General features: G+C 32.7%; 6 protein-coding genes across 11 annotated transcripts; 3 read left to right on the plus strand and 3 right to left on the minus strand.

The window, feature by feature from the left end:
• Window positions 1–54178: 54178 nt before the first annotated feature.
• On the plus strand, window positions 54179–59761 carry LOC108343091 (polyamine oxidase 2). 2 transcript variants are annotated; one of them, XM_017581147.2, is made up of 10 exons: window positions 54179–54553; window positions 55742–55854; window positions 56631–56719; window positions 56825–56938; window positions 57143–57230; window positions 57355–57440; window positions 57533–57635; window positions 58380–58477; window positions 58567–58996; window positions 59221–59761. In XM_017581147.2, the coding sequence occupies exons 1-10, from the start codon at window positions 54514–54516 to the stop codon at window positions 59527–59529; spliced, it is 1470 nt and encodes a 489-aa protein (XP_017436636.1). In that variant the 5' UTR covers window positions 54179–54513; the 3' UTR covers window positions 59530–59761. The 2 variants fall into 2 exon arrangements, with proteins under 2 accessions (XP_017436636.1, XP_052734738.1); XM_052878778.1 differs by lacking the exon at window positions 56631–56719.
• Window positions 59762–60094: 333 nt separating this feature from the next.
• LOC108343090 (protein DETOXIFICATION 41) lies at window positions 60095–63200 on the minus strand. 2 transcript variants are annotated; one of them, XM_017581145.2, is made up of 8 exons: window positions 62889–63200; window positions 61658–62202; window positions 61388–61474; window positions 61236–61292; window positions 60923–61161; window positions 60654–60772; window positions 60419–60505; window positions 60095–60339 (listed from the first exon to the last, which is right to left on the minus strand). In XM_017581145.2, the coding sequence occupies exons 1-8, from the start codon at window positions 63198–63200 to the stop codon at window positions 60265–60267; spliced, it is 1521 nt and encodes a 506-aa protein (XP_017436634.1). In that variant the 3' UTR covers window positions 60095–60264. The 2 variants fall into 2 exon arrangements, with proteins under 2 accessions (XP_017436634.1, XP_052734737.1); XM_052878777.1 differs by having other exon boundaries at window positions 60419–60523.
• A 28684-nt stretch (window positions 63201–91884) lies between these two features.
• On the plus strand, window positions 91885–99267 carry LOC108342927 (probable polygalacturonase). The gene is made up of 5 exons (XM_017580834.2): window positions 91885–92334; window positions 97518–97638; window positions 97755–97929; window positions 98077–98147; window positions 98460–99267. The coding sequence occupies exons 1-5, from the start codon at window positions 92005–92007 to the stop codon at window positions 99092–99094; spliced, it is 1332 nt and encodes a 443-aa protein (XP_017436323.1). The 5' UTR covers window positions 91885–92004; the 3' UTR covers window positions 99095–99267.
• A 1742-nt stretch (window positions 99268–101009) lies between these two features.
• LOC108342928 (uncharacterized) lies at window positions 101010–101837 on the minus strand. The gene has a single exon (XM_017580835.2). It carries the CDS (start codon window positions 101835–101837, stop codon window positions 101304–101306), a length of 534 nt encoding a protein of 177 aa, XP_017436324.1. The 3' UTR covers window positions 101010–101303.
• Window positions 101823–120378, plus strand: LOC128197343 (uncharacterized). Its single transcript, XM_052878779.1, has 4 exons — window positions 101823–101956; window positions 116659–118665; window positions 118760–119692; window positions 119774–120378. Exons 1-2 carry the CDS (start codon window positions 101836–101838, stop codon window positions 118560–118562), a joined length of 2025 nt encoding a protein of 674 aa, XP_052734739.1. The 5' UTR covers window positions 101823–101835; the 3' UTR covers window positions 118563–118665; window positions 118760–119692; window positions 119774–120378.
• Window positions 104717–111866, minus strand: LOC108343286 (DEAD-box ATP-dependent RNA helicase 53, mitochondrial). 4 transcript variants are annotated; one of them, XR_008249789.1, is made up of 9 exons: window positions 111408–111866; window positions 110369–110496; window positions 109812–110223; window positions 108115–108213; window positions 107704–107928; window positions 107124–107285; window positions 105358–105865; window positions 104992–105174; window positions 104717–104888 (listed from the first exon to the last, which is right to left on the minus strand). XR_008249789.1 is itself a non-coding variant. In XM_017581471.2 (7 exons), exons 1-7 carry the CDS (start codon window positions 111759–111761, stop codon window positions 105455–105457), a joined length of 1791 nt encoding a protein of 596 aa, XP_017436960.1. In that variant the 5' UTR covers window positions 111762–111866; the 3' UTR covers window positions 104883–105454. The 4 variants fall into 4 exon arrangements, 1 of the variants encoding a protein (XP_017436960.1); XR_001833479.2 differs by having other exon boundaries at window positions 104883–105167; XR_001833478.2 differs by having other exon boundaries at window positions 104883–105174.
• Window positions 120379–131516: the final 11138 nt, after the last annotated feature.

Genomic DNA, 131516 nt, shown 5'->3' on the forward strand with positions numbered 1-131516 from the left:
TTGAATTTTCTATAGTTTCACCAAAAGGGTTTTATTTCAAACCAAAACCTTGATGAATACATTTAGTTATATCAACTTATGAAAAAACTTATTTTCTCTTTAATGTAGTACGAAGTCAACCAACGTATCAATCCAATCCAAGGAGATACAATATTATAAGTGTATAGAATTGTGGAAATAAATTTTGGTGGAGGAAAATGTAATAAAACCTTAAACTTCTCTAAAATATTCCTAAAATGCAACTTAAATGATGAATGGATGCAAATCCTAAGTCTAGTTCCAGAGTTGGACTCTGAAAGTGTAAAATTCAGGATTTAACATGCTAAAATGAATGTAAGTGATTAAAGATGAGATATCAATATTTATAATGCATAAATGAATGAATTGAAAACATATTTTGAGCTTTGAAATGAATTAAACATGAAAATTCAAAACACGAAAGTGTTTATGAAAATGCCTGTGACTTACTTAAAATGTCATGTGTTTGATGAAGTGCTTAAAATAACATAAATGTGTATTTACCATTGATGTCTATCATCAAAATTACAAAATCATAGATGAAAGCAAAAACGCACAAAGTTACTACCAGCAACATGTGTGACAGTGAAATGTATGTGTGTGAAATTGTGAATCATGTGTTAATGTGATTCGAATGTAAATTGGAGCTGAAAACTACTCTAACAAAATGTCAATTGAAATATTATAAGCTAAAATTAACAAAAGAACATGTAGAACATCAATTTCTAAATTAACTAACCTAAACTAATGAGAATAATAAAAAAATTAATACTAACAACCTAAATTTTGTTTTGTTCGAGTTTTACTTATGAACATTATCTAAGACTTAAAATAGATTGTAAACAAAAGAAATAAAAAGTAATCACCAAACATGTGTAGAAATCAAGTAAAACTGAGAATGAAATCTTTAAATCATATTATGTGAATACTTCAAACTCATGAACTGAGTCAACTTTTATTTCATAGAAGTAATTGATTCTTGTTTTTGAACAAATGTTAACTTTTTAGTTTCTTGATTTTAAGTTGATGACTTTGCATTCTCTGTTTTCTAATATGATTATACACTAGAAACTATTATTGAGAAGCAGAAACAAGATTCAATCACTCAAAATGAATTTCATACATTGGTTTAGTTGAAAAGAACGAAAAAAAAGATGATTTAATCCATAAAATTGCATTGCAATGTAATAAGAATTGAAACTTAAAAAGCAAACCAAATTGCAACTGTAACATCCCATTTAATGTTACAATACTACTAAGTAAAATTTCAAATAATTATATTCCATAAGCAATTAGAGATGGACATAAAACTATACTATTTCAGTTATCCAAAATAACCATACTAACATATAAGTGGTTTTACATCAATAACTTCAAGGAATTAAAAGTTAACCCCAAAATTACAAAGTTTTCAAAGAATAGAAGGTAAAATCTAGCTCTTATAATCCTATATTTGTACAGTTGCATAGGCATCTTTCTCCTAAGGTAACTCCACACTTATTTCCTCATCTACTCACACTAGTAAATGTGATCATTGTAAAAGAAGAATAACAACCATAAGAAGCACAAGCACAAGAGAGGGTAAGCTATTTTATAAAAAAATAAGCTTATAACAATTAAAATGATTTCATCATAAAACTAACATATCTCAAACATTTGCAGAATAATTAAACATAAAATTGCAGACAATCTAGACTGAATTATCTGAATATATGAATGTTGGAATCACTAGAGACATGCTCTTGTAGTGGCATTTACGACTCTATAAAGTCATTGTCAATGAGTTTCATCCCACCACTCATAAGGTTAATCTGCTTCGCATTTGAGGTCATTATCCCACCTTTAGACTAAGATCTCCTACTACTTTCACCACTTAACTCATTCTACTCTATATGAGTATGAATGATTATTAGAGTATCAGGATGTCTCCATACTTGAATCTTTACATCAATGCTTACACTAAAGGAATGTCACCGTAGAACTTCCCTATAAGATTCCTACAATTACACCAAACACGTACTTTCCTCCATAAACATTCTTCCACATCAAATTCCTAATACCAAACAATCTCTCATGTTTGTATTCATCCATTCTAAGAAATATCATGTTCATATCCATTAACAAGTCCATCATCAGCAAAATTTCATACATCATTGTAAACATGCATATTCATCAATAAATCCATCCAAAATTCCTTAAACAACCATAATATCAAACATTTAAGGACTTATCATAATCATTTAGATATTGTTAGATATTTTAAAAGATATCTTGAGATATTGTTAATTAAAAGATATCTTGAGATATCTGAACCAACAAAACCAATAAAAGAAGAAGAACAACAAATAGTGTATCAGAACTCACAGTAGAACGACGCCTAATGACAAGGAGGGTCACTTAGCATTGTGCTTCCAGTGGCAAGAATTGATGTTGAGCCCCACAAAGTTAGTGGCTCTCTATCAAAGTGGTACTCGATGGCAAGGTTTGACTCAACAATCTGAAGTGAAAAGCCTCCCTGATTTGGAAATAAAGTTGACGCTTAGCGCCACCTTCTACCTTTAGTGTCATCTTAACAACCAAAACTGAATGAGAAGGTTTTAGCTTGATTCATTGAGTCTAATTAGTACCTTTCACTTATGTTAGAAGTGGACTTTAAGCCTAACTCAACCCCACAAAATCGACATGTAAGGTGAGGTTTGCACCTCACTTATATATTAAAAATTGGCCTTATCTCTAGTCGATGTGAGACTTCCAACACACCCCCGTCACGCCGAGGTATAAACATCTCGTGCGTGATAGTAGAATTTGGGTGGTCCGATAATGGCCCAACAAAGGGTGGAAACAGAAATCCCCACTTAGAACTCGCTAGGATAGAATTTAATCATGGCTCTGATACCATGCTAGAAGTGGACTTTTTAAGCCTAACTCAACTCCACAAAATCGGCTTGTAAGGTGAGGTTTGCACCCACTTATAAACTATGAATTGGCCTTATCTCTAGTCGATGTGAGACTTCCAACAACTTCTTTCTTAGTTCATATAGATTTAAAATTTTTCCTATGTGGTATAATGAGACCAATTTCTCAATTTAAAATCTTATCATTCAATTTCATGATCAAACCACAATCATCAAATGCCAACAACACATATCAGCCCAAGTATATCTCGTAAATCAAAATTCTACATTTCATTAGCACTAACTTAGCAACCTTTCAGAACACCTAAAACTATTATACAATTTTAGTTCATTTTTTAATCAAGCAAAACCAATCACAACAAAACTTCAAGCAACCAAATTCACAACCATAACATGAAAAATTCACCAATAAAATATTTAAAATCAGAATTAACTCAAATTTAACTTCTCTCATCTTAGAAGACAATTCAACCACTTGAAAAGCCCAAAACATATCCTTGAACTCACAAAATCTAGAGACATCAAAAAAACGATCGGGCGAGCCAAAATAGCCATTAGTTATCACATAGTGAAATACAAGACTATAGGAGCACATGTAACCCAATAAAGGTTGCATCCAAAGAAAAAATAAATTGGACATCGAAGGAAACCAAATTTTCAACTTACTCGAATGAAGAATGTGTTCGGTTAGACATGAAGATTTTGTCATGGTAAATGCAACCTCGGTCTTTGACTCTAGAAGCACATACCTAAGAAAGGTTGCATGCAAAGCAAAAATAAATTAGGCATCAAAGGAGAACAAAATTTCAACTTACCCAAATGAAGTCTATGTTCGGTTAAACATGACAAGAAAATGATGAGATTTGGGTGAGTTCTCAAAGAAAGAAGACAAAGGTTTTCTTTTTGGAGAAAAGCTATTTGAGAGAAGAAGGAATTTTGTGTTTATGTTTTTCTAAAATCTGACTTTAGTTTTAAAAAAGACAAAAATAAAAGGGGTTTTTTTTATAGTAATTTCTGGAAAGTAAAGACAATCACAACTCTTCAAGAATTTCCATCCCAAGCTCACTTTATAGTCATGGAATTGAAGAACTCTCAAGAGAATGCTCCACTTCTAAGAAAACAATAAAACTGTAGACTGTAAAAGTGTATAAATGCCTTGTTGGCTGCTAAAATCTAATAATTACAAGTATTCTAAGAACCTAATTAATGGAATTAACTTCCTATTACAAGTAATAAAACTTTCTAAACCAGTCAAAAAAAATGCAAATTGGCTTAACAAAATAAAAAAAGAAAGAAAACTACTCTAACCTAACGCATAGGTAGCAAGTCAACAAGTTATTCTTCTTCAAATGCCACTAGTCAATGTAGGTTAGCTGGTTTATCCAATTCTGTCTCTTGGAGTTCTTTAGAGGATATTTCAAGTCAGCATGCTAGTTGCATGAAGTTCCAAGTTATTGGTATAGCTCCAACCATGGTAGCAACGTTGATCTCACGTGACTTGTAGCTTTAGTTCCCAATGGATTGCTCTAGCTAATTCTTAATTAGCTCCTTTGGCGTAGCTCTTCTTGTAAGGTTTAACAGGTATCCAACTTAGTGTAAATCATGTTCATTGCTTCATTTTTCTCATCCATCCATTGGCTTGTGCAAGTTTAGTCATTTAGTTTCTTCTAATTTAGCAACAACCAACAACACATCTACAAAATATCTAGGATTTTCAAAATAAAACTACAACTTCGACATAACTCCAAAAATTATGTTCTTACATTCAAAATAAAGATGATTGAATCGAGAATGCAATGAAAAGAAGAATAAACTCAATTGAATGATTGTGGAAGAAGTTATACACCGAATAAGTAATAAAGGTCAAAGTTGTTAGTATTTACTTTTATGCTAAACCTGTGTAAGAAACTATCAATTAACACATTATTAAACAAACTAAGATTTTAGAATTAAAACCAAATCAGAACTGAAAAGAGAGAATTAAAACAAAACTAGGTAAGTTCAAATAAGGTAAGGTCCTATTTACTCTAAAGATTCCTTATTTTCTTTATTTTCTTTTGAATTTGTCACCAATATTAGTGGATTCAGTTGATGAAAGTGATATTCTCGACTTGGTTAATCATATACTAAAATTTTGTTATATTTGGATACTTTGCTCTAGGTCCCTAGATTTTGAATAGTTTTATTGCTTGGATTTTGATGTTGCTTTGTAGAAAGGAACAATAGGAAAAATAAGTTAGTTATGTTAGCATGTGAATGCGACGTGGTCACAATATCTTGTGTTATATTTAGGGTTGTATGTTGTTTGAACATGTTTTTAAATGTTTGAGTTTGAAATGAGATTGTAAAGTTTGGATGAATGATCTCTTTTACGTTATTAAAATTTTCTAGATAGCTGCTTTTGAGACAATACTTCAATTTATGGTTATTTGAAGAAAAATGTACAATGTTAGTTTATGAACTTGATGAGAATAGAAATATACATAATGAATTTTAATGACCAAGATTCAATTGAATTGATTGAAGGACGATGTTTGAGCAAATCATGAATTGAATTGATAATTTTTAATTTTTTAAAAGTTGTGTTTGATAAATTGAATTTGAATAAAACATTTGAAACTAATTTCTCTACATGAGTTTGATTTTTTGGTATTTTCGCTGAAGTAAAAATGGAACAAAGATCAAAACCTTATTCTCATTCTTATTTTTGCTCAAGCGAAAGATTTTTCACTCAAGCAAAAATATCACTACAACTCAACATTAATGATAAAAGTCACAAAATTATGTGATAAGAAGTTAATGGAGGAGTTCTTACACATTGTGACATATGTAGATGTTCAACTTGGGTTGTAATGATTACCCTAATCCATTAGTCTTAGGTTCTTATCTTATAAATCTAAGTCTTGTGTATTGTAGTCTTTGGTGTAACACACTTAATATGAGTTTTCCACAAGGTGCCAACAATATTTTACTTATTGAATATATTTTATGTATAAATTCATGTGTGATCTTTATGATTTTTGTATATTAATATTTAGATGAAAATAAATTCTTTATTATCCAGTAGTCATAACTTTTATATGTGTGTTTCATAATTTGAAAACTTATTTCAACAATTTATCCTTTTATATGTTGTAATATGTTATGATTGTACCATATGCGAGCAAGAATAAGTATGTGCTCGAACAACATCGAAAAGAGATTAGAATTTTACATGTTGAAATAACTTAAAAACACTTGAAATGGCCCCGGGGAGGGGGGTTGAATAGTGTTTTAGAAATTTTTTTCTAAAATACATTTAATAACTTTAATAATGATTAGATGATCTACTCAGATTTTTAGATGCTTGATTTGTAAAGCAATGTTTAACCCACACGTTTAAAGATAAAGAGTTTTACAAGCGTTTTAGCAAAACTACTACAGTGTTTTACGAAAAGAAGCCTTTGAAGAAAATTGGCGTTTAGTAACAATCGTGCTTGTCAATGATTAATTTTGAAAGAACTGTAGTGCTTGTAAATAATATTTTTTCCGAAGATAAAGCAAGAAACACACAATTGTTTTATATTGGTTCTCTCAACTGAGCTACATACAATTCTCCTCTAAGACCTCTTAAAGGGCTCCACTATAATCTCAACAAGATTACAACTGAGTATTAGCACCACTCTTGATTACACCTAGTTAATCATTGTAACACCTGTTATGTTGACTAGTTGAGTTTGACCGATTCCTGGTTTTCACTAGACAATCCTGGTATCTACCTGATACACTTCCTAGCTTGAGTTTCACCCACTCTTGGTTTCCACTAAATAATCCTGGTATATACCTGATACAATACCTAGTTTGATTTTCACCCATTCCTGGTTCCACTATACAATCCTTGTAACTCTTGTTGCGTTGCCCAGTAAGCGTTTAACTTAACTAAGTTAATCACCAAGTGTTTGAATTCTCTTTAGAATGTATAATCAATTAGATTGTTTATAAGTCTTAGACGATAAACAGAGAGGATGTGTTTGTAATACAACAGAATCTAATAGACTTTGTAGAGTTTTCTCATTTCTTACAAATGTAACCTTATGAATATTTTAGGCTTGTATGTATATTCTCAATGTTTATGATCTTGCACCAGTATGAGTTTTTCTCTTCTTTTTCACGTGGTTCGTATGTTTATCCTTCTTGTTCTTCTTTCTAATGATTCTTCTATGTATAGGCTTCATGAGAAAAGATCCGTTAGACAATGCTTGTCTTTTGAACTTCAGATCTTCGTAGCCTTTTCGTAGGTAGCAATCATAGGTTAAAGTCAACTTCTTAGAGCAAACATGCATTTTGCAGTACTTAATCCAAAATAGGTTGTACAATCTCCTCAGCATGACTTTTGATAGAGAGAATGTGAGACCCGGGAAAATAGGGGTTTTAGAAATAAGGTAGTCTTGATATTTTGGTGTTTTTGTTTGGTAATTAGTGTTAATGAGTGTACATATTTGTTAGAACGTAATTCTTAGGTTACTTCTTTGATTTTATTTATATTTTTGCCTAGGAACAAAATGGTCTTTTACCTTTTATTAATTAGGTGCATAAATTAAAATAAGGGGTGTAGAAAGGAGAAACACTCAAAATAATAGATTGTGTGAATCTTTTAGAGGATTGGGTAGTTGTCATTTTAAAAGTTTGTTGAGAAAAGATATGAGATATAATCTTGGTGGGTTTAGAGATTAAAAGAGATATTATTATTAGAAAAATCTTTATTAGATATTGTTAGATATTTTAAAAGATATCTTGAGATATTGTTAATTAAAAGATATCTTGAGATATTACTATATATAATTAGATATTATTGTTAGATAATAAAAATAAAATATGATGTATTATTTAAGGACTTATCATAATCAATTAGAATAAGAATATTAATATAGAATATATTATCTAAGGACTTATTAGAATTAATTAAGTTAAAGATAAATTTATTTTATCTTATCTATATCTTTTATCTTAGTTGGTTGTTATTACTTTTTATGGACCTTTATTATAAATAGAGTGCCCTATGTGTATATTCCATACAAGAAAAATTAATCCTACACATAGTTGTAACTATATTAGACACCACCTATAAAAACTCTAGCCATTAGAAAAATGAGATAAAAAATTTGAAAGTGAGACGAAAAGAGAGAGAGTGAACATGAGGGTGCAACTGCATTGGAGGAGATCTTTTGGTATATATAAAGCCTTCGTATTGACCAAAGTATCGGGAAACTTACCTTATTTGTTGTATGTTGTGTGTTCTTGATTATCTTGAATGATATATCTTGTTTTGACGCATGGAATTGTAATTATGGGTTATGATTCTTTGTTGATATTGCTAGGTATGGGTATGTGTTTGTATGATGGATATTTTTGCATTATGATTGGGTTTATATCATGTTTGTGTTCAGTTTTTTCTATGAAAGTATGTATGGCTTTGTTGAATTTTCTCATGATAATATGTATTGATGACAAAAGGGGTTAAAGGTATATTATCTGGGGGTTTTACCATGCAAATATATGTTGTAGAGAGTGGTATGATAATCATATGCATTATGTTTGGTTTGTTTGGATTTTAATCTGCATAATGATGAGTTTTGGATGATTCCCTTAGAACTATGTGTGTATGTGACTGTGTATCCATGTATATATGAGGCTTGAATGCATGTATCATGTGTTAAGTATATTTTCACGTGTTTTGGGATTGATGCATGGGGGTTTTGGACCTTGGGTTTCTGTGAAGGACGTGATTATTTTCTGTAATAATTAATTATTTGGGATGATAATCAATTATTGTTTCATACGTTTTTGAATCTAGGGAATTTAGTGTGTTAAATCCACTAGAATAATCAATATTCATTAGTGATAATTGATTATCATAGTGCAATTTGTATAACTAGGAACCTTTTTGGAATAATCGATTATCACTTCGATAATCGATTATGCTAGTGCATTTTTGCTTGAAACTTCCTTTTTATGAAGATTAGATGTGGACAAAGCTTCAAGAGCTGCAAAACATGATGTTGAGCAGGGAATGAGAACAATTGATGTGTTTAGGGTTAAATTTGACTTTTGATTGGTGATGGATCATGATTGGGTGATGGAATTACACAAAGGGTGTAGTTGATCAATGAACATGAGACATGGGAGATGTGCCTACTTCTTGTATCTAGTAAATCCTTAGACTATATGTCGTGTGATATGAGATAATGACTCTTTTTGGCCTTATGTGCGAAAAGGGAGTTGTGTTCGAGTGTTGAACATTTTTTGTATGGAGAGAATGATGTTTTGCCTACTCCTTGTGTAATAGGGAAACAAGTCTTTTAGCCGCAAAGGTGGGATGACTCGAGCAAACCTGTATGGGGAAGCTAAAGGTGGCTTGTATAGGAAAGCTACAAGTGTGTGAGGTAGGGCACATGTGTGTGACTGAGTCTTTGATTGTGGAGTTCATGGTACTGTGGATGCTCATGGTGATGTTCATGATGGGAATATTCATGAGGGAGATACATGTATTGATGATCATGATGGCGATGACGTTCCAGAGGATGCTACATTGTTAGTAATTGGGCTATGAACGTGGTGTTGTTGGCATAGGTATTGAAGAGTGGATGGACCAATGGCCTATGTGTCTTATATTTGTGATTGAATCAAGGATTGAGGATTGCAGATCGAGGATCGAGGATCGAGGATCGAGGATCGAGGATCGAGGATCGAGGAACGAGTAATCTAAAATGATTGAATTGTTATGTTTAGAGGATTATGAATCTTATTGTTAATACTTCTATGTATGGGTAGTATGATTATGATTGATATAATTAGTTTGTATGTATTTTGTTGTTATGGTTTGTTTTATTGGTAGCTTACCCCATACTTGTTTATGTTTGTGCGTTTATGTATTTGTGAATGAAATTATCGACAATGATCATATAATGTAATATATGTGAGGAGATGATATTGTAGATGTTTCAGAGGCATGATAGATTCGTGAGATGATGGGGGAAATATTTGTGTTTTCTTTAAAAGTTCTTTTGGTATAAACTTTTGAGACAATATAATTGGAAGTTATATTACTTGGTTATTTAAATTCCTTTTGAATAATGTAAATTGAATCTTGCTTTTGGAATTATGCAAATTTGATTTGTTTCCACAGGCTCAAATATTAAAGTTTTTGAAAAATACGGTTTCGCATTACGATAAAAGTTTAAAATTATTGATTTTTGTACTAACCTGTGACACCCCGAATTTGGGAAAGTTCTTTTTAACATATTGCTTTTGGAGTGTTATTTACAGTTTTAGCACATTTACCAAAAGCCTTATATATGTAGCACATATTTAATTGTTTGGCAATATATAGACATGTGTTTGACAAGGGTATCGTTTAATGACGCGTCTATTACTCATGATAGCCCGTTTGCTGAATTATCGTGTATTGACTTTTTCATTGTAAAACTTTGTTCAATAGTGTGTTTAGTGAACCTTATTCTTTGCTTGTTTCACATGATATCTTTTATTCAACGATTTTTTTTTCTAGAATTTATACTTTATAAAATGCTCATTTTATTTATCATTATTTATTAAACTTTAAAACATAACAGTGTTAGACAATCCTGTTTTTTAAACGATCTTATCTTAACCTATGTGACTTTATTTTTTAAATAGTTTGTAGTTATATACATACATTTTTGTATATGTTATATATATATATATATATATATATATATATATATTATATTGAGACTACAACAAAATATATATAGTTTTGCAAGATGTTAAAAGAAACATGTTTATTTTAATTGATAAAAGCTTATTAAAAACAAAATTTATTTTCAATATATTTAATGTAATTAAAACTAAAAACAAAATCCAATAAAAAAACAAATAAATTCTAATATTTCTTCTTTTAACTAACAATTTTAGAATGTTTGCAATTTAAATGAATTTGAGCAATAAATCATATAATTCCTTATACAAATGTATTTAATACAAAACCATAAATATCAATAAAACAATTAAATTGTGATAGTATTATTTTTATATTTATTTTTATGAAATAATTTTTTTTTTCAAAATAAACATGAATGTAAAACGTTTACATTGTATTGAAGAAATTATCCAATATTTGTTCAACATCAAAGTGAATTGATGTGAAAAGAAATTATTAAAAAAAGTAAACATCAATGTGAAAGATTGAAAGCAATATAAATTGATTAGATTTTAAGTTCCCAAAATCTACTTATATTCTAATAAATACGTCTTTATATCTATATATATACATTATGAGATAGAGCTGATATAAAATAAAATGTATTTCCTTCCCTAATTAATTTAGTACCCATGCATGAACCCACCTATCATAATACTTTATCCCAAAATAAGAAGAATACCGTATTTCAAACAACAAATAAATTGAAGGTAAATTAAAGATTGGTGAATTGTACAGTGAAAAATCATTGCAAAAAAGTTTATAGATAGCAGTCCTTTTCCTGTTAATTAATGTCGCAAATTTTCTCATTAATTCATACATAACTAACCTCTCTTAGACCCTACTTGCTTTTCCTCTTCCACGGAATCAATGCATCAGTTTCAACAACTCTTCATCATCTTATCTTATATCACATCCCTGTCATCATCAAATAAATTTATTTTTATTTCACCTTTCATGTCAAAGTTTAAACTAATATTAATTAAGCTTATTCAAGTGTCTAAGATATCCTTTATTTTTATTTTAACTGCCTAATTATTCTTTTTAAATTAAGTACGTACTTAATAAATTAAAAATTTTAATTTAAGTTTCTTATTTTGTTTTGTGACATCTGTGGAAAATCTACTCGAATTGTTTCCGTCATATGTAATGACAAGACATTACACCATACAATAGAAATCATATTGTTATTATAATACAAAAATTAGATGAAATACTAAAAATGATATTTATAATAACTAGACAAATTTAGCATAATAAACAGATGAAAGATATTCTTTTAGGAATTTAAATCAAAAGGTGTTTGATTTGAATAATTTTTTTTTACTAAACATTTAAAACAGAGATGGTTTAGGACATCGAATTTATTTAAATATATTTAATTATCCTTCCAATAAAACCAATATATGAAATAAGAAACACATGTTCAATCTTCATGATATAAAATATATTTTCTTTTTACCTAACTTCATTACAACTATCTTTGTTTAATATCTAGAGACTCATCATTGCACATGGTGATTTATTTGAATTACATGTGGTGATTTATTTACATTACATGTGGTTATTGATGTTACTTTATGAACTTAATTTATATATATTTGCATAAACAATATTAAGAATACATCGTGTTACTTTTTAAATAACTCACATAATATTCTACATACAAAAGTGTGTATATATATATATATATATATATATATATATATATATATATATATATATATATATATATATATATATATATATATATATATATATATATATATATATATATATATATATATATATATATATATATATATATATATATATATATATATATATATATATATATATATATATATATATATATATATATATATATATATATATATATATATATATATATATATATATATATATATATATATATACCATATGGACCGGCCGGTCTGAAAGCAGTCCCGAGACTTAGACAACCACCGGTGTTTCTTCCATCTCTTACTCTCAACAGCTTTAGAGGGTGGCTGTTCGCGTAGAAATTCACCTCACATGCTGTGGCATTTACTACACATTCATTATTGTTTCATCAAATCGCCAACAGTTTTCGTACTGCCTTTGGCATCGGAGAATCTTTGACGGGTTCCCCCCGAACGGTAGGAGTGGACAGCGGAGCTTGGAGCGTGACCGGACGGCGAGAAGACAAGAAGACAATTTGTGGAGGCATTTGGTAACTTAGCCCCAAATAACCGAAACAATATATATATATATATATATATATATATATATATATATATATATATATATAATTTTAATGTATTTATGAATTTGATAAAAAATATGAAATAATAAAGTGTGTTATAGGGTAGTACATAAATGATATACAATCCAAGTGCTCTGAAATTCAAAACTATAAAGTTATACCACTTTGATGTCTCATTATCAAAATTATAGTTTAAGACTGACACTAGTACAAAATGTGCTTTTAAACTCGCACAATAGACCTCGGTTTACACCAAACTGTTGTCTATTCAGACACGGTGGCAGTTTTGTAATTAACGAGACCTTATAGGCCTCGGTTCAGACTAGACCGGTGCCAAAAAGGGCTACCACTTCGGTTGTGAAAGCAATCGGTGCCTAATTAGTGGTTTCTGACACGATTTCTGACGCGATTAAGAGAAACCCGAGGTGAAAGGGGTATACTGCATCGGTTGGTAGAAAGGACCGAGGCGTATAAGCCTCTACTACCTCAGGCCCAAGAAGGACCGAGGCATATAAGCCTCTTATTTCCCCAAATATTTTCCCCAAATTCAACGAAAACCTAGCCGCATCCCTCACTCTCGCCTCCCTCGCTCTCGCCTCCCTCCCCTCACTCTCGCCTCCCTCGCTCTCGCCTCCCTCGGTCTCGCCTCCCTTGATCTCGCCTCCCTCGCTCTCGCCTCCCTACCCTCGGTCTCGCCTCCCTTGCTGTCGCCTCCCCTCGCTATCGCCTCCCCTCGCTGTCGCCTCCCTACCCTCGGTCTCGCCTCCGTCACTCTCTCGCTCCGTCGCTCTCGCCTCCCTCCCCTCAGTCTCGCTGGCTCGCTCCGTCGCTCTCTCGGTCTCCAAAATCTCCTGCGAGTGCGTCGCCTCTAGAGGGAAGAGCAAGCGGTGGTGGTGCGTCAATGGTGGCGGCGGTGATAGTGGTGGTGATGGTGGTCAGATTAGGGTTTTTCTGATGTTGATGGTGGTGGTGCAAATCTGAGATTAGGGTCAGATTGGGGTCAAATTAGGGTCAGGGGTTTTTCGAATCTGAGATTAGGGTTTTTCAAATCTGTGTTAATTTGCCTGTTGTGTTAATTTGCCTGTGTTAATTTGCCCGAGGCACCAAAATTAAATTCCTGTGTTAATTTGCCATCATTTTCAAAGCAGGCTAATGTTCTCAGATCTGCAACCGGTTCATAACGAAAAAAAAAAGACCCTACTGCCTCGGTTCAGTCTCCAACCGAGGCAGTAGAAGGAGAAGAACAATCTCGGTTCTGATAACCGAGGCCGAATCGTACCATTTTTTGTCTCGTTCCGAAACCGAGGCATAAAGTCTACCACTTTTTACCTCGTCTGAATATGCCTCGGTTCAGGAACCGGTGCCTATTAGTGAAAATAACCGGTGCCATTTCCTTTAATTGTACTAGTGTGAGTTTTCTGTTTTCTTTTCTGTTTTCAAAAGTCATATTATAACTTTTGTAATCTTTTTTCATATAGTCATTTTATTGTCTTATTTTTATTTTATTCATTAAATGTTATATTTTTTTCTTACTTTTGACCCCTTTAAATATACCTCTTAAGATTGCCCCACATCAAGTTATTTTAGGTAGTTGATTGTAACGTTAAAACAGTACATACATACATACATACATACATATATATATATATATATATATATATATATATATATATATATATATATATATATATATATATATATATATATCAAGCTTTGTTGTAAAATATTTAAATATATAAAACAAAATAGTATTTATTTGATCAACAAAGTGATATATTCTAATTGTGTGACCCTAACGATGTTATATTAATGAATTTAGGGTCATAACTAATTTTGTATGTGAAAATGAAAATAAGATTTTAAAAATGAATTATTATTCACACTAGTGAAAAAAGACCTTTAACGTCATCCTTTAGACGTCTGACCCTCGAATATCCAACGTAAAAAATGACCGGTGACATTTTTCGTAAATAAAACAACTATTTAGACGTCGGCTATGGAGGGGTCTGACGTCCAAATACTCATATACGTCGGCTCCCCCGAATAGACGCCAAAACTAAACGAAAAAGTTAAAAAAATAATTTTTTTATTCTATTTAGACATTTGTTATGGGGGAATCGACTTCTAAAGCACTTTAGACGTCTATTATTGGGGGAACTGACGTCTAAATACACAGCCCAAAAATTTAAAAAGTCACTTTTTGACTCCATTTAGACGTCTGATCCCGCCACTCCGACTTCTAAAGCACTTTAGACGTCTGTTATTGGGGGAACCGACGTCTTAATGCACATTCCAAGAATTTACAAAGTCACTTTTTGACTCCATTTAATCGTCTGATCCTGCCATTCCGACTTCTAAAGCACTTTAAACGTCTGTTATTGGGGGAACCGACGTCTAAATCCACAACCCAGAAATTTAAAAAGTCACTTTTTGACTCCATTTAGACGTCTGATCTCGCCACTCCGACATCTAAAGCACTTTAGACGTCTGTTATTGGGGAACCGACTTCTAAATGACGTCATTAAGACACCGCGAACGCGAGACAGCCGTTATGTGCAATCATTGTTCATCATCTTCGTCACGTTTTCTCTCTACGGGTTACGCTTTTCAGGTTCGTTTTCTCACTTTTGCATCGTTTTAAATTAATTTTACTTCGATTACATCACTCTTTGATTCATTATCTTTCATTTGAACCGATTAAAATGCGTTTTCGTTGGATTTTGGTGCAGTTATTCTCATGTACTTGGGCGGCGTTCTTCGACGGCAATTTCTTGCGTTTTCACTCCTCCAATTCCCTCCACTACGTTTTTAAAACCATCCAATAAAAAAAAATGTACAATACATTTTCATCAACTAAAATATAAAGTTGTAAACTCGAATCACCATGAGTCAGGAGCAATCTCAGAGACGTTTATATAGACGTCTGACCTATATAGGTCCGACGTAGGTCCGATGTCTATAGAGACGTCTGACCTAAAGGGTCCGACGTCTCATTAACATCACCTATATAGACGTCTGACAAAGATCAGACGTTAAAAGCCCAAAATAACAACGTCTAAAGTTCTTTTTGCACTAGTGTCACTTAGTTTTTTTTTAACCTTTTAAAATATTTTTTAAACTTTTTTAAATATTTTTAAGGATAAAATCGTAAAAATATTTTGAACTCCAAAAGAAACCTATCTCACGATTCTTAGTAGAATTAAGTTAATATATATATATATATATATATATATATATATATATATATATATATATATATACTTAATAATATTTTCAATAAAAATTTAAATAAAAATAATTTATAATTTAATTAAAACGTACTTTAAATAGAAAAGATAAACCGACACTAAAATTCATACGTTATATTATAGATATTTTTGTTTTGTTTTTTTATGCAATTTTTCACGTGACATATATGTCAAATTAAAGGAGGAGTGTGTATATTAATATTTAGGTCATGGAGTGATGGTAGTTTAGGATGTAGCATGTGCCAGTGATGGATAATGGCATTTTAAAAACAAGAGGTAGCACCAATGGCCAACCTGTCTAACTCGTACAGATGTCCTTCGATGTGCTTCTTTGACAATTATATTCAATACAATTAAATTAAAATATACCAAATGTAAAAATATTACCTTATCATTCAATTATATATATTAAATTTGTTTTTTTTAATAAAGCATGTTTAAAGTGGTTTTATAAAATATTTTTTTTAACTAACATGTCATTAGTTTAAATCATATTAAACTCAATTTCTTTAGTCAAAAGTTTCAAGTTTAAAAATATCATGAATCAAAACAAGATCATCCAAGGAGAAATTTAACTGAAAATAGTGAGATGGAATAAACATGTTTTGTTATAAGAAAAGTACATGCATACTCGTTTGGCTACATAGTTAAAAGACTTTCTTTAGCAAATATCATGTCAACTTTAAAATGAAAGTTTGAAGAAATCACAATGGAGTTTTTTTTTTTTTAAGTAGAGTTTAGGGAGAGGAAAATCAAGAAAACATATTTAAAAAATATAAAAATGTAAATAAAATTGAAGAAAGTTTGTTATAAAAAAACAAAAAATGTGAAGAAAATATGTTATATTAGTTTGTGTGTGTAACAACCTATAAAATAGAATATTAAAGTCGATTGGTGTTTTAAAATAATGAGACCAAGTAATTTAATATTAAAATAATTTAATAATATAAATAGAATTTTTTAAACTCGTCTCATTATCTAAAACACTCACCATCTCTCTAAATTTTTTTCTCTGAGTTCTCTCTCCTTTCTCACTACAAATTCTAACTTCTCGATATCTATTTGACGATCAGGAGGTGCTTAAGAGATCACCGCAATGCAATCTCGATTATCCACCGATCTGTTTATAGTATAAAGCAAGTAAATTTTGACTCTCTTTTCCTTTCGTTCTTAGGTTGAGATCATGCATGATTATTCTTTATTGCATGTGTCTTATGGTCTCTTTTCCTAGTTCTTTGTTGATAAAAGGTTTTAAGAACTCTCTGTGATCAAAATTCTATGTTTTGTAGGCGTTTCTAGGATTCCTTGAGCTCAAAGCAAAGTTGATGAGCTGTCTAGAACTATAGTAGTTCTCTCTTAAAGTAAGGAAAGCTAGTGACCTTTCTTTGTTTATTTTTTCTTTGAATTTTATGATTTATGATTTGGTAGTAAATTATGTTGATTTTGGTTGAAAGGTAGATATCAATTTTAGTATGAATTGAATGATTCTAACAAGTCTTTCGATGTTTGATGCTGTGAATAATATCTATGGAATGTGATGATGTTGTTTGGACTTGCTTTGATTATGAATTTTCGATGGTATTGGATGTTGGTGATGTTATATGTTGCTAAGTTATTAAGAAGGAAAGATTAGGTGGAACAATATGTCTTTTTAGTCTAAAATAGAGGTGTTGATATGTGAGATTTTGAATTTGGAGTCCAAAGGGTAAAACTAAGTTATGTATGGTAATTTGTGATCAATTAAGACTTGTTGGGGCTGTTATTTGATAACAATATGTAGTATGAGGTGTGAGTATTCAATAAGTTGAGTTTAGAAGGTTTTTAAGTTCATTTTGGGGGTTTGGACTAGTGAGATTTTGAAATATAGGTACGGTGTCAAAATGGATGGTTTGAAGTATGTTGTTAAGTCATTTTTGACTTGTTAGAGTCTTTAAGTTGCATGTCTATGAGTTAAAATAAGGAGAATTGATTTAGATTGTTTAGTTGTTTTTAAATTGAAATCTTGTGGTAAAACAATTTAAAATGAGTTTAGGTTGGTTTATATATATTTATGGTTATATTAATTTTAGTTTAGAATTCAATCTGGGATTGTTAGAAGTTGGTAAAAGTGTTTAGGATAGGTCATGGGGATTTAGGGTTGTAAATTATGCAGTTAAGTGTTGCAAAATTATGTAGCAAGGCCAGGTGAGCAAGAGGAGCTCGTTGCATGAGTTTATGGGAGTCTTGGCAGTGAGTTTCAGTAGTTAGGCAAGCCAGCTCGCTAGGCTTGGGAAGCTCACTATTTTGGCTCTCGTTGGACGAGTGTAGACTATTCGTTGGACGAGTTAAGGGGTTTTTGGCAGTGAATTTTAGGGGTTGGGCAAGCTCACTTGTTGGGCTGGAGGGGCTCCTTATTTAGACTCTCGCTAGACGAGTAGGCTGTGTTCACTAGACGAGTGAGTTGAGGTAGGTTGATTGTTTTGTTTTCCATTTTTCTTTTCTGTTTGGTTTTCTATACATGGTGTGATGATTTATCTAATACTCAATAATATGGTTGGGAATACATGATGGTATGGAATTGAGGTGGTAAAAGTTCTAAGGAGAATTCTTTGTGATTGTATTAAGTGTCTTTGGTATAAATGTAAGAAGCTTCTAGGTTATCCTGACACTCTAATGATCATTCATGCTCACTTAGAGAGATGTGAGTCATCTCGTGAGAGTAGTAGGAGATCCTAGTCTAGGGGACTTTCTCCATTTGGTAATGGGCATTTTAAGGACCAACCTTGTGTGATAGCTTTGAGTGGGTCAGTTATTCGACCACACAAGTGCAGAACCCGTCATGGCTCAACATTCATACTATATTCGGATGGTCAAGTCTAGGTCTATGGTATGATTAAGATGGTTGTTTTATTTTGTATGAAATGTGATATATGATGCAATTTTTATCATACCATCTTGAATTCTTTTATAATTAGCTTACTCTTTTTGTGTGTGTTTGTTGGTTGGTTGTTTTATGTGTTGTGTGTTAAAAATCGGTACTGATTTTGCACAGCGAAGTTAAAACGAATTCGATTGTTAAGAGCGGAAAGCGTGTTTGGTCAATAAAATGGTTCCTTTAATTTTCTTATAAAACTTTTATCGAACAGTTGATGTGCTGAAAGTTTAAAGAGTGTAGGGAAGATAAAAATCACATAAATGATTTTTATCCTAGTTCGAATCAACAGATTCTACGTCCAGTTGTTAATCACTATAAAGAGTGATTAACTGTTTCACTAAAATCAGTTTAACAATTACAATAAGATGAATATAAATTAAGAACAACAAAAACCTTTCGTTCGACAAACGAACGGAAGAACCTTCCTTTGACAAATGAACCAGAAGAGACAACTCTACCAACTTGAAGAGAACCACTCCGTCCTTTGACACACAAAGCGCGAGCTTCTCCTATTCACAAGACTTGACAAGAGTAAACACTATCACTTGAGAACTTCCTCAGACAAACTTCTCAAATGGCATAAATATTTTTAAAGAGTTTGGCAAAGAGTATATATAGCCTAGAGGTCAAAATTTAAAAATATATTTCCCAACTGCCAATGATAATCGATTATTGTAAGTGATAATCGACTATCTTTGTCCGTTATGGGGTTTTTCAAAAAGTGCTAATTGATTATTTCGGATAATCGATTATCTACGAGACTTGGGCAGTACTGACTCAGACTAGAATAATTGATTATTCTGAGTAATAATCGATTATTTGAACGAGCAATAGTTTTTCAAATGAGCTCGGGATAATCGATTACTACACCAAATAATCGATTATCTAGGCAGACTTACTAAAGACATGAAAACTTCTAAGTGTTTACATTATCAAAGTTATTGCTATTACAACTGATTCTACATAAATGCTTTTAAATAAATTATAACTAAAGTCTTCAAGTTCTTCACTTTGTAGCATCATCAAAACCATAATCTTCAAAACACCAATGCTCCTCATTGGTAACATGTTGACTTTTCCTTCGCAATGATCATCTAGTACGTGTGACCAGAGGGTGATGATGTCACCGTGGAGCGGGCTTAAGGTGGAGACGACCTAGATGCATAAAAGTTATCTTGTCTTAAAAGCAGTTTTCCACTCATCCCCCTCTTTGATTCTTATTTGTTGATAACCACTCTTAAGATCAATTTTGGAAAATATTTGAGATCCATGCAATTCATCCAACATATCATCAATGTCTATAATTTATTGTGATGTTATTGATGGGCCTACAACCACAACACATGCACCATTTACTATCCTTTTGGGTGCCAACAACAAAAGCGCAGCACAAGAGCTTAGACTCTTTTGAACCCAACCCATATCTAGCAAGGCTTAGACTTGTGACTTTATCTCCTTGGTTTCTTGGGGGTTTGTCCTATCCGCAGGGCTATTTGGAAGAGTTGCCCAAGGCACAAAATCAATTTGATGCTCTATTCCCTTAAAAGGTGGAAGTCCATTGGGCCCTTCCTTAGAAAACACATTATCAAATTCTTTCAAAATATTTTTAATTGAAGGAGACAAAGTTTGAGTTTTTGACTCACTAGAAGTGCATGTGAGTGTTCCTTGACACATGAAGAGCTATGAAGGTTTCTCTTCATGAAGAAGGTTTTCTAAAGCCTTTTTATTCAAAATAGATTCATGTTGAGTAACCTTGTGGGAGGGAACACCATTCTCCCACACCTTTTTTTCATCCATAAGGACTACTGTTTTCTCTTTTTTTTTTCTTTTCTTTTCTTTTTCCTTACTCTCCTTGTTGAGTTTCATTTGTGCTTAATCCTCATTAAGGTGCATAAAATATTTTTCATTATGGTGAACAATTATGACATTGTTAAGACTATTATGGATTGTTTATTATCAAATTTCCATGGTCTTCCCAATAGAACATGACAAGCTTCCATGTGAACTACATCACATAAAACTTCATATTGGAAGTTTCCAATGGAAATTTGTACTTTCACTTGATTCTTCACTGTGATATCCCAATCTTTACTAAGTCGATGAAGTTTATAAGGTTTGGGATAGGGTATTATAACAAGATTCAATTTCTCAACCAACCTAGTGCTACAACAATTGCAACAGGATCCATTATCACCAATGAGAGAACAAGTTCTATTTTGGATTTGACATCTTGTTGTTAAAGATGTTCTCTCTTTGTGATAGATGTTCAACACTTGGTTGGTTGTTCAAAACTGTTCTCACCATGAGAAGTTGACCGTCACAAGGATAGACTTCCTCTCCATTGGATTTTTCTTGCTCATTCTCACTAGTAGAGGACTCATTTTCACTACTATACATGGCAATGCCCCTCATGATTATAGTTCTTTTGGTGGGACATTGAGAAGCTATATGACATATTCATAGACACTTGAAACATTTTCTCTCACCAGTGTGAGTGTGTGAAGAAGTCTCTTGCTTAGGCTTCTCAACAGTCTTGGCTAGAGGCTTAAAGGGATATTTTTCTTTAAAACTTTTCTTTTCAAAAGTAGGTTGAATTTGAACTTTCTTAGAAATATATTTTCTCAAACTTTGTTTTTCTAGCTTTATACACATTTGAACTAGATCATTCAAATCTTTATAAGGTAGAAGTTCAACCCTATTCCTTATATCAAAATTTAGCCCACTCAAAAATCTAGCCACGGTTATTTCTTCTTTCTCAACAATTGCTACCCTCATCATGTACAACTAGATCCTTTGTCTATATTCCTTCATAGTTATAAACCTTTGTTGTAACCTTTGAAGTTTGCTCATGAGTTCTCTATTGTAATAGAAGGAAATGTGTCTCCTCCTAAGGACATATTTTAGATCATTCCAATACTCAATTAGAAGGTCATTGTGGCGCCTCCTTTCTTGGACTATTGAAGTCCACGAATACATGACATACCCTTGAAAGCTAAGAGTAGCCAATGATACTTTTCTCTCTTCACTAACTTGGAGGCAAGCAAAGATTTGATCCACCTCCATTTCTCAATCTAGATAAACCTCAACATTATCCTTTCCATGAAAATGGGACAAATCTACTTTGACTTCTTTAGGAGGGGAGGATAATAAGATTCTCTTCTTTGCCTTCTAGATGAAGAAGGCTAATGATAGTAATCCCCCAACCTTAGACTCTCTCTTTCAAATTGAGAGTCCCCACTTTTACTTCCCCTTGATCTCTCCCTACTTTAGGCTTGTTCTTCTCTTTATCACTCTTAGTTCATCTTTTATTAGTGCATTTTACAACTCCTTCTTAACTTGTTCTTGACTCATCATTTGCTCAATTTCTATAAGTTTATTCACAATGGCTTTAAGGGAAAGTTGCTCCTTAGAATCACCAATCCTAGGGGAATGACACCTTGACATCTTATGATTTTAAAACTTTTCTTGTTTTAAGGACTTTTAGATTTCACCAAAGGAAAAATTCCAGGTGAGAGAGATGAACCAAAAAATGGTTTCTTAAGTAACTAATCTTGCCTTGCTAAAAGTGTCCTAGGCTACTTAGTTAATTTCCTTAAGTCAAAATTACCTTTAGAATCACAATATTTTGACTCAAATAAAACAAACACAAAGCAAAAGAAGAAAAAAATCTAAAGAACCTAACACAGACCCCTATTAGTGAAAAGACTTCGAGTTTAATCTCTTATAGTCGAGTTCACACTACACGAAGCATGTAAGCAATTTACAAGTTGTGTTTAGCTGAAAGCTCCTATGGTGAGGCTTGAAACTTTGGTTTCAAGACACACTCATTGTCTAGTTCAATTCACAAAATGCAAGTTACAAGCAAATGATCAAGTGTAGGAAGAACACCAAGGATCCTTCCAAACACTTGACTTGAAAAAGTCCCTTTATTACACGAATTGAATAATAAAAGTAAAACTAGAGGTTGCTTTAGATTTGGTAAAACTTGATCTCTCTCGGTTTAAAGAAGTAGGCCAAGGACAACCTCAAAGACCATAATCTATAGGACCTTCATGTTGTGAAATCTACCCAAACAAGAACCTATATCCCAACTACTGGAAAACAGGAACGTGTAGAACCCGTGAAAGCCCTTCATTGCTCAATTCTTTCACTACTCCACTTCCTAATATGCTACCAAAGATGAAGTAGGTCTCTGAATTGAACTGCACCGCTAATCACCTCACAAGACCACAATTATCATTGGATTAGCACCAATCTCTCGATCCATAACAGTACCAATTAAAACGAGAATGACAACACCAAAAAGAAAATTATCAAATAATTTTCGCACTTAGAGGTTCAAGAATGAAAACAAGAAACAAGCTATGAAACAATTATGCACTCAAAATAGACCTAGGATAGGTTCTAGAATGGATTAGAAAAGCAAGAAAAGACAACAAGTTGCAACTAAAACGAAATTAAACTCAATTTCTCAAACTTCCAAAACTTTTCGACAAAATATCTCAATGAAAATCATTTTTAGCATGAAAAAAATTGAACCTTGTGCTATAGTTTATTATTTCCATGTTAATGGTGATATTACATAAATTTTGCTACAATCCACATCCAATTAAAGTGCACAAATCAGAATTTAAAACTATGACAACAACTTGTTTCAAAAAAATGGACTTACAATTAGGAGTTTGGAAAATGAAATTGCAAAAGGTTGTTAGAACTCAAAGTTTCTTTGCATCAACATGTTTAAATCATTGAAATGAACTTGTTTGCACAGTAACTTGATGCAAAATCATAGTATTTCAAAATCTGACTTATCCAGCCCCTTTTGCACCCAAATTACTCAACTCTAATAACCAATTTTAAGTATGATGAATAAGTGAACTTTGAACACTCAAATTGACTCAGAAATAGTAATTAAAACTTAATGATGACACTTGGAAAGTGATAAAACATGTTCAACAATGAACTAGATGTTAAACTAGATTAAAAATTAAAATACTCAAACTATGAATATGCAGATCAGCCAAGTGCATAATCTGACTCTACTAGACTTTTCTCATGGTGCAACCAAGTTTTTTGCCTAAGCATTTCATTTCTGATATGGTATGCACCTGGTACTTTTTCATTCTAACACTTTTATCACAAATTTCAAAGTGCACATAACTTGTATATGGTCAAAACAGATTGCACACACAGTAGAAAACTCAAATATGAAACTGATGTCAATTATCATGCACCCGAGCTCAATCAATTTGTCATATCTCATATGATGTACAAATGATGATCATTCAGACAGATCACACAAAAAACTCAAAAAACATATTCAAACCGAGTTGAAAGACAAAATAAGTAAATTCACATAACTTAGACAAAACAAAATATTATTTCACAATTAAATGACTCAATAATTGAAATGACTCGATTAAAATGACAAGAAACAACAAAATTAAAGTTGGTAAAAGGAATGAATCAAACAAAACCTAATTAGACAACAAATCCAATAAAATAGTACACAAACAGAGTCAAAAATAGAGAAGGAAATGTGAACAACTTGGAATGAAGTAAATTGTTGCTTAGCCCACAACTTGAACAACAACTAGGCTCGGATTACCATATGATGACTCTGTTTAGAAGTTTTTAAAGTGAAATATTAGTGAGCAAAGCAACAGATTCACAAACTAAACTTCAAGTGCAGCGAAATATTAAGGTTTATGGTGGAATAGGTGAATTGCAGTGCTTATGGAGGTGTAAAGGGAGCATCAAGAGGAAGGGACTTTTGGGCAAGAAGGAGGTGGAGTTTTCTCAACAAAATAACTCAATATATCATCCAAAAGTGCCTTTACAAGAAAGGGGGATGCTTCATTTATAGAAAATTCAGCACCCATCCTTAATTACTAGTTTACATTGTCTTGTCTCCCTAGCATTTAATTCTGCATCACATATGCACATAAGCTTAAGATAACCAAAAATCATATCCCTATGTCTCGGCAATACTGCTTTTGGGAGCAATTCTCCAGATCTAGGTTTCCCCGTATGTGTCCATATCATGAAAACCAATAATCATGCCATGAATGAGTTAAACATAACAATGCATAAAGCGAAGAAGAATAACCCTAACAAATAATGAAAGAAGCATACATAAATCATAATCAATTCAAAATACATGAGAGTTTAAGAGGTTACATCTTTCCCAACAACAAATAAGGTTTACTTCTCCATTATCATGGAAAAACTAGATGAACAATGGAATGAAAGAATGAAAGAGATAGAAAAACCCTAGACAAAAAATAATAACAGAAAACGGGTCCAAATCCACGTCGCTGGCGCTCAACGCCCTAAGTGGGGTGCCCAGGTGGGTGTGGGAGAAACCTAGTGCTTACCGCCCCTGAGAGGGCGCCCAAGCATGGTGCGGGAAGAAAAATGGCGCTAAGCCCCGCTCAGGGGCGCTCAGCCCTGGCGGTAGCCTTCCAAAACTCACTTTTGTTGTTGTTTTGCTTGCTTTTATGGCTGATTCAACTCTATACAGCTCTATATATTGATGGAGATTCTTCAAGGCACATTATTAGCTACAAAATAAAGGGAATTTAGTGGTAAAATCAAAAAGTATAACCTCTACTCACTTATTTGCAAAACTAAAGAAAAACCATGAGTTCAAGCAAGTTTCTAAGTCAAAAAGGGTGCGTTTAGTATCAAAATTATATCACAAATAACGATATTTTCAACCGTTATCAATGCAAATGTATGAATGTAACAATAAGCAATACTTCATTTGCATACAATCATAGTGTAATCGATTTAAGTGCTATTTTATACTACTATCATTTAGAATTCCCAATTCATTTCGAATAGTATAAAATCTTTCCTTATTCACTTGTTTTGTGAAAATATCTGCCCATTGATGTAAGGTGTCTACATACTTGACCTTAATTTCTCCTTTGAGAATGTGATCTCGTATGAAGTGATGCCTTATCTCAATGTGTTTAGTTTCAGAGTGAAGAAAGGATTTTTAGTCAAATTTATTGCACTTGTATTATCACATTTTAAAGGAATATGATCCAATGATATGTCATAGTCCTCTAGTTGACTTTTGATCCAAAGAGACTGAGCACAACAGTTTCCAACTATTATATACTCTACTTATGTGGTGGACAATGCCACACAAGCTTGTTTCTTTGAATGCCAAGAAACTAGTGAACATCCTAGTAGATGACATGTGTCACTAGTGCTCTTTCTGTCTAGCTTACAACCACCAAAGTAGAATCACTATAACCTTCAAGAAAAATATTTGAACCACTGGAATACCACAATCCAAGAGTCTTGGTTCCTTTTAAATATTTCAAAATTCTTTTTACAGCAGTTAAATGTGATTCTTTTGGGGAGGACTGAAACCTAGCACAGAGACAGACATTATGCATGATGTCTGGTCTACTAGTTGTTAAGTACACTTGAGATCCGATCATACCTCTACATTTTCTGATCAACTTCTTTTCCAGTTTCATCAAGGTCAAGATAGCAGTTTGTTGCCATATGAGTTGTAGCTCTTTACAGTCCAACATTTTGTATTTCTTTAGTAGATCAATGCAATACTTAGATTGATGAATAAAGATGCCATTTTTGGTCTGCTTGACTTGGAGTCATAGAAAATATGAAAGTTCTCCCATCATAGACATCTTGAAATCTTCTTGCATAATCTTAGAAAAATCTTTGCACAGAGTCGGATTAGTTGATCCAAAGATGATATCATCCACATAAATTTGAACATGTAATCTGTCTTTATTTGAGTTCATAATAAAGAGAGTTGAATAAACTTTACCCCTTGATAATCCCTTCTTTAACAGAAACTCACTTAAGCGTTCGTACCATGACCTTGGTGTTTGTTTTAACCCATACAGAGCCTTTTTGACTTTGAAGACATAATCTGGATGCTCATAGTCTTGGAATCCTGGTGGTTGTTCCACATAAACTTCTTCCTTAATATAGCCATTCAAGAACGCACTCTTGACATCCATCTGGTATAATTTAAACTTCATTACAGATGCAACAGCAAGCAATATTCTTATTGCTTCCAGTCTGACAACTAGTGCATACGTTTCATCATAATCAATTCCTTCTTCTTGACTATAGCCTTTAGCAACTAACATTGCCTTGTTCTTTATGATTTCCCCTGAATCATCCATCTTGTTCCTAAAGATCCATTTTGTGCCTATAACTTGTAACTTTTCAGCTCTTGGAATCAGCTCCCACACATTGTTCCTCTTAAACTGATTTAATTCCTCTTGCATGGCCATCATCCATTTTTCATCCGCAATAGCAGCTTCAATATTTTTGGGCTCAATTTTAGAAACAAAAGTTACATTCATGCAGAATTGATTAAGTTGTCGCCTTGTGGAAACACCTCTCCTGATATCACCAATGATGTTGCTTATCGAGACATTTCTTGGTGTTTTCCACTCTTTAATCGATTCAGTTTGGGGGATTTGATTGTCTTATCAGAATTTTCCTCTCCTGGAACATCTTCATTTTCTTTTTCTTCATCAGTAGAATCATCTACATCTATTGACTTTCTAGATTGAATAGGATTAGTGGTAATATCAATATACTCATCAAGGGCTACATGAACAGATTCTTCAACACACATTATTCTTTTGGTATAAACACGATAAGCTTTACTTGTAAGAGAATAACCAATAAAGACAGCCTCATCGGCTTTGGAATCAAACTTACCAAGATTTTCCTTACCAAGATTTTCCTTACCATTATTTAGAACGAAACATTTGCATCCAAAGATTCGCATATGTGAGATGTTAGGCTTTCTTCCCTTGAACAATTCATAGTGAGTCAATTTCAGCATTGACCTTATCATTGTTCTATTCAGTACATAACATGTTGTACTAACTGCATTTGCCCTTAAGTACTTTGGCAAGTTTCTCTCGTTTTGCATGGTTCTTGCAAGTTCTTTTAGCGCTCTATTCTTCCTTTCTACAACTCCATTTTGCTGAGGTGTCCTTGGAGCAGAGAAGTTGTGAGTGATTCCCATCTCTGCACAGTATTCATCAAAAGTTTCATTCTGGAACTCTTTCCCATGGTCACTTCTTATGCACTTGATTCTGAGCTCTTTTTCTTTTTGAATGGCTACAGCAAATTTCTTGAACACCCTAAAAGTTTCACTCTTGGCAGAAATGAAGAAAGTCCAAGTAAATCGAGAATAGTCATCAATAATAGTTAAGCCATACAAGTTTCCTCCAAGACTCCTAACCCTTGAGTGACCAAATAAGTCCATATGTAAGAGTTGTAGAGGTATGGTGGTTGACATTTCTCTTTTATTCTCAAAAGATTGTCTTATTTGTTTTCCTTTTTGACATGCATCACACAATCTTTCAAAAATCAAGCGTATATTAGGAAGACCAATGACAAGATCTTTAGACACTAGCTTGTTCAATTGACCCATGTTAATATGAGCTAGTCTCTTGTGCCATAACCATGCATCATCTTCTTTGGACATCAGGGAAACAATATATTTGAAGGAGGTTTTTCTGAAATCGATTATGTAAATGTTGTTGTACCTTTTCCCTATTAATAATAACTCATCGATTGAACCATTGTTAATCAAACAATATTTTGGTTTAAAAGTTAGTTTTAGCCCTTTATCACACAACTGACTAATGCTGAGCAGATTATGTTTCAATCCTTCAACAAGCAGCACATTGTCAATTTCATATGTAAAAGGAGTTTGAATTTTACCAATAATACCAATGATTTTCCCTTTGTTGCCGTCACCGTAAGTGAAGTGTCTAGTAGTCTTATAGGAGATGCTTGTGAATTTTGTTGACTCTCCTGTCATGTGCCTTGAACATCCGTTGTCTAGATACCATAGGGAGCCTTTTGTTTCTTGTTATAAGCCCGGTTTTGCCTTCTCATATTTAGCCATCATGATGAGATTGCTTCCTGACACGTTTTCTTCGTTGTCATTTTGATGCCTGTGAACTTTCTTCTCATTTAGAAACCTCTTAAACTTTTGAGCCTGTAGATTTATCCTTTCGCGTGTTTCAAAAGATTCATAAAAACCATTAATAGTGGAGTTTGACTTGACATTACAAGTAACATGCACTAATTCAAACCCAAATTCACTTGTCTTTCTTGTTTTAGAAATAGAAGCCATTTTTCAAGATCAATCGATTAAACGGAAATAGTAATCGATTAGTTTTTCAAATATTTTATGAAAAACAGCTCTGTTGCCAATTGTTAAAATATAACGACTCAATTTCTCACACCAAGAGTAGGGGTGAATTGGTGAAATGTAAAAATAAAATCTTTTAAAAAAAAATTTCACAAAAATGATGCCTTGATACTTTTCTGGAATCGTAAGGTAAAAGATTTTCAATGCAGCGGAAATTTAATCGAATGAATGCAGAACGTAATAGATTGAATAAAGAGAGTAGGGATGAGAAAATTCAAACACTGTGTTTTTATACTGGTTCGGCCAAGCCTACATCCAGTGTCCTTCCAACCGTACGAAGTCAATGCACTATAATGATCAATGTTTTTACAACAAGGCTTTTATAGCGACCACACGTCAAAAATATAAAACACATCTCTAACCTTCTAATCAAAATATAGGCAATACACAACAAGACCAGCAGCAAGAATCCCCTCTACTGCTGTCTAAACCCTTTGAGACACTCTCAAAGTCAAGAACGTCGCACGCTCTTCTTCCTGTAATCACAACAGGGAACCTCAAACCAATCTTCAAAAGATTGTAGAATCTGATCTCTCAATGACACCCAAATGTGCAAGTTGATCAGCCTTTGAAAAACACGGTAATCTTGCTCCTCAAGAAACCACAAGTAGTTGATCACCACAGTCACTCTTATTTCTTGAAGCTTTTATTTACTTTTTGTAAGATCACAACTTTCTGCAAAAGATATAAAAATGTTAGAATCACAAAAGTTCTTACAGAAATCAAATCTGCGTTAATTTGTAGAATAACTCATCTCAAACGCATTTTAATCGACTTAGCTACGAATGCATTCGAATACAACAATTCTGTTATAACAGTTGGCAGCAATCACGACAATTAATTGAATGCGCAATTAATGCAGTCAACTAACATTTAATGCTTGATCAACACAATAAAAAATATGACTGTTAGACAGTTATGTCAAGCATTAACAGTAATTCCAAAATATAACTAACTTAATCGAATACAGCATGCATGCAATCGATTATGCAACAGTGCTAAGCATAGTTTTGAAAAACTTTCTCTTTGAAAACTCTTACAGCACATTTGAAAATAGTTTGTGCAAAGACACGAGTTTTAATCGATTCACCCCATAATGAAGTCGACTTAAAACTGTTTTTTTGCCACACATTTAAAGTTCAACATAAGTGCTTGTGGTTTTCCTTTTCAACATCAAATGTCATGGATTCACACATAAAAACACATATGTAACACAATGATATGCAATGAATAACACAAACATGCTCTCATATATGCTTAAACAAATTTAACACAATGATAAAAAACATATAACATGTAAATATGGAACATGTAACACAGGATATACATGTGTTATTAATTATGTGTTGTCATCGTCAAAAACTCAAATATTACTAAGATTGTGGGTTAAGCTAAAACCTTTGCTCCCCCTATCAATAATCTCAACATCCTTCATCGAAAAGTCACATTTGGATAATTATTTCATGTAATTGCTTCTTCCTTAAAATGTCAAACACTGTCATCTATGAAGACAAAAACAAACTTATCTAAGAAGGGTCTGAAGATCTTGTTCATGTAGTCCATGAACAAGGTTGGAGCATTGGTCACTTCAAAGGGAATCACTATATACTCATAGTGCCTATAACATGATCTAAAAGTCGTCTTTTACACATCCTCAAACTTCACAAGAATTTAGTGGTAACAAGACCTTAAGTCTATCTTAGAGAACACCACAGCTTCATGCAATTGGTCCATTAAGTTATCTACCCTTGGTAGATGATATTTGTTCTTGATGGTAAGCTTGTTCAACTTCTTGTAATCCACACATAACCTAGAATTGTCATCCTTTTTCTTGACTATCAAAACTAGTGCTCTATAGGGTGATGCATCTGGCTTGATGAACTTCTTCTCTAACAATTATTCTATCTATTTTTTTAGTTCCACTAGCTCTCTAGGAGCCATTATGTGTAGAGCTTATGACATTGGTCCTGCTCTTAGCACTAGGTTAATTGAGAACTCAACCTCCCTCTTCGAAGGCAACTCAGGTACTTCATACATCCATATACTCTTTAATAATCGGGATTCGACTCTACATTTTCCCATGTTCAACCTTCATATGCGTTAAAACCACATAACACATTGTCTCATCCCTTATCTCCCCTAAGACTTGATGTGTAGACAACAACTCTAACTCCTTGGAGTTCAAGAATAACACTCTCTTCTTATTACAATAGATAATCAATCAATCCTGAAGATTATATTTAGGTCTCGTAGAGGTAGGCAGATCAAATTGATTTTCAACATGTGTCCAACTACAATAACTCAACACGCAACACACACTCAAGATATGGTTACTACACTCGAGGTTGGAATCAATACACTTATATCATATTGTTGATAGGGGGAGTTGTGTTAAATCTAAACCCATATATCCTATATGTGTTTTTGATGATGACAACAGTAATATTTTAATAGTTTCTTGCATATTGTGTATATTTGTGATTGTGCTTGGACTGTATGTTATGCATATTCATTGTGATTATATCTATGATTACATCTGTTAATGCATATTCATTGTTAAAGAATGAATCTTTGAATATCTTATTTTTTTATGATGTACATGATGATGAACATTTTGTTGGTGGACATTATGGATCTGTTTTATTGTTATCTTGCACAAAATAGCATAACAAATCTTTGATATTATTGATGTGTGTGCTTGTTACATGTATTATTGATTGCAAAAAATTTACATGTTTAAACATATTGAAAATGTATTTCAAGTATATTTTAATCTGTTAAAAAATTTGTTTAATCTTTTAAATTGTTTCAGAACTCGTGTATGCTTTATTGTAGGTAAATTGTTCTAACATAATCTATATACAATGTGTATAATCGATTAAGTAAGAAAGTTGGCCAATCATGTTTTCAAAAGAGTGAAAATCTGATTTGTATGAAGATTGAAATTGAATAGTTGCTTAAGTGTAAGACATAACCGATTACATGAGTTGTATAATAGGTTAAATTATTTTCAAATTATAAATTCAATTTCCTTCAAGTTAATACATTTATAGCGGTCATATTTCATTTATTTTTGGTTGTTAAGAAGTGTTTAATCGATTGCATGCGTCATATAATCGGTTAAAAGTCGTATTTTGAAATGCTGTAAAAAACTACTAAACTACCAGGAAAAAAATTAATCGATTACATTAATAGAGTAATCGATTAAAATGCGTCAGGATTTTGAAAATCCTATAAATAGTTGTCTTGCGCGTTGTTTCAAACTAATCATTGAACATTCAATTTCATAACTAACATTTTGATTGAGTTTTGATTACAGGAGCATCCAAGAACCATCTTGAGGAATCAAGGATCAACTTTGGGTTTATACATCAAGATTCTATCAAGAAGTGTGCTTAAAGGTTGTTGATCATATCTGCACTATTGGAGTGCTTGCTGTGAAGATCAGGTATATCATATTCAATCAGTGGATTGAGTTCTTGTGTTGTTGTGCCAGGGGGAGAGAACTGTGATTGTTCTCATTGAGATTTGGGATTGCTCTCAAGGTATTCTTAGAGTTGGGATTGCTCTAAGGTGATAGAAAGTTGGGATTGCTTTCTGGGTTGTGAGAGTTTGAGGGTGTTCTCCTCTTGTTTGCTATAAGTGATATTAAGTGGGGAAGGAGAGTGCATTGAGAGGGAGTCTCTGTATTCTTCCTTGTAAACTCTATCATTTTAGTGGTTCCCTTCAACTAAGGTTGTTGAAGGAAGATTGGATGTAAGCTTGGTCGAACCAGTATAAATCTATGTGTTGATCTTTCTATCCTTTCTCTTTATTTGTTGATTCTAACACTCTTGCTCATTGATTTCAAGAAACATTAAGAAAGCTTCAAAGATTTCATAAAGGTTATTAAAATAATATTTTTAACAAAGCAAAACCTATTCACCCCCCTTTTGGTTGAGATACTTAGCCTACTATTTTCTACTCATATTATAGCTCTTTAACACATAGACCTAAATCTCCCATATAAACCTTTGTCATAAATGAGTGTGTCCAAAGTCAAACAACACACACAAGTTCTTACCAGATATCAAATACTTTCGACAAACCAAGTTACTTGCTCTGGAAACCTTTTTACCCGAAACCGTATACACTTTGTCAGTTTCCTGAGGTCTAACACCTCCTATGCCCCTCTATTGTTGTTGAACTACCCTTGAAGGTACCCTTGGTCTTCTGGTGTTAGGGTAGTCCCTACGATAGTGCCCATCCCTACTGAACAGGTTGCATCTCTCGAGATTAACTATATAAGGGCATTCTCAGATAAAATGGGGTCCTCCGCATCTAACTATATAAGGTATCATGGTATTGTTATGACATGGAGGCACTCTAGTGCTGCAAAGTTGCAACCATGGTCTCAATTGCCTAGCTAAAATGGAAATTTCAAAAGAAGGAAAAGGCATAGGGGTAGGTGGCCTATGTGCCATCACTTCTATTCACACAAGGAAATATAATTTAGTTGTAATATAAATTATACTTTATCTATAACTCTTTTAACCACTTATCAAAAACAAAATAAAACAAAACAGTTCCAAACACATAAATCACCAAAGGACAGACCTATTATGATACCATAAATGTAATGACCTCCCTAAAATTCAAAAATTATATTTCTAGAGTTTATACATTATAGGTATGTAAGAAAACTTGGAAAGATAGATGCAAAAGACACACACACATATAGTGTAGTTGTAGTCGTTAGTATTAAAGATTTTCAAAATAAGTAAATCTCTTCATAGCTTGGTAAAAAAAGAAATGATAAAACTACAGAACACACCATGTTTATATACATCAAACAAAACGCAGAAAATGCCAGGTTCAATCATCTCTCATATGGTCTAGCGTCACCTGTAGCCTCTGTTTACCCCTCGACAAGTGTAACCGAATCGTATCAAGTAATAATCCTGGTAAGACCAAGTATCGTTTCCCAAGAGACTCACGGCCTAGACAGTTATGTGATTTATTGATTAATTAAAACTTGAGAACAAATTATTATAAGTTTCAAATGCAAAAGACTGAAAAGTAAATATGTATGCATGTGATGATCAATGGGCAAGAAGAAACAAAACACGTGAATTGAAATTTATGGATGAATATGTTGTTGGGGTTTATCAATTTCATCCTTTCCACTCTCTTGTATTCAGGAACTCATCATTCTTTTCATTAATGTTAATGCCACTTTCTAAATTACTTTAAACCTGATTCCTCGGCGAAGAAAGCCTAATCATAATTACTAGTTTACAATGTCTTGTCTCCTTAGTAATTAATCATGCATTATAGTGAACAGAAGCTTAAAGGCAACCAAGCATCATACTCCTATGTCTAGGTTTGTAATATACTGTTGGGAGAGATTCCCCAGATCTAGATTTCCCCGTACGTTCCCATATCGACAAAACCAATAATCATGACATCGAATGAGTTAAACAATGCATGCTTTGAGTAAAGAGGAAAAACCCTAACTATTAATGAAAGAAAGCATGTATCATATAGATGATTTTGAAGAAAAAATTCCATACGAGAGAGTTTCTAAGGATTTACATTGATTCCCCAACAACAAATTAAGTTTAGTTCACCATATTCATGGTGAAACTAGATGAAATACAATGGAAAAGTGAAGGATAGAACCCTAGAAAGTTGAGAAATGAGCCTTAGCATCCAAAATCCTCCTCCAAGGGGTGAAAGAGTGCGTTTTTGCTTCGTCCCAGCCAAAGATACAAACCCTAGAACGTCCTAAAGCTTATATAATATTCTAAAAAAATATAGAAAAGTAGGTCCAAGCCCAGAAAAGTGCCGCTCAGCGGTAGTAACGCGTGACCACTTCTTCCCCTCAGTGGCTTTTCTCCCCTCAGCGGTGCCAACGGTTCTTTAAGAGTGCCGCTCAGCGATAATTGGCGCTGAGCGGTACTTGCGTTTTCTCCACTTTTGCACTTTTTGTGTCCTTTTCTGATTCCATCTCTATCCCTTTTCACTTCTTTCATCAATTTCATCTAAAAACCTGCAAAAACAAGGAAATCAAGCATAAAACCTGTCCAACTCTGTTATTTCCAATAATTCAACAAAATCATGAGTTCAAGCTAATTTCTAAGTCATAAAGGTTGTAATTGAAGTCAATTTTAAGTATAAAAATAACATTTGAAAAACTGTTATCACAACCCCAAACTTAGAACTTTGTTTGTCCTCAAGCAAATAAGATGTAACTCAATCTTCTACCAGTCCATTCAATGGTTCACCACATTCAAAAATCATTCTTTCAAGATAAGTAAATACCCAATTTAGCTCATCACAAGACTTCCATCAAGATATGCACATGCTTTTAGTGTTCACTCAAACATATAATATCTAACAAATGCTATTTTCATGAATGATCAATCAACTAAGCACAAATGTTTTTATGTGTTCATGGAACCTATCCTCACTAGATAAAGTGTTTCAGTCAAACACACAAGTGTATAGGAGATATTCACTCATTCACTTTACTATTACAATGTCACATGAATCAACTTTGCCTTTCATTTAACCACAATCAAAAACACTTACAAGCAAGCATCATGACAAGGACTTTTCAATGGCTTATAATGTGGCTGGGCTAACAATAACAATTGAGTTTTCTGGATCACAAAACCCTTGAGTTAAGAGAATCATCTAAACACAACCATTCTTAAGTATTCCCAACTTTCTTTTGCATTGAGCTTTTCTTTTCTTTTTCTTTTTCTTTTCACGTGTTTACTTTTGGCTCAATGCTTTTTATTTTCCCTTTCTATTTTCCAACAACCCCAAACTTGAACATTTATCAATACCACAAAATATTTTCAACTTAACTCAAGGTAAAGCTTTTCAAAAAGGTTTTTCAAATCATGTTCAAGGCTAAGGGTTCAAAGGATAGCACACTTATTGCTCTCTTTTAGTGGGCTAAATTCATGCATCTGGCTAATAAAACGGGTACCAACAAATGGCCTTGATCATATGATGCAAACAAGCAAGTGATTCAATCATAGAAAACCTGGGCAAAGTCAGTCATGCTTTCAAAGTAATAACATTCAACAACAACTCTAGAGCTCAAAATCTCACATATAAGCTCATTCACATTCCACATACACATCTTGCTTAGCATCATAATCACAATCATAACATCATGCATTTGTTCACATAGCTCGTGAACCACCTGTATAAGCATATAATGTGCACAATCTCAACATCAATCAAGATTCAAACATCATCAAGCAATACTCATCATGCAGTAAGTCATAATAGTTTTTCAACTTTTATCAGCCTCATTTCCTCGCACCATAAGAACGATTGTAGCAAAAAGAAACACAAAAACCAACACATAAAATAAGGATACATTAATTATAATTTTGAACATACAAAAATCATATTTTTGTATAAAATAATCTCTAATGACATTTTTCCAAATTAGACCTCCATTTCCACAAGCAACACACAATAAAACTCACATATATAATTATTCTATACTCAAATATGATATTTATGCATTGATCCACCTCTCTCATAAGTTCACTTACAGCATTGCCAAAAAAGGGATCCTTGATCCAAATCTCGTTATAGGAATCTCATTCAACGCTCACTACCCATACTTCATTCTCTTTATGAGTCTATGAGTATAGTAGAGTTTATGATGAGTTTAAAATGAGTACCCTAATAAATGCATCACACTATATTAACTAATTGTTATAATATTCCTCTTTACGAATGATATCACCATACAAAAATTACAACACTCAAATAAAATCATCTCATCACTTTATCTTGATATCACGCTCTTAAAATCATTACCATATTCTCAGTATAATTTCGCAGTAACTTCTCCATAGTTCAACTCACACATAAGCTTTAAATTTAACAAACTCATCCAACAAGATCACTTACTCGCCCAACAAGCTTCCCTTTGAGGAGTACTTGTTTAGTGACTAGATGTCTCGCTAACAAATCAATCATTAAGATTATATACAAATAATTCTACCAAACTTTAGTTTGGCTTTCTCTTAGTAAAAATTTCCTTACCCAACGACCATACCTCCCCAAACTCTCTGCCAAACACATTTTTGGCAATCGCCTAGTGAGGAATTTGTCCCTTATCGAATCTGCATAACGTAGACACAAAATTCTATATAATCAAATATAAACCTAACCCTAAAAGAGTGTTTTCCTTCTCTATTCGAGTCCAAACAGAACCAATTTACTTAAAATGACCCATTGGAGTTAGGAGTATCATTCCACAATGATAACTTCATAATCATAATGTAGACATCAAATACACACTTCAACATATATACACTTATTCAATGAATTCCCATTCCAACCTAATCAACATTGTAAAAAAATAACCACTAACAATCTAATCACAGAGTACCAGACAACCAATTCAGACAATCGAAATCAAGCATACAAAAATTTAATTAGCTTTCTTTACCTTGATTAAACACTCATTTCTTTCACAAATGCTTCTTAGAGCTCATTTCAACACAGGATGACCTAACTAGACAAACAAGACCCTAATTAAAAATCTAAGCAAATCACTATTATCACAAAGCAACAAACAACATCTCTGAGTCACATGCATTACCTCTCAACCCACATACAACCCAAAGAACAAAAACTACCTTAAAAAGAGTAAAGGGTAAATTTACCTTGTTTGTCCTTCTAATCGAGTGTATGTATAGAATTCTTCATTAGGAACAATTCTATAATCTTTAATCTCCAAAAGGACGACGATCGGGGTCGAAAATCTAGATAGAGTAGAGAGAAAGTATAGATAGATCATGTTTTTTATAAAATGAACTTCGGCTAATAGAAAATCTATTTATAATTTAAACTTTTTATTATTAAAATATTATAGTGTCATCTTTTAAAAACCATAACTACTTTTAGACCATTTTCTAGGTTATCACAATTTATGTATATTTTATGTAAATTTAGGTTGTGTTTTATGTAAAATATTATATATGCATTTGTGATTTTCATTCCTCTTCCAAACTTTGTTCTATTTATGTCCTCTCCTTTGAGAAAGTCATGGATTTAGTCATGCATGACCAACATCGTTAGTGTTTTTTTTTAACATGGCAAATGGTGTGTTACATCCCCAACCTGTTTAAGACATGTGTACTATGTCCCAAGTCAGAAAGAAATCCAAATAGCCCAGTATGCATTAGGTTAGCCCGGTAAGGTGCATGGAGAATTCAAGTAGCTTAGTAAGAAGTCTAGTTAGTTCGTTAAAGTGAATGGAGAACTTAAATAGTTCTATATGAAGTCCAAATAGCTTGATAAGGTGCTTATTGGGCTATCTGGACTTCTTGTTGAGCTATATGAGTTCTTTATGCACATTATTGACCTATTTGGACTTTCTACTGAGCTATCCGAGTTTTCCATGCACCTCATCAAGTTATCCAAACTTTCCACCGAGCTATTTGAGTTTCCCATGCACCTTACTTGGCTATCTGAACTTCTCACTAAGTTATCCTAATGTCTTATCTACTTAGGGACATAGTACAAGTGTGTTAAACAGGTTGAGAATATGACACATCGTTTGTCATGTCAAAAAGAAAAAGAAAAAGAAAAAGAATACTAAGAAAAAGACTAAATATGACTTTTTAAAAGTAAAAAGACCTAAATAAAATAATTGAAAGAGAGAAAAAACCAAAATAGTTTAGAAAAAAAAACATAATTATCGACAAATGTCTTTGAATAATTTATAATATAGTTGATAATTAACTTTTAAAATATTAAATATCTATTTTAAAAATCATACTTACAATAATTATGATTAATTAATAAAAAAATACTTTACAATGACATTAAATAATCATTAAATCCTAAATATTATTACAGTCACATCTGTGCAATGTTAATGACATTATAATTTTAACTTTTGGAAACAGACCTTTGAATGTACTTGTCCTAGTTGATAAAGAGCCAAAAGAAATTGTATTATTTTTTATTTCTGTGCAATCCTACTCATCGCATTGTCTTTCACTGGGTAAAGAAAATGGTATAGTGGAAATGGCTTCGTGGAGGAGTTGTCACCACAGGAGAAGAAGGATGAAACATAAAACTAACTAACCTTATTTACAATACTATAACTCTCATGGGTAAAAAAACAAATTTTCACACATAATCAAAATCAAATATAAATGTCCTTTACATGTAGTGTCTTCAAATATAATTTTCTTTTCACAATTGTAGATTTTGAAATTTTAAAAATGAACTATTTTAGTCTAATTCTTAATTTTCATAATTTTTTTCTTTTATTTTGAGGAATAATTATTAATTGAAATATAAAAATAAACTACATGTATACAAAATTAAAAAAATCGGTCGAAAGTTACCGTTTTTAAAATATGAAACTAAAATCACAAGAGCAAATAAAGAAATCAAAATCATGGGTGTAATCCATTTGTAATTAAGAAAAGTAGAAACAAAAATAGAAGAAATTTGACTTCTAGCTTTTAATTGTTTGCTCCTTATTTTATTTATAAAACAAATATTATACAAGACGATCGTACTCACTCAACAATCAGTTTCTTATTTAATATTTATTAATATTGAAAATTATTTTTTTAATAAAATATTGTAAGACCTAACGAGATAAACAACATGAAATGTTTTCTCATTTTTTTTGTTTTATTCTTATGAAACGTTTTTCCGATTCTACACTTAGGTTGTGTTCGCATGAACCGAAATTACTATTCATGCGAATTACAGGGCGAAGAATTGAAGGTCAGGTGGTGTTCGTTTGAGAGGATTGGCGAGGAAAAGCGCGGACCGATTTGCGGGATTGATCCAGTTTTCATCACCCGCGGAAGTGAGAAGATTTGTAGTGATTTTAAGTAAAATGTCGTGTGTGCCCCGTAACTTCATATTAAATTCCAGTGCATCCTATCAATTCCATACCACAGTGCACCAGATAACCGATTATGGTGAAGGGTAACCGATTACATGGTGAAGGGTATATATTAAACAAATACAAAACAGTGAACACTTTGCTTTACCACTGTGCATACACGAGAAAGGTTTGGGTTGGCGTGGGGGCGTGGGCACTGAAATATTCCTGAGCTACGGATAGCTGATGATACGGTGCTTGAAACAGCCATTGAACAGGATAGATTCCTGCATCCACACACAGTGAAAGTCAGGATAAGTGCCATTGACCCGTTGGTGGGAATTCATATGTGGTTGGTTGTGGGTAGTTCATGTTATTTATTGAGTGGTAAAAAGGTTACTAAATTGCTTGCTAGTGTTGCTAGTGTTGTAAGCTGTGTGCGAAGAGAGATTGCTCCGCTGTGTAAGCTCAGACCAAGAAGAGAAGAAGGTTTTGCTGAGACGAAGAAGAGAAAGTTCTTAGGTTAGTAACATACCAAAATGGTTTATCCAAGCACATATTGTTGGTTTTGATTTGCAGGATTGTAGAGGAGGAGGAAGAAGGAGGTTGTGCGTGTTGGTGGAATGCAGCAGGTGGTTGTTGAAGATGAAGAAAGGGGATGGGCGTCTTTGAGAAGATGATGAACAGTGGATGATGCACGCGTAACCGGTTACAGGTTTAGCTTTGCGGTTACAAAGGTGTGAAAGAAAGTGTGCATAGTTGTAACCGGTTACGAGGGTTGTAACCGATTACACTGCTTCCTGCAAATGGTTGTTTTGGTTAAAGCTGGACGTTGAAACCTCAAGACCTGGCTGGAGAGCCGTGGTTATGGATGGGTTATGAGCCCCAACGCTATGGGGATGTTCTCAAGCATTGTTAGATCCGGGGTTGAGGGGGCATATCATAAAGGGTTAGGCAGTTTCAGTAAGGGTATGGAGACCTACTCCAGTAAGAAGTCAGGGGGCGGCCATGGTTTCCAGAGACCAAAAACTTACATAACGAGGACCTCAACCCTTTGTGGATGCAGTGAAACATGATAAAATGGTGTATGTTGGTGACTAGAGGGCACCAGAGCTGCTGCAATGCATGGAAGAGTGTTGAGTTTGCATTTGGTTGTTGCGCGAAGTGGGAGACAGACGTAAGTGCATGATGGGTGAAAGACGATGAACTCTAACGGTTTGTTTTTGATGCAGGTGTTCACTGTGGTTGGACGTTGTGTAATCATGGTGGACGCGTGAAGTTTGTGGATATTGGGTAAGGTTAATGTAACATTCAAAGTTCACTTCAGTGATGTGCAAGCATTGAAATGTGGGGGTGTTAACTAATATAGGAATATGATTATATTTGTAGGTTTGAATGCAATTTACCATCTAAGGTAAAATTGGTTGTGTGATTTGAAGAAAATTCCCTGTGCCACTCATTTCTGGAAATCTCTTGCTGAAACCATATTGAAGTGTGCATAAAGGTGTTGAAGGTCTTCAAGAGGTAAGTGTTTTACATGATTTTGGATGTAATATAAATATATATGGAAATGATTGAATCAGTGGTGGTTATGTGTACATGTACAACTTTGAATGTATTAATAAAATATATTACATGAACATTTATATTTTCAGTGTTATTTAATATATGAATGTGTTAAGTTTTGAAAGCTAGATATGATTTGGAATATGTATATGTATTTAGTAAAAAAGATGTATGACAAGTTGATGTTGTGTGATGGTATTTATTCTTGTTTATTTATAATGATTATTTGAATGTATTAATGTATATATGAATTATGTTTAATGAATATTGTAATGCATGATTTTGATTGTAGTATGTGTAATTGTTTAAGTAAATATAGATGGAAGAATATATAGATTTATCATATTTGGACCGCGAAGATGTAGATGATGATGTGGTTGGTGTAGACTTCAAGATTATCGCAATGATACGTCAACACTTACAAATAACCACGTCATTGGCGGCAATAACAATGTTATGCATTGTTGGACACGCATTGAGTATATTGAATATGTACTCCAGTGATTCCAGTAGTGTAAGCAATTACCTACCTGATAGAGACCGTCGTAGGGAGCAGTTAATGTCATATCTTGTGCATACTAATCGGTGCCGCGATATTATTCGGATGGGTCCAGAAGCATTTATTAATCTTTGTGAGAGAGTAAGATCAACTGGGTTAGTTAAGGACGCCATTCGGTCGATAGTGGAGGAACAAGTTGCTGAATTTCTTCATATAATTGGTCATAATGTTAAGAATCGTAGTATGGCCTTTTTCTTTCATCGATCAGGTTCGACGGTTAGCAAACACTTTCACAATGTGTTGGAGGCTATCTTAACTTTAGAATCAGAATTTCTAATTCAACCATCAGGAAATGAGGTTCATCCACATGTGTTGAACAACAATCGATTTTATCCGTACTTTAAGGTAGTTATTTGATTACATCTGTTAATGTTATTTTAAGAAAGGATGATAACAAATTCTGAGTCATATGATGAGTTCATAATTTTATGTTTAGGATTGTTTAGGGGCCATTGACGGTACTCATGTTAGGGTAAGGGTTCCAACGTCTGAAGCTTCGAGATTTCGAGGAAGAAAAGATTGGCCAACACAAAATGTGTTTGCAGCTTGTGATTTTGACATGAAATTCACATACGTTCTTGCTGGATGGGAAGGCACTGCATCGGATTCAAGAATTTTAAAAAATGCTCTTGATCAAGATGATCCGTTGGTTATCCCCCAAGGTCAGTGTCTAAACAATCCATGTGCATGAAGTTATTTAGAAGTGACTAATTACCTTTGTATGTGCAAAATTGTAGGAAAATACTACCTCGGTGATGCAGGATTCATGTTGAAAAGCACAATTTTGACTCCATATAGAGGCGTAAGATATCACCTTAAAGAATATACACGCAGAGGACCACAAAATGCACGGGAGTTGTTTAATCATCGCCATTCAGCGTTGAGAAATGTAATTGAAAGAACTTTTGGTGTGTTGAAAAAAAGATTCCCTATCATTGGAAGTGGCACTGAACCACACTATGGATTGGAGACGATGACGAATATAATACTAGCGTGTTGTATATTACACAACTTCCTTCGGGGCGTGGATCATGATGACTCATTACTCAATGAAGTTGATAATGAGTTGAATGAAAGGGAACAACATGATGTTTCATCATCTCAAGTTAGAGAAGAGGACCATAGGATTGGTAGTAGTATTAGGGATTCTATAGCCGATCACATGTGGCGAGATTACCAAGCATCGTAGTTATTGTATTTTATTGTACTGTACTTTCATATTGTTTGTTATGTGTATGACAACAACATTATATTAAGGATGTTTAATGTTAACTTCTTACATATTTCTTGACTCATTAGGTATAAAATGAATAGAGGTAAGGCAGCCGCCATTCAGTCCTTTGGTCCTACTAGAGAGTTCATGAAGTGGACAGAGGACATGGACGCACGTCTACTACACTGTATGATTGAGGAATCACAAATCGGTAATAGGGTTGACGGAAGCTGGACAACCCAAGCATATAGTAACATAGTTGAGCATCTTCATAGCGCTGGGTATGTCGCAGTTACAAAAAATAATGTTAAAAATCGTCAGAAAGTCTTGAAAGATAAATGGCGTGAGGTACATGACTTGTTTTCTGGATTGAGTGGATTTGTGTGGAATCCGGTAAGTATGACATTTCATGCTGAGGACGAAGTCTGGCTTGACCTTATTCAGGTATTTATAAAAATACTTACTTTTTCTGGATCCTTATTATACATATACTGAAGCAATGTGTTTATTTTGTTTGTTGTTGCAGTCGCGGCCAACTACGGCAAAGTGGAGAGTTAATAGTATAAAACACTACGATTTAATGGTCGAGTTATGGGCAGCTGATCGAGCGACTGGAGTGGTGTTCGGACTGCTCGTCAAGCTCGAAGACAGCGAGTTGGTCCTCATGTCAGTGTTGATTTGAATCAAAATATTGAGTACATTCCAGAACAGCCTCAGTGGACAGGGTATAGAGACCCAACTCCACCATCACCTCCTCCATCTGTCGATGAATATAGTCTGGGACAGACTCAATCTGTGCCTTCTGTCCCATCTGGTGGGACTTCATCGTCACGAGGGTCGAAAAGGAAGGCACCCATGGTCGATTCTATTGATTCTCAATTTGATAAGTTAACGACTAGTCTGGATGGGTTTGAAAATGTCTTAAGCTCATCAAATGTTCATTTTGGTGTCATCTCTGATGCAGCCGTGCGTCAAGTGTCAGCAATGGAAGATAGAAATAAAATACTCCGTCGCAACCCGAATTACACATATACAGAGGCGGACATTTATGAAATGTTGACTTCTATGAACATTGCTGACGAGAATTTGCTGGACCAATGTTATGATTTCTTATGTGGAAACCCTACATGTACAAAGAGGTTGATGGGATTGTCACCACATAAGCGGTGGAATAAATTATTAAAAATGATATCGGGCGGTAATTGTTAGGAATCTTCATATCAGACTTACTTCTATTAGTATTAAATTGAATTGTGTATCAGTAATTTAGTTAGGAATTATTATATTTGTGTGGTCGATGTCATTTTGTAGTTCTATTAATGGTTACGATGTATGACATTTGTTCTTATGTGTTGTTATGCATTGTTATTATTAAATATAAGTAATATCTTATTTCTGTACTTTGTTTTTATTTTAATGAAATGATATGTTGAAGAAATTATCAGATGGCCTCATCATCAACAAAAAGGGCAAGAAAAACCCGTAAGGGAAAAGAAACTCTCATTGAGGCAGAAGATGCACCCCTTGTAAGACCATCTGCACAGGAGCAATTAGATCAGCGTCGTTTTTTCATACACAGTCATCAAATGGAAAACTATGCAGCTGATTTCTGTACAAGGACTATAGTTCCTCTCAAGATAATGAATTATGATTCATTTACCGGTTCAGGGTTATTTTTCCAGCAGCATCTTCTATTTCAAGGGTTGAGCCAATTTCTTACATTACAGGGACCCTACTATCTGGATTTAATCAAGGTATTTTATTCAAATCTGAAGATATCATCAAATGGATATATGCTGAGTGAGGTAAACAAGAGAAAAATTAGATTCAAACCTACTGATTGGTTGAATGTAGCCAACTTGAAGTACGACGGTCAGAAATTGTGTTATTCAAATCTCCCACAGGACTTTCCATATGACCGCGACATGGCATTAGCTACTATGATCATACCAGATTTGCAGGGTGGTCAAGGTGTTTTAACGGTTGGATGTTTGAATATCAATGATAGGCTTCTGCATTATATTATTGTCCATATGTTGACTCCATGACCAGGGAATTTTGCTAGGTTATTGCATGAAGATATTTTTATGATATGGGTGCTTAAAAATAATATATCAATCAATTGGCCTCATCACATCATGCAACATATGCTTAAATGCAAGGCCAGTGACACACCCCTCCCATACAGTGTCCTTATCACACAGATCATGCTATATTGTGGAGTTCACGTCGATGCCGATGCCAGCACTCATATAGGGTCCCGACATCACTTTTCTATCAATTCTTTGAAGAGGATGAAAATTATTAATGTCAACGGTGTTTGGCAACACGATCTGGATGATGATGAAGAAGAAGACCAAGCAGACCCTCATCACCACACTGTGCAGCCTCCTCCACCTCTATCTAATGCTAACATGATCACTCAAATGTGGGAAGGAGTACAAGACTTGAGACAAAGAATGCAGGGTATGGAACAAATGCAGGTCCGAGTTCAACGTATTGAAGATAACTTGGCAAACCTTTCCCTAGACATGAACCGCCAATTTGCTCACCTCAATCAAAATGTGAACTCGATTCTTGACCATTTAGATGATTAAGTTCATTATATTTTCGATAATGTATTACATGACTTTAATATATATAAGTTTCTTTGTATGTGACTTTAAAAAATTAGATTATATATTAATGTTATTGTCCTTGACACGAGCATTGGTAGTTTAATTAATTTTGTACTTTGTTGTCTGCAAATTAGATGGACTCTTGAATCATTGATGAAGTGCAAAAACAAATTAATTTATCAACAAGATTGTCTGCTGTTCTTGAACGACATACACAGGCCATGGAGCGTCGAATCACCCTGGTAAATTCTAGGATTCAATCATCTAATCCAACTACAGAACAAATTCAAAACTTGTTACGGACTATGAACATTGAAGACCATGATTTAATCAGACAGTGCTTCGATTTTTTATCTTCGCATCCATCTCATACAAGACGTTTAATAGGGATGCCGATACAATATCGTTTCAATGCATTGCAACGATACCTTGCTGAATTAACGTCATGATGAACTATTAAAAGGATATTTGTATGTCGAATTTTTAAATTTTTTATTTTAGGTCATGTAATATTATAACTTGCTACTTAATTGTGGTTGTTTGATTAATGTTAATCATTCTCACTTCAATGACTTATAAATTGATATCACTTCGTACTAAATTATATTACAATTTAAAATGACATTTTAAAATACAATCATTTTACTACATTGTAACTTTTATAATTTTTAAACATTAATTTTAACAATTATTTCTAATTTCTTCCTCTTCATAAACATTTATACAATTAAATATAACAATACAATTACATTTTACAATACTTTTATAACTCGGGGCAATTTGGTCATCTTCATTTTCTATCAATTAAACTTATTTTTAAAATCTATCACATCAATCAAATCCTACACTAATTCTCATAAACTTTACTTCCAAATCCACTCTCAATTACCCACAAATCCACTCAAAAAAACAACTAAAAAATTACCCTCAAATCCACACAAATCCATTCAAATCATCTCCCCCAAATCCCCCCAAAAGAACACACCCTTAGCCTTTGTTCGCTTGAAGGTGAAACACTGTTTATGAAGAAAAGAGAGCGATGATTTGCGAGGCACAAGCTGTTCGTTTGCGCTGATTTGTGAGCGAAGAAAAGCAATCATTTGCGGGATGAAGCTCTTTTTTTTATCTCGCTATCAAGAGGAGATTTGCGCTGATTTGTTCACAAATGACATATGTGCCCTCTAAACTGTCTGCACATTATTCTCTGTCCACGTCTCTCTTCCTCGTCCTGGTGCTGCCAAATCTGCCGCCGCGATGTTGTTGTTTCTCGCCACAATTTTTGCCAACAAATCGACCTCCTGGAGCTTAGCCGCCATCTCGCCGTTTCCGTGGTGGACCTCCACTTGCGGCAGGGAGGCGGGAGGAGCACCACCGCGTGTTTGAGAAGATGATGAACAGTGACAGTCTCAGCCGTAACCGGTTACAGCCTTTGGTTTATCGGTTAGAGTGGTGTGAAGGAATGTGAGCATTTCTGTAATCGGTTACGTCTACCTGGTAACCGATTACAGAACTTCGTTGTTTTGGTTATTGGAGGGGTATTACGTTGAAACTGGAAGCCTGTTTCGACGACACGTTTTTCCCCATTTTCAACCACAAGATACCAAGTATGCAAGGTAGCAGCATCGCCGGCGGACGCGATTCTGGCGCGGCAGTCCTCCGGTTCCCTATCACCGGAGCGAGCACGATCTGTTACAGGTTCCGCTGTCGGATTCGTCGTCTTCGTCGGAGGCGGATGAATTGGAGGGAGTCCCGGCAGCTACTTACTGCATGTGGACCGGGTTTCGGGCTGGGTGTGTGGGGTTTGTAGGCGAGGAGGGGAGGGAGTTCTGGGTGGTGGGAGGGTACGGCGGTTGAGGAATTTTTTCTGGTGAATGAGTATTACAGAGATGCGGATGCAGTGGTGAGTATTACAGAGATGCGGATGCAGTGGTGATGGAAGTTGGGGGGGTGGCGGGAGGTTGGGGATGTGTGGGGGGATAAATTTTCTTGAGTATTACTGCGGATGCAGTGGTGATGGAAGTTGAAGGGGGGGAGGGGGGGGGAGGGGAGGGTGGCGGCAGGAGGTTGGGGATGTGTGGGGGGATAAATTTTCTTTCTTAATTATAGGTTTTTAATTCAAATTTTATGGGGATAAATCTTCATTTTTTAAAAATTCAAATAAAAATAATAAAATACTATTTATATTACAAAGTTACTTTAAGAAATATTTTTTGATTCTATTTATTTGGACAGAAATAAATTATTATAAATATAGAAGCTAAGTTATTTTTATGAAAAAAAAAACATTTTATTATAAAAACAAAACAAAAAATATGTTACAAACAAATACTACATTTAAAAATAAATTTATTTTACTACATTATAATTTTTATAATTTTAAAAATTTAATTTTAAAAATTATTTATAATTTTTTTCTCTTTATAAACATTTTTATAATTAAATATAACATTAATAAATAACATTTTATATTACTTTTATAACTAGGGGCATTTTGGTAATCTTTAATTTATATCAATTAAAGTAATTTTTTAAATCTATCACATCAATCAAATCCTACACTAATTCTCACAAACTTTACTTCCAAATCCACTCTCAATTAACCACAAATCCACTCAAAAAAACAACAACAAAATTACCCTCAAATTCACTCAAATCCATTCAAATCATCTCCCCCAAATTCTTTCAAAAGAACACACCCTTAGTGTCTTGTGTCACCTTACCAATTATTCGAATACTTATTTTATTTTATTTTTGTAAAAGTTAAAATTAAATAAAATTTCTGAAAATGAAAATTAAATATACTTTTAACCATGTGTTTGAGTAATATTTTACAATTTCATTGAAATTAAATATATTATATTTAATTTTTAATATTCAAATAATTTACTTTTTGAAATATTTTATTTATATAAGATAAATAAAATATATTATATATTTTTAATTTTCATTTTAATAGAGTATTTCTATTACTATTAATTATAACAAATTATATATAAACTAATTTAAATAATTCAATAATATATAATATTTGACCTAATGATTCTCGATTAAGATCCAACCAATGACAGAATACGAAGAACAGAAATTTAAATTTAGCCATGAAAATTTTAAAATTTTTATTTTTTATTAAAATTTATAATTTTAAATAATAAAAATAATGTTTCAAATTTTTAACATCTTTTATTTTTTAATTCTTTATTTACATTTTCTATTATAAAGCATTCTAAATTATTTATAAAAGTAAATTACCTTCTAAAAGTTTCTTATCTATAAAAAAAAATTATTTTTTAGCATTCCTCGCCCAAATATATTATCTATTTTTTTTCTTACTTTCTATTCAAATCAAATTCTACCTTCTTCTTTTCTTTTTCTTTTTCATTTTATTTTTCTTTTTCATTTTATTTTTCTTTTCGCTTTCTTCCTGATATACAAAACATAGAACGATATTTCAAATATTATTTTCTTAAAAAATTATCGTATATATTTAATATTCACGTCACATTCGCGCGTCTAAAACTATGATGAAAACAAATAAATATCTGTCATGTACAAATGTCGAAAATATCTTCTTAAAACAAAAAGTTTTATTTTATTTTGATACACTAAATAAAAAAACAGATTGATGGGGAAATCTATCATCAACCTGAGTCTTAAGGTGACCTCATATATTCAAAACATAAAAGTAATAAAATAAATAATATCTCACCCAATAGTGATTGATTGTTACTTTTCTTTCTTTCTTTCTATTTGTTTTGCATGTTAATTAAGAGATATTTTTTAGTTAATATGTACTACTTTTTTTATTTTGACAAGTATTTTTCTTCTTTTAAGTTTAAAGCTCATACGAATCTATAGTCCCTCCAATATAATGAGAACATAGGTAAATAATCACTAGGTTAATTCCTTTCATTTTTTTATAATCGTGATAGAATTATTTATCATAAAAAAATTACTGATATGGTTGAAGAGCTCATATAAGGTTTATATTCTTTTATTAATATATTATTTCATATGTTAAATGCTATTGTTAAGATTTAAATACGAATTACTTAATTAAAAAAACACATATATTTGTATCAACAAATATTGACAATATTCATCCAGTTTAATATGTATTACTTTATTTGCATAAAAAAATTAAATTTTGTATCTCTTAATTTTTTAGAATTAGATATATTAGGAATGCTATTTTTTTTTTCCTCTCAAGGTCTGACTTTTTCAAATTGATAAAATTCAAAGCTTATTTCTTGAAAAGAGTAGTGGTGGGAATAATTCAGTTAGTAAATTTAGTAATTGTTGGGTTATTATTTTTTATAGCTTACAAGTTTACAAATAACCTATTTAGCTTTTTCTTAAGGTGGAATAAGATTCAAAGTTTTGTTTAGATTGGACATAAATATAAATAACTACTGCTCATTGTTAAATGGTTTATTTTGTGTAGTTCTAAATTGAATGGTGGTGTGCACGTCACTAATATTTAGTTAAAGTTTATCTGTTATGTTTATCTTGAGAGTTTGCTTATTGCAAAATTACTTGTACCAAACTCATGCGTTTTTTATTTCTTAAGTGTAAGTATAAAAAATATATGTTATTTAAATTGTCATCAATTTCGCATGGTATTAAAGATGCATATGGTTTTGTTCTGCAAAACACTTTCAGGACATTAGGTAAGGGTGATTGTATTAATATTTGGAATGATCATTGATATTTTGACATTTGCATATCTAAATTGGTTAGAATTCCTTATTTTGACAAAGTAATGTTATATTTTGGTGTTAGTTTAGCCTATACATATGCTTATTAGAACTTTCCTTCTTTTGTTATCAATTTATGTGATTTATCTTCTTTAATGGTTAATGAGGATGAGGATGTGGCTAATAGGACTTTGGATGATACTGGTTTACTTTCTCAAAAAGTTGCAAAAACATTTTATTCTTTTAATGGAACGTGTGGGTTGGGAAAACTTAATTTGGTTGGATGAGGTGCCACAAACTAAAACTCTGATTCTTTTAAACACTTGTTTGTTTAAGCTATAATACATCGTTTAGTCATGCTTAGCAAGGCTATCATTCAAATGCTTTATAATTTTGCACAGACTTTATATCTTTTGTTTAATCGTTATGGTGATTACACACTCTATTACAAATTCTATAGCATTTGGCGTTTTTTATGTCTATGCAATAGACGCGTTTGAGATATCAGATAATCATATATCATTTGACAACACTTGGCGCGTTATATTGATATCTTAGATGATTCGTTTTGTCAGACGCTTAGTGTTAACAATATTGAAATTAAAATATTGATAATGAATATTTTATGACTAACAATATTGAAATTAAAATATTGATATCTAGGCTGTGTCTGAGTTCTTCCTTGGTGGCAAGAGTTTCTTTTCCATCAATCTAGTTGTTGTGTGAAGTGGGTAAGTAAACTCATTCGTTATTTTTAAGTTTCGGTAATTTCTGGTACATGCAAGCACTATTTAGCTTGCATGTGTTCTTCATCTATCTCTCTCTGAACCTGTTTCTGTCTTTGATCCTCTGGTTGATCCCTTTTCACCGATCAAAATTGTAGTAGGTTGCTTTAGAAGTGGTTGCTGGTTAGTCAAAGTGGTGGAAGCTTAGGAAGTGCCTAGTTTATTCCAGGTAAGGGAAGCTAGTGATTTAATTATATTTTTCTGTGTTTGGAATTGATGTGTGTACGCTTGCATGTATGAATAATGGTATGTTTGATTGAATTGTACTCAAATTTTGTGTTTGGCCGAGACATGTGAACTGGGTTGGAGTTTCTTGTTGTAGAACGTTCGGTCAGTTCTGTTTAGGAAGAGAGTATGTGAAAATGTGAGTGGTGAGCAGTGTGTAATAGGTTCAGTGGAATAGGTTTAAAATAAATTAGAAATCAAGTTTGGTGGTTTTAGAAATTAAGAAAAATATCTTGTTTTGGTTTAAGGAGTATTATTCATAGTTTTGTTTTGTTGACCGTTCGACGATGTTACGTACTCAGTCATTAACTCGATTCGGTCTATTAGAGGTATTATCTATTTATGACCGTTCGGTCTAATCATAGTGCTCTAATATTAAACTAGTGTTCGGTCTGGATAGAGTATCCAATAATCTCTAAGTATTTGGTCTAGTATAGTGTTCGGTATAGGCTTTTAAGAGTTTAGGTTTGAGCTATGAGTGTGTGGTTTAAACTCTTCGGGTTGGGTTAAGTTCCTAGTAGTTTGTTTCTAGGGTGGTTGGTCAATAATAGCGTTCGGTCAGTTTCTTTTGTTTTGTCTCTTATGAACCGTTCGATTCTCTCGGTTGGGATGTGAAGGTGTTCGGTCTCCAACGTTCACATGTTCTCTTTATTCTGTGAATTAAAATATAATTGATGAATGATAGATTATGTTAAATATGAGAATGTTGGACTTTTGAATACTGTGGAAGAGAATTCCAAAACGGAATGTCTCGTGTATGGTTATTGAATTGTAAAGTATGAATATGGATATGCTAAGCTGGCGTTCATCCTGAAATTCTATGAGTATCATTCTCACATAGAGAGAGGTATATCATTTGTGAGAATCGTAGGAGGTCCTACCACCTCAGGGTGCCGAGGTAGGTATTATGGGATTAACCTTGGATAGTAGCTTGATTGGTGTCAGCTGTTACACTACCACAAGTGCAAGGACGACTGTAGCTACATATTCATACTATCCGGATGGTCAAGTCATAATGTTCGATTTATATATATATATATATATATATATATATATATATATATATATATATATATATATATATATATATATATATATATATATATATATATATATGAATGGTGGTGTTCGGTTTGTATGTGATCAAATGTATTCAGTGTTTGCTTGATGTACTGTTCGTCTTTATACGTATTGAAATTGCATGAATTGTATATATGTGTTTATAATTAAATTATATTAGCTTACCTTACTTTCTTGTTTGTCTTGTTTTGTCCGTCCGATTATCTTTTCTTTTGCAATGATCATCCTGTGGATGTGAGCAAAAGGTTATGAGTGTTTGGTGGAGCAAACATTGGAAGGCGATGACCCTGTTGCTTAAGTTAGGACCGCTTGGTCATCAATGTACATAGTTTTAGAATGGATTGTTCGGTCAATAGGCTTAATCTATCTTTTGTAAACCGATTGGTTTATATAGGGTGTTGTATCACCGTTCGGTTTATGTCTTTAATTTGTATCAGACTTATGTTGTTCTAGACTTATGTTGTTCTAGACTTATGTTGTTCTGTAAAGTTTTTTGTTTTATGGTTATTTTGGATAACTGTACTGTTAAAATACTTTACTAACTGATCTATCATATTATTATATGTGATTAATGTATGATATAGTATTATGATATATTTTGGGATGTTATAGTAAATATGTAAGAATATTATATCTTAAATAATTGACACTTAAAAATTAAAGTTTAATCATAATAAATACATTTATCATGTAACAATTTCATTTAATTTATTTTATGATATACATTAATTAATCAACTAAAATTTTAAATATGTATATTATGTTAAAAGAAAAAAATTAAAAAAAATTGAGAGACACAGGGATTTTTCAACTAACTATGAACTCTATCTTTAACAGATTAATGATAAATCAGACCAAAACCAGCAAGACGGATTATTTTACATTTCGAATTTAAGGTTTTTAAATGGGAAAAAAGTTGGTTAGAAAAACATAAGATTTGAATCCAATTAATTATAAACTGACCAATAAATATTTAAATAATGTGATTAAGAAAAAGTATATACGTAATTCAAGAGAATGAGTTCCAAATTACTATATCTATAAAATAACTTCTACCCCTTCTAATGTCTTAATCAGGTTTTGATCCATCAGCATCAGTAGCCCACGCGTATCCTCGTGCACGTTCCAAATTCAAATAAAAATGAAAACCACGTGTCCCTTCTCCATAGGAAGTCTTTCCCCACGCGCCAAGCCGCGCTTGAAATGACGGTGCAGTTCGGCTGAGACGAAGACGATCGTGACGAACCAACTCTATAAATCTGAGACGAAACTTGCTTTCCAAATTCATAACTCCACCTTCTCTCTCTAAAATCCATTATCTCTTTCTCACTCTAGAATTTTCTCTCTCATTTTCTCTTTAGAAAATCTTTTGAGCTTCCAGAACCTTCTGCCTGATCGATATTTTGCAGAAACTCGATTTGATATCGTGGCTCGAGCTGCATGAACTGGTTCGTGAAGCTGGATTCGTCGTCTTCAAACTTGAATTCCAACTACTTCGTTACCTGTTTGCTGATTTTCTTCCTCCATTTCTCGCCTCAATCGATCTCTTTTGCTTCGAATTTCGACACTGAATTCTTCACTAACAGTAATCTGATTTTTTGGTCCAATTATGGAGTCCAGAAATAAGCGTAGTCATCAGTTAACCAGAGGTTAGCTTTTAATCAATTTTTTCGTTTCTGAATTTTTTGTTTTATTTTGTGTTTTTCTCAAATGTCGGTGGTGACCGCGTGTGCACCTTACTTTATTTGAGGATGTATAATTGTGGTGAGGAAAAGAAGGTTTTTAATTTTTAAATCCGTGTTATGGTTTTATTGGTGAAACGAAAAAGTTTCTCAGTAACAGTGGGAGGCACGTGTTCGTCTGTCAGGCGCAAAGCAGTACTTTTTTTTCTGAATAATTTATTTTATACTTAAATTAAATTAAACAAGCTATCATAAAGCTTTTAAAAGTATTTTTGGATAAAAAGTAATTTCCGTATTTTATACATTGCTTTTGAAATACTTTTGGAAAGAAGTAATTGCTGTACTTTAAGTATTAGAAAGGCAGTTTATAATAAGATACGATTTAGATTTTTAAACTAAATAAAAATACTAGAGGATAATTTTCACCATGAGAAAGAAGGCAGGAACAGTAGGTATTTTGGTAGGATATGTTTCCAAATTTTATTATTTTCCTTCAAATTGCATAGTCAAAAATTAAACTTTTGTGGTCCAACCATTTTTTTTGTCGTGTATTTAAAAATAATCTATTTTAATGTTATATATATTTATTGTTTTAATCTATTATAAATTTTATGCATATTATTTTAATTTCTTTTAATTTCTATTCTTTGAGCTAACAAATTATTAATTTTTTTGATAAATATTTTTAGAGTCACATTATGCATATCCCAATTATTTTTATATATTATACTTTAAATTATAGAAAAGTGATTTAATTTTACTATTTTATTGTATTTTAATTTTTTTATAACAAATGTTTTTAGTTTAATAATAATGTTTTTGCAGAATACATTAGTTTGACTCACAATTATGCACGCGACAATTAAATTGTTTTTATATTAATGTTATTGTTTTGTGTGTACCAAATGTATACACCAAATCTCACTTAAGTGAGATGGGATGCGAAAAGAAGTCTTCGCATGAGGATAAAGAGAATTGTAAGATAAGATAAATAATGGGAAGAGTCTCTTTAAAGAGAGAAAAAGTTATTTGAATTGATATATATACACTCATGATCACTCTGGTATATTAAAAGTTGAGGGAATTAATTTCAAAGTTGAATTAACTTATGGAACGTTCGATCATATTTTCTTTCTTTTTCCCTTTTTCTTGTAGCTCTTTGCTATGGAAACAGCAAGCAGGAGGGGAGGTCACCATCTGTTATTATTGTTGGTGGTGGCATGGCTGGGATTGCTGCTGCACGTGCACTCCATGATGCTTCGTTTCAGGTAACAACTGTGCGCCAGTTTAATTATATGAATTTTTAATAATATTTGTTAAACTTGTATTTGCTACTCTAATGTAAAACAGTACTTTATAGGACAAAAATTGAAGCAGTTTTGTAGGTACTTTTGGGACAGATCTCCAATTTCAATAAGGGTTTTAAATCTGCTGATCTATGTTAACTTTCAATGCATGTGGATGCTAGTTTAATCTATTATTGGGCAACAACCCAAAGTATTTGAAGAACTGTATCTGAATTTTGTTAAGTCCATGAACAGAGTTATTCTAGGCATAGTGGATGGTTGTTCGACATTTTCCTGTAGTTTGAAGTAGGTTGCATTATATTTCAGTGAGAAAAATTGGTGGGTCAATCCATCATTATGATTTCCTACATCATTATGAGCTTTGTTGAATGGAAGCTTGAAATGGTTCCGGGGAAGGGTCCTGGGTGACACTTGGTAGTTCAGAATTGGACTGGTTTTGTATGGGTGAATCAATTTTCATGAAACGCACGCACGCAGCATGTGAATTGGGGCCACATTTTCTCTTATATTTTAATGAACCTGTTGCCTGAGAATTTCATGTGTTTGGGCGAATAATGCGAATCATGAAGTGGCAAAATAATTTAACTTTTAAGCTACTAAGGATTGCGTATTTGTGTTGCTTGTAGTTGAAACTTGAACTTGCTTCATGTTTTTGTAGTCAATAGTTAAATTATTAATATGCATTTTCAGAGTTGAAGGACTAAATCGTGTTTTTTTTTTAAAAAAAAACTTGTTAGGTTGTTCTCTTAGAGTCAAGGGAAAGAATTGGTGGCCGAATTCACACTGATTACTCATTTGGTTTTCCTGTTGACCTGGGAGCCTCATGGTGAGGCTTATTTTCTGATAACTTTATGATGGTTATGTTTTTATGAGAATGCAGAATTTGTCCATTACTTTCCCTGTTTAGTAATAAGAGGTACTCATTTTTCAGGTTGCATGGAGTTTCCAAGGAAAACCCACTGGCTTCGGTCATTGCGAGGCTGGGGCTACCCCTTTATCGTACGAGTGGAGATAACTCCGTACTTTATGACCATGATTTGGAGAGGTAAGTATATAGATTTTCATGATTTATTACTATTATATAGCTAATTCTGTCATACTTGCATAGTATATGATCATTGATTTCAAATAATTTTTGGCAACTTATTTTAATATATTTTCTGGTCATTCTGCACGGTGGAAATTACTATATAGACTACTTTTCTCTTCTTTTTTTTGAATTGAAAATTGAAATTCATCATTCTTGTAGCTATGCACTTTTTGATACGGATGGGAATCAGGTTCCCCAAGAGTTGGTAACAAAAGTTGGTGGAATATTTGAGACAATTTTAGAGGAGGTAATTCTTTTTGTTTATTAATTTTCCTACTTATGTTTTACCTAATAAGCTCTATTTTCGTAGTTGGAAGCAATTTTTTAGGCATAAATTGCCTTCTAAACGATCATTTCATGACTAAATGCAGACAAATAAAATAAGAGATGAATTCAATGAAGACATGTCCGTGTTTCGTGGTCTTTCAATTGTTTTGGATAGGAAGCCTGAACTAAGGTTATTATGGACATAAGAAATAATTTCTTTAGCCCCACTATTACTCTTTTAGGCCTAGTAATTGATAACATTTCTTCATCACTTGAAACTAGGTTGGAGGGCCTTGCTCATAAGGTGCTTCAGTGGTATTTGTGCAGAATGGAGGGTTGGTTTGCTGCAGATTCTGATACTATCTCACTAAAAGAATGGGATCAGGTAATTTCATCAAATCAAGCTGAAAATTTTGTTTGTACTAGTGGTCTAGTTCCAAATCCCCCACCCTTCCACCCACCCCAATTTACGCACTGAATGATCTATTCTCTTTGGTCTTACATACAGGTAGTGAAAGAAATAGTTTGTAAAGTCGTCTCATAGCCAGGTGCATGCATGAGTCTTCAACATGCAGCCTTTCTATGACCGATAATCATGAAAATGTGTTTCCTGATCTACATATAGGAGTATGTATCTGATTGAAACCCTTTTTGTACCTTAATAAGTCATCTTAAGGCAAATTGCATCATATACAATTAAATGAATGACGGCTCTCTAAGATTTAAACAGGTGTCAATTTAATATATAACACAATCATTATAACGTTCTTCCTCCACTACGAATTAGTGGTACTTTTTTGTTAAAGTGGTTGGAGTCGGATGTGTAGGATTCCTCTATCATCTGAATATACCATCATATTGCATGGTTGTTAAAAGGTGGTCTCAACCTTTACGGGGATGTAGGGTTCAAAATTGCTACGCAATTTATACCAGCCTACCATAAAGTTTGTTAAAAAAGAATCCATATTACAAATACATACCAGCCTACCAGAAAGTTTGTTAAAAAAGAATTCATATTACAAATACGCAACTTTATTACCCTAATTATATATAGCATCTTACATGAAGCCTTTTATCTAACACGTAATTTATTTATTTTCCTCGTAATTACTCTGTCCTGTACTTACAGGAGGTGCTTCTCCCTGGTGGACATGGTCTAATGGTCCGGGGCTACTTGCCTGTTATAAATACCTTAGCCAAGGGTCTTGATATTCGCTTGGGGCACAGGTAGATAATACTTTTAGTTATTATTTCAAATTACCATGTACTATTTTTGTGTAATTAATCCTCTGCCCATGGTGACGCCCCTTTTTCAGGGTCACAAAAGTAATTAGGCGATATAACGGAGTAAAGGTAACAGTGGAAAATGGTAAAACATTTTTTGCTGATGCTGCCATCATTGCTGTTCCACTTGGGGTGCTTAAAGCAAAGAGAATAGTGTTTGAGCCAAAACTCCCAGACTGGAAGGAAGCTGCCATTGCTGATCTTGGAATTGGAGTTGAGAACAAAATCATCTTACACTTCGAAAATGTGTTTTGGCCTAATGTGGAATTCTTGGGAGTAGTTGCAGATACATCTTATGGATGCAGCTACTTCCTTAATCTCCACAAAGCCGCAGGTCATCCTGTCCTTGTTTACATGCCTTCTGGGCGGCTTGCCAAAGACATCGAAAAGATGTCTGATGAAGCAGCTGCCAACTTCGCATTCATGCAGCTCCAGAGGATTCTTCCAGATGCTTCTTCACCGGTACCCATATTAATTTTATCTGTTACTAGTTTCACTTTTAGTCAGCAATATAAAAGAAACCAATGCTTCAATCTGTAAATACACTGTCTAAGCTACATAAAGCATAGTCTATCTGTCCTTCAACTTTTTAATCTTTACAAGTGTATGATTTTAGTCATTCAACATGTAATCGAGATGCAATGTATTGTGTGTATTTTAATTGGTAATTTGATGTCACTCTGCAGAATCAGTATCTTGTGTCTCGGTGGGGCTCAGATATAAATTCACTAGGTTCCTATAGCTATGATGCTGTAGGAAAATCACATGAACTGTTTGAGAGGCTACGAGTCCCAGTGGATAATTTGTTCTTTGCTGGGGAAGCAACAAGTATGAGTTATCCAGGTTCCGTCCATGGGGCATTCTCCACGGGAATGATGGCAGCAGAAGATTGCCGAATGCGGGTTCTGGAGCGCTATGGAGAGCTTGATTTGTTCCAGCCAGTGATGGGAGAAGAGGCTTCTTTGTCTATCCCTCTTCAGATATCACGTATGTAATCAAATCTTCTTTGCGTCATAATTAGTGGACACAACCAGAATCTGTTTTCTTCTTCACTACCGTCTACCTCTATATATAGTGATGCTTTGGTTATATTCTCTAGTCTTTTGAAGTCACCTTTTATGTTGCATATCCATAGTCAATGTTTGTTATGAACTGGTTATATGTATATTGTGTACCTAAGAGGCTTTGCATGCATGATAAAAATATGCCCATTCGTGTTTTCTGTCATCTTTTAAATATGATTTTTAACCAAATCTGCAAACAACTTGGCAACACGTGATTGTTGTTTGATGCAATAATTTATAGTTTAAATATCTTCCTCATGTGGAACTTACGACACTCAGACATTTCCCAGCTGTGTAAAATGTTGGCTCGGAAACAGACAGGATAATAATAGAATAAGAAGTTTTCACAAATTTCACATGCAGGAAGCAGTTTTCTGATCATTATTGAGTTATAAAACTTTTCACTTGGGCTTAAACGAATTATTAATACTTCCAAGTTTCAATGTCGTGAATTTTCAATTTTTAAATTGCCCTCTCTTTTTGTGCACACGTGACATTTTTGGAATTTTCGTCAATAATTAACGGTGAGTGAAAGACCACCAAAATTATGTGAGCTGATACTAAATATAGCTACGAATCAAATGATATTCCCGTGGCCCAAAACAAGATTGTTGTGCCGCTAAACAACTTAATTTTAAGCTTTCAGGAAATGAAAAAAAGAAAATGTCAAATGTTCGTAATCAAGAGATCTAGGGTCTCATCTTCTGCTGATCTTTTGATGCGAGCAAGAGTTTTTCCAACCTACAATTGTGGAGTAAATTGCTTTACTCTGCATGTAACAAACAGTTTCTGTAACAGTAAGTATTTTAATTTTCGTTACCTCTACATCCCAATTTGTTCTAGCAGTCAGAATTGTTAGAGTTGCTGTTTGTACTAAAACTCCGAAGATCATCCCCCACCAGATACCCTGTAACAAACCCAAATACTACAAATATTCATGCAAAACATAAGAAATAAGTTAACTTTGAAGGAATTTATCTTTTACTATTTTTGTTGTTTAGAAATATTTATGAAGAAATTTATTCAGATGTCTATCAGAAATGTTTTCAACTTACAGCTACTCCCAGAGTAGTTTGAAAGCCAAGAACACACCCAACAGTGAGCCCTATGACATAGAAAGAAGCCAAATTTACATATGCCACAACAGCCTGCCATCCACATCCAATTGCAACTCCTGAATTTTTTCAAATAAAATTACAAAAAAGGAAGAAGAATCAGAAGTAAAATGGTGTACAAACCTTTTGTTTCCTTACATGATATTAATAAATTTTTTTAGCAAGAATTAACTCATTTTTCAAAGTTTAGTGGGAGTAGATTGTGTTACCTGACAGTATGGGTTGAATGAAATTTAAGAAAACTGAGATAGCAAGCAGTGGAGTCAAGCTAGAAACTTCCTCAATGACTTCAGAGTCAGAAGTGAAAAGCTTGCTCAAAGGCTCCTGGCATGTCAAAATAATTGCAGAGAAAACTACACTGATAACAATGCTGATTCCATTCACTACAATGACAGAAAATCTTGCTACTCTTGGATGAGCTGCCTCTAATTCATTGCTGATTCTGACACTACATCACCCAACTTCTCATTAACACCATTTAAGTTTACTCGAGTTAAATGAGAGCATTTTTCTTACACTAACCTGGTTGCAGCACTTAGACCCAACATAAATTGCAGGTCCCAGTTTAAGTAATTCATACTGAATGAGAATCCATTGACATGAAAATTATGGTTAGATAAGATGAACATTAATTGGGTATACCCATAAAAAGGATGTTGCCATAATAAGCATACCAAATAGAAATAGTGTCCACTGAGACTGTGGGATGGGAGATCAACCCAGATAAAAGTATCAGTCCTTGATTATACCATGTCTCCAAACTGCATTAGAATGTATGTAACCAAAAAGTAATTAAAAAACTAGATCTAAGTTTTGTACTTTTTCTAATTACTACTAAAATTAGAACATTTTTTGCCTATCAAACAAACCCCCAAGAGATGCGCTTTAAAAGAAATATTTGTGTGGCCAAGAGGGTGAGAATTAAGTGGATTTCTGATCTATACCACAGCATCCAAGCATAAGCAGCTGTCAGTTTGAAATAAGGCCAAATTCCTTTGAAAGCTTTGACAGTGAGGCCACCCCAAGTTTGGTTACATCTTGGGCTAAGAATGATGTATAAACCATTCAACAAGACAAGAAACCACCATGAGAAGCTGAGAGTAAGAGCAGCTCCAACAAGTCCATAGTCGAATACAAAGAGAACCAACCAAGTGAGAAGGACATGCAGAAGGAAGACCCCAAGTGAGATGAATGCAAGAGGGTTCACAATGTTCTGTGCTTGGAGGAACCTCTGCGTAGGGCAGGATACTGCAAATGCATAGAGTTGAAGAATGATTCCGCGTGAAAAAACTTGACCTTTCTCTGCTATGCTCTCTGACTGACCTATGGCTTTCAGAAATGACCCTGAAAACCAATACAGAAATGTGAGAATCACTGCAGCCCCCAAGTGTAAGATGATTGCTCTTTGCAATATGATGCCCATTGCTGAGTAATTTCTTGCCCCGTATGCTTCTCCACACACTGTTTGCACTGCACTTGCCATCCCCAACTGTTTAAGGACAATTCAACAACCACTTTCACAGATTCAATATACAAAACTAAACTCAAGTTCCATACCAAAGAAATCACCAAATTTTAGCATATAACAGTGTTAAGAAAATGAAAGTCATAAACTAAATTCCCATTGTAAAATTGAAACTAAGTACTAACATTTCTTCTTCTTTATACTCACTCCTATCCAAATATGACCTTATATCTACTACTTGTAATACTTTAGTACACATATTACCCCTGTAATTTTTTATAACTAAGTAAGGAGCAACTTTTATAAATTTTCATAAATTGATGTTGAAATATAACCACCCCAAATCAAAGTACAATTATGAAAAAAAGTAGTACATAATAACATTTTTGTTTCTTCAATTTATTTTTTACTTATTCTTATATTTTTCTTAAAAAGACTCAATTTGATATTTTCGATTAAATGTAATCTCTTTTGCTAAATTAATATTGATATCATTCCTCTCTTTTTTTTATCTGGAATTGGACAATAAACACATGATCGTCTTCTAATCAAATTAACGTGGATCTAAATCTTTTTAAAAATATAGAGAGCACCTTGAGTAAAAAATAGAGAAAAAATATTGAATAATTATCACAAATATAGAGAACAAAGTCACTCAAAATGACATGTTAAGTAAAAGTTTGAGAGGATATAAAGCAAAACAAACATACCATAATCCCATAAGCAAGACCCTGAATTCCAACAATGGCCATGGATGCCCCAGCAAGCTCAAGAGACCCCAATTGGCCAGTGAACATCAAGGTGACAAAGCTTAGCATGTAGTTGAAAATGGAGACAAGAATGGAGGCCCATGACAATAGCCATATGAGCCTTGACTCCCAAGCAACAAGTTGTGGCCACCATCTCAACTCAATGGACCTTTGTTTCAAGAACTCTTCAATGGTGTCTGATGATAAAACTGGTATCTGGGAGTGTGAATGAAGACCAACTAGAAGTGGTTGGTAACCTGACTCTGAGTTCATGCTTGTGTTGTGTGCACTACCTCCAAAAGAAAGGAAGGATGAATTGCAAGTAGTGTATAGTGGAACAGTGTGAATGAGACATGTAAAAGTTAGTTTGCCTAAAGATTTTGTAACTACCAACCATTCTTCTTTTTGACACTTACCTAACTTGCAAACAAGTGGATCAAACTAACCCCAACACCACATCTTTTTCCTCTTATCTTGATATTCTTTAAAATGAGTATGCACATTTTGTTTTTCAATTTAGTTGTTTAAAAAATATTCATAATTACTTATTCAATTTGTTTGATTACTTATTAGAATATTGTATGTTGATTTAAATTTATTATTGTTACAAAATGGTTATCCATTTATTGTAAATGTAAACTGGTTTCCTAAATGTTTAAACTTCATGTAATCAATCTTAATATAAAACTGGAACCAGAATTGTAACATATTGGTATTAACTTACAGGTTTAATTATAATTTTAAATTCAAAATTTTCTAAAATATGTCGTTTTGGTCCCTTTATTTTGATTTCTATATATTCATAAATTCTTAATTTTAGTCCCTGATTACTTTTACATCATTTTTATACCTTAATTTTTAATTATATGTTGTTCAATTTTCAGTTTTAAAAATGTCTGATGTTGGACTTGACATTGACTAATTAGGTTATTTGATTTTATAAATTGAAAATTAAATTATTAGATGTTTTAACTTATCAAAGTGTAAAAAAATAATATTAAAAAATAATATTTTTTATATACTATAATAATAATAGTAATAATATTTTTCTTTAGTAAGTTTATTATGATTTTTTTTAAAACCCCAGAAAATGGTATTTTTAAAAGTGGTGGTAGTTTAAAAATAGTGAGACTCGCTTATTTTATTATTAAATGATTTATTTATAAATAGTTGTGTTATAAACGAGTTTCATTATTTTAAAATATATTATCTCTCTATAAACCACTTTTCTAGAATTCTCTACCTTCTCTCAAAGAGTTTTAACTCCTAAGTCATCTCTTTGACGATGAGGATGTACCTAATCAATCACGGCAATGAGGTCTATATTTCTAGCCAATCAATTTCTGTTATAGAGCAAGAAAGTTTTGACTCCTTTTCTTCTCTCATTCCTAATATGTTTTCAGAAGAAGTAAGGGTCGTTGCATGTGTGATCATGCTTCTCCTACTCATTCTTGGTTAATCTAGAGTTTTAAGGACCCTGTCCGCTTCCAATTTGATGTTTCATAGGTTAGCCTAGAAATTTCTTGCATTTTAAGCAATGGGTGGGACGTTTTTAGAGTTAGACAGTTTATTGTGAGGTAAGGGAAGCTAGACCTTGTTTTAAATTATTTTTGTGGTTTGAAATTAGTATCTCTATGTATGATCAAATAATTTAAATGAAATTGTGATGATAGTTTTGTACTAGTTGTGTTTAAATGATGAATTAAGGATAATATGATGTTGGTATATTTGTAATGATGTGATTGTGATACTTGATATTGTTATGATTATGCATGATGAAGTTGTTTTGGTGTTTGAAAACTGAATTCAAATTGTTAGGGTGATTAGCGGTCAAATTCTTGGAGTTTAATCCTAAAAATGGGGGTTTTGATAGGTGAGTTTTGGAGATAGGTGTTGGAATGTGAAATCAATTGGTTTAGGACTGTTAGGTGGTCATTTGAGACTTGTTAGAGGTGTTCTCTGATAAAAATCTGATATGAAACAAAAGGGGTAATTCGTTGGGGAAGTTTTATAGTGTTTTTAGTGTAAAAGTGGGATTTTGAGTAGTGAGATTTTGAGGAAAGGGTTGCGAACCGTTTTAGGGAGTTGAGAGTGTATTATTAGACCTATTATGACTTGTCTAGACCTTTAAATAAGTAAAATCTGGTGTGGAAGGGATAATAGCATGATAGGGTGTGTTCCTTAGCACATTTTGGTTCAACATTTAGGTTTAACTATTGAAAAGTTGAAACAAAAGATTGGGAGTAAACTGAGACGTTGGAGTGAATTGTTTAGTGTATTATGACTTGTCCATGATTTTAGTTTGCAGCGTTTTGAGTTCGAAAATGTAGATTTGAGTTTGGGTACTTTTGGAGTTCTCATATGAGTTTTGTTGAATATATTGAAAATTATGTATGAGATTAATCTCCCTTGTGTTGAATATATACATAAGGTCCTCTATTTATAATAGAAGAAATATGGGCTAAGCCCAATGTTGATAGGGGGAACAATATGAGTGTTGAACCTAATCCTTGATGTGTTCGTTTTTTTATGATGACAACACATTGATTGTAACAACACATACTTGTTATCATGACACAACATAAATGTGTATCTGTGATTGATTCATATGTTAATATGTAAATGTTTCTTGATGATTAATACATAAGATGACGTGTTGATTGGTCTGCATACTACTACGATCATGATTGTGTTTATATCTACTATATGCATACTAAATGTTTTAATGTGATCAAAACCACAAGCACAAAGCAACTTTGTATGATGAAATCGATTACAGTGGTGTTGTAATAAATTAAGTTCATCAAATACCTTATGTTTTAAATTGTGGCAAAACAACAAGTTTTAACCGATTGCATTAAGTGTAAAATCGATTAAAACTCGTGTCTTTGCAAACATCTTTTCGAAATGTGCTGTGATGAGTTTTGTAGAGAAAAAGTTTTCAAAATTTGTTTAAGTGTATAGCTTAATCGATTACACTGGTTATGTAATCAATTAAGGCTGTTATAATTTGAAAATTGTTTTTCAAGCTAAATCATAACTGAATTAATGGTCATATTTTTAAATATGTTGACTAATATTTATTGCAAATCGATTACATTAATTGTGAATTTAATTAGAACTGTGTTAGTTGTAATTCTGTTACATCTGTTACTAATGTAACCGATTACATTACTAACGTAATCGATTGAATTGTGTCTGTCATGAGAATACTATATATTGATGTACTGCACACAAATCAAAAGAATTTTGATCATTTCAAAACTTTCATATCTGATCTTTGTGATTTTGAGAAAAGAATTACAGGTGTGCTAAGATGCTCCAAGAAACAGATTCAAAGAAGTTGATTATCTTGAAGGTTTCTTGAAGAACTGATTGAATTTTCACTACTAATCAACTACTGCACGAGTAAGGTGTATTCTTGACAAGTCAGACTTCATTTTCTGCAATCTTGGTTTATGTTGTTTCCCTATGCGAGCGGCCAGGAACAAGAGCGAGGAGTTCTTGGTACTTTGAGAGGTGTTCTCAAAGGGTTCTACAGTAAAAACGTGTGGTTCTTTGTGTAGGTGTTATCTTTCTATATTTGATTGTTGAGTGGGAGAGGTGTTTACATTTTGAGAGAGTTCTCTATAAAACCTTTGGTGTAAAACTCAAATCATTATAGTGAAAGAGCCTTCAATCTAAGGTTGATTGGAAGGAAACTGGATGTAGGCATTAAGGTCGAACCAGTATAAATTCTCTGTTTGTATTTCTTTCCTTATCTCTCTTACTTTTATTGCATGCACTTATTGCTTAGATCCCAAGAAAGATTAAAGATCATTCAAAGTTTGCGAAAAGTATTAAAAAGCAATTCATTTTATAGATCACTAATTCACCCCCTCTCTTGGTGTTGAGAAACAAGGCACTTCTTTTCTAACACCCAAAATACAAATAAGAAATAATAACAAACAAACTAAAGATAAAAGATAAATATGAAATAAAGATAATATTTCTAACAGGTTTAATGCACCTAGTTCGGGTCTAATGATCAAAGAAGTACTTTTTTGTAGTTATAAACTTGTTTTCGTATCAATTCTAGTTTGTAATAAAACCTTTTCATCAATTGGATAAGCCTTAGGTGCATCAAAGTCCATAAACGCAATGTGTTGTCAAATGAAATGGTGTTGAGGAGTGTAGTTTTCTAGCGCAGAGCACCACCATTCCAAAGGTGCCAGTGTTGAGCGCCAGCTTTCTAGCGCTAAGCGCCACCATTCTAGGAGCGCCAACATTGAGCGCCAGCTTCTGGGCGCTGAACGCCATTGCACCAGTTTTGGTTTTTTACAAGTTTTGAAAATATCAAATTCAGGGTTCCAAGTATCAGTTTTGGATGTTCTTTAGGTCGTTTTGGGGGGTTTGGAAACTTTTAAAGCTATTGGTGAGGGTTTCAAAGTTGTTTTCCTTACCTAGTGTGAGTATCAAGTTGCTATAAAGAAAATTTTGTTATTATGTGACTTTTTATGACTTGTAAGGGTGTTTCTGGTTGTTTAATGTATAATAAGATGTCTCATGTGATAGTATGCATTGCTTGTGTGAAGTATATGTATATATATGATTATGAGAAGGATATTATGATGATAAATATGTGAATGATTATGTGAATTGTATTGATGGACGTAACTTTTATGACCTTCGTGGAGAGGTTACATGGTGGTGCCCTGTGTTGTTATTGTATGAATGTATAGAGCTTTATACTGGGAATTTATCCTAACGCTCTCAATAACCCCAAGTCAAGTAGAGGAGATTGGTTATGTCGTGGAGAGTAGCAGGAGGCCTAGTCTAGGGGCTTTTGTAACGTCCCAATTTCAAGGGTGTCATAGGTTATTCAAAAATCAATAAAATTTCAAACTTTAACATAACACGGAGACGTATTTTCAAAAACCTTAACATTTAAAACGTGCATAGCATAATAGTTCAAAAATATTTGTCCAATGAAAATAACGAAGGAAATAAAATGACTTCAATTACATTGTCTCAAAGTTCAAAAGTAATAACGGCAAAAAAAATCTCAAGTTTATCCCCCATCATGTCTTGAATCTATCATGGCTCAGCACCACCTACAACATCATATGCTCACGTATAACATCACACATTATACGATCATCGCATTCACATGCACACACACAAACATGTATCAGGTAAGCTACCGGTAAAACACTCATAATAATATGATATAAACATACTAACTAAATCAATAATAATCAAACACCCCATATGTAATAGTAATAACAATAGGATTCCTAATCCTCTAACATAACAATTCAATCAAACGAATTACTCAATCATCGATCCTCAATCCTCAATCCTCGATCCCCGATCCTTGATCTCCAATTCTTGATGTCATCACTAACATCTCACACATAGACTCTTGGTATATCCACTCCTTAGCACCTATGCTAACTACTTACTATACTCTTATAATAACACCGCTATTACATAGCATCACTTGGAGCATCTCAACCACTATGATCACCATCATAGATACACCACCATCATGACTATCCTAGTCATGAAAAACATCGTGAGCATCACTATACCATAAACACTATAGTGGAAAGAATCAAACACACTCACCAACTGTAGATTCCCCATACAACCCATCTGTAGATTCCCCACACAGATACATTCGAGTAGTCCCCTAATCCAGCAAGGAACATGTAATCCTGCCACACAAGGACAAGGAAGACACCTTCACCCCCACACAAGGAAGACTCAATACCCGAATACCCCTTCTAATGCACACAAGGCAAAAGGAAGCACTTATACGCAGATAGCACCAGGATTTACAAGGTACAACTAGTAGACTTATTCTCCACTCTCATGCTCATCAATCACATACTTCAATACATCCCAACACTCATTCATACTTTAATTCACAATCACAAGTCAAAACTGACCCTAAACATGCCTATTACTCTCATTCCTTGAGTACCAATACATTTCACTGCTTCCTAGGCTTGAACCACGTCCATTCTTCATCAAATTTGCCATTTTTCACCAAAATACACTATGATAATGGATTATCACTTTTGATAATCGATTATCTTAATGAAAATCACCCAGAAACATCACGCAAGAAGGGATAATCGATTGTAATAAGTGATAATTGGTTATTCCCGGAACCAAACTCAATATCATCGCGTATCACTATTAACAATCGATTATCTGCGAAATGAAACACATCTTGGATATAATTCAAGTATGCAAACACACATGCAACAACCCTAAATCACGAGAACTCGCCCAAAACATCATTCATGCATTCAAGCATCACATACCCTTGTAAACATACTCAAACACATACATCACAACACTTGAATCATCCAAATTCAATCATTATACATATTATAACCTAACCAACACAATTATAACATATATGATTATTATCACACCCTTACACATACATTTTCATGGAAAACCCCACAAGCCTCATAACTTTATTCTCCCTTAGCATTAAACCATTCATTTGGATAACCCAACAACCTTACATACATTCATAGGAAAAACCCAACACAAAAATTACATAAACCATATGCCCATACATACATAAACCCTTGCCCAACAAGAGCAACATACAACCATAATCATAATCATAATCATATATCATATATCAACAAGGATTAGTAATCAAAATAACCAAGAACACATATAACATATAATATATAATAATTAACAAAGGAAGGTAAGCTTCCCATACTTTGACCAATCCTAGGGGTTTGTGTATACTCTAAAACACCACCAATCTCTAAGGTTTCTGTAGTTCTTCTTCTTCTCTCACAAAAGCTCCTTTCTCTCTCTCTCCTTCTCTCCCTCTCTATCTTTTTCGTTCCAGATAGGTTAGAATGTGAAACCTTAGTTCCCTTTCTCCTTTTTATATTTTCTTATTTTATCTTTTTCTTTTTAATTACAATAATATCAACAACCACTAAATCTTTTAATTTCAGATTTATTTTCCTTTTCTTTCCTTTATACACCCCCATAACTTAATTTCTACATTAATTAATGAGGGTAAAATGACCTTTTTCCCATTGGGCCCAAAATACAAATTAAAATCCAAAAGTTTACTTTAACTCTTTTTCTTTCTAGAATTTGGCCTACATCTATTCAATTCTAAATCATCCTTCTACCCTTAATCTAACACATCATATTAGTAACAACACACCACCCAAATAATCCAGTAACAACATACCACCCAAATAATCCAATAACAACACACCAATCATATGTTCCACTTCATCAATAATAAAATTAAATAATCAACATAATAATTATATTTTTAGAAAATTATTAATCATCAAACACCAATTATCAAACAATAATGTCTAAGTCTTATAACTCATTATTCCTTATTTACCACATTTTACTAGGGTCTTATATCTTTACCTTGGCCAAAGACATTTACGGACTAACCTTGTATGGTAACTTGGGGTGAGTAAGTTGTATTACCATTACAAGTTCATAAAATACCCTAGTTCGACATTCATACTATATCCGGATGAGTCAAGTCTGTTGATAGTTAAATGTGTAGTATGTGTGATTCCCTGTATTGAAATTGTATTTCATGATTGATTTAATAATTGTTTTAGGATGTTTCTTTTTACTCTAACTTACCATTTTGCTTGTGCTTTTGTGGTTTGTTTCCTATACTTCTTTCTTTGCTATGATCATCTAGGGGGTGTGAGCAAAGGGTGATGAGACTTCTATGAATGTTTAGTAATATTAGTTAGTTGTATTGTATATAGTTTTGATTCGTGATGTTGTAAATAAAGTTTTAAATTTATAGTTATGTATATGATTGTAAATAACTTTATTTATCAGCCTTTGTAGATTATTCTCGTTTTATTGATTATGGGATGGATCTTATATAGTTTTACACTATATTTTAGGATGTTACATATTTGTATCAGAGTAGTTCGTCCTTAGGATGACTTGCAGGTTGTAGGTTTGTCGTGCTTTTCATGTGAAAGAGTTGAGTCTAGGTGACATGATTTGTCTTGTCTTTCTAAGTTTTAATCGTAGAGTTGGTGTATCTAACTGAGAGTTTTGAGAAAAGAAAACGTCTTGATAGGAGTAATGAGGGTGCACATTCATGACTATATCGGAGATGATTTTCCTCTCTTAATTTTGAAGGTTTGGGGAAAGAAAGGGTTGTGACTCTAGTGTTATTATTTATAGTGATTCTTGTCCTTTTCTTGCCTTTGTGGTAGTGTATTGTGCTCTATAGTGGTAGAGGAATTCAGGTTCAAGGACAACATACTTTCATTAGAATTGGTTAAAGCCTTTGAGACACATTCTTGCCTCGAAGATAGGGAGTTAGAAGATAAGATCTTTTGAGTTTCAAGGAATGGATTAAGATGTGTGGATGTAGAAGCATCACTTTCATTTCAAGAACAATGTTAGAGGAGTAGAAATCACAAGCTACCAAGAGGAGTTTGGGTAAGCCTTAGTGTAGCAAGGTTTGGAAAATCAGTTGGTTCTATGTGTTAGTAATGTCAGAGGTTAGAAAAAGGAAGGTGTTTGAGAATATATCAACGATGTTTGAGATCTACAAAAGAAAAGTGGTGGAAGGTTTGAAGATTAAGTTAAGAAAGGAATAAGAATTCTGAAATGGACGAAAGGAAAATCAATATTTAGAAAGGAAGTACAAGAAGAAGAGTTTGAGAATCAATTGTGTAGAACATAAAGCATATTTAAGGAGAGAGTTTAGTAGAAGACAAATTTTCCAAGTTGAGAGAACATGAAGTCTTTGGGGAAAGTTAAAGTGTTGTAAGGGTTTTAAGGTGAGTAATAAGTAGAAGGAGATGGCAAGATATTCTCAACAAGAAGATGCATCAGAGTCAAGTTTTTTAGGGATGTTTTAAGATTAATGTTTCGCATAGAAGTAAGGTTTGACCTTGGACTAAGGTGGAAGATTTCAAGCACCAAAGGAAGAAGCACATCAGAAAGTTAGTTTAGGAAGAAAATGTAAGGCAATAGAATTAAAAGTACGGTGACTAAGGGAGTGAGAAGAAAGGTCTTGAAATAGATAAAAATGAATGTCTACAATATAAGTTGTTGAAGTGGGAATCGAGAATGGTCAAAGAGTTGAAGTGGGTTACGAGGTTCAGGGATATGAAGCTGCAAGGAGTTATGAAGGTGAGATGTTTGAGTGATATGTTTAGTGTATTATGACTTGTCCATGATTTTAGTTTGCAGAGTTTTGAGTTAGAAAGTGTAGATTTGAGTTTAGGTACTTTTGGAGTTGTCATATGGGTTTAATGTACCTAGTTCGGGTCTAATGATCAAAGAGGTACTTTGCTTTAGTTATAAATGTGTTCTCATATAAATTTTAGTCTATAGTAAACCCTTTTGATCAATTAGATAAGTCCTAGGTGCATCAAAGTCAATAAACTCAATGTGTTGTCAACGCTGAGCGCCATTACACTAGTTTTGGCACTAAGGGGTAGTTTTGCTGTAATGAGGGGCAGTTTTCTGGCGTTGAGTGCCACCATTCCATGGGTGTCAACGCTGAGCGCCATTACACTAGTTTTGATTTTTTTTCAAGTTTTGGAAATATCAAATCTGGGGTTCCAGGTTTCAGTTTTGGACGTTCTTTAATTCGTTTTGGGGTTTTTGACCCTTCTGAAGTTGTTGGTGAGGGTTTCAAAGTTGTTTTCCTTGCCTAGTGTGAGTATCAAGTTGATATAAAGAAAATTGTGTTATTATGTGACTTCTAATGACTTATAAGGGTGTTTTTGGTTGTTTAATGTATAATCAGATGTATATATATATATATATATATATATATATATATATATGTATGTATATATATATGTATGGGCTTCAAGAAGGTAATTCCGCACAAACTCATGGGTCTCTTACACTTTAGGAATGAAGGGTTTATGTTTCAAGAGTGGTTAGTATACCAGGGGCTTGAGAAATTTGTAGAGATGTTAAAGGATTATTATCCTGACCTGGTTAAAGTCTTCTATACAAATATGAGAGTTGAGAATGGCTTAATTTTTTCAAGGGTGAAAGGAGTTGGCATTAAATTGGATGAAGCCATATGGACTACCATTGTTGGTTTTAGACCGAATGGGCACAAGTCTCATATGGGTGCTCCTGGAATTAACAAAATAGCCATCTACAAGGACTGTTTAAGGTTTCCTGATGAACCAAGAGATTTTACTCTGTTCAAGGTTGGTGGCATAAAGAGAGACAAAAGGTTGTGTGCATTCGTGATAGCTTGGATTTTATTACCCAGGGGGAGTAATCAAGCGCAACTTTCCACTAAAGATGTGTATCTTATCCATGCTCTGAAAGGAAGGATTAAAACAGATTGGATTGCTGTTATGAGTGATCATATGGTTAAGGTTTCCAAATAGTGTATTAACAGTCTTTTGAGGTTGATAAATCCCAGTAAGCTTTCAAGCCAAAACTTTGGTCGTCCTGATTCGTGACGTCAGGAGGAAGCTTCCTTCTCCTCCTTCTTGTGGTTTGGTGTTCTGTTTCTGTTTCGTTTGGGGTCGAGGTGGTTGTTGGTGGTGGCGCACATGGAGCCGCTAGGGGTGGTTCTGGTGGTTGGTCGTGGAGTCCTTCGTGGACTTGGATTGGTAGTGGCAAAAGAGTTTCGGCTAGTTGAGCCTGGGTGCATCTGTAAAGTCTACTTGTTTTGGAGAAAAGCAAACAGAGGAACCCACTAAATAAAAATTGAAGACAAAATAATAATAATAATTTATTTAGGAGTTGGGTTAGGCTTATAGTTTTGATATGGGTTGATAGTTTTGGGTTGGTTGGAAAATTTGGGTTTGGCTAATTAGTTAAGCTGTAAGACCCATTGATTGGGAGGATTTGAAATCGCAATTGTAGAGACCAAAAAATAAAAATAAGAACAAGACAAAGAGAATTTAAAATAAAACATATGTCTCTAAAATTAAAATAATGAGAAATAAAATTAAGTAATTAACATATGATGAAATTGGAAATAAACATTGAGTTTAAATAGGAAAATAATGAGATTACAATCATTGTTTAAGATATTAAATGATTTACTAATTCTGATTTAATAAAAAAGCAAAGGAGATTTTAATGGTTAATTAAAATAACAAATGATTTATTATTTTTGGATTGCTATTGAATGATTTTTATTTATTTGTTTTTATTCATTCATTCTTTTAGTGGAACCCATGAGAGGTCCATTCAGCATATTGCATTTTAATGAAACTTAAGATAATAATGAATGAATAACGTTAGCTAGGAAATAAAAATATGAGGGTAGATGTTTGATTGATGTTGGAACACGAATGAATATTGAGGTGCGCCTGAGTGTGTGCTTGGTGAACATAAGAGTGGGGGATAGGTCCACTTGTTGTACCTAGTAAATTCTGAGACTATCAATCGTTTGATACGACATAGCGACTCTCTTTCGCCTTGTGTACAAAAAGGGGGTGCTCGAGTATTGAACCTTCTTTGTGTGGAGGTGATGGTGTTTGCCTTATCCTTGTGTGACAGGAAACATTTTCCTCGTAATCGAGAAATCCTAAACATTTGGATGTTACAGTTGGACTATCCTTCAATTGAGAGTTGCTCTGTAAAGCCTTGGCTATAATACTCTAATCATTATAGTGAATTACTCTCCGATCTAAGGTTGATTGGGAGGGTGGCTGGATGGAGGCACTGAGGTCGAACCAGTATAAAACTGAGTTTGATTTTCTTTTCCCTATCTCTTTACATTTGCGCATACATTCTATATTTGTTTTACACGCATACTGTTTTCATAGCACACCATTGCTTACAACACAAGAAAGGTTTTAAGAACCAACCATTCACCGCCCCCCCCTTCTTGGTGTTGAGAAACAAAGCTTATCAATTCTAACAATTGGTATCAGAGCTAGTTTTCAAGAATTATTTTAAAAATAAATCGATTAACCTTTTTGTATAATCGATTGTTCGATCCTGAAATGACTTTTGTTTCTCAAACCTTTGGTGAAGGTGCATTCACAAATAGACCACCTCTATTTGTTGGCAAAAATTATGCTTTTTGGAAAAATCAGAATGCAAATCTTTCTTGAGTCAGTAGACAAAGGTGTGTGGGATGCTACTCTCAGTGGACCTTTTGAACCCACTCATGTGATTAATGGAAAAATTGTTTTAAAAAAATTGAGTAGACTGTAGAGGAAAATAGGAGAGCACAATATGATGTTAAAGCAAGAAATGTTATTGCATCTGCTCTTACTATGGATGAGTTTTTCAGGGTTTTCCAATGCAAGACGGCCAAAGAAATGTGGGAAGTTCTTGAGGTTACTCACAAAGGCACAAATGAAGTCAAGAGGGCTAAAAAGAATTCCCTGGTGTTGGAATATGAAATGTTTAGAATGAATGTCTGCGAGACCATATATGATGTACAGAAAAGGTTCACTCATATTGTCAACCACTTGATGGCTCTCGGCAAAGCATTTGAAAAGGAGGAAATTAACATCAAAATTCTGAAAAGCCTAAACAGAAGTTGGCAACCAAAGGTAACAGCCATAGCTGAATCAAAATATTTAACTAACATGAATATGGCTACTTTGTTTGGCAAGCTCAGGGAACACAAGTTGGAGCTTGGTAGATTGAAAGAGGAAGAGGAGATTGAACAGAAGCAATCGGTTGCACTCAAGGCTACCTGCAAAAGGATCCCCAGAAAGGTTAAATCTGATGCAAACTCAGATGCAGTTATCTCAGAAAAATAGAACTGTTGCAAATGACTTTGCAGGTCACTCTAAAGGAGGAAGAAAGAACTCCATGACCAACACTATTATGTGTTATGAGTGTGAAAGAGATGGTCACATCAAGCCAGAGTGTCCAGAATTGAAGAACAAACAAAAGGCTGATGCAAAGTATCCTCAGGACAAGAGAAGAAGTAAGTAAAGAAAAGCTTACATTGTCTGGGAGAACAGTGATGTTGATTCGTCCAGTGATGATGATCAGAGTGTAGAGGAGGAGTCAAACTTGTGTTTCATGGCGGGTTCTGTGTGTTCTGAAGATAGTGATAGTGATTTCGAGAATGAGCCAATTGAAGTCAAGTATAACATGCTGCTGGACACATATCAAGAACTACATGTAGAAGCTATGAAACTACAATACAAGGTAAATCGATTAAACTCTGAAAGAAGAGGCTTTGAATATCGAATTAACAACCTTGTTGATGAAAATGAGAAGCTGAGAAATGAACTTGAAACTGCTTTGCAAACTGCTAACAATGTTAAAACTGAAATTCAGATTGTAGAGAAAGAGTGTGAAAACTCCAATGCTCATATAGAAAAAATAGAATACTTGACTAGCACGCTATCTAAGTTTACTCTTGGTAGAGATAATTTAGAAGTTGTTTTAAGGTCACAAGGTAGAGCTATTAATAGGCAAGGGATAGGTTACAAGGCTAAGAGTAATAGAATAAATTCTAAGAAATTTATTGATCTAAGCAAACTTGTTATCAATGCTTGTTTTTACTGCAATTCAATTGGTCATACTGTTAGAAACTCTTATTATAGGAAAGTTGGTGTTCCAAGATGAGAGTATAAATGGATTCCTAAAGAACAACCTCGTGTGACCAACAAAAAAGGCCCCAAGTTTATTTGGGTACCTGCAACGAAACCATTTGAATGTTTTGTAGGGAAGTGAACTACCATAGAGGCAGACAAGTTCTCATGGATGAGGTTCAGTGGAATATATCAAAATTCTTGAGTAACTCAATCAGGTAAAATCTATTGTCAAAATCATGCATTCATGCATCATTAGTGTTTGTATGTGAATGGATGTTGTATGTATGAATGAGTGTTGCTTGTCTGTTTGACAACTGTGTTTGAAAAATTGTTTTCTCAATTATTAATCGATTAGACTATAAATGAAGTCGAACATCATTTATGTGTATTTCTTTGTTTTTGATGAAACTGTGTTAAATGGAATCGATTTCGAAATTAATAAAGATGATTAAAATGTTTTTATCTAGGCTTTCTATACTTTGAAATTTGAATGGGCCTGGTGATGAAATGTTTTGATGCATGCTTATATAATTATCTCATTTGAACATTCATAGGAAAAGCTGTATTCTAGTTCTTAACCCTACCTGAGCTAGTGTATCTCTAAAAAATTCAAAATTCATAAATGGTCTCTTCATCTTCGCGATGTGGAAACCGTCCTGCTCCCATTGTGAGGAAAGCAAAACCTGACGGATGGTTAAGTGATGAAGAGAAACGCAGAGATTTTGTTTGCTTTTGGGGTTTTAAGGAAGTAAGCAGACACAAATGTTTGAGTACTCAATTCTTCCACAATGAAGGATTCATATTTCAGGAATGGCTAATATACTCTGGGTTATCTAAGTTTGTGGAACTGGAAGGAGATTATTATCCAAATTTAGTGAAAGTATTTTATGCAAACATACAGGCTAAAGAAAATCTCATTCGCTCCGATGTGAAGGGTGTCGATATTCGTATTGATGAAGCAGTTTAGAAGATTATTGCAAGGTTTCATACTAGTGGTATGAAATGTCATCAAGGAATATAAGGTGTTAACAAGATGACAATCTATGAAGACTATTTGCGGAATTCTGAAGAATCAATAGACAAAAATCTATTCAGCGTTGGTAACCTGAAAAAGAATGAAAGATTGTGTGCTTTTGTGATTGTCTAGATTTTACTTCCAAGAAATGAAAATCACACACAACTGACCACTAAAGATGTCTATCTTCTACATGCCTTAAGAGCCAAGATACCAACTAATTGGATATCTATTGTGCGTGATCACATGACTAAGATCACTAGACAGCAAGTATACCATCTTCCTTATGATGTCTTCATTAGTAGGATTCTAAGACATCATGGTGTAGATACTTCAAATCAAATCACTGTGAGGTGCTCAAAGAGAAATATGATCGAAAAAATATATCTACATCTTATGGGTTTTAGAAGAGATAAAATTGGATGGGTATTCAATGATGTACACACTCCAGAAGAGAAGGAAATTGATCCTATTAAAATTGTCATGATCGGGTACCATTTCAAACCTTAATCAGAGTTTTAAAAGTTTGTGGTAAATGAATTTAAGAGACAAGACAAAAAGTTATCCAAGCTGAAAAAGTCTTTCTCTGAGATGCACAGAAAAATGGACCATGCATTACAAATTAATGCTTTTGGAGGAGCTTTTGAAGATGAATCAGAAAGCGAGGAGGACAAACTGGATAAAAAAATTTTAGAGAAATCAGATTCAGAATAGGTTTTTTTCCCATTGTGTGTGTGCCTAGAATTTTGTTATGTTTCTGAATTTGTAATCAGTGGCTTTCTTAAGCCATCTTTTGCTTTGGTTGATTGTAGTCACCTTTTGAAATATGAATGAAATTATGCTTTTGATTTAATCAATCTTTGTGAATGGTGAATTGTGATTGATTGCTTAAATTGATCTAATATGTGTTTCTACCACTTGTATGATTGCAAATAGAACATGTCATTGTTACGTCTTTTCATTGCATAATCATACTTAAATTGTGATTCTACTGCATAAAGACTAAAATGCTTGATCTATATGAGATTGAAAGGATATGCAGGAATGTTGAGATCTAGCTGAGCTGAAATAAGTATTTCACATTACACTGCAGAATGAAATCAATTAAGGGAAAGCTAAAATCGATTGTGATTCGTAAACTGGTTTGAAGTTTCCAAACTTTTGATTTCTATACTTTAAACCTTGACTTGTGATTTGTTATATGTTTATTCATCACATATCTCATTGTGTTTAATCCGCTATGAATTTGATATGAGAATATGAGTGATAAAACTGATTTGGTGTGTTCAAGATGTATCATATTTGCTCTGATATCATATTTGTAAAATCTTCTGATACATTGCATGAACATATTTGGATGATACATACTCTATCATAACTATATTATGCATCTTTGATACTGAAATGTGATATGCATAATGATAGGGGGAGTATTCTATGTTGTTATATGGTGGTTCACATGTTAAAAAGGGGAGAAAATGTAACATCCACGTGAACATAACTAACAGGGGGAGCATCATTATATTTCTGATAACTTGTTTGATGCATCTCTATATGATTCAATATCTTTATTTCAATTAAACTTTGCTATATATCCTTTTTTGCTAATGCCCAAAAGGGAAGAAATAATTGAACATTGATTAAGATAATTGAACCCGATTATTGTACAACATGTTTTTATTAATCATGGATGTGCATAATCAAAAAAGGGGGAGATTGTTGATAAGGGGAGCCCAATGTTTGCTAAACCCAATCCCTTTGATGTTTGTTTTTTATGATGACAACACATTGATAATAAAAACACATGTATGTGTATTGTGTTATGTGCTGTATGTGTTAATGCTTACTGTGAAATATGCACATATTGTGTTTGTCATATTTGTTGACATATTGTGTTGATTGTTGCATACTATTGTGTTTGTGAAATGATCATATTTGTGTATGCACAATATATGTTTTGGTGATATAAAAACACATGCACAAAAGCATATTTGAATGACTAAATCGATCACAGTGGTGTGATAATCAATTAAGGTCATCAGACAACTTGAGTTTTAAACTGAGGCAAAACAACTAGTTTTGAATCGATTACATTAAGTGGTGACTCGATTAAAACTCGTGTGTTTGAACATATCTTTTTCAAATGTGATGTGATGTGTTTTGAGAAAGAAAAGTTTTCAAAAATCTTCTAAGTGTTAAAGCTTAATCGATTACATGGTTTATGTATTCAATTAAAGCTTAACACAACATAATTTCTTTAAATATAACATCTAATAAAAAAATTCAAACAGTCAAAGTGAATTAATATGTCTTAGGGACTATATATCCAAATTTCAAGTTAATCTAACAGTTATCAAAGTGAAAATTAGTGTTTTACCAAAACAACTTAGAGTAAAAAAGTAGTGATCAATTTAATCAAAAAATACTATATTATTCCCTATAAGTATAAATCTTAATTTAAAAATCTAGACGATCAAGGTGAAATGATACGTGTTAGAAATCATATATCAAATATTCAGCTCAATTTAACGATAGAGTTAGTGGAAATTAAGATTTTACTAAGGTAACTCAGAAAATAAGAAAATAAAAACAATAAGGAAAACATAATCAAAGATACCTAACCCCACAATTGGACTGAGTATCTACCTCAACATCTTTATATCTCACATATTCATAATAGTAATCATAATTTATTTGAAATTCACATTGTTGATTATCTTTATATGAAAAATTATTTTCCATTTTTGAAATAAGTTGAAAGCTTGTTGAGTACACTTTCAGGAAAGAGAGGTGTGTTTCAATGGACAACTTAAGTACATTGTCTTTCCTTAGCCAAAGTGTTCCTTAACTAGTTTTCACAAATTTCACATTATCATCCTCCTAAGGCATCGATCCAACAAAGAACATAGAATAACCAAAAGAAAGTTAACATTTACTTACAATAGTAACATTTGCACATTCAGAGATTCAATACAAGATCATGGACAGTTTTCATCACCCATGTTCACATGGAAAAATAATACTAAGTATAGTTCCCCTTACATCATAACAATATTAGATCATCAATGTTTATCATAAGATAATAACAGAGAAAGCTTAGCTCCTCTTACCTGATTCTCTCTACTTTTTTTTTTTATCAAGAACACCCTTTTAGAAGCTCTACCTACCTACTCTATGACTCGGATTCTTACCCTAAAATCTCTTTATTTACTACTAAACTCTTGCTTTCTTTCACTCCGATGAAGAAAAACTACATTTCTTTAGCCGTATTTATGGTTGAAATCAGGATTATTGTAGCAGTATTGTAGTTGTACTACATTTTACTGTAATAGTATTGTAGTTGTACTATAGTTTTATTGTAGCAGTATTGTAGTTGTACTATAGTTTTATTGTAGCAGTACTGTAACTATACTACATTTTTACTATAGCAACAAATGTTTCACGAGGTATTTTGACTATAGCATTAAACATATTTACTATAGCATCGTACGTATTTTACTATAGTTGTATATGTATTTCCTTGTAACATTTTACTATAGCATTTACAAATGTTTCTAAAAATATATATCTTCAAATATAACTATTTTTCAAGGTCTTACAAAGTCAAGCTTCAACATGGTTCAATCCCAAAAATTACTCTTTTTGATAGCTTAAATTGAATTCTAAAGTTGATTTTACAACATTCTCAACTTCCACATGATGGCAACTCCTTTAGGGACTTCAATCCAAAAGAAGTATCAACTTAACATTAAGACTAAGAAAGGGAAGTAAGAATTTAAAATTTCTTTATTGTTTTCCTTATCTAACTCTTAGAATTATTCACTTTGATAAATACATTTACATTGTTTTGTAGGCCTTAAATAAAGGTTGGAGACCATGGACAATCAACCAAAGAAGCTTGGTGAGCCAAAGGAAGCAAGGGAGGAAAAGGAAGAAAGAAAAAGGGTGTTTTCCGGATTGGATACAGTGGCTTCCGGATTGGATTTCAAAGGCAGAATGCCTTCCGGGTTGTGCCTAACGCCCACCCACCCGTAGCTTACGCCCAGCCAAAACGCATCAGAATTTACATTTTGAAAACACATTTTTAATGTGTTTCGCGTGGGACTTGCAGCCCAAACTTAGTAACATATTAGATACTCTTCTTTGGTGATATTAGAAGCTTTTCACATTCAGAATTAGAGCCATCTCTTCATCTATAAAAGAGAGGTTCTTCTCCATGTAAAATTCAACTTTGCAATGATAAAGAAGTGTTGTTGAGTTTACTCCCGACTTATCTTCAGAGTTCAATCTTCCTTGTGCTTATTCTGCACTCCCTCCTCTAGCTTCCTTTCTTCTTGGAAGGCCTTCTGAGCTTGAGAAACCTTACACACTCACCAAACCTCCACTTAACCTTTCATCAAACACTTGGCATGGACCATCAAATTCATTCATCCTTCCCCTCTGTTGCTCAATTTTGTTGTGGTGGTTGCTCTAGCATGAAGTGTGGAGCTGCTTCCATCATTTGGTATCAGAGCCAGCATGTCCACGTGTGTATTCAAGAGATAATCCACTATACTTTGCATTTTTTTTCATTTATGTCATGTGTTGTTCTTGTTTCATCATTGTCTCAATTTTTTTTGGCTTAATTCATGTTTATTGTTCTTATACGTGTGCCTTGAGTGTTCCTTAGTGATTATTGTTCATCTCAATTGGTGCAAATCAGTTGTTTGAGTTCAAATTCAGCTTGCATTTTAATTTTCGAGTTTGTCCACTATCATATGCAGTATATTGCAATTTTAAACTTATCAGCTTGTGCTTGATTTTGTTCATCTTTCATTTTTTTTTTAACTTGAGTTCAGTGCATTTTCTAGCCATACATTGATCATATTAAGCAATGAGACATTGTCTAGCTTTGATCACATGAGCTAAAACATTAACAATAAGTATTTCAGCTTCAAAAGTCTACATCAAATTCTTTTCTGGTTTGATATTGTGCACATTGTTTCTGTCCAGATTTGTTGTGTCTAAAGCATGAGACAATTTTATTTTATGATATTAAACATGTCTCAAGTTGTATCAACTCATATTAACCACTAAAATGCAAGAAGTATAGTTGAGTTGATTAAAAATCTGGTAAAACTTGTTGTCACTGTTTCATCCAAGTGCTTGATATCCTTGTTTGGTCTTAGGTCTTTAAAAATCTCCTAGCTAATATTTTGCAGCTAGATCTAGTGCATTAGGACTTTCTTAAGCCTTTGATTGTGTTGTCCAATTTGATTCCTATCATTTCTGCATTTTGTGCTATTTTGGGGAAACTTTTGCTGCATTTTTTGCTCCAGCAAGTGTGATTTGGTGAATCTAGTTGTTTCAGTGCATTCTTAACATTTTTGCAAGTGTATTTTGCCATTTGAAATCTATGTGCACTGTTCATTTGGTCAATTTTGAGCCTATATGTAGAATCACCATCTAAACCATCAATTTTGCTTAAATTTAGATGTGGACCAGTGATTTCATGGTGCAGTCTGTTTCTTTGTTGTTTCAGTGTATAAAAATATTCAAAATGATGATCTAAAGTTGTGTGAAGCATCACTTTAGCTGTTGAAACACTTCCATGCATTTTTGGGTTTGAAAGCACCACTTTAAGTGTAATTTTCGGCTACAGTAGGCAATTTTGGTGTTGTTTGAACTTTTGATTTCTTCAAATCTCATTTCTGGATTGGCAAAAGCTGGTTTCATGTTTTCAAATGCAATTATATGATCAAAATAGTGCAATACAATCGTAAAAACCAATTAAAAACCAAGCAATCCAGTTTTGACCCCAAAACTCGAAAATCACAAAATCTAAAATTCATTTATCACTTTCATCAAACTTTTTGTCTTTTTATCAAATAGTTTAATACAGTTGATTTTGATCTTCGTTTTTGAGTTTTCTTACTTGTTTAATCTATTCTAGTGCCTTTGCAGGTTTTCTTTTGTGTCCCTCCTTTTATTCAATGCTTAAAATCACTTGAATTCACCTTGTTTGGCTTCCAAATTGGGCCACCAAATTTGTTCAGCGAAAACTGAAATCTGGTGCATTAGATAGTTTGTTGTGACTGGTTTAGTGTGCGGCAGTGGTGTTGTGATTTTTTGGTGAGGCTTCCAAGGTGCAGAAACCTGTCTCCAAGAGGGTAGCATCCTAGGAAGTGGAGAACTTGTTAAATTGGCCAAGGGAGTTGCTCTCAAAGCTAGATTTTTGCTCAAGAATTCAACAGCATTTCATCAACTTTGCACCACATTTTCCAACCAGTTTTGGACCAGCAACATTCCAGATTTTGAAGCTTAATATTTTGTAAGATTTTAAGCATAGTTTCAAGTATTTTCCAACTTTGTATCATGGAACCTTTGTGGTTTATTTGGCTTTTCATTTTGAAAATTAAGTGACTTGGAAAATTTCTTTTCAAGCCATTCCAAGTGCACCATTGAACAATGTAATAGCTTAGTTTCCACTTCTTAGTGTGAAAGTGTGTCAAAGGGCTCAAAGTGTCACTTGCACTTTCACTTAGGACCGCTTAGCATTTTCCATTTGCATTGCTTTATTTTAATTTGCTTGAATGTCTTTTATGTTTTAAGTCTTCGTGATATATAGGGGCGCGTTGCATTTAGATAAACCTTCATTTGGTTTTTAGGTTCATTTACATTTTTGCATTCAAAAAAAGCTTTTGAAAGATTTCTACCTAGAAACTAAGGTAAGAAACAACCAAAGAAACTCTTGCTAGGAAGGACAAGGTTCTTAAGCTTGTCCATTTGTGACTCACCTCTCCTTCCTGGGAGCTATTTGGTTAATTTTGCCTCTAGAGTCTTTATAGAAATCCTTCCCCAAAAATCTAAACAAGCTTGTGAAAATGTTGGACTCTTTACTTGTGCAAGTTTTTCAAAACTCTTGTGAAAATCTTTCTTTCTTACTTCATAAGTATGAGTCATTCAAGTGTACAAGGAAGTATTAGAGATGATTGTGAGAATGTGCACTTAAGCAAAGAGCTTCATAGAACTCAAGCTCAGTTAATAGAACTGAAGCCAAGCTTAGAAGAACTCAATCTGAGTTTCAACAAGCTTGATAAGAGATAAATGAGCTTAGGCAAATGGTTACTAGCCTCACTATTAATCAAAGAGGTTGAAATCATGCAGAATCTTCCCACAAGCAAAATAATGATCATGGTGATCATCATTCCCATCATAGTGACCAAAATGTTTATGGTGGTCATCATAATGAATACTATCAACATCAACCTAGGAGACACCACAATGGAGCCAAAACTTGACCTTCCCCCGTCTATGGCCGATATAATGTAGAAGAGTATTTTGAGTGGGAGATGAAGATAGAATAAATTTTTTATTGTTACCACATTGATGATGCAAGAAGAGTTACTTTATCAACTTTGAACTTCAAAGGCGCAGCTCTATATTGGTGGACATCTTTGATCCGAGAACAAAGGATGCGACAAGAATACACCATCTAATATTGGAATGAGCTCAAAGCGGCCTTGCATCGAAGACATGTTCCAGCATATTATGCAAGGGAGATCATGGATAAGCTCTATAGACTCCAACAAAGAAACATGAGTGTCGAGGAGTATCGACAAATATGGAGCTACTCATGTTAAGAGTTGGAATTCGAGAGGAAGATAGATTCACCATAGCTAGGTTTCAAAGTGGCCTCAACTATGAGATCCGTGATAAGGTAGAGCTTTTACCTTACATAGATCTCATTGACTTCGTCTAGTTGTGTGTGAGAGTGGAAGAGAAAAATAGAAGAAAAGCTTCCACTAGGACGACTTACCCTACAACCTCCATTTATAGGACAGATCCTAAGAGGGAGGGTAGTCCATCGAGGTATGAGGAACCTTGAGAAAAAGAAAAAGTAAAAGAGAAAGAGAGGGATAGAGGAAAAAAGAGAGAAAGCGAGGAAAAGAAAAAGAAAAAGCTCACAAGGAATATTTACAGGAAAGAAGGAATAGGGAGAGCATATGCTTTAAATGTGGAGAAAAGGGACGTTATTCTTTCGAATGTCCTCACAAAAGGTCTACTGATCTCTTAGAACATCAAAGTGAACATGAGGATTCTTCTAGTGATTCAGATACTTCCATATTTGAGGAAGAAGCCTTACCTTGTGAAGGAGAGTTATTATTGGTAAGAAGACTTCTTGGAAGTCAACCTAAAGAACTAGAACAATCACAAAGGGAAAATTTATTTTGCACAAGGTGCAAAATTTTAGAAAACACTTGTGTATTAATTATGGATAGTGTTCCTCTTGTAATTGTTGTAGTTCTAGAGTGGTGAACAAATTGGTCTTAACTATTATTCCTCATCCCAAGCCTTACAAGCTTCAGTGGATAAAAGAGGATGAAGAAATAGTAGTAAAAACACAAGTAAACATACCAATATCCATTGGCAACTATGAAGAAACAATTTTATGTGATGTTGTCCCAATGGATGATGGGCATGTTCTACTAGGTAGGCCATGGAAATATGATCATAACTCCACTCATAATGGTTATACCGATAAAATAACTTTTCTCCACAAAGGAAATAAAATAACTTTGATTCCTCTTACACCTGAACAAATGAAAGAGGATGAAATAAAAATAAAAATAAAAATTGAAAAGGAAAGAAAAGAAGAAGACAGGTTGGATTAGCAACCTTCTCAAGAAAAGAGGAAGGAGAAGAATGTATGAATATTGTTAAATTCTTCATTCACAAGTACATACATTGATTCTTCTTCTAAAAAACATCACTTTGTTTCTTCATTTCATGATGGGTAATGTTCAAAACAAAGTGAAAGAACGAATAAATTAAAGGCCAAGACTACTTCTAAGAAAATCTTTTTCACAAATACAAGGCCTTCATTTTTTCTTCTTGTTTTTTATTACATCCTTTTAATCATATTAATCTTTTCTATCTTTTGTAGATATACTTTTGATCTAGGAGGCAAACACAGACTAAAATTGTACTTCTTTCTTTCTTCCCGATTTGAGATCAAATCATTTTTCAAGAGGGAGGGAAAAATGGCAACTCCTTCAGGGACTTCAATCCAAAATAAGTATCAACTTAACACTAAGGCTAAGAAAGGGAAAGCAAGACTATAAAAGTTCTTTATTGTTTTCCTTGTCTAAGTCTTAGAAGTATTAACTTTGATAAATACATTTACATTGTTTTGTAGGCCTTAAATAAAGGTTGGAAACCATGGACAATCAACCAAAGAAGCTTGGTGAGCTAGAGGAAGCAAAGGAGGCAAAGGAAGAAGGAGAAAGGGTGTTTTCCGAATTGGATACAGTGGCTTTCAGATTGGGTTTCAAAGGCAGAATGCCTTCCAGATTGTGCCTGGCGCCCAGCCACCCGCAGCTCACGCCCAGCTAAAACGCACTAGAATTTACATTTTAAAAACACATTTTTAATGTGTTTCGCATGGGACTTGCAGCCCAAGCTTAGTAACGTCTTAGATATTCATCTTTGGTGATCCTATAAGCTTTGCACATTCAGAATTAGAGCCCTCTCTCCACCTATAAAACAATAAATTAAATATGAATGCACTTTTGATCAATTGAAGAAAAACACAAAGGTGAATTAATGATATTGTAATTATGAGATGAGTATGTTGTTGGGGTTTAGATTTCACCTAGTTTACTCTCATGCATATAAGAATTCATCTTCTTCAGTCAATTGTTAACGTCACTTTCAAATTTCTTAAAACCCGATCCCTCAGCGAAGAAAGCCTATCCTTAATTACTAAACCATAATCCCTTGCATCCCTAATAATTAATTATGCATTATGATTAGAAGCTTAAGACGACCAAACCTCATATCCCCATCCCCGGGCAATATTGCTTTCAGGAGAAATTCTCTACATCGTGGTTTCTAGGTATTTCCCAATAACGAAGAAGACCATAAAATCATGCCATGAATGACCAAAACATAACAAGCATAGAGCAAAGGAGAAAATCCCTAACAATCGATGAAATAAGCATATATCAATTAAACCAATTCAAATACATGAGAGTTCACAAGGTTACATCATCCCCCAACAACAAATTGAATTTAGTTCCCCCTTGTCATGGAGAAACTAGATGAACAATGGAATGAGAATGAAAGATAAACCCTAAAAACCGAAGAGGAGAGCTTCTGCATCCACTTCTTCCTCCAGAGAGTTGGAAAAGTTTGAATTTGTGTCACTTCTGTCAAAAGATACTCTCTCTAGGACATCCAAGTCCTTATATACAGTTGAATTGGATCATGGGCCAACATCGTCAGCGCTCAGCGCCCCTACTTAGGACGCCCAGGCGAGCTTGCGAAAGAATGGCGCTCAGCGCCCCAAGAAAGGTGCCCAAGCGTTAAACAGTTAAGGCTGGCGCTTAACGTCCCTTAAAAAGCGCTCAAGCATGAATGCGAGACTCTTGCGTTGAGGGCCCTAGAAAAGGGCGCCCAAGCGTCTTGTGACCTTCAATAACCTTCTCTTCTGGTGCTCTTTCTGTCCTTTCTGGGTTTCAACTTCTTGACATTTTAACTCCTCTTTTCAATTCATCCCAATTTCCTACAAAATCAAGAGAATTCAGTGATAAAATTCTCAAGTATAACCTCAACTCTCTTATTTACCAAAATAAGCTAAAAACAAGAGAACAAGCAAGTTTCAAAGTCAAAAAGTGTTCATTTATTATCAAAATTTAATCCCAAATAACGACAAAATCAACTGTTATCACCCATGATCCAATTTTGATCCATTTAAAGGCTTCTACACACTAAGATTCACATCTTTGGACGGCTGAAGCAAGGAAACACTATTTTCGACCCTTTGGGGGGAGATTGGGCATGCGGGAGCTTTCCTTCTCACTCTCTAGGGATTTCATTCTTTCATTCTTCCATTGTAAGCCAAGGTTCTCCATGACAATGGAGAATTAAACTCATTTGTTGTTGGAGATGATGTAACCTCTAAACTTTATGTATTTGAATATGATTTAGACATTTTATGCTTCTTTCATTAAATGTTAGTGATCTTCTCTTATTCTTAATGCTTGTTATGTTTTGGCCATTCATGACTTGATGTTTGATTTATTTGAGTATTGGGAAATATCTTATGAATCATGATCTAGAGGATTTCACCCAAAGGAAATATTGTCTAGAGATAGGGATAGGACGTTTGGTTGTCTTAAGCTTCTTTTCTTAATGTGGAATTGATTATTAGTGATTCAAGGAAATGAGGTCTAATAATTAAGACTAGGATTTTTACGCCAAGGGATCGGGTTCTAAGTAATTTCGTAAGTGACATTAACATTCCAATGAAGAAGATGAATTCTAATGTGCATGAAAGTGAAGTAGGTGAAATCTAACCCCAACAACATCATCATCTCATATTATAAACTTCATCCATTCATTCTTGTGTCAAGCCTCAATTGATCAGTTTGCATTCATATTTACTTTTGTTGCATTTGCATTTAAACACCAACAAAATAGCTTTTAAGTCTTAATTAATTAAGGTATTACACAACTGTTAATTAACACGAGTCTCTTGAGAAATAGTACTTGGTCTTATCATTATATATTACTTGATACGATTTGGTACACTTGCCAATGAGTTAACACTTGTGCTTATTCTGCACTCCCTCCTCTAGCTTCATTCCCTCTTGGAAGACCTTCTGACCTTGAGAAACCTTACACACTCACCAAACCTCCACTGAACCTTTCATCAAACACTTGGCGTGCACCATCGAATTCACTCATCCTTTTATTCCGATGCTTGATTATGCCGTGCGTGACTACTCTAGCATGAAGTGTGGAGATGCTTCCATCACCACACTTATATCTCTTACAAATCAAACTAGTTAAAACATTGATATTTTTGTCAATTCCTATAGATAGACACTTGTTTACTACAACAACCTAGTACATTTATTGGAATAATTCTGGTTATAACACAATCGCGAGCAAAGCCCACAAAGACCTTAGGGATCCATGCCAATTGTGTGTAGGTGGTAGTTGGAGACAAGGTACAAAATTTGGAAAGAGCTTGTAAGTGTTGTGAATGAGGGAAAAACACCAAACTCGGAGGTTTACAAACAAATAGATATTAAAAAACATAAGTGAATCTGCACAATCTAAAATTTGTGAAGACTTGCATTGATGTTTTCTGAAAAAGTGTTGAAGGGTTCACGTTTATCCTAACTTGCAATGCCTAAATAGAAAGGAAGAATTGCATTTATTCCTTTAGCCAACCTTTAATTACAAATATGTTATGAATCTTTTTAGATTTTATTCTTGTTCGAGGACAAACAAATTCTAAAGTTCGGGTGTTTTATAAGTTAATTTTGAGATCAATTTGGCACTTATCTTATTTTGATTCGCTCAAATATTTGTAAAAATCACCCCAATTTAACTTGTTTTGCATATTTTGATTATTACACATAGTCAAAGGGGAAAAATAAAGGAAATGGAGGAAATCCAAGCAATTTTGGGAAATATTGACTTTGGCATGGTTTAGCAGCAATCTTTAGGCTTGAGCCACATGAGAAAACTCACCTTGGAGAGAAATCTCAAGCACTAAACCTAAGGCCAAGCCATGAAGACTCTTTCTCGAAGAATTTATCTAAGGGGCTACAACACCAAAAGTATAAGGCCTAAGCCATAAAGAAAACTCACCTTTGAAGGAAATCTCTACCGCTAGAGCCATACTTTTACTACTAAAGCCACATCTTAAGAAGGTTTTAGAAAAATAGTTGTTCCTCTATTTTAAAACACTTTTGGACAAACTTTAGGAAGAGACTTTTAGATAGTTTCTAAACATTTTCCTTTGTATTTCAAAATTAGAGGTCTTAAAAGATGATAACTCCCCCTTGTATTGTATTCTTTTTATCTATTATGAGAAGTTAACTCTCTTAGAGTGATGAAGCAAGTTGTAACCCTTTGAGAGCTCTTGTACTGGTACTATTTTTATCTATCAAAGTATGTTTTTATTACATGTTTATGAATTAGTTTGTATTCGTTGTTATCACTTGTCTTATTTTAGTGGCTTAGGATTGAGCGGAAACTGGTTCCAAGTTGTGGTCCAACTAATTCTTCTTTTTCTTTTAGATGTGGTAAAAGTAAATAGAAAAAATCCTCAAGAAAATCTGACAAAGAAGCATGGACAACCAGTCCGCAATATTTTCATTTTTTTACTTTTTTTTACTATTTTTTTAAATTGTTGTCACATATCATGTCACTATCGTGCCCCGTGACAATGGTGATAGCACATGTTAATGTCAATGTCGCATGACATTTTCTAGTATTCAATTTAATCTTTATACTTGAGATTTTGATTTAATTGAATCTTAACTTTTAAATGAATAATATTCTCCATCTTCAAAATGGAACCAAATTAATAATTAAGCCTAATTACAACTTATAATTAGATGGTAAATTTTTTTTACAATTTACACATCACATCAATCCACTTAAATATTCAAATTAATTTTATTTTTCAATATAATATTTTTCAATTTTGTTTTTTAAAAATACCTATTTTAAACTTATAACTTTTTTAAATATTAAAAATGTAAATGTAAATGACACTTGTAACTTTTACTTCGTATATTTTACATATCGTTAGCTTACTTAAATATTACTAAGTGTGAATTTATGTTTATATTTTTAATATTTAAAAAATATAACTTTAAAATAAATATTTTTTATTAAAATTAAAAATGTAAAGTTAAAATTAATTTATATATTTAGGTGTAGTGATTTGATGTATGTATTTAAAAGAATAAATAATTTAACATGTATAATAAGTTATAATTATTAATTTGGTCCTATTTTTGAAAAAAAAACACTGTTACTTTATTTAAAAAAAAATAGAATTCAATTAAGTCAAAATTTTAAATAAAAAATTAAATTAAATATAACACACTTCTATTAAAATATTACAAAATAACACCTCATATTACTATGTTAACATTAATATAAGAGAATTATGTAATTAAATTATTTTAAAAAATTAAAAAAAAGATTAATTAAATTTTTCAAATGAATTAGAGAGAAAAAAATTAACCTAAAATAAAAATTTAATATTTATTTTAGTCTCTATTTTGGTGAGTTTTGATTACAGTGATCCTCTGTTTTTTGTAGTGTGGTCCAAATTTTGTTATTATTGAATAAATTATTAATTTTTGTATTGTATCAATTAATTTTTCAAATAAATGTCAATTAATAAAATTAAACTGAAGATCAAATAATAAATTATAATTTTTGTACTGTATCACTTAATTTTCGAAATAAATATCAATTAATGAAATTAAACTATTATTTAATGCAAACTGGCATGTAGCAAAACGACCGTTTTCTCTCATATACTAAGCTTTAACTTTTCTTTTTATTGATTCGAGATCCAAGAAAAATAAAAATAAAACGTTCCAACTCACAGATTCTTTTCTCTTTCACACACCACAAGAAAAACCACCACACCCTTATAAATGGCATCACATCACTCTTTGTATGAGCAAACTGCCATCATCGTTCTTCTTCTCCCCATCCCCAAACAAACATGCTTCTCTCACCCTTCCTCACTCTCACTTTCCTTCTTTTCTTCTCTTCTTATCTCCCTGCGATATTTTCAACGCCGACATGTTCCAACCTAGTGCCGTTAAGAAATCGCACCGACAGAATCTCCATAACCGACTTCGGAGGCGTTGGCGACGGCCGCACTCTGAACACGAAAGCCTTCCGAGAGGCTGTGTACCGCATTGAGCACCTGAGAAGGCCCGGCGGCACGGTGCTCTACGTGCCTCGAGGTGTGTACTTGACGGAGAGCTTCAACCTCACTAGCCACATGACGCTTTTTCTCGCTGCTGGTGCCGTTATCAAAGCGACACAGGTGAGGTTAACTCTTCAATTTGGATTATCTGTTTGCTCTTTAGTCTTCCCCAGGTAAGGTTAATTCTTGAATTTGGATTCTCTCCCCTATTTTCAGTTTTGTTTTTTTATCTTTAAAAATGAACCGATTTTAATATTTTAAATATATTAAAAATCATTTTAATATATTAAAATAAATGTATTTTGAAAAAACTAACACAGATTGAAACCTTATACGTTTGAATTGAGTTACTACATTTAATTTTCTTGTCATTTTTTTTTGCCTAAAATGACATTTTCAAATTTCTTACGCAATTTTACATGGAAAATCAGATTAACTTAGTTTTAAATTTCTCATAAATTAAATCATAGTATTTTTAACCACTTGTTAATAAATTTTCATAAGTTTGAGTATTGTAGATTTTATATATTTTTAATTAAACGCCTGTTCTTAATTAGGGTGATGTGACCGTTTGCTTTTGCTGTCTTTAATAAAATATTATAAATTTATTTAATTAAAAATGGAAATTTGATTATATTTATAAATAATTTTATTTTATTATAAATCAAATACTAAAATGAAATCAATACAATCTTATCAAAATGTGACATGCTTTTGTGATAAAAGATAATTAGATTTTTATAACTTTACTTTTACAATCTAATTTCATAATTAATATTTTAATTGAGATAGCAAAACCAGATGGTCACATCACCCTAAATTGACAACAGAAATTAAAAATATTTAAAAAGTTTGAATACTCAATAAAACGAAATTTTTTAACAAGAATTTGGTTAAAACTACTTAATTTATGAGTAACTTAAACTTTAATTGAATTATTATTTTTTATTTTTTATGTAAAATCATATGAATGATGACTATGCAAAATAACATCATACCGTTTCACTAAAAAAAATTAAAAAATTAGTTATTTTAATAAAAATTAATTAAAAATATTCAAATTTAGAGATTTATTATTTAATTACGTTTCTTCTTTCCTTAATTTTATTACATTTGCATGAGGAATTTTGAGAGAATATGTGATTTATTGTGTGGACTAGTTTTTTTTTTTTTAATTTGGGTTTTGTCTACTGAATTAGGATTATGAGAATTAGATAATGTAAAGTAATTTTGTAAGGAATTGTTGAGGATATATTATTTTTAGAAAGGTTCGAATGTATTGTTTTTCTTTGATTGAAATTTATTAGATATTCTAAAATTTAGTAGACTTTTGTGAACATATTTTTTTATTTAAATTTTTCTAAAATGTAGTAGGTTTCATAGTTTTTTTTTAAAGATTCTTTTGTAATTTTCGAATTTTACCTATACAAATTTATTTGGAAAAGGTACTTTGTTCTTAGCATTGCTCAACTTTATAATATCATTTAGTTATATTATACAGTATATATTTTAAAATTTTTGATTATTTGGTAATATGTTTCCTTTTTGTTTAGATTAATTATGTCTAATTTGCTACTATGTTTTCTTTTTGTAAATTATTAAATCATTAATGTGTTTTTTTTTTTCTGAAGACTGATTTAATAAATAATTCTTTTAGAAATTCTGACTATAAACACAATAACGGTCTGCTTGGTTAAAATTTAATTTTAAGAAATAACATCATTAGTGCTTTAATTTGTTTAAAAGTTAATAATAAATGTGGTATTAATTATTTCTAAAGCAACTAAACTCGTCCATGTATTAAAACTGTTTGCTGTGGAGGAGAACGACGCAGTCTAATAAAACAACAATTAATTATTTGATAATATAACTCATTTACGAATTAATTTATTATTTAAACCAGAAGAAATCTCGCATTTTTAATTATATCATCTTATTTTAATTATTTAAAGTTTAAAATTTATATTTATTTTATTTTATTTCTTTAAAAATAAATATACTGTTATTATTATTATTATTATTATTATTATTTATATTTGATATGTAATTTAGTAATATAGATCATAGATTTGCATGAAAGAGAGGAAAAGAATGTAATTATATTACGTAGTAACGTGTTTGATTATTTTAAGTAGTTGACAACATTTACTATTTTTAAAATTAAAAATTTTAAAATTTTAAAATATAATTAAAGATAAAATATAAATATAAATATAAAAAACAATATTCCATTACATACGGTTATAAATTAGATGGAATCCCTCAATCGTTTTAAACTTTTCTTCAACGTGCGCTGTTTTCCATATTGCAATTCGTGTGTAAATTTCAGTTGTCTTTTTTTGCTTGGTTGTCTCCCATCTCAGAAAGAGATGCCAGTTATGAACAGATCAGATAACGCTAACCGAGAGACAAATTTAGTCTTGTATAAAAAATTTAAATCAAACCTAAATTCCAAATTAGGATCCGCTATATTAAAATAAAAATCTTATTGTTATTATTATATTTATGAAATCTTGATATATCATCTTATTGAGATTAACTATGTCGGTGTATATGTTGGAAGCAGACAAAAACACATTTACACTACTGAAAAGAAGAAAACAATTACACTATTATTTATTAGATATAAATAGTGCGAACAATTTGTGGTACATTATGATACTTGTAGATCAAAACGTGGAGTCTCTAGAGCCCACTTATCACTACAATCAAAGTGATAAAGACTATATAGTTCTGCAAGCCATCAAATGCCAGCATATTTCACGGAAGCCCCAAAAATTGAATGGTAGAATGTGATACACCATAGAAGTCACTTCCCATTCATGAGAAAAAAAAGATCAGATCAAGGGTCAATACTCTCTACTTGTGAATGATGAGAGGAACACTGTACATGGTAAAGGGTCTGATATAGTGATGTGTTGTGAATTGATCAATTGGTCAGGGTTTGAGATTATCTTCTTATCTGAAATATGTAAGTATGAAAATATAAGAGTATTTAGATAGAAAATAGGTTGCCTAAAACTAGGAATTCACATGAATATAAATTATGGTGGGCCTAATGCTGAATGGATGAAAAATATTGATGGGTCCCTTGTCTGCATAGATGCATGTGCATGATATTTAAAGCATTTACAAGTGACAATGGTTTTGTTGGACAGCTGGTTCTTTCGCATTAGTCATTACTGTTGTCTGTTCTGGATTATTTAGTGAACAATTCAAGCATGATTTATTTATTTAAAAACTAAAATGTGAAATAAGAGGTATCATGTAAATTGATGTATGTTCTTCGGTCATTACAAGGCTAAATGGAAAGGACCATGTTATCAGATATATGAGAATAATACTTTTTTGCTGACAGGCATAGTTTGCTATACAGTCCCCCTCCCTCTTTATTAGCTAGGAATTTTTTGTGAATATTATGAAATTTTAATGTTGCATAATATAAATTTTATATTTATTGTTATATTTCTATTTTTACTTTTTTTAGTTAATTTGTTATTATTTCTTATTTGTATTTTAGATTTAGTTTATATTTCTTTTATTATAAATAGAGTATTATTATATGTGTACATTCAATATAAAGGAAATTAATCTCATACATAGTTTTTACTATATTTAACATAGTGCAAGGTTTTTTTGGAGAAAAAGATTTTTGTTGTCTCTACCACTACATCCGCCACTGTCAGTGGTGACACTGTCTATTGCTGCTGGCGACACTGTTGTCTATCGCCGTTGTCGGTGCTACCGTCGTTTATTGTTGTCATATTCAGAGTTCTAGTTTTGATTAGTGACAACATGGTTTTGATCGTCTTGGTCGTTCGTCCTAAAAATTTTGTTATTCAACACCTGTGTCTGAGTATTGTTGCTTTTATCCACCGATGTTCCCTATGGGGGAGTCGGTTTCTAGGAGCTTTGATGAATAAAGCACTCCATTCTCTTGAAGAGATAATCTTCCACCTTCACTGTCTATCATCGGTGCACCATCATTTCTATCATTCGTCGTGATAGGGGATCTGTTTTCATGTGATCCAATCTAGTTTGCTGTCATCCATTATAGGCCACCACCCGATAATGGTAATTTAGTCCCTGCTCTTCGTCGTTGTCTATTACTGTAGGTCTCATCAGTTACTAATGGCAATCTAGTCCATGTCGTTTGTTATCTGTCATTACTGGTCATCGTCCACTATTGGTGATAATCTCCTTTGTCAAAGTCATCTTAGTTGAAGTTTCACTGTTGTCCACCAATGTCCAATATTATTCTCCATAATTTTTAGGATTTCTCTCCCCTATTCGTCTATGGCTTCTTTTGTTGCAGTCTCATCTGACCTCCTTTCTATCACCATTGTGTTTGTTAATTGTTCGTCGACCTCTGTTTGCTTATCAACAGAGATCTGCAAAAAGAGATTTATATAGAGCAACTTCTCATATTTGTTAGTTAGGAGGAGTATTCTGAGTTGATATTTCGTCTTCTATGTCGTTTTTGCAAATCATTAATAATTTTGTGTCACCTGAGTGCAAAAGCAGATATTTTCACTAATATTTTCACTAATTTATTGATTATATTAGTAACAAGCTTGGTACATACGATTTGTATGTACTAGCTTGAGGGGAAGTGTTAGATATATTATCTTTATCTTATATTTTATTTTTAGTTAATTTATTATTATTTTTATTTGTATTTTGGGCTTAGTCCATATGTTTTCTACTATAAATATAACATCCTACGTGTATATTCAACACAAAAATATTAATCTCATATATAGTTTTCATTTCTTAATAGATATAAACTTATATAAACTTGAATGGAAAGAATGTGTCCTGAATTAAGTAGTGGAATGGTAATTAATACTGTAATCGTAGAGAATTAGGAGAGAGAGAAGAGAAATTAGTAGTAAAAGGAGAAATTGTTTTGTATAATTTGAGATTTAGCATTTGCTACGTGTAAAAGGAGAAATTGTTTTTGAAGGGTTTCCAAACATGCTAAAAGTACCTGACTGATGGTATCAGTTCCAAAGCTTTGTGACTGTTTCAACATTCACTATTAATGCATGGTGTAAATCTATGTAGCTGAACTGTAGCTATCAAGCTCATTTGGCATGTGTATGTAGTAAGGTAATAAATTCATCTGTTTTGCTTCTAGAAAATGATTGGAGTGAATACTTAAAGTCGAGTGGAAATCAAAACTCATCTATTATTCTTTCTAACATGATTTATTGTTTTCTTGATAGGAAAGGAAACATGATAGATAGGAAATCTCTCCTTTTTCTTCCCTAGCACACTCTTTAATGCTCTTCCTCTTTTAGGAAACGGGGCATTGGCCTTTAATTGCACCCTTACCATCTTATGGAAGAGGGAGGGAGCTCCCTGGAGCAAGGTATATCAGTTTTCTCCATGGAGATGGACTTACTGATGTGGTGATCACAGGTGAGTATCAAATCTTTAATATTTTCTGCAAAAGTAAATTAAGGGGAAATGCTCCCTTTCTTGTGCACTTTATAGACAAACTAACATTAAGTGAGCCTTACCCAATCTTTTCATAGGTGAGAATGGGACAATTGATGGGCAAGGAGATGTGTGGTGGAACATGTGGAGGAAGAAAACACTTAAATATACAAGACCACACCTTGTTGAATTTATAAATTCTCAAGATATTCTTATCTCAGATGTCATTTTCAAGAATTCTCCCTTCTGGAATATACATCCAGTTTATTGCAAGTATGATTGAGCTTACAGAAGGAATTTCTTTTTATAGTATTTTCATTTTGTTCATTACAAGTTGCTTGAAACAGAGACTAGAAAGGAAATCAAGAGGTATAGATGTTTTCATGGACTATAATCTCAAACTCTGTTCCTTCTTTGCAGCAATGTTGTGGTTCGATATGTCACAATCTTGGCTCCTCCTGACTCTCCTAACACTGATGGAATTGATCCAGGTAAGTTCCCTCTAAATAAGCCACATCTTATGCAAATAGTGAAGTAAAAACTTGTAATAAATAGTCAAATCCTATCGCAACCGATTTTACTCGTTGGTATTGAACTCTTCCTTTACCAGAGAATTCTACCTCGTCTCTTGTTAAACTATTAGATGGAAGGGAAGTATTGAAATTACTAATGTGGTTTATCCTGTTCAGATATATGATTTTATACGTTTTCATGGTGCATGAAATAACAATTCAGCAGCATCAAGTGTCATGTTGTGATTGCCATGAGGTGTTTTATATAATCTGCATAATTTATTTATGCAGATTCAAGTTCAAATGTCTGCATAGAGGACTCATACATATCCACAGGAGATGATCTTGTGGCAGTGAAGAGTGGATGGGATGAGTATGGCATTGCCTACGGTCGCCCTAGCTCCGGCATCACCATCCGGCGGCTGACCGGATCGTCGCCATTCGCCGGCATTGCAGTTGGCAGTGAAACCTCTGGTGGGGTGGAGAATGTGCTAGCTGAACACATCAACCTCTTCAACATGGGAGTAGGTATCCACATCAAGACCACCAAAGGCAGGGGTGGGTTTATCAAGAACATCACAGTGGCTCATGTGTATGTGGAGAATGCAAGGCAAGGAATTAAGATTTCAGGTGGGGTAGGAGGGCATCCAGATGACAAGTATAATCCTAATGCTCTCCCAGTTGTGAAGGGCATCACAATAAGGAATGTTTGGGGAGTGAAAGTTAAGCAAGCAGGTCTGATAAATGGACTCAAAAGCTCCCCTTTCACTGATGTTTGTTTGTCTGTTATCAACTTCCATGGTATGAAAGGACCAAGAGCTCCTCCCAATTGGCAGTGTTCTGATGTCTCTGGATCTGCTTATCAGGTTAACCCTTGGCCATGTTCTCAGTTGAGCAACCAAGAACATGGATCATGTGCCATTTAGAGATTTTCAATCTCTTATAGTTTTGTAATAATTGAGTGTTTCTTTCATTGAATTTTTATACCTATAATCCTATTCTATCACCATGTTTCCAACTAACTGTATGATATCACATGAAAGAATAATCCCTACCTAGTTCAATATTAATAATATTTACCCAAATTCCATTATGAGAATTTGACTTCTGGGTATCTAAACTATGCTTTGGTCTATCATTTTGAATTGATTTTCCAAAAATGAACTTTTCAATTATCTTAAAACTATTTGTTTTGGTAAATTTTATATAAACTATTAAACTAAATTAATTAAATAATTAATAGATGTTTTTATTATTAATAATAAATTATGAATTTATCAATCTATTTTGCACTTGTTATTCACTCTGCTTGTTAAATTGAATTTATGGATTATGTACCTATCATCTGGTATTTTTAATATTTATTTCAAAATTTCATTTTAGTAACTTCAATATTAGAAAAATAATTGGTAATATATTAAAAAGATTAAATACATATTTACAATATTAACTTCAACTATTAATTTGAATTGAAAATTAAACTTTCAGGTTTCGTTATTAAATAATTTTTCTCACAATTGAACAACTTTAAATATGTTATATAATCAACTTAATAATTTTGTTTAAATCATTAAAATGTTAATAATTATTTTTTAAATTAATTTATAAATTATTCGTAAAATACTTAATATGTCAATTTACAAATTTAGTTATATTTTGTTGTCCAGTCATATTATATGGTCAAGTCATCAATAACTTACTTTGAATTTATGAAATTTTAAAGCTTTATTAGAGTATAAGATAAAACACATTTGATGGTTTAGAGTCCACCATTGTTCACTTTAGTAAAAATTTATTTGCAAAACAACCATAACAATTGTATATTTCCCTTCAATTATATTTGTTTTATGTTCACGTTAGTAAAGATTTACTTGCAAAACAACCACAACAATTATATATTTCCCTTCAATTATATTTGTTTTAGGAAGATTGTTGTTCTTTACTTTATGTTTGAATTAAGGTGCATGATCATGTGTCGTTTTATAGACAAAACAAATTCCCTTTTTCTTGAATATGAAGTTAGATATATTAGATAGAGAATATTTAAATATATTTTTCTTCCATGATCAAGTTATTTAATATCCACAAATAGATTGTGGTTTTGTATGGATTTTGATGTCTTTGTCTTCTATGATCTTCCAACAGTAATAATTTCTGATAATGAATATTTGTCTAAGACATCTTTAACAAGGTATTTGAGAATTAGAAAATCTCAAATATTATTCACTTCCTTACAGGAGTACCACATATGCAAAGTGCCTTACTGACATGAATCCAATTTTCAATTGTCAAATGAAAACTAATTTTTGAAATGTTAAAAAAAAGTTTTACAAAAATAGTTTGTACTGCAAAAACACAGTTAAACTTCTATTGTGTAGAGTCGTTGTTGACTTCTATGCCTATTTAAGTCTTCAAAATTGGTGTAAAACTTCTATTTAAGAACTTATTTGGAGTGTATTGCACAAGCTTCTAAAACTCCTAGAACACACATGAACTTTTAGGAGATTTTCGAGATACTCAGAGCTAGCAAAACACTTTTAAATGTATTACAACTCCCATTCATAGTGAGTGATGGATGAGAAAGGATTTCGTGTATACTTCACTATTTGATGAGCTATGCCTATGCCGATCAGGTTGGCAAAACATTGTGCGACAATAAGGTAAATAAAATTTATTTAATTAACAGGTTAATTATATGTATCTTTTGGATGGAAGTTAATAAATTCGAGATTCCACGAAAGTGGATGATGTTTGTGATAATTGCATTCTGATTTCAAAATTAAACTTCTAATTGCATGTTTAAGAAAGATGATTCTCAATCCATAAATCGAAATATGTATATAGATTAAAACTTATGAGTTCTATTAGTATTAGCAAGTAACATTTCTTACTCATTCTTCATCATCCACCACACCACAAGTGTTACAAACAACCTATTATTCTATCAAAACTCATAAATATCATAACAATATCAAACTTAGTAGATCATAGTATGATACATCATCATACATGTTTCCCACACCTCTATAACAGATGCAAACTTATTTACATACATACATACATACATATATTTGTATATAACTACCATATAGCGTCATTATAATCACTCACACAAATTCAGTTACGTCGTGACAATCAGAATAGGTTCAGGAACTTGCGAATCTTCTTGGCGAACGAATTCTCCTCGCGGTGCTGGTGGTGGTGCTGATTCTCGCCGCGGTGATGGTGTTCGCGAAAGGAATCGACGCGCTCCTCGGTCGCCAGAACCCGCGGCTCGGAGTCGGCGTGAACCGTGACCCAGCGCGGATGGATCCGGCGAGCGGCGGCGTTATCAAGGACGATCGCGTCGTTGCCGTAAGGGATCTGGAGGCGGTGGCCGTGGTGGAAGCGGCGGCGGCCGGAGCGGAGTGATATCGGCAGCGCCGAAGCTCGGAAATGGTTGAAGTGGCGGTTGATCGGACGGAAGCGGAGAAATGTAAGGGGAACGGGATCGATGGTCTCAACGGTGAAGGCAACGGTGCCGTGCTCGGTTTTAGGTTGGGGAAGGTTCACAGGTTCGGAGTGAGGTTGGGTTTCGGAAAATGGGTTTTGGAGATCGCGGGCAAGTGTGAGGGTGAGGAGGAAGAGAAAGGAGAAGAAAACGGAAAGGGAAGGAGCTATTCTTGCCATGGTGAAGGACGTGTTTGGCTGTAAATGTGAAACGGCAGAGATAAAAGGGGTTGGGGAAGGAGAATTTTCTTGCTTATGTCGTAAGAATCACGTTGCAGCACGACTTGACTTTCTTCCAGGTAAATTCATCGTCACTGTAATACTTTATTTTATCTTTATATATTTTTAGTGGGTTTTATGGGTGTTGATGTAGATAGGTCCATAAAACAATGAGCCGTATGAGAGAAGATTATGTAGTTTAATATATTTTTTACTATTAATTAATCATTTTTAAAAACGAAGTAAAAGATAAACAATTGTAGGTGAATAATAACTCAATTGAAATTAGTTAGATTATCATCGAGTGTAATAGTTAATTAGCATTGACTTTCTCAATTTAATTACTGATCACAAATTATTTTTTTTACACTAAAAAAGTTGGTTAAAAAATTATATTGTAAGTGTAATAGAGATTTCTAATATTATAATTTTAACAAATAAAAAGTCATTTTCATCTTGAGATAATTATACCATCATATTCGTACGAGCTTCTAAATATTGAGTTGGAATTATTTAAGGGTTTCATGTGTATTGTCATATTCTCACAAAACCCCCAAATATCGTATTAAGATTATTGAGGGGTTTTATACAAAGTAGTCTCACCTATATATCATTGTTATAAAACTTGGACATTTCTCATTCCACCTTCAACCATTTTTTTCCTTCACCTTTAAATTTTTTAAAATTTCAAACTTATCCTTTATAAAAAAAATAATTTAAAATAACTTGCAACAACTAAATTCAACACTCAGAAACCTCAACAACAACAACTCTTAATCACGATCATCATCATCGCAAATCCCAGCCCAGGAAATAAAAGCTTACATACCAAAAACCCAATCGCGAATTCTAATCGCGAGTCTATTCATCATTGCATAAGATCAAACCACTCGCAACAATCATGGCGAATCTTAGAGTCCAAAACCCAGGTTATCGTGATGCAACTATGAGAGTAAGCACATCCGCGACCCTCATCCATTCTCCATTGTCAGCAACTCGCACTTCATCGGACACACATCAGCAAGCAAAGCACATCGAAAGCGAAACCATGAAACCTAATTGTGTTCTCTAATTTGCACATTCAAATCACGGACTCTATGGAAACTCAAATCCTTTTGCATTCTTCGCGAACTTGCAAAAAAAAAGTCCATAAACGTAAAAAGCCCCAAATCGCAACAACTAGAATCATAACATCACTGTCAACAAACACCCTTGTGCAACCTTCAACCTGCAAATAAAAACTTGTAGAGGAAAACGAATGAGAAATCTTGTTCCCAATTTAGTTTTCAAAAACCCTAATTTCATCATTCCTAAATTCAATTTTCAAACATATTAAGGTTGAAAATAATAACGTGGCAGAATGTGGTGACAACTCAGCATAATATTCCACGTCAATTAATTTTAACTTTGTTAACCCAATTTAATGACAAGAATCCAATTGCACTAATTTTTCACATTTAGGGACTCAATTAAGAAAAAAAAAACCTTGAGAAAACCCAACACAAACAGGGACTATCAGAATGATTAAACCATTTCAAAATTATCCTTTGTAAAAAAAATTAATTTAAAATAACTTGTTTAAAATTTTTTCTCTTTGTAACTTAAAAAACCTTACACATTCATCTTTTGTGGTTTAATGGATTTCGAATTCGTTAAAAGATTTTTCAAAGGCTTCAACAAATTTCGAAATTTATTGAAAGATTTTTTGAAAACTTCAACAAATTTTCAAATTCGTTAAAAGATTTTTTTAAAACTTTAACAGATTTTAAAATTTGTTAAATGACTTTTTTCAACAGATTTTAAAATTTGTTTGAAAAAATTTTCAATCGTTTCAACGAATTTTAAAATTATTTGAAAGATTTTTCAAAAGTTTCAACAGATTTTAAAATTTATTGAAATTTTTTTTAAAGTTTTAATATATTTTGAAATTTGTTGAAAATCTAAACAAATTTTAAAATTCATCTAAATATTTAATAAATCTAAAAATTTGTCCAAATTTTTAACGGATTTCAAAATATATCAAGATCTTCAACGAATTGAGTTTTGTTGAGACAAATTGAATATAAGTTTCATGCGTGCATATGTTTTCATAAAGAGAAACGTAACCTCTTTTTGTTTGCAATTTCATGGACTAATACAATAAAAATATCTTCCAAAACATTTAATCCAAAATGTTTTGTTTTAATTTATATTACAAAATGTATAATTTAGATAGTATTTTTGGATCGGAATATAATTCAAAATAAACATTTAAAAATATGTTTTAAATATATTTTCAAATATATAACTCAAAATGTGTTTCTCAATCAGATAATATGTACCGAATTGCATAATTCCAAATTCGTTAAAAAAAGTGCAAGAGAGGTAATTTGGGACTAGTGTATTTTATGTAAGTACAGGAAGGTGAAGGGAGTGTCGAAAAAACAGCGTACAACAAGATACAATACGTCATTTAAATGTCTACTTTTTTTTATTTAGAAAAAAAACATGTAGAGTAATCAATTGCAACTTTCCACATTATTTGTATTATATCTATTTCGATCTAGATGACTTTTCTTCAAACATGTAACTTCTTCAAACAAGGGAGGGACTATCTTTCTGTAAAAGTATTACCCTTCTCCTTCTCCAAGCATATACTATCTTTCTGTCTCGACGCAAATACAATGTCTTCGTAGAACATAAAACCTTGGTAACTTTCAAACCTCCTCAACTTCAAATTTTATCCACCACAGACAACGTAATGATAAAAATAGCTCTAAAATAATAAGTTTAAGACGCAAATGGAAAACGGCAAGAAATAGTACGTAACTACCATTAAGTTATAGGCATTTGAGCATCAAATTGGATCACCCATTTAGCAACAGAGTTCCTTATAATTCAATGAAGTTCAGCAATTTTTGTGCCTAATGCAGCAATAAATCACTTTTTTGGGTGCTCTGTAGTCAAACATGATGCTGTTGAATAATACTTCATACATTCCGGTAAGTAGCCCACAATGCAACTAAAAGCTGACTGATTGTTGATAATATATTAATGTATTAATATTACAATAGTTATAATATGAGAAATTCATTGTATCAAAACATTGAGATGATATAAACAGGAGAACACCTACCTGTTTCGAAAATTTTCTATCTTTGACCATTATGAATTTTGAAGAACGCATTACACAAAATTGGAGCAGCTGCTACAAAACTTCCAAGGCCTTCGCTATGATAGGCAGAAGCTGGAACATGGAGATGATAAAGGTTTTTGCTATGGCGGGAGGGACTAAATAGAGCTGAGTTTTACCTGAAGACTAGTCACGAGAGAAAATACTGAAATGCCTCCCAAAATAGAATGTATTATTTATTCTTATTCCATATTACATTTTCCATCTCTAAGATACGGGGAAATTGACAAGATAACATTTAGATAAAGACAGTAAACTAACTTTACAAGAGGCAAAAACTAAACAAGAAATGAAGATGGCTCTACTTACCAAGTTGATGAAGTTAAAAAGCCTTTCCTCTATTGTAACTATTACTATTTAGGTTATCCCCAAAAGCACCGAAACCACGCCATGTGCTATTCTGGCTTCACTTCCTATCACCAAAACCACCAGATTGAGCCCATCCAAAACCACCAGATCGATTTGAGCTACCAAATCCACCAGATCGATCTGAGCTACCAAATCCACCGGATCGATCAAAGCTACCACCCAAACCCCCTCCTGATAGACTTGAACCAGGGCTGCCAAAATGGCTAGACTTTGGTCCTCCAAACCTTCCTGTTTCACTGGAATTTCCATGGCTAGATCGGCCAAACCCGGAGTTACTGTAACTGCCAGAACTGGAATTTCCATAGCTAGATCGGCCAAATCCAGGACTGCGACCAAAACCTGTACCTCCAGATTGACGATCCCTCATACCTCCTGAAGAACCAAATCGACCACCACTCCATCCACCAAACATGTCTGCTGATCCACTCTGAACATTAATCTTTGCTAGCTGATAAACAAGAATATTGGAATAAGATATGAGCAGTTAATCATTATACAACATAAATGTAACCTATAATATAAAATCGTATGAAGGGTTAAAGAATTTCAAGGGCAAGATAAATAATTATAGCCGAAGGATTTCGCCTTTCACGTTTTGAAGATCAAATATGTGCACAGGTAGAATACATGGTAACACGACAGTCCAAAAAAAAACAAATAAAACATCCAAGCACTATCAGTCTCACAAAAGAATTCCTGCCACTCAATTTTCTATTCATCCGATTTAGTTAAAATGAAAATCCGTAACAAAAGAATTCCTGCCACTCCGTTATTAGTTACTAAGAATATGCCGACAAAAACTTTGAAAGATGTACATAAAGCGAGGACAGTTATTTCCACTACCAAAATTGACACAACAGATTCACCTTCCTCTTACTCATTATTCAACAAACAAAGAACTGTAGGCTTTCTCATCAGATATTTCCCATGAACTCAGTTTTAGATCCGAATTCATGTTGTAACATTTACTTTCGCTTAACAATTTACCCTTCATGAACCAAGAACATACAACTAACAGGTTAAAAACAAGCTTTAACTTATATTTCAATATTAGTTTCTAATTAAACCAAAGCTAGAGCCACGGATGTATATCCATAATTGAGAATGAAATTTAATAGAATTTAGTGATTAGGAAATGTGCAGTCAGCATTCCAGTATTAAATACCAAAACTTAATGTCTTATCCAATTGCCATCACCCTTTAATGATTTGAGGTATTTTAGTCTGAATTTGCAGCTTTCTCCCCTCCCTGCTCGATCTCATCAAAGGTCAAATAGACCCTCTTGATAGTTGAACATGGATTCACATTTACATATATATTATAATTTATAATCCTTTGGGTGCATCAAGATAACATCCCGTATAAGCTACCATGGATTAACGGGTAGTACTCCACACTTGCTGTGTGCAGGGACAGTAGTTTGCTTGCTGAACATAGATTTTCCCCAACTCGAGCTTTAGTACTTAAGACCCAGTGATAGTGGAAAACCTAGGTACGTTAAAGACAGTCTTTCACAACTCAGTCACAAACTAGGAAGATATTCACCACAAAGCTCCCTAACTTAGAGAGGTACCACATTCCAATGACCTTTATGGTGAACTGGATTGGATCTATGGAAAGAGAATAGGCTACCCTTCTTGGTGCCGCAAGGACTAGAATAATATAAACAAAGAAAGCTACAATATGGAAAAAAGAAGCAAAATCACCTCAGTAAATTTGCTTCCAACATCACGCTCAATAGTCTTTACAGTCCTGAATTGATCTTCTGAGTAAATAAGAATGGCAGCTCCTTTCTTCCCAGCACGGCCTGTTCGTCCAGATCTGTGAACAAATATCTCTGATGAACTGGGAAGATCATAATGTATCACCTGTATGAGAAAACCAAGTCAAAATGTATAAATAGATTGAATAACAGTGTATGTAAATGTGTTGGCATATACACATATATTACAGTAAGGCATAAAAGATAAGAGTGAATAAGATACACAGACAAGCAATCAATAGTGAAAAAGAAAAAGTAATACAATACAGACAGGTAATAGTGAAGACAAACATTTAGAAAGGAAACATCACACAGTAATTTCCCCTCAAACTCAAAATTTAGGGAATCCAACAATTATAATATGATAAACATGATCATGTCCCCCCTCCCCCAATTTATTCAACAACAATAAAGGAAGAACTACCACGTAGAATGTATGAGCTTTTCTTGAACCTTAATCAACTACCAAAAACCAAGGATAATACAATAATTTCAAACATAATGTTTAGTAAAATAAAACTTACAAGATCTACATTTGGAACATCAAGGCCCCGTGAGGCAACATCGGTTGCCACTAAAACATTGAAATGGTTGTTTCTGAAACCAGCAAGAGTTCTTTCCCTCTGAGTTTGTGAAATATCTCCATGCAAAGCCTCACATTTAAGGCTTTTAGCCATTACATATGATAATCTATCAGCATCACGTTTGGTTTGAGTGAAAACAATACACTTTCCTCCATTGGCATGTTCCTACCAAAGTATATACAATTAGGAAAGGCATACAGAAGCCTGCCTAAGAAGCAAACATACTGAGTTGCAATCATTTTAGTAATATATATAAAATTGTAAAACAGATTCTTATAATAAAACATCAATGATATCACTAATTACAGCTGATACAAACTTAGGGAGAAAAGATTGAATCTGAAGTCATACTGTTATCAGGGGTGCAAGAATCCCTGCTTTAGTGCGCACATCAGACGCAATAGAGTACAGTGAAATTCCATCTGCCAACTTCTGATCAGAATCTCCAACCTACAGCACCAATAAGTTCCCAAGTAGAGAATTACAAATCAGCAATAAGGATTCTGCAAGTTGATCTCAAACGTTCTTATTTTTTCTTCCTCCTTACAAAGTAAAATTCATGAAAAAAATGTGCAAAACTGAACAAAGATCTCATGCTGTGGTATGAATTCCAAAATTCTATATAATACCTTCTACAATCATATTTAAGGTTTCAACTTATATAGAACCACTGTTTAATTTATATAAACATGTCATAGAAAAATAGTTATCCAGGCACAAATATAGAAAGCTACAATTTCTTCTGAAGGTTGAGAACACATCTACTGCCACCTACTTATACACATAATATTTATGACATCTATATGCATAAAATTTCTTGCTCAAAAATTACCCTAGTTAATCTACAACTTTTACTACAGGCCTGACTCTGCACATCAATTTTAGGGATACAGAACAGTCTACAGTCCAACTTGTGGAGACCAGTACATGTATTTATCCCAGTTGCATTGAAAAAACTATTGTTTAATGTGTTGGGTATATCCACAATAAATAGCCATGCTAGAATGATTGTTCATACGGGATATAAACAGCCTTAGTTCCACGAAAAATTGATTTGTTTCGATTTTCCAAAATAATTTTAGGGCCTTTCTGTTCTGCAAATTCCTAGGATAGAGATATTCTTAGTTCTGTAACTCAAAGGCTACTAATGGCAGCTAGCCCTTAAAGATTATATCCTGTCTTTGTATTTCATCACTATCACAATTAGACACCACAAGTTGTAGCTCTTTTCATGAGAGTTTTCTGCATACGATAATTTTACCTTGAATCCTATGTCGGATAGTCTAATACATATAGACCATTTGATAATAACAAACAGTTTAGGTGTTATGAAATTGTATTAAATAAACCTTCTAACGTGTTTTGTTCCCGCTAAAGAATTTACAAGATTTCTCACAACCTACAAGAAATCTTGTAAATTCTTCACACTATGATGTTTTCCCAAGTGAGTTTAAAATGTACAATCTCTGAGAGTGTTTTTCTTTATGCTTGAAAGTTCTTATTCTCATAAGCAGATTAAGAAGGTGTAACCCAAAGATGTTCGTGTAGTCGTTGTAATCATTTAATTGATTAGTGAAACCTATTAAACAATGTATTTAAGACAGAACTGAACATAGTCCGTGAGTTGGGATAAACTAGTATAAAATATTTTGTGTACTTGATTTATGTTTACTAGATAGTCTAGTCTAGAACTGTGTGAAAAGAGTCTAAGGCTCTATTCAACCCTCCCTCTTCTACAGCCAGTTGTTCTATCAGAAATCACTCCAACCCTAGTTTTGTGCGAGAAGATTTTTACGTATTGAAATTTATTTCCTCATAGATCATAAAATCCTCAGCTTTAGAAGATTCCATTGATTAAATTTGTAGGTATCTTCTAATTTCTCCTCAAAACTCTCTTTGGCCCATGTCATACTAGATTAGGCATAATTCCAACAGACATGAAATTTGAACAATTCGTTAGCCTGACTTTGCATAATTTCAACAGAAATGACATTTAAAAACTTGATTAACATTTCTTACTGGTGCCTAAAATAGATGTGTATACTTACGAGATCAATGGTAAGGGGGTTGTTTAGGTAATTGCGGGTAATACTCTTTATCCAAGATGGCATTGTTGCTGAGAACATAAGAGTCTGACGATTTGGAGACAAATTCTCCAAGATGTTCTCCACAGCTTCTTGAAATCCTACTTGAAGCATCTGATCAGCTTCATCAAGAACAACAAATTTCACATCCTTTAAATTCAGTGCCCTCCTATTGAGAAGATCAATAATTCGACCAGGTGTGCCTACTACAATATCTACACCATAATTAAGCTGCCTCATTTGTTGTTGGATGGGCATACCCCCATAAAGACAGATCGTGTCCAGGTTAGGTGCAGCCTCATTGAATTCCTTCTCAACCTGCCGTGCAAGTTCTCTAGTAGGAGCCAAAACCATAGCCAAAGGATCTTTTCCTCGCCTGCAATGATCAAAGACAAAACTTTGTTTATTTGAAGAAACGAATAAGATTAGACACAGGACCATTACCTAATCCTCCTTCCAGCAGAAAAACAAGGCTACAGATTCAAGTAAAAGTAAAATGTAAGTGTAACTATATAAAGTACCCATGCTTAGCATTTAGCTGAATAATCCTGTCTAAGATGGGTATCCCAAATGCAAGAGTTTTCCCAGTTCCTGTCCTAGCTCGACCAATCATATCACGTCCCTGCATTGCAGGTTCCAGCACAGCTCTCTACAACAACAATAAATAATTGAACACCTCAAGATCAAATATAATAAATTTTGTCAACACGTATTTAAATATAAAATATATTATCCGAACTCAAATCAGTTCCTTGCACCACAGGTTTCTAATAATAATACATGAGCTCACGCCCTATGAACACACACATTTGTCTTCTGTTTCAACCAAACTATGTAAAATTCAAACAAATTACCTGAATGTAAGTCAAATTATTTCTCCATGTATAATGGCAAAAGTAATAATAATAATTATTATAAATTTGAGTGTTCATTGTACAACAAGTGTATGTTCAAGAGTCATTTGACATACCATACCAAATTAAATATATTTATCTCTATATCAAATTCATATATCCAGAAATAAAATGTCTTCATCTAAATAATTTATTACATAATGACCTCCTCGATATAAAAAGTTTTATCTCTCTAAATTTTATTAGATCTAATAAATAACTCATTATTAGATAGTTTCGTAGCATAAAATGCAAGTGCCAACAACTCCATGAATGACTGTTCCTTTTATCAACACATGACCATGAGTCTTCTGTTTTAATAGAACATTCACTATTTATAATATTAAAAAAATAATAACTTCTGTTACGTGCTTAATTTCACCACTATTTAGTAAATGATATTTTGTTTTACATTTTTTTAAATATTCAAATTTTAAAATGTCCTTACAATATCCGAAACACTTCTAGTTGCTACAATACAACTAAACTAGTAAACTGATTTCGTAAAATTTTCAGACAACCGGTTTGAAGTTATTTACCATTTCCCTTCACCTAACTACAAACCAAATACGAACCTCACAACATTAATTAACGAAGCAAAAAACCTAAAACCCGAAAAAAACACAAATTGTAAAGAAAACTGAAAACAACAGTAATCGACGTTTACCTGGATAGGAAACAGCTTTGCGATCCCTTTCTTGGCCAAGGCATCCACGATCTCCGTCGAGATCCCGAGCTTCGCGATCTCGAGTCCTTCGTCGCAGTTCGTGCCGGAACCTACCTCTTCGTTGGAGTAGTCGCGTTCCACGGCGAGCTGCGCCGTGCAAGAAACCGGCGACGAGCGGAAGTTCAACGGTCCGGATATCGCATGCAAGGATCTGATTCCAACTCCGTCGTTGGAGCTACCGTGCCGGACAGCTGCGAGCCCGCTGTGGCGCGGAAGCGATTCGACGGTGGCGAGAGTGGCGAAGAAGCGGCGCGAGATTACAGAGGAGGATCTTCTGAGGATCAAACTCGCCATGTTGATGACACTGACTGGTGAAGATATTGAGGTTTAGGGTTTTGTTCTTCCGATTGAGAAAGGTTTTGAGAATGCGACTGTGATAAACCCTGAAAGATGTTGAGAAGAAGGGTTTTATGTTTCAGGGTTTTAGGGTAGAAATCCTGTGCGGACGAGTCTACACAGCTTATGCTTCACCAGAACACTAAAGAAAATCCTCAATATTAAATTTAATATTAGTATAACAGATCAATTACTATGTAAGAAAAATATTACAATGGAAGAAGATTCACGGATGTTAAAAATTATGGTTAAATATGTTTTTGTCCCTTAATTTTGGTTTAAAATTAGAATTAGTCTCTTTCTAAACAATTTAATCTTCAAACTTTTTAATGTATAAATTTAGTCTTTTAACTAAATTTTGTTTCAAACTCTTTTCTCAATTAACAATGAAGCAAAAATGTATTAAATGGTGTAACAATTCAAATGTTATCATGAATTTAGCTAAAAAGGCTAAATTCATACATTTTTAAAGTTTAGGGACTAAATTAACTTAAAGTTTTGAGGAGGGACTAATTCCAATTTTCACTGAAAGTTAAGAAACCAAAAACATATTTAACCCTAGAAATTTTTAGTTTATGGATAAATGAATAATTTGATTTATGTTAATTTAACTTTTAAAAGAATAAAATATTTATATTAATATACAAATAAATCTTGTCATTATATTTTATTGTTAAATTTTTAGGATTATTTATTGATAAAAAGTTTAAATGTTAAATATTTCTTTTATATAATTAAAAAAAAAATCATTTTAAAGTAAATATTTAAAAATATAACAATTTTCTTTATCTCATAAGGGAAAGTTATGCAGAACAAACAACACTTACATGTTTGTTAGATGAGAATGGGACTTTCGTAATTCGTAATAGATTATAATATAATCTTCGTGTTCTGATTTTAAAGACAAAATAAATTATATATAATTTAAACGAAACATAGTTTCTAAAAACAAATTATAAAAAAATATTTAACGTAAGTTAATTTCACAGTAAGTTAAGAATGATGATAAAAGAAACTGTAAGTTAAGAATACTCTAGTATTAACGAATATGAATTTGTTTTATATTTAGAGATTAAACATCAAATTGTGAACAAATTGACTGTACAGTACTATATTTTATTACCGCAACGGTATGGATTTATTATGTTTTAAACCATTTTCTTTATTTAGGTTTTTAGATATGAGAAAAGTTGGTAAGAATGATACTAATATTTGGAATAATCGAAAGTGTAAATATATATAATATTTTCCCTAATAACATCAAGTAATGACATATGTGAAAACTAAAATAAATAATAACAATTAATATACATAAATAAAATCTTAAAGAAAGATTAAATTGGTTTGTCCTTTTTATGTGTTATTTCTAAAGAATACAAACATGAAAATTAATTCATATTTTAAAATATATTTTGAAAATAATATATTACTGTGATTAGATTTATGTAAATGATATATTAAATCATTTTAGATTAGGTTTTTCCTTGTATACATCCATTAATCGTACTTGCACTGCACCCATAGGAAATAAAAGGTAAGAATAAGGGGGTTCATTCACGTGGATAAACGCGGTACCGGTTATTTCATAGGTAAACTAAAAGTAAATCAACTTATTCTTAATTAATTTTTTTTATAAGTTAGAAATTTTGTAATTTGAGTTTATTCACCTAAATATAATTTATTTTATACATTTAGTACAATGCATTTAGGATCTACTTGTTTTAAACGATGAATTTGTATAAAGAGATGGAAGGAATGATATAAGAAAAAAAACCATGAAATTTGACGAATAAAAAATAATTAAAAATAAGAAAGAGACTAATATTTTATTATTAATTTTCTTCTCATAATAGGAAAATCATATAAAAAAAAATTAAAACGTAATAAAACGTATTATAGTTGATTAAAATCGAATTAAATATGTTTTTAATTTTTAAATTGTGATATAAAATTAGAATTTGATTTCACTTAAATTTAGATATATTTTAATTCTCAAATTTTAAAAATAAATAAATATAATTTTTCTAATTCATAATTACGTTAATATGTAAAACACATTTTTGGATGACGTTTGAGCTATTTGCACCGTTTTGGTATATCTTAACTCAAATCTCATTTCAAAACACCGTCAAACAAATTAACATTAATTCTAAAGTTTAAAGACTATAATTTAAAAAATAACGAATTTCAATTTTATATGAAAATTTAAAAAACTATAAACATATTTAATCTATTAAAATTCAAAACTGAAGTAAAATTATTTATACAGATTTTTTAGCTTTAGTAGGAAACCAATTTGAAACGACCATTAATAAGTACACCAAATCTAATCATAATTGACATCACAAATTTGAGACTCGATCCTGCAAAGGAATTTTCTTGGGATATGAAATTGATACAAAAGGGTATGTTGTTTTGGATGTAAAATAATTTTCTTGTATTATGGAGACAACTCATCTATTATAGAATGTATTCAAAACAAAGGAAGAGACGACATTATCATGTCGCCTTCGATTTGAATTAGGTTACTCTGATATTAGTGTTTTTAAGTCATTACTTATCCCAAAAAGTTTACATTTAGTTAAAATCTGACATCAAATAGAATCAATTCACTCAATTAATATATCTCAAAAATAATAATACTCATACAATATTACACTTACTATAAAAAATAAGATTCAACCACACATCAATCAACATCAATATTCAACAACAACAGATAATTATTTTGATCAGATTAGTAGGAATTAAGTCAAATTTCTTTAGTTGCAATGGTTATTATCAAAGCTAACTTTTTAAAAACCTAAGTGATTTATGACCTATAACAATGTATTTAAACGTAACATAATTTTAGTATGTGATAAAAACAAGTTTAGAGAACCAATTTTGTCAACTAATTCCACCGATATTAATGACAAAATTATAAGAAAAAATTATAAAACAAATAGAAACTGATTCTCCTTACAAATCTAATCCGTTAGAAATATTGAAATCCTCAACTATTAACTATTATGAGGTGTAATCACATTTAAAAATAAATGATATATGAAGAAAGAAAGTTAGATTTTATTTAAAAATAAATAAAAAATAAAATAAGATCAGAGTATCCGCCACAGAAGAACTTAGTCGTGTCAAAACAAAACTTGATTATCGGACTCAAAAACTAGAAAAAGAAAAGAATGAGATGCAGTCAACACTAGAGAGATAGAGAGCTTGCGGAGCAGAATGTGTAACTTCAATCGGACATAGATATTGTTAGATGGATGTCTGAACAAATCTTCCATTTCCATTTATTTATTTTTTTTAACATTTTAACTACGCTAGTTCAACTTTTAGAGGCTATAAAAAAAAATACCCAAATGGTTAAAACTATTAAAAAAAATTGAAACAGTTTTGGAAATATTAAAGGAAAGAACATTCTATTTCTTTTTTAGTTTAGGAAACTAGTTAAAAATTAAATAAAAGTTGAAAAACTTAGGCTAGAGTATTCTCACTTTTATTTATGAATAAGTTTCTTATTTAACAAATATTCCTTTATAATTTAAAATGTTGTTCATATTACCTAATTTAAAACTATATTTTAAATTATAGGCTTAATACCCTATTTTGTCCCCAGTTTCGTTCAAAAATGTCAAATTAGTCCATCCTTTAAGAAGTGCATCAATTACGTCCTTACTTAAATTACGTCCTTACTTAATAAATTTTATATCAATGAAATTACTTCCGTTAAATCTGTACAAACGGCGTTAATTGTTAAATCCGTACAAACGACGTTAATTATTAAAATAGAAGAGAGAAAAAAATAATTAACGCCGTTTATACGGATTTAAAGGAAGGGATTTCATTGATATAAATTTTATTAAGTAAGGACGTAATTGACGCACTTTGTAAAGGGTGAACTAATTTGACATTTTCGAGCGAAACTGGGGACAAAATAGGATATTAAGCCTAAATTATATAATCTTATTTAATATTTTATAATTACATCAAATTATAAAAATTAAAATGTTATTTTAAATCATATAATTTGGAACCTAAATTATAGATTTTTTTAATTGTATAATTTAGAATTACATTTCAAATTGTTTTAAATAGAAATTATAAGATTATGATAGAAAGATGAGTATGAAAAGAAGTGCATACTCCTTATAGTATTGTGACATATTTATAGACTTTTCTAAACCTTACTAGAATATATAAACAAAATAAGAGATATTATTTTATCACAATATAATTTTTACCATTTAATTATTATCATCATAAGTGTGTGAATAATTCTCTGAATTATGGGGTAGCAGCAGATTTGGTGATTATATTATATTATTTGACTTGATACTGTATTTATTAGGGTTAAATATGTTGATAAGCATTTTTATTTTTCGTCCCTATTTCAAACTTTGTACGATTTGATCCATGTCCTTAAGGAAACCATTATTTTTGGTCCTCCAAAACAAACGGCGTTAAAATTCGGGTGATGTGGCTAACGTATAGCCACGTGGGATGACATGTATCCTTTCTAAAGTTTGCCACATGTGTTTACATTTTAAATTGAAATTGATTAGTGAATAAATGAGATGACGGAGATAAGGGCTTATATACTTACTAAGGGATGAGATCTTCTTAAGCGAATGAAAATTGGGGTTGATAACTTTGTTTTATCTTGAACCTAAGTCGCGATTAGGGTTGTGGTTCCATCAATTTGGTTTGACGATTGTTGTTGCTCTAGTGTTTGTTTGCATTGTGTGTGTAAGGAAGGTGATTCGAAGAAGGTAATTTTGTTCTTTTCGTTTACGTTTACTGTCACTCCATTGCTTGTTGTGCATTGTGTGAGTAAAATTTGCATTTTACAATGTAGGATTAGCAATGGTTTTTGATTTTTCTCTGCATCACATGGGGAAGTTCGTGAAGAATACGGGAATAGAATATGTGGGAGGAGAAATACATGTTATAAAAGGAATTGATCCGGACAGGTGGTCTTACTTTGAAGCAGTGGGATATGTTAAAGAATTCAAGTATGATGCAGAGTTCAAGCTATGGTGGAAGGGGGCAAAACAAAAGGCGATGAACAACCTGAGATTACTCAGTGATGACAAGGAAGCACTGTTCTTGGCTAACTATGCAGAGGCAAATAATGATGAGGTTGAAATCTATGTCCAACATGTACAACCTAGTCAGCCAGATGAAGTTAAGTTTCTGTGTTTTGGTGAAGAGGCAGTACAGGAGACGGAGGAAGAGGTAAATATGGAAGAAGAGGTCGAACATATACATGCATATGTTGATGAAGAAGATGCTATTGTGGATGAAGAAGTTGGTTATGTTGGTGAAGCACATGCTTATGTGGCTGAAGATGATGATGCAGTGGATAAAGAAGATGGTTATGTTGGTGAAGCACATGCTTATGTGGCTGAAGAAGATGATGTAGTGGATAAAGAAGATGGTTATGTTCATGAAGCACATGCTTATGTGGCTAAAGAAGATGATGTAGTGGATAAAGAAGATGGTTATGTTCATGAAGCACATGCTTATGTGGCTGAAGAAGATGATGCAGTGGATAAAGAAGATGGTTATGTTGGTGGGGTGGAGGGGAATGTCGAAGTAGAAGATGTCCTAATGGATTACGAAGAGGAAGAGGGGAATGTTGAGGACGAATATGTACAGAGGGGTGAGGAAGAGACTTATGTTGATGAGGAAGAGGAAGAGGGCAATGTGGCTGAAGAAGAAGTGGTGGAAAATGTGGATGATAGTGAAGAGGAAAGAATGGAAAATGATGATGATGGGTTCGGGATGGAGGATGAGAGGGTGGAGGAAGAAAGAAGAAATATTAATCCTGTTTTAGAGAGGTGGAGTACAATGAAAAAGAGGAAGAAAAGTGTGAGGAGAAGAAACGGTGGTGGTGAGGGGTCATTTATGATTAACGAAGATGTTGGACAGCATGAGCATGAGATAAATGAAGATTACAATACTGATGAATTATCTTCAAATGTGGATAGTGATGAGGCTATTAGTGAGAATAGGAGGAAGTTTCCAAAGTATAGAGCAGATGATATGTCCAAGAGCTTCAAATTTACATTGGGGATGGAGTTTAAGTCATTGAAAGATTTTAAAAGTGCCCTACAGGAGCATAGCGTATTAAATGGAAAAGAAGTGAAGTTTGTTAAGAATGATTTGAAGAGAGTGAGGGCAGTTTGTAAAAAGGGATGTGGTTTTGTAATTATGGCTAGCAAGGTAGGAGGAAGGGAAACTTTTAGAGTGAAAACTCTCGTTGGACGTCACAAGTGTGGAAGGGTTTTTGGTAACAAAAGTGCAAGTGTGCAATGGATTGCACAAGTATTGGTAGACAGATTTGTAAATGTGGGAGGCATGACAGTGAACCAAATCATAGATGAAATCAAAAAGTCCTTTAGTGTTGGAATTTCTCCTTGGAAAGCAGGAAGAGCAAAGCAAATTGCTATGGATTCTTTAGTGGGTGATGGAGAACGACAATATGGACGTTTGTATGATTATGTGGCTGAGTTGGTAAGAGTAAAGGCTGGAACATTCAAGATTAAGGTCAATCAACCCCAACCCACTTTGCCACCACGGTTTGGGGCATTTTACATGTGTTTAGAGGGCTGTAAAGAGGGGTTCTTAGGTAGTTGCAGGTCATTCATTGGGGTAGATGGTTGTCATTTGAAGATAACATATGGAGGTCAGTTGTTAGTGGCAGTGGCAAGAGACCCTAATGACCAATATTTCCCACTTAGCTTTTGCTGTGGTTGAAAATGAATGCAAAGAGACATGGAGGTGGTTTTTGAGCCTGCTGCTGGGTGATATTGGGGGCATAGATTGTCAACGGTGGATCTTTATTTCGGATCAGCAAAAGGTAAGTTACTTTATACATCAATATGTTTTTTCATTCCCTCTTTTATTAAAATTGTTAAGTAACTTTATTAAAGGTTGTTGGCATTTGTTGACAGGGATTAATGGCAGTATTTGATGAGATTTTGAATGGGATGGAGCACAGGCTGTGTTTAAGGCATTTGTACAACAACTATAAGAAGAAATTTGGTGGAGGACTACTCATTAGAGACCTTATGATGGGGGCTGCCAAGGCAACATACTTTCAGGACTGGGAAAAAAAAATGGGTGAGTTGAAGACTGTGAATTGTGATGCTTATAATTGGTTAATGACAATTCCAACTAAATCTTGGTGTAAACATGCATTTAGTGCTTATCCTAGATGTGATGTGTTGATCAATAATTTGACTGAGTCATTTAATAGTACTATTTTGCTGGCAAGAGACAAACCTATAATTACTATGATGGAATGGATTAGGTCATATATTATGAGTAGGTTTGCAACACTTAGAGAAAAAGTGATCAATTATCCTGGTGATGTTATGCCTAAACCGAGAAAAAGACTTGACAGGGAAGTTGAAAAGAGTGGGAATTGGCTTCCAGTTTAGGCAGGGGGTGCTAAATTTGAAGTCACTCATGGCTTTACAATGGACAAGTTTGTAGTTGATATAAGTAATCATAGTTGTAGTTGTTACTTTTGGGATTTGGTTGGAATACCTTGTAGACATGATGTTGCTGCCATACATTATAAATTAGAAAACCCAGAAGATTATGTTCATCCATATTACAAGAAACATGCTTATAACACTTGTTATGCACCTCAAATAATTCCAATCAATGGACAACAACTTTGGCCTACATCCGACACTGCCCCACTACTGCCACCCACTTATAAAACACCTCCTGGGAGGCCTAAAAAGTTAAGAAGAAGAGAAGCTGATGAATATGTCAGTCATTCAAAGTTGTCCAAGAAAAATATTGGTATGAAGTGTAGCAGTTGTAATGCATATGGACACAATGTAAGAAGTTGTAAAAGGGGGCAGAAAAGCAAGGTACTTCCTCCTGAACATGTTATTTACAAATTCATTTATTTAAAACATACATCAAATCTAACTACCTTAAGCCTTTGACAGGACACAAGAGGCACATCTACAATGGGAGAATCTATATCAACTGGAAGGAGACAATCTGCAAGAAGAAGTGCATCAGGTGGAAGGGGAGGATCTTTATCAACTGGAAGGGGAGGATCTGCATCAGGTGGAAGGGGAGGATCTTTATCAAGTGGAAGGGGAGGATCTGCATCAACTGGAAGGGGAGGATCTGCAAGAAGAACTGCAGCGGCTGCTGAACCATCTGCATCAACCTCACAAGGTCAAAGAACATCACAACTTAGAGGGGCTGCACATATGAGTCAAGGGGGAAGAAGAACATCCTCAAGATTGGCTGCACAATTTCTAGGGTCTCAAGCAAGTTCCAATTGACATCCACAGACTTTTTTTAATGCTATAATGTACTGATTGGCCCCCACTTAGGGAGACCATTTGTAGTGGGCACAATATTTTTTGGACAACTTGTTTGTCATATAGTGTACCACATCCAATGTTAATTAAAGTACTAGGGGACCACTTCTTCTATTAATTAAACTGCTTGGGGACCACTTCTTTTGTTAATTAAACTGCTCGGGGACCACTTCTGTAATTTCTTGTGTTATTTTTGTTCAATGCAATGCTATGTACTTCGATGACAATTTACTCTTCATTGTCCACTGTCCATTTCAATCAGTGTGCTTTAAATTACTTGTTGGATTAGTTATTTTCAAAGCAGTAGGGGGTTGGCATATTACAATAGACAGAGTTGCTATTTTTGATGTATGTTTTCAGGTTCAATAATCTTGCAAGATTGATTTTATAAGTGAAAAACCTTATCAGGTTCAACACTGGTGGTTTCTGCTGTCACATTGTGCTTTCTGATGTTATAAGTATTTTTGTCACATTTTTATATAAACCATCCACATCCAATGATACTTGGTCATTCTTTATAATGCTTTTACTGGTTCAAGACTTCATTCACATGTCCAAATTACGCATACCAGTATAATGCTTTTACTGGTAGAGATTTTGGGTGTAACTGATTTTTATAAACTATGCTGTCAAACTCTTTGATTTAAAATAACAACTATAATCACATAACAGAAATGAACATAACACAACGTAATCACATATGCTATCCACATTTTATTCAATTTAAAACTTCAAAGTACATCCACAACACAACATTACTATTCTAATTACAATTTATCTTCAGCACAAACATAATACAAAACATCACTATTAATGCCCATAATGACAATACAAACAAGACCAACATCATTTTGAACTTTTTTCTCTCTTGCTCTAATTTCCTCTTCAACTTGTCCTTCTTCTTCCTTAGATCCAACACAACATTTTCAATACAGACTTCAACTTCTTCACTCCTCCTTTGTAAGCTTCCTTCAATTTTAGAGTCTCCTTCATCAACCCATTCAAAGTAGTTACAACTTGAAGTACTCTGTAAAAGAAATTACAAATCACGAATACAAACTTCATCACAATAAGTAAAACATTTTCTCACTTACTGCCCAATTTCTACATCTATAAAATAGTCTCCCTTTGTTCTTCAATGTAGTTGCCTTCAACAGCAACAATCTTTCCCCACAACCACAATTTCTTGAAGCTAAGTGAGAGGAGGATCCACATGTTTCGGACATTCCAGAACAAATACTCCTTCGTGTGCAACCATTTCCTCCTCTGTCAGCTTCCATTTCCCTGATACAGTAATTTCCAAACTAAATCAAGTTCGACTACTCCCAACAAAACCCTATATCCCAAATCCATCCATTCACACGAAACGAAAGAGGAAAATGAACTTACGTGACCAACTACACCAATGTTGAAGAAGATGAAATCCACCCTTTTGCGGTTCACCTTCAACCTTCTTTCCAGCTGAAATTATGTGCTCGTCTTTGCTCGTCTTTCATTCGCTTAAGAAGATCTCATCCCTTAGTAAGTATATAAGCCCTTATCTCCGTCATCTCATTTATTCACTAATCAATTTCAATTTAAAATGTAAACACATGTGGCAAACTTTAGAAAGGATACATGTCATCCCACGTGGCTATACGTTAGCCACATCACCCGAATTTTAACGCCGTTTGTTTTGGAGGACCAAAAATAATGGTTTCCTTAAGGACATGGATCAAATCGTACAAAGTTTGAAATAGGGACGAAAAATAAAAATGCTTGATAGTTCAGGGACTAAAAACATATTTAACCCTATTTATTATTATGTCAACCTATTATATATTATTATTAGTTGGGTGTTTATTGGTAACACGGTCGTACATAAATCTCCAAACTCGGAGTTTACGAATTATCTATTTTAGAATATAATACAAATTTATCATGACGGTTATACGTTGTTGATATTTTTATGGGAATGAATTAAAAGAAATATGGAGTGAGCAAAATAATAACCTAATTAAATAACTATAAGTTTTTGTTTTCTTGGTTAAGAATATATGAGAATCATTAAAAATACACTAAAAACTCCATTTGAGTGAAAGACAAATGTCGAGCAAGGAAAGCTAAAAATCAGAAAGTGGAAGACAGGTGTGAGCAGTCGAGTGGCTGTTCGGTTTTGGAGGGTAAAAGTAAAATTTAGTTTTCAAAATTCACGCCACTCTCTACATGCAACCATCTTCTTCAATCTTCTGAAACTCCATTTTTCTCCTCCTTCTCTCTAAAAAGCTCTTACTTCTCTCTACAAAATCTCACTCTTTTCTTCTTCCGATCATCAAACAGACCACACCTGAGCATTTTCGGCGTCGAGGACATTCGTTTGAACCGATTAGTTTCGGGTTCTGAGTTGGTAAGTTCTCTCTTCATTCAGCCGGTTGGTTTCCTGGTACATGCAAACCTAGTTTATGGGTTGCATGAGTCAATCATCTTGTTTTGAGAGTTTCTGGATTTCTGTTTGGTTTAGTTTCTTAAGGCGTGACTGTAGAACGCTAAGGTTTCTGGTAAAGATGAACCCGTATTCTGAACTGTGAACGTTCGGTCACGCTTAGACGTAAGGGAAGCTTATATAATTTAATTAAGATTCTTGTTTTGAATGAATGTACGTTCGTTCATTTCTGAATGAATATGAAGTATGATTGTTGATATGTTTTGACTGTATGAAGTATGAATATTTACTATGATATGGATGTATGAATGTATGAAGATAGATGTTGAGAAATGTATTGATAAGAGTATGAATTCTAAGTCTGGAGTTTTATGTGAAAATTGATGTTCGTCACTGAAGGTCTTTGACCGTTGAGTTTTCTTGTGGACTCGGTTGAAACGGGATTCTTTCATTTGGAAAGAATTCTAGTTGAGGACGAATGTCTTCATTTTGTAATATTTGTACATGAGCGTTCGGCCAAGGGTAGTCGTTCCTTGGTATTTGGTTATAAACTCAAGTATATCTATATGTATTGGTATATTTCGTTCGTTCTTGAACACTATTTAAATGGTATCTTATTATATTTATCAAGCCTTTCTTCTATAAGTTTAGTAGTGTTCGGTCTTACACCAAGCGCTCGTACTAAGTAAGTGCTCGGTCTTACACCAGGCGTTCGTTCTTGTTTCCGTAATCTATCTTTATAATAAGAGCGTTCGTCCAAACTCAATAGAGTTTGCTCTCTACAGTGCTCGGTCTTCGACTGACATTCAGTTTCCTTGAGGTTTAGCTTATTAAGAAGCTAAGTATTTATTGGCGATCGGTTTCTTCATATGATTTCGTCAAGTACTATTATTTGATGTCCTAAAGTATCTGTCTCAATTGGTTTCGGCCTAAAGTCTTAGTACTCGGCCTAGGCGTTACGATGTTCGGTTTGAACTCTCAAGAGTCAGTTCATTAAATTGGCTCACTTGGTAAACAACTCTTTGAGAAGTATTATTGTATTCGGTCCTTTTCACAACTAGTGAGTAACTCTCTCAATTTGATTATGTTTTGAGTTGGAGACATCTTGTTCTCACTCCAAGTGTTCGGTCTTGTTTTGGATTAAAAACTAACGTGTGATATTTGGTATCCTAAGGGATCTTTAATTCAAATTGGTTCAGTTGAGGTTTTAATAATGAAAGATGATAGAATACGATATGGATGAAATGACTTTGGTTATGGAAGAGTGTTCCGGGGGAGGAATATCTCATGATTTGATATTGGAATGGTAAAGTATGAATGTGGGCACACTAAGCTGGCGGTTCATCCTGATATTCCGTGATTACTCGTTTCTCACGTAGAGAAGGGTAAGTCATGTGTGGGAATGTCAGGAGGTCCTCGTCCTTATGGTTAATTTGGACGGAACGAACTAACCTCGGGTGATAGTTGTTGAGGGTATCCCAATTACTACATCACCGAACGTTGTAGCTACACAAAATTCATACAGTCCGGACGGTCAGAGTCTAGTATTAGGGTTTGCATGAAAGAGTTAATGAGTTATCTTGTTTAAATTGATTGAGTGAAATATATGTTGATAATTGAATTAAATTACATAAGCTTACCCTATTTCTTGTCTTGTCCATTTTATACGTTCGGTGGTTGTCCTTCTGTTGCAATGATCATCCGTGTGGATGTGAGCAGAAGGAGAAGCTTTGCTGGAAGAGGCGTTGGAAGAAGAAAGTTTGGTCGAGGTAGAAGTTAAGACCGAACAATAGAGTCGTTCTGTTAGTAGTTAGTTTCTTTGTGTGATAATCGTTCGGTCATCTATTGTTTTTTCTTTTGTATGACCGTTCGATACGTCTTCTATAAACCGTTCGGTCTATATTGCATATTTGTACAGTTTTAATTTCTCCGTTATCTTGTAAGGTCGTTTGGCCATAAGCGTACGTCTCATCTTTTATAAGATTGACCTGGAATATTATTAATATGTGATTATTCCCTTATATAGTTTTTATACTGTATTTTTGAGATATTAGAGAATACATTATATTATTTAGTTTTAGTTATTCACCCATAAAAGTAGCAAAGAAAATTTTAATTCATCCAATTTTATAACAATTCGACACTGAGTTAGCTAATTCGCAAGTTAGTAACTAAAAAAAGTAAAAACTCAAACATTATGTAAAAGCTAAGATTTAAACATGATAAAAAGAATCATATAATTACCATTAATACACACCATTAACCAATAAATCTTAGTAAAAAAGCATGTTGTCAGATTGAATTATGTTGATTATTTTCTTATTGATCTGTGTAGGTTGCGTAAAACAAGTCAAACTAAGTTGGTAAGTTTTACTATAAATACATTAGAAAATTAAAATAAAAAATAAAATGAATTATTTTATAAGATTAAATTCATATAATGTTGTTAAATTCTTATTTTAAACTTAGGTAGATATTGATTTTAGCTTATTAAAAAGGTTTTTGTTCCTATTTTTTCTTTCCTAAAAATAATTTTAAAGAAACCCCAGACAAATCACAAAAATACTAATTGGATAGGTATATTTAAACTATTTTTCCATTAAAACTTCTACAAGAAACAAATAAAAAAATTAGTATATTAGTTTTTTTCATAAATTACAATTTATCTAAATTTTCATTTTTTAATATATACATATATAATTTTTAACTTAAAAAATTATTTTATTTTTCTTCTATAAATCCTTACAAAAACAAGTCATCCAAACCTAATCATCACCCCCATTTTGCTTACTCCTTTACCAAACGTAGATTTTTTTTTTTCATTTCTAAAACAAATGATGAAGTGTTTTTACTCTCTACTTTTTTAAGTTTGCAAGGGAAAAATAAAAGAGGGAAGAGAATAATGTGTGCAAACTTGGAGAGTGTAAAACCCTAGAAAAAGACCAACAAAAAAGTTGCTCCTATGTGTTGTCCTTTGTTGTGCACTCAATGGACCATATTTTTATGGAAAAAAAAATGCACCAAAACATTTGTAAACAAAAACATGTTGAAAGAACATGCGCATGCCAATCAAATATGATTAAAACTTTATGCACATATAGTTTCTCTTATCGTTAGCTATGATTCCCTAATTTCATTTTGAACTAACTAACAAAACATATCAACCCACTTAAAAAGATGTTTTTTTTACAACAAAATAACTAATAATCAAACCCTAATTTACATAGAAAGTTGTCTAACTAATAATTAAGGTGATTCCATTTCCATGAATATATATATATATATATATATATATATATAAAAGAAAAAAAAAACAAAGACCTATAAACTAGGATTATTGTAGGTTAGGACAAACATGATTTCTATGCATTTGAATTTCAAACACTTCAATAATTTTATTCTCTGTGCCACCACCATGATATTTCTCCCATTCACAATAACATGAGGTTGGTAAAGGGAAGCTCCATTATGCAATTTTCAATGTACAAAGACACCTATATAGGGTGCTACCTAAACTTGATCCATGCAATGCATTGTTCTATTGCACACACACAACTTTATTCATTAGTTTTTGCCTTTTGCCAAAAGAAAAATAAATTTATTATTATTATTATTATTGTTGTTATTTTCTATTCTTGAAGTGAAGAGAAAGTGTATTTTTCTTAAGAAAAGAGACATTGTACCTAAAGTACTTGTGTTGAGTGGCAGATGGCAGAAATGGGCCATAATATCCACCATCCAAAACAAAACAAAGAATTTACAGAGTGGGACCCTTCCAACTATTATGCTTTGTCTTCAAGCATACATCATGCCAAGCTCAGGTTACAGCCATGGTGGCATTCACCAGTTTTAGCAGGTAATAATGATGGACAAACAATTCTGGTAAAAATAAAGAAAAAGGGTAATTTTAATGTATTATTATTGTCCATTTTGGACATTATTCTCTAATTATGCATAATGTCTGAGTTAAATTATGTTCAATGATGTGTGAACAAAGTATAAATACTTTACATTGACAATGAAACAAATAAATTAAACTTAAACATGCCGTTAATACTTGTAAAATGTAATTAAAATGAGTGAATTTTAGATTAATTTTAATTAATCTAAAATGTAATTATTCAATTAAGAGGAAAAATAAATTTAATAAACATTGAGATGAAAAAAAAAGTGATTGCTTTATTTGTTTGACTTTACTTGGTGAAAAGTGAGAGGGTAATTAAGAGATGCATGGAGTGTGTTCATTATTATTGTTGTTGTATAGGACACAGTGTCCTTTATTCATGTGCAAGCTGGTGAATAAGAAGGAAATAGGGTCCAAAGGGGCCATATGAATCAACCTCAAAAGAAAATATTAAAATCTGTGAAGTTTATGGGATGACCTAGGTTGATTTCATCTATACTTATATCCACATTATTACACTTCCTGCCTTTGTCCTTGTTGGTTGCTACTCCCAACTCTATGGATCAAGATATGAGATCAACTTTAAAATATTAAAATATTAAAATATTAATATATTAATATATTAAAACAATTATTTCATGTCATTTTTTTTATTGTATAATGTTATGATCTTTGATAATGGTAATATTCAAATTCTTGCCTGTTTAACAAATTTAAAACATTGGAACATAAATATATTTTTTTTTGTCAAAAATAGAGGATTTCGAGTATCACTTTAAAAATCATTAAATAATAATCAACACAAAAAAATATTAATTATTATATTAACTAAGTTAACCTTTATTTTATAAATTAAAAAATTATTAATATCTAAAAAAAAAATTATTATTAATAAAAATATATAACCAGTTTGTGAACTATTAACTATCAAAATTTTAGCTATTTAAATATAATAAAAATAGTAGTTAAAATCTTGATAACTAATATTAAAGACCAATTATTAGACTCTCATTCACAAATTAATCTTTATATTTTATTAATGATATTAGAAGATATTTAGATATTAATAATTTTTAGTTTATAAAATAAGCATCTAAACAAATAAATACTTATTATTTAATGATTTTTTTAGTATATATATAACATCTAATCATTAGGTTAACTCAGAATTATTTGATATTCATCACTCATTAATTTTAGAATTAATACAGAAAAATCTTTAGGTTATAAGAAAGAAATATACATAATACTCATAAATATGGCTTGTTAAATACCAATTCTTATACATTAACTACAGCCAGAAAATTTTCAGAATATAAATTTACATACTATCAATAACCCCACAACATAAAATCCTTTGCTGATTCACCATAATTTATTTCTAATAATGTGCTAAGCTATTATCTTCACATTTAAAAAGCATATAGCGTGCATATAATAAATTATAGTAATGTAAAACAAGAAATATATTGAGTTTAAACTCAAATATATATTAACTTCCACCTTGTTACAAAAATCTCTATCAATTTGTATACAACATCACACGAATATGTCTATTAATCAAATTCTTAATTAAACTTAAAAGTCTCTTATAATTGAATAAACTATAACTAGATTTATAATTTTGTGATTTTGAAATATGCATGAATAATATATAAAACACGATAGGATATTTACAAATTAGGATAGTTGATCATACATACTATTAATATAAGAACCTTTGTTAACTTTTCACTTCTAAAATCCTCATTTATACGGTCTTAAAAGTAGTAAATTTTAGGTTTAATAGGTTCGGAGGTCCTTATATTTGTGGGTTCGTTTCAATTGGGTCCTCCAATTTTGAAAGTGATCAATTTGGTCCCTAATTTAATAAAAATGAGTCAATAATACCCTTTCCGTTAAATATAATGGACGGCGTTAACTTTTTAAACATGTGACATGTTGAGACATCCTTTTATTTGCAGGTGGCACAGTTTTATTTATTTGAAGGATGCTTCAACATACCACATGTTTAAAAAGTTAATGACGTCCATTGCATTTAACGGAAAGGGTATTATTATTGACTCAATTTTGTTAAATTAGGGACCAATCACTTTCAAAATTGGAGGACCCAATTGAAACGAACCCACAAATATAGGGACCTCCGAACCTATTAAACCTAAATTTTAAATATCTTTTATCAAGAATAGTTTGTTGAGCTTATAACACATAGCATCTTAATTAGTTAGAAACACAACATGTGAAGTTTGATTATATTTGATTTCGTCCTTAAAGTAAAAATCCATCCATTTTTATCTTCATATTCGATGAACATAAAATTTGTTATATTTCCTATTAGATAACAAATATACAAATACCCATTTAAATAAGGTAAAGAATCAATAAAAGATACCAAGTATGGTTTAAATTGAAAAATCTTAAGCATTAAATTGAAGGTATCATTATAATATTAGTCTAGGAGAGATTATTTTTGTCCATCAAACCATACATGTAACACATAGAGATACTTATTCCTAAACAAGATTTTTGATCTCATGTCACTGTTTTTCTTAATGCTAGTTTTATTATGACGAGTTCAAATTTTTGAAAATGATGAATAAAAAAGTGTTTTAGAAAGTATGAAATGAAATCTGAATAATATTTTTTGTTTATAAACTTTTTTCCTGTAATTTATTCTATTTTATGAGTATAAATTATTATTTCACTCAAATTGAAATACTTTAATCCTACTAATTTAAATAAAAAAAAATATGTAATTTGTATTTCTTTTCTTAAATTGAATTCTAAATGATTTTTTTTATCGAAACAAGTATGAAGACAAAACTTGTTACATGAATTGATATCAAGTCTCGTTATATAAACAAAGTTAACTAATTCTTAGAAACAGATGTAATTGATGGTTCAAATAATCTAATCACATTTTTCTTCACTTGCTTTTAATGTTTTGGAATTTCTTATTCGTTTCCCAAGGGAATTTTACAATTTCTAATATATTCAAATACATTAAATTTGAATAGATATTATTTTAAACTGTTTATTTTTTAAATATTTTATTTGGATAAAACAATTCAAATTTAGTGAATTTTAATTTTTCATTTGGATAAATTATTTTAATTACCATCAAATTCAAAACACTATTTAAATATCAACATGTTAAAAATAAAAAAAATATTAATATTGATAATCTTGACTAATGTTTTTTTTATTAAATTCTTTAAGATTTTTTTTTATTTTTTTTTATATTTTTAGAAAATTTTCTCAATTTTTGTTAAACTATTTTCAAGATCGGCTTGAGTCAACTTGAGTAGAGAGTAAAGTCAAGTCGACTCGAGCTCAAGTTGAGTCATGTCGGTCTCGACTAAGTTAGGCGAAGTTGACAAAAACTTTAATTGAGTTAAGTTGGTTAAGCCTATGTTGAAATGAGTCATCCCAAACCTAAGCGAAGTCAAGTTGGTTCAAGCCCAAGTTGAGTAAAAATAATATTATTATTTAAAATGTTTGGTGAGTGAAAATTGTATTTCTCATTAGAATTTTGAAACCTCCATATACATTGGACTTTTATGTTATTATTTAATTCTTCTTATTTTGTGTTTAATACTTTATAAATAAATACGTTCATAAATTTTATAAATTAGTGTGTTTTTATAAAAGATATTCTTTGTTTTTGATCGCTCTAGAAGTGTGAATGATTGTTTTTTAAGTTTTCATAAACACATGCAAATTTTAGTTTAATTTATATAAAGTATTTTTGTGTACTTTTTATTTTTCCAAATTTTGAAATCTCTAAGTTTATATCTTTTAACATGGACATTGGGGTAAGTAAATAACATAACCAATTTTTCATTCGAGCCATTTTTTAATTGTTGGTAATGTAGTAACCTTTAAACTAAAGTAAAAAAGCACATAGGGAATGAAAAAGAGAAAAGTGTTAAGAAAATTATTTGGAAAAGATCAGTGTATACGAATCAAAATAAAAAGTCATAGTATCACATTAAAAGACATCAATTTTGAAGTTTAAATATTAGAAGATAGATATAAATTTACAGATACTTTTAAAAAAGTGATTGCCTTAGTTAATGTTTTGTTTAAAATTACGTTAGTTCATATTTCAACGTGATTTTAGATCACTCATGTTAATGATTTTTTTCTTTACACTTTATTATTAAATGAGCCTTGATTCGTCTGTAGCAGTAAACTATTTGATTACATTGGATCTGGTTTTGAAAAAAAAGTGATTTTGATAACTAAACACCAAACTTAAGAGATTAAAAAGTATTTTAGAAAATTATTGTTGTTTTCTAATTTTAATATATAGAGACTGCAATATGTACTTTTTTTTTAATTTGAGGAACTAGAATTTTTATTTTAAAATTTGTGAAGCTAAAACCAAATTTATCGTACGTTTAAAAAAAAATGTAATTAACTTATAATAAATTTTGAAAATTGAGAAAGTAAAACTACATGTAGTGTTTATTTAATTAAAGTAGGTCGGAAATCTAATTTACCTTTACTCAATAATAAAATACACGTTACTTTTTATTTTCTTTTACACATCCCCCATTTCAGAAGCAAAATCCCACAAAATCTATCCATTTATACTCCAATATAATCGATTTTTACCTTTTTATAGTTAACATCTAATTATTAATTATGATGCTAATCATGTGCAAGATCCAACCATTTGATTCCTCATGCACTTTAATTTATAGAGGGCAATTATGACTTCCATAATAGAAAACTAAACAACTAGGGGTAGTTTGTTTAGACAGAAAACAAGTGCTTTTAAAAAAAGTGATTTTTATAAAAGTAGAAATTGTTTTATGTTTATTTTGTTTATGTATCTACTTATTTAGATAAACTGTTTAAATAACTTATCAGAATAAGCAAGTTTTAATTTCTGCTTACTTTAATAAATATATAAAAAAATGGTAATAAGCACTTTTGTTTTAATAAAAATAGGTGCTTTTTGTTATAGATAAGTGAAAACAAACATATGATAATGTGTCGACCTTTTGCATTAACTAACTCAT

The sequence above is a fragment of the Vigna angularis genome, chromosome 6 (assembly GCF_016808095.1).
Source record: "Vigna angularis cultivar LongXiaoDou No.4 chromosome 6, ASM1680809v1, whole genome shotgun sequence".
NCBI classification, from domain to species: domain Eukaryota; kingdom Viridiplantae; phylum Streptophyta; class Magnoliopsida; order Fabales; family Fabaceae; genus Vigna; species Vigna angularis.

Excerpts from the sequence above, each read along its gene's own strand:
- LOC108343091 (XM_017581147.2), top strand. The coding sequence starts at position 54,514 with ATGGAGTCCAGAAATAAGCGTAGTCATCAGTTAACCAGAG. Across the intron at positions 56,720-56,824 it reads GTTGACCTGGGAGCCTCATG|GTTGCATGGAGTTTCCAAGG; the intron begins GTGAGGCTTATT and ends CTCATTTTTCAG. Across the intron at positions 57,636-58,379 it reads CACTAAAAGAATGGGATCAG|GAGGTGCTTCTCCCTGGTGG; the intron begins GTAATTTCATCA and ends CTGTACTTACAG.
- LOC108343286 (XM_017581471.2), bottom strand. The coding sequence starts at position 111,761 with ATGGCGAGTTTGATCCTCAGAAGATCCTCCTCTGTAATCTCGCGCCGC. Across the intron at positions 110,224-110,368 it reads CAGCTAAATGCTAAGCATGG|GCGAGGAAAAGATCCTTTGG; the intron begins GTACTTTATATA and ends TGATCATTGCAG. Across the intron at positions 107,286-107,703 it reads ATGTTCCAAATGTAGATCTT|GTGATACATTATGATCTTCC; the intron begins GTAAGTTTTATT and ends TTTCTCATACAG.
- LOC108342927 (XM_017580834.2), top strand. The coding sequence starts at position 92,005 with ATGCTTCTCTCACCCTTCCTCACTCTCACTTTCCTTCTTTTCTTCTCT. Across the intron at positions 92,335-97,517 it reads CCGTTATCAAAGCGACACAG|GAAACGGGGCATTGGCCTTT; the intron begins GTGAGGTTAACT and ends TTCCTCTTTTAG. Across the intron at positions 97,639-97,754 it reads TACTGATGTGGTGATCACAG|GTGAGAATGGGACAATTGAT; the intron begins GTGAGTATCAAA and ends ATCTTTTCATAG.
- LOC108342928 (XM_017580835.2), bottom strand. The coding sequence starts at position 101,837 with ATGGCAAGAATAGCTCCTTCCCTTTCCGTTTTCTTCTCCTTTCTCTTC.
- LOC128197343 (XM_052878779.1), top strand. The coding sequence starts at position 101,836 with ATGGTGAAGGACGTGTTTGGCTGTAAATGTGAAACGGCAGAGATAAAA. Across the intron at positions 101,957-116,658 it reads ACGACTTGACTTTCTTCCAG|GATTAGCAATGGTTTTTGAT; the intron begins GTAAATTCATCG and ends TTTACAATGTAG.
- LOC108343090 (XM_052878777.1), bottom strand. The coding sequence starts at position 63,200 with ATGAACTCAGAGTCAGGTTACCAACCACTTCTAGTTGGTCTTCATTCA. Across the intron at positions 61,475-61,657 it reads GCTTATGCTTGGATGCTGTG|TTTGGAGACATGGTATAATC; the intron begins GTATAGATCAGA and ends ATTCTAATGCAG. Across the intron at positions 60,524-60,653 it reads AAACTACTCTGGGAGTAGCT|TATTTGGGTTTGTTACAGGG; the intron begins GTAAGTTGAAAA and ends GAATATTTGTAG.